General features: G+C 47.1%; 5 protein-coding genes across 13 annotated transcripts; 3 read left to right on the forward strand and 2 right to left on the reverse strand.

Annotated features, from left to right (window-relative positions):
- Positions 1-2,944: 2,944 nt before the first annotated feature.
- On the forward strand, positions 2,945-7,167 carry CALHM1 (calcium homeostasis modulator 1). The gene is made up of 2 exons (XM_055250251.2): positions 2,945-3,550; positions 6,009-7,167. Exons 1-2 carry the CDS (start codon positions 2,999-3,001, stop codon positions 6,492-6,494), a joined length of 1,038 nt encoding a protein of 345 aa, XP_055106226.1. The 5' UTR covers positions 2,945-2,998; the 3' UTR covers positions 6,495-7,167.
- Positions 7,168-9,161: 1,994 nt separating this feature from the next.
- On the forward strand, positions 9,162-15,820 carry CALHM2 (calcium homeostasis modulator family member 2). Of its 3 annotated transcripts, none has more exons than XM_063628210.1 (4): positions 9,162-9,965; positions 10,154-10,311; positions 12,542-13,254; positions 15,039-15,820. In XM_063628210.1, the coding sequence occupies exons 3-4, from the start codon at positions 12,700-12,702 to the stop codon at positions 15,453-15,455; spliced, it is 972 nt and encodes a 323-aa protein (XP_063484280.1). In that variant the 5' UTR covers positions 9,162-9,965; positions 10,154-10,311; positions 12,542-12,699; the 3' UTR covers positions 15,456-15,820. The 3 variants fall into 3 exon arrangements, with proteins under 3 accessions (XP_063484280.1, XP_055106235.2, XP_063484282.1); XM_063628212.1 differs by adding an exon at positions 11,388-11,590 and having other exon boundaries at positions 9,959-10,311; XM_055250260.2 differs by having other exon boundaries at positions 9,954-10,311.
- On the reverse strand, positions 14,541-68,448 carry PDCD11 (programmed cell death 11). Of its 5 annotated transcripts, none has more exons than XM_055250063.2 (36): positions 68,329-68,448; positions 66,540-66,652; positions 64,564-64,695; positions 61,811-61,978; positions 59,917-60,078; positions 57,250-57,373; positions 56,568-56,749; positions 53,561-53,668; positions 50,068-50,274; positions 49,300-49,424; positions 49,060-49,120; positions 48,239-48,385; positions 46,642-46,893; positions 45,439-45,579; positions 44,748-44,942; positions 43,678-43,848; positions 41,817-42,036; positions 40,586-40,735; positions 39,769-39,884; positions 37,891-38,432; positions 35,822-35,884; positions 31,024-31,129; positions 29,237-29,326; positions 28,924-29,026; positions 28,318-28,495; positions 24,549-24,605; positions 23,813-23,935; positions 22,754-22,876; positions 22,040-22,331; positions 21,771-21,887; positions 20,651-20,800; positions 20,166-20,413; positions 19,304-19,472; positions 18,567-18,720; positions 17,946-18,111; positions 14,541-17,225 (listed from the first exon to the last, which is right to left on the reverse strand). In XM_055250063.2, exons 2-36 carry the CDS (start codon positions 66,639-66,641, stop codon positions 17,054-17,056), a joined length of 5,616 nt encoding a protein of 1,871 aa, XP_055106038.2. In that variant the 5' UTR covers positions 66,642-66,652; positions 68,329-68,448; the 3' UTR covers positions 14,541-17,053. The 5 variants fall into 5 exon arrangements, with proteins under 5 accessions (XP_055106038.2, XP_055106031.2, XP_063483026.1 ...); XM_055250056.2 differs by having other exon boundaries at positions 20,166-20,416; XM_063626956.1 differs by having other exon boundaries at positions 20,166-20,416; positions 28,318-28,396; positions 68,329-68,433.
- A 17-nt stretch (positions 68,449-68,465) lies between these two features.
- On the forward strand, positions 68,466-76,375 carry ATP5MK (ATP synthase membrane subunit k). 2 transcript variants are annotated; one of them, XM_055250311.2, is made up of 4 exons: positions 68,466-68,650; positions 72,591-72,686; positions 72,774-72,866; positions 76,259-76,375. In XM_055250311.2, exons 2-3 carry the CDS (start codon positions 72,600-72,602, stop codon positions 72,861-72,863), a joined length of 177 nt encoding a protein of 58 aa, XP_055106286.1. In that variant the 5' UTR covers positions 68,466-68,650; positions 72,591-72,599; the 3' UTR covers positions 72,864-72,866; positions 76,259-76,375. The 2 variants fall into 2 exon arrangements, with proteins under 2 accessions (XP_055106286.1, XP_055106276.1); XM_055250301.2 differs by lacking the exon at positions 68,466-68,650 and adding an exon at positions 69,177-69,312.
- TAF5 (TATA-box binding protein associated factor 5) lies at positions 76,360-97,806 on the reverse strand. 2 transcript variants are annotated; one of them, XM_055250127.2, is made up of 11 exons: positions 97,196-97,806; positions 92,158-92,395; positions 87,175-87,490; positions 85,957-86,120; positions 85,715-85,850; positions 83,888-84,008; positions 82,379-82,508; positions 80,248-80,412; positions 78,078-78,255; positions 77,725-77,902; positions 76,360-77,416 (listed from the first exon to the last, which is right to left on the reverse strand). In XM_055250127.2, the coding sequence occupies exons 1-11, from the start codon at positions 97,746-97,748 to the stop codon at positions 77,199-77,201; spliced, it is 2,397 nt and encodes a 798-aa protein (XP_055106102.1). In that variant the 5' UTR covers positions 97,749-97,806; the 3' UTR covers positions 76,360-77,198. The 2 variants fall into 2 exon arrangements, with proteins under 2 accessions (XP_055106102.1, XP_055106112.1); XM_055250137.2 differs by lacking the exon at positions 80,248-80,412 and having other exon boundaries at positions 97,196-97,796.
- Positions 97,807-112,872: the final 15,066 nt, after the last annotated feature.

The raw sequence follows: 112,872 nt of genomic DNA on the forward strand, positions 1-112,872 counted from the left end.
TAGGCTGGAGTGCAATGGTGTGATCTCGGCTCACTGCAACCTCTGTCTCCTGGATTCAAGCGATTCTCCTGCCTCAGACTCCCGAGTAGCTAGGACTACAAGCGTGCGCTACCACGCCTGGCTAAGTTTTTGTATTTTTAGTAGAGACAGGGTTTCACCGTGTTAGCCAGGATGGTCTTGATCTCCTGACCTTGTGCTCTGCCCACCTCGGCCTCCCAAAGTGCTGGGATTATGGGTGTGAGCCACCACACCCACCCTCATGAAGGCTCTTTAATGATGATTTCTTCAAATGTTGGATAAACACCACCCACAAAAAAACTTACCCCAAGTAGGTGATAAATTTTTTTTGAGACCAGGAAAAAATACAAAAATTAGCCGGGCATGGTGATGCACACCTATAGTCCCAGCTTCTCAGGAGCCTGAAGTGGGAGGATGGCTTGAGTCTGGGAGGTAGAGGTTATAGTGAGCTGAGATCATGCCACTGCACAGCAGGTTGGGTGACAGAGTGAGACCTTGTCTCAAAAAAAAGAATTAACCCTCACTCTTCACTCTCAATGACAACTGTAACACATTTTTTTTTTGGGCATAGAGACTGGGTCTCTCTATGTCGCCCAGGCTGGTCTTAAACTCCTGGGCTCAAGCAATCCTCCCTCCTTGGCCTCCCAAAGTGGTGTTGGGATTACAGCCGTGAGCCACACTGCCCACCTGCAACCAAAATTCTTATGATAATGAGAATGATTGATTGAGAATCTAATCAAACTGTCTTATATTGAGTATTTTATTATTATTATTATTATTATTTAGAGACAGGATCTTGTTCTGTCATCCAGACTGGAATGCAGTGTTGTGATCATGGCTCACCACAGCCTCAAACTCCTGGGTTCAAGCGATCCTCCCACCTTGGCCTCCCAAAAGTGCTGGGATTACTGGTGTGAGCCACTGTGCCCAGCCTCAAGTATTTTAAAATAACACTGCACTTAGAATTTGCAGAATGTGTACATGTGGTTAGAGCAGGCTGTATGGGCACTACTAGAAAGGCACGTTATCTACAAACAGGGAGCTATGTGCAATATACAAGACAGAATTCCAGGTGGCCCCCTGAAACCACCCCTCCTGGTTTCCTAGACCACCCCAAGCCCACCCCAGCTCTGGCATCAGCTCACACCTGCTGTTGGCCATGCACGCAAACACTGCAGGAGATGAGCAGGGTAGGTCGCCTCCATCACTGGACCTCCCTCATCCTGCCATCCACCTATGGTGTTCCCTGGGGAGCCTCTGCAAGGGTCTTCCAGAGGCTACCAGCCTGGGGGCTCCAATTGCCCGAAGCCCAGCCTGACAGCGAGGGGAGCAACATCCTTCCCTACTGTATCCTACTGGTGACACTCCAGCATCTCCACGCAGACCAGCAGAACAGGAACCTGATTCGCCCAGAAGAGAAAGGCCAAAAAACATTTCCTGACCCCTCCTCCACCCCCCACTCCCACCCCCAAGAGAGGGCTAGCCTGGGTTCCAGTCCCACTCCTCCACCTACAAACTGGGTAACTCTCAGCTGATAACTTAACCTCTCCAAACCTCAGTCCCCATCTCTGTAAAATGAGGATGGTAGTACCTGTTCCACAGGATTGTACGAAGGTTACACAGGCAATGCATGTAAGTGCCTGCCATAGGGCTCCACCCAGGGCAAGCCTGGGTCAATGCTGGTTCTGGACAGTGATACAGAGACCCTCAGACACAAAGACCACTAACGTGGTCACACACACACAGATACACAGATGCAGAGGCCCAAAGGCACAGTGAGCTCACATGTGGGCACACACATGGGGAGGCACAGATCTGTGGGCCCCATGGAGATGTCCTGGCCAGGCTCTGTCTCAGCCCCAGACCCCACCCCTTTCCCCAGACAGGAGCCCCCCAGCTGGAGCTGGATCTGACCTGCCCTTGGGAGGTCAGGGAGAGCCCTGGGCGTCAGAGCGAGCATGCTCAGCTCCTCCTCTTTGATGTGTCTGTGGAGGGGGGCTGGCCAGGTTTCTGCAGGCACTCTGGAGGCCCAAACTCCAGGCATGAAACCCCATCACCCCACCCATTTAATTTTTTCACCCCCTTGCTGTCAGCGTGTAGACCCTTTTATTTTTTGATTGGGGAAGTAGAGGTCGGAGGTGGAGCCAGGAAAGGGTTTACCATCCACAGCCCACAAACACACAGGCACACCCACAGAGACACAGGCAGGCTGACACAAGGACCCCTGCAGCACACTCACAGGCCACAGCCCCTGCCCGGGCAACTCGTCAAATTCAAGTCCTCTGCCAGCAAATCCAGGATGTTTCATTCTACGCCATGTCCACATTAGCACCATCCCCCCCACCACCACTGCCATCCCCTCTGTGGCCAGTATCCCCACGACCACCAGCAGCACCCTCACTGCAGCCACCACCACCGCAGCACCACACTGTCATCAGGGAACTGATGGAGGAGCCCTCTGGGATTCTGATACAGCATGGAGGAGACCCCCAGTGGGAAGGCCAGAAGGAGGGCGATGAGCTTCCTAGGAGCCCAGAAGACAAGGTCCAGGAGCTCAGGCCCCTGCAGCAGCCCTGGACTCTCCAAACTCCAGCCCTGCTGGAGACAGTGTCTTCCCAGCCTGTGTCTGAGCCTTCTCTCCCTCCTCTCCCTGCCTCCCTCCCACACCCACAGAAAGCTGGTCTCTAGCAGGTGCTAGCGCCGGAGGTGGAGGCGGCTGCAGAGACAGAGAAGCCCAGGAGGGAGGGGCACAGCCCTGGCTGGACCCACAGGATTGGTCAATCTGCACCCTCTCAGCCAGCACCTGACTAAAGATTCCTCAAAGCGACAGTGACCTCAGCCTCTGCTCTGAGCTCTGCTGGTCCCAGCCAGGAGAGCCCGAGTCATGAGGTGGTCACCCAGTGGGCAGGGTGGGCAGCAGGGGCCCTCTTGGAGGCAGCAGTGAGTTGGGAAGAGGAGGCCAGGCCCCGCAGGGGGCACGATGGACAAGTTCCGGATGATCTTCCAGTTCCTGCAGTCCAACCAGGAGTCCTTCATGAACGGCATCTGTGGCATCATGGCCCTGGCCAGTGCCCAGATGTACTCGGCCTTCGACTTCAACTGCCCCTGCCTGCCGGGCTACAATGCGGCCTACAGTGCGGGCATCCTGCTGGCGCCACCCCTGGTGCTCTTCCTGCTTGGCCTGGTCATGAACAACAACGTGTCCATGCTGGCCGAAGAGTGGAAGCGGCCGCCGGGCCACCGGGCCAAGGACCCCGCTGTGTTGCGCTACATGTTCTGCTCCATGGCCCAGCGCGCCCTCATCGCGCCCGTCGTCTGGGTGGCCGTCACACTACTCGATGGCAAATGCTTCCTCTGTGCCTTCTGCACTGCTGTGCCCGTGACCACACTGGGCAACGGCAGCCTGGCACCCAGCCTACCTGCCCCTGAGCTCGCCCGCCTGCTGGCCCGGGTGCCCTGCCCTGAGATCTATGATGGCGACTGGCTGCTGGCCCGAGAGGTGGCCGTGCGCTACCTCCGCTGCATCTCCCAGGTGAGGCGGCCGCATGGCCTCACGCTGGGTCTCCCTGGCAGATCAAGGTCCCTCTGGGAGGGCCCTATCCCCCTACCTCTCCAAATGGGGCCTCTGCTCAGGTGGAGCTCCGAGGTGTTGGGGGGCATCTTCCCAACTGAGGCTGAAGGCAAAGCCACGCGTCTGCCCTCAGCCCAGGGCCATCCGGAGAACGTGCGTTGGCTCCCTCTATCCAGAGGCTTCTGGTGAGTGGGCCTGACCGCTGTCCTGAGGTCCCCAGAGTGGACCTGCATCCCCATCCTGATCTCTGAGCTTGGAAGCTGGAGGAATTTGCATGCTTTCCCTCTTCCGGGCCTTGGCAGTGGTGAGGCCAGTGGGTGGCTAGGCCATTTGGGTACATTTCCCTGGCAAATGCCCCCATCTGGTGCTTCCCTGCTGGGGAGTGGGGGCTGAGGACCAGGGTGTCCTGGAAGGGGGTGCATGGGTGAGAGAGAGGCCCTGTTGGGATGTGATGGAAAGGCAGTTTGGAGAGACCACTGACGGGTCAGCCAGAGTGAGGGTCCTCCCCAGCCCTACTCCCACATCCTCTGCCCCTCCATGCTCACCCATCCAAGCCTCTCAGGCCTTCTCCAACCCAGTCAGTGCCATGTGGGGAGGACCACCCAGGCAGCCTGCCCTCACAGCTGGCAGACCAGGTGCTGTCAGGGCAAGGGGCTGGGGCCAGCCTGCCCTGCAAGGGCTGGAGAAGCGTGCACGCTCTGCCCTGGCAAGTCCAGACACCCCTGGCTTCCCACCCTAGCAGGGGCCTCTCTCCTGGGAGGCATCTGTCACCACCCAGATGGCCCTGGTGAATGTCACGCTCTGAGCATCCCGACTGAACTCTACTTCCCTCTCCTCCCTAACCTGTGCCTCCTTTCCTGTGGGCACTCATCCCATCGTCCCCGGCCTCAGAGCCTTGGCAGCTGTCATTCCACCTGACCTTTAAGCCACCACATCATAAGCTGAGTGGGCCCCAGAGGCCACAGGCTGCCTGGCCTATGCACGTTTCATTTGGCCTTCAGAGACTGAATTCTAGATTCAACTTTAGAATTTGTTGGCATCTTCTAAAAACCAGAATGGGCCGGGTACGATGTGGCTCATGTCTGTAATCCCAGCACTTTGGGAGGCCAAGGCAAGAAGATTGCTAGAGCCCAGGAGTTCAAGATCAGCCTGGGGAATATAGTGAGACCCTGTCTCAAAAAAAAAGAAAAGAAAAGAAAAGAAAAAAATTAGCCAGGCTTGGTGGCACACGGCTATAGTCTTAGCTACTCAGGAAGCTGAAGTGGGAGGATTGCTTGAGCCTGGGAGGTCAAGGCTGCAGTGAACTGTAATTGTGCCACTGCACTCCGGCCTGGGTAACACAGCAAGACCTGTCTCAAAACACAAAAGTAAATAAAATTAAAATAAAAATCAGAATTTTTCACATAAAAATCAGATTTCCAAGTTGGAAATCCAGAAGATCCAGCCCCACCGGGCCCGCATGTACTCCTAGAACAGCCTGGGGCGCCCCCAGCCTGTGCACATGCTCAGTGTCTCCCCACCCTGTGTGCTCTGTCACGACCTGCCTGGCCCCATGATAGGCACCTGGGCTTGCCCTCAGCCCCAGTCCTGATCTGCCCAAATGCTTCTCTGTGCGGCTGGGGCATAACCCTGAAGCATGGGCCAGGGGAGCATCCTGCCCCGTGCCCTGCAGTGAGCTGACAGAGCAGAGCTGGAACCAAGCGCAGGGTGCCCTTCAGCGCAGAGTTTGAGTTCTTGCCTGATTCGCCTCCATGACCCCTGAAGGCCCAGCTCAGAACCGACACAGAGGAGGTGCTCACTTGGCACTGGTGACGATACCAGGAGCCAAAGGAGAGGTTCAGGACTCAGAGGAAAATGGGCCACTATGGCCTGGGGAGATCACGGAGGGCTTCCTGAAAGAAGAGGCACAGTAAGTAAGTGAGGGCCTATTGGCACAACAGTAATGGTTAATAGTCACTGAGCACTGGGTACCAGGCACTGCACTATGCTTATCACATTCAGTCCTCACAACAACACTCTGAGATAGGTGCTACCACCAGCTGCTTTATAGGTGTGGAAACTGAGGCACGGAGAAGTTGAGTGCTTTGCTCCTAGTCAACTAGTAAGTAGTGGAGACAGCATTCAAACCCAAGCAACCTAACTCCAGGGTCTGCCCACTTAACTCCTGGGCCCTGGGTGCCCCGCCAGCATGGTGGGTGCTTTACCCACGTGATCTTCTTTCCATGAGGTGCACCTATCTCCATTATTTCAATTTCTATGCCCATTTTACAGATGAGGAAACGGGGGCCAAGAGGCAAGCTCACTTGCCCAATTTGTGCTCTTTGCGCTAGAGGCACTGGCATAGAGAGTGCTTTGGGAGTCTGAACAGGCTCAGAGGCCCAAGGACAGTGCCCCGTGACTCTCTCTCGTCTCCCCACAGGCGTTGGGCTGGTCCTTCGTGCTGCTGACCACACTGCTGGCATTCGTGGTGCGCTCTGTGCGGCCCTGCTTCACGCAGGCCGCCTTCCTCAAGAGCAAGTACTGGTCCCACTATATCGACATCGAGCGCAAGCTCTTCGACGAGACGTGCACAGAGCACGCCAAGGCCTTTGCCAAGGTCTGCATCCAGCAGTTCTTCGAGGCCATGAACCATGACCTGGAGCTGGGTCACACCCATGGGACACTGGCCACGGCCCCTGCTTCCGCAGCTGCCCCCACGACCCCCGATGGTGCAGAGGAGGAAAGGGAGAAGCTGCGTGGCATCACGGATCAAGGCACCATGAACAAGCTGCTCACGAGCTGGCACAAATGCAAACCGCCTCTGCGGCTGGGCCAGGAGGAGCCACCGCTGATGGGCAACGGCTGGGCTGGGGGCAGGCCCCGGCCTCCGCGTAAGGAGGTGGCCACTTACTTCAGCAAAGTGTGAGGCGTGGCCAGCTGAAGAGGCAGGAACGGGGATCCGAGCCCACAGCCCCTCCAACTCCCAAACCAGGTGGAACAAGGAAGGGTTTCAGTGCTGGGCAGTACTCCTCTAGGCAGATCCACACTCCCTAGCACTCGCCTGCCCATTGGAGGCAGGAAATTTGGAGCTGGAAGGGGATCTGATGCCTTCAGGTGTGACACTGCCCTGGATGGCCCTAGGGCAGTGGGCCCATGAGCAGTATTAGTCTAAAGGGGTCGGAACTGTCATGGCAGGTACAGGGACTGATGGCTCCCCTCTGCCCAGCCCTTCCCAGGCTGATGTTCACTGTCTTCTCCCAGGTTCAACAGACATCCCTGCCCCAGGGTCCATTCTCATCTGTGACTTTTCAGTACCTCTCTTCCTTTATGCTCAGGGCTCGGGGAGTGGGAATCATCCAGGTGTCTCATGAAGTGGGAGCCCTCTGATTTGGGCAAGCGTGTCCTAGGTGAGACTGGGTGGGCTGGGGCAGGTCCATAAGGACATAACACACAGCCTACCTGGTGTGACACACCTGGGGTGACAGGCGATGAGACAAGATGTCAGAAGCTAGGTTCACATGGAAGAGGCCAGAGTGTGTGATCACCATGGGGGTCACGTGACAATTGTCCAGGTGGACTGCATGTTTATTTAGCACCAACCAAGCACAAAAGTCCTCCTGTAGAGGGGTCTTTGAAAACCACCTTAATACCCCCCTCACATCCAGGTCTCAGGGGGAAATCAGACCATCCCTAAGGCTTGAGAAGTTAGACACAAGCTGAAGTCTCTCCATTTTTCTCAAAGACCCCACCTCTTGGGGATGGAGTTCTAAGAGGCTAAGAGGAGCTCCGAGGCTCTAGCCCAGGTGGGATGAGGGTGGAAGAGAGCAGTGTAAAGGGAAAGCAGATCAGATTCCAGAGTGAGACAGAACTGTGTCAAATGGTGTCTCTACCACTCACAAACCCTGTCCCTGGACCAGCTGCATCACTGCCTGTGCCTTCGTTTCTTCGTCTATACAATGAGGATGAGGCACCCCCTGCCCGCCATCATGGGGTTGCTCTGTGTAAACGCACATGGCACATGGTAGGCACCCAGCACAGGGTGGCTAATGTATTTGTTGATTTCTGAACCTAAGGACTTCCTTCCTCCTCCCCTGGGCAGGGATGAGACAGCAACACAAACACTCGAGCTTCCATCTTGTTGAGGAGGAAACAGAGGTACAGATAGGTTTCTCAGCACCGCCCTCAGCTCTGAGACGTAAGTCCCAAGCATCTAAGAATTCATTTTGATCTTGGCATGATTCCATCCTTTTTTATCCATCCTTCCCTCTGTTCCCACTTCTGGGGTCCAGTTTCCCTCCTCTTAATTATTTGGGAGGAGTTGCTCAGATCTTTGTGGGCCAAGGTGGGCTGGGAGGGCTTTTCCAGGAAGTAGGAGTTGGTATGGGCTCTGAAGCTGGGGAGGATTAGAATGAGCAAAAAATAAGGTGTATGTTGGTGGGCAGCGGTGCTTCCAGTGGGAAGAGAAGGCCCAGAGGTATCAGGAGGTACAAATGTGAAGGAGAGCAAAGCTTTGGGTCAGGCACACCTGAATTCAAATACCAGCACTGCAGGACTTGTGGCAAGTCACCCAGCCACTCTAAGCCTCAGTGTGCCTGTCTATAAAGTGGATATTAGAAGACCTGCTTGGCCAGGCACAGTGGCTCATGCCTGTAATCCCAGCACTTGGGAGGCCAAGGAGGGAGGATCGCTTGAGCCTGGGAGTTGGAGACCAGCCTGGGCAACATAGCAAGACTCTGTCTCTATAAAGTAATAATAATAATAATAATAAGAAGAAGAAGAAGAAGAAGAAGAAGAAGAAGAAGAAGAAGAAGAAGAAGAAAAAGAAGATTTATAATTTTTTTTTTTTTTTTTTTTTTTTTGAGACGGAGTCTCGCCCTTTCACCCAGTCTGGAGTGCAGTGGCGCGATCTCCGCTCACTGCAAGCTCCGCCTCCTGGGTTCACGCCATTCTCCTGCCTCAGCCTCTCCGAGTAGCTGGGACTACAGGCGTCCGCCACCACGCCCGGCTAATTTTTTGTATTTTTAGTAGAGACGGGGTTTCACCTTGGTCTCGATCTCCTGACCTCGTGATCCACCCGCCTCGGCCTCCCAAAGTGCTGGGATTACAAGCGTGAGCCACCGCGCCCGGCCTATAATTTTTTTTAAATGAAAAAATTATTTTTTAAAAAAGACCTGATTTTCAGGATTGTGGTGAGGATAGAGGAAGATAACTTTTAGGGAAGGATCTGGGACTGTGTTTAGCACATGCTGGGATCTGAAACAAACAAATAAACAAACAAGCAAACCTTGGTACCTTTTCTTTCCTTCCTACATATGGTCAAGCCCAGCTTAGGGAGGCCAGCGGGTCACTCGGCAGCTCCACCATGGCGGAACCACGAGCACTGCAGAGCTGACAGGTGTCGGGGGTCCTCTCCCTTCACCAGCACTGCAGAGCTGACAGATGTCGGGGGTCCTCTCCCTCCATGCTAAGGGTCATCTAGCCTGTCCGTAGACTCTCCTCTGCAGCATTCCTGACCCGTGACGTTTCAGCCCGCATCTTGACCACTTTTATTTTTATTTATTTATTTTTTTTTTTTATTTTTTTTCTTGAGACGGAGTCTCGCTCTGTCGCCCAGGCTGGAGTGCAGTGGCGCGATCTCGGCTCACTGCAAGCTCCGCCTCCCGGGTTCACGCCATTCTCCTGCCTCAGCCTCTCCGAGTAGCTGGGACTACAGGCGCCCGTCACCACGCCCGGCTAATTTTTTGTATTTTTAGTAGAGACGGGGTTTCACCGTGGTCTCGATCTCCTGACCTCGTGATCCGCCCGCCTCGGCCTCCCAAAGTGCTGGGATTACAAGCGTGAGCCACCGCGCCCGGCCTCATCTTGACCACTTTTAGATACAGGCTGGGCAGCCCTGATTATTACACAGGGCTTCCTTCAGAAACCTGCCTCCTTGTAACTTTAACCCACCAGTTGGAGCTCTGCCTGCAGGCCCCGGAGAATGCCTAGGCTCCTGAATTCAATCCTCAGCCCTCCAGGGATCCGAAGCAGGTCCCAGGGAGTTAGCTGACTATGGGTCAAAGAGCCAGCATTGGGGATGGTTTGTCCAGTCAATGGACAACTCTGAGGGAGAAGGGTCAGAAGAGGGTGGGGCCCTGGCCCTGAGCATCCTGCAGGGCTCAGCGCGGGTCTGACGACACCCTCCCCTGACCCTCGCGGGGTCTCCTTCGGTAGCTTCTGCCCAGCGGGGGTCAAATACGTGGGGTGCTCTTGAAACTGTCATGGGGGGCAGGCCTAGGTCAGATCTCCCCAGTGCCTCCACACCCCCACGTGGCCCTCCCGACTGGTCCCATTGGTGTGGAGCACGGCCGGGGCCGGGTCGGGGCCGAGGGCGGAGGGCCAGCACGGCCCAGTGACGGTGAGCAGCGGGTCGGTGGGACGCGCAGCAGCTGCAGAACAGGCACCTCAACTTCCTCTCGGCTCCTCTCCTCTCGCGCCGCCCTCGGGGCCCGCCCTCCTCTGCCTGGTGGCGCCGGGAGGCTGTTTTTCCACTCACTGGCGCGCAGACTCCATCCCACTGTTTTCTTCTCTCTTTTCTGGAGTTAGATTAGTCTGAAGCCGCCACCAGCCCCAGGCCCCCGTGCAGAAGAAAAGAGGGAGGGAACGGCTGAGGCTGCCGCTGCCCTGCACCGCCCTCCTGGAGGCCACTTGGAGAGTCCTGCCCCGAGGAGGCCATGGCCACAAGTGCCCACAGCTGGCCCCAGGTAAGGAAGGCGCCCTCCCTGGGGTGTGCCAGGTGTCAGCGGAGCATGGTGGGGCCGGTCCCACGCTGCCCAGAGGGAGAGAGGCCCCTAGCTGAGGTTCCCCCAACTCGGTTGAGCAAGGAGCAGTCCTGCCCCTCCCCGAGCCGCCGGTCTCCTGTCGTCACTGATGTTGGAGGAGGTCCCACGGGGGGGTCTGGATGTGACCCATCCTTGGCCTGGGGACAGTGGTCTCAGAAGATGGCCTGGCCCATCCTCTGCTCACCACCCAACCTGTGCAGGTATCTTGTACCCCACTTCGAGCCAGTTTATGAACCCAGGGCCTCCACAGGGAGCTAATTAGGAGCCTAGAAGCCAAGAAGGGAAAAGGATGGGGCAGAGGGGGCCGACTTTAACCCATTCATCCCCAGCAGTGATGCAAACTGCCTTTCCCAGGAAGTTAGGCTGGAAGCTCCAGGCTGTGAAGTGGGGGAAGAATCAGCCTCCGACTCCTCCTCCTCCTCCCCCTCCTCCTCCTCCCCCTCCTCCTCCTCCTCCCCCTCCTCCTCCTCCCCCTCCTCCTCCTCCCCCTCCTCTTCCTCCTCCCCCTCCTCCTCCTCCCCCTCCTCCTCCTTCCCCTCCTCCTCCTCCCCCTCCTCCTCCCCCTCCCGTTCCTCCTCCCCCTCCTCCTCTTCCTCGCCCTCCTCCTCCTCCTCTTTCTCCTCTTCCTCCTCCTCCTCCTCTTTCTCCTGGTCCTCCTCCTCCAGCTTCTCCTTTTCTTGGAGTCCACATGGCCACATGGCTCTGCCTGAGCCCATCTGGCAGCCTTCCTTGGCGGGGACGGAAGGGGTGATCTAGAAGGGGTGATCCCTCCATGAAGCATGGAAGGGAACAGGGCCAGGTCCCTCTGTGTCTGGCGCTCACCCCATCCCTCCACTCCCTGGCTTCCTCTGGCCTGGGGACTTTTGTTTTTCGCCCTCCAGATGGGGAGGACATGGGGCCACACCCTGGCCTGTCTCTCAGGCTTGTGTGGGTGGAGGCTGGGAAGGGAGTTGGGCTAAACTTCGCTGTTGCCCGAGGCCACAGCCACTTCCCGGCAGGTTGCCAGTGTTGCTGCAGCCCAGACCAAGGCAGAATAATCTCCGGATGAGCTGGTGGCACCTCTGAGCCTTTGCTCTCACCAAGGCTTCCTGTTGCTGGCAGGCGGGGTGGAGCGGGGCTGCTGGGAGGCTGCTGGATAGGAGAGGGGTCACGGCTGTGGAAGAGGAGGTTCTTCGGGACACTCGTGGATGGACACGGCAAGGTCAGTAGGAGACAGAAAAAAAGAGGGTTCACTTAGTGCAGAATCACCCTTGTCCACTTCCCAAGTCTCCTTAGGTTGTGGTTAGAGGTCCTGCTGTGGCACCTCTGTATTTCTTTGGCCTCAGCAAGGCACTTGATCCTCTTCAGGTCTCAGTTCCCTGATCTTTGCAGGCAGGAGAATCGTCGCCACCCCAAAGACAAGACAGGGTGAGAGAGATGGAGAGTTTCACACAGAGCACAATCAGGCATCTTTTATTCTTTTCTTTCCCTCCAACATCCCTAGGAAAGAGCAAGGGTCAGGATGATTTATCCTCTTTTCACTGATGAGGAAACTGAGGCCCAGAGAACAGTCATGAAATGTGATCAGACCCTGAGGTCTCCAAAAAGATAAGGTCCTTGCGAACTCCAGGGATTCTGGCGTCTTGCTGTGCCCACCCCAGCCCACACGGCAGGATCCTATCCAAGTCCCTTATCCACCCGGACACTCACTCTAGCCTTTACACCCTCAAGGCTGAGGCCTTAAGGACACGCCCTGGATCCAGGGAGTCCTTGGCCCCTCTGCTAATGTGCACCACCTGGACTCCCAGAGGGAAAGCTGGTCAGCGCCCCACATGCACTAGCACCATGGGCCACCCCCAAGCCCTACCCCAGGAGAAGCTTGTGGTGGCAAAAAGAACCTAAGCATTTGAGGCAGGTCACCCAAGCTTGAATCCCACTCGTCCTCAGGAAGCCTTTGCTTTCCCTAGTGCACGGCGGGCACACAGCTCGACGTGGGACTGTGAGGATGGGAAATGAGGGGTGCCAGGCGCCCTGGAGGAACTCAGTGAACAGTGGCAACTGTCACTTCCCTGGGGCCCTGCAGTCCTTCCTTTCTCCCCAGCCTGTCCACACTAGCATCTTCCTCAACTCCTGGTTTTCAGAGGGAAACACTTATCGGTCATCTGCTCCACAGGAAACACCAGGCCAACCACAGCTGGGGATAAAATAGCACAACCACACCCTGCCGTCCAGCGTCTCCCAGCCTGTGCCCCTTCCTAGTACCACCAGCAACCATCAATCCCGTCTCCTCCTGCCTCCTCTCCTGCAATCCACCCCGCCACAACTGTCGCCATGGCAGCCCTGATCGCAGAGAACTTCCGCTTCCTGTCACTCTTCTTCAAGAGCAAGGATGTGATGATTTTCAACGGCCTGGTGGCACTGGGCACGGTGGGCAGCCAGGAGCTGTTCTCTGTGGTGGCCTTTCACTGCCCCTGCTCACCGGCCCGGAACTACCTGTACGGGCTGGCGGCCATCGGCGTGCCCGCCCTGGTGCTCTTCATCATTGGCATCATCCTCAACAACCACACCTGGAACCTCGTGGCCGAGTGCCAGCACCGGAGGACCAAGAACTGCTCCGCTGCCCCCACCTTCCTCCTTCTAAGCTCCATCCTGGGCCGTGCGGCTGTGGCCCCTGTCACCTGGTCTGTCATCTCCCTGCTGCGTGGTGAGGCTTATGTCTGTGCTCTCAGTGAGTTCGTGGACCCTTCCTCACTCACGGCCAGGGAAGAGCACTTCCCATCAGCCCACGCCACCGAAATCCTGGCCAGGTTTCCCTGCAAGGAGAACCCTGACAACCTGTCAGACTTCCGGGAGGAGGTCAGCCGCAGGCTCAGGTATGAGTCCCAGGTAAGGAGCTGTGCAAAGGGAAGCTCCTCTTCCCTAGTGGTGGCTGGTGGGAGGTCCGGGGATGGCCTAGTGCTAAAACTGGGGTTGGTCCTCAGGGGCTGAGGTCTGTGGGAAAGCACTAGTGTTAGGTATCAGGGCTGGTTAACTGGTGCATGGTGGGGCAAGGGCCAATTCCAGACATAAACAAGATAGAGTTTTATCAATTTTTTTTTTTTTTACTGTAAACCTCACTTGTATATGACCAAATTAGTTTTAAACATTAAAGGAACATTCTTCTGGCTCAGTCTGGGCAATTCCAATCACAGATAAGCCCCTTACCCCAGCCAGATTGAGCATGGGCCCTTGACAGTGGAGTGTGGCTGGCTCTGGGGATGAACACATTCCTATCCCAGGAAGGGCCCAGCTAAGCACTGAGTCAGCCTCAAGTGTTGCTGACCTAAGGGGAGTCCCTTGGGTCAGGATGGAGTGTTGAGTCTGGAAGATGCAGTTGGCGTCCTGAGCCTTAGCTGGGCTCTGAAGGAGAGGAGGTTGGTCAAGGGATAGAGGGCAAGGGAAGAGAACTGGGAAGTAGCAGAAAATCTCAGCTGCAAGTGTTAACTTGGAGAAGCAGGGGGTGAGGGAGAGATAGGAAGAACAGGTTTTCTTTTTTTTTTTTTTTGAGATGGAGTCTCACTCTTGTTGCCAGGCTGGAGTGCAGTGGCACGATCTTGGCTCACCGCAACCTCCGCCTCCTGGGTTCAAGCAATTCTCCTGCCTCAGCCTCCCGAGTAGCTGGGATTACAGGCATGCAGCCACCACACCCAGCTAATTTTTGTATTTTTAGTAGAGATGGGGTTTCGCCATGTTGGCCAGGCTGGTCTCAAACTCCTGACCTCAAGGGAGCACAGGTTTTCTAAAAGGTTTCTTCTCTGGGTAAATAAGAAATGTAAACAGAGGCTGGGCGCAGTGGCTCACACCTGTAATCTCAGCACTTTGTGAGGCCAAGGCGGGTGGATCACTGGAGGTCAGGAGTTGGAGACCAGCCTGGCCAATATGGTGAAACCCTTTCTCTACTAAAAATACAAAAATTAGCCAGGCGTGGTGGCGGGCACCTGTAATCTCAGCTACTTGGGAGGCTGAGGCAGAATTGCTTGAACCCGGAAGGTGGAGGTTGCAGTGAGCCAAGATCACGCCACTGTACTCCAGCCTGGGCGACAGAGCAAGACTCCATCTCAAAAAGAAAAAAAAAAAAAAGAAAAAGAAACGTAAATAGAGAAAAGGCTGGAGACAGCACCAGAGCTGGAAGATGGTAGACAAAGAAATATTTATTTGATGCTGATCAAATGCCCCCAGATCTCTGTACAGGAGCAAGTGGTGAAACAAGGATGACCTTGCCTGTCCTTACCCTCCAAGCATTTCAGACAAGCACGTGTGTCCTCCAAACAAGGCAGATGGTGATGAGAGGAACCAGGCCACGGGAGATTTAGGGAAGGCACAAGTGCTCCCAGAAGGGCCTTTGAAGGCTTCCCAGAGGTGGCATCTGAGCTGAGCCTGGCAGGTTGAGCTGGGTTTTGATGGCCTGAGATGATGGCAGGGGAAGGAGGTGTTCTTAAGGTTGCAGGGGTGGCAGCAAAAAACACAGGCAAGTAGAGTGTGAGTTAAAGGGGGTAAGGAAGCGATGGAATCACAGCCACAAGGGCCTGCTTCTCTTACACAAGTGGAACTTGCTCCTTTTCCATTCGCTCCGGTGGGTAGGGCTCAGGCAGTTCCTCGCCCCTCCTGAACTGTGCCCATTCTCTGGCCAGCTCTTTGGGTGGCTGCTCATCGGCGTGGTGGCCATCCTGGTGTTCCTGACCAAGTGCCTCAAGCATTACTGCTCGCCACTCAGCTACCGCCAGGAGGCCTACTGGGCGCAGTACCGTGCCAATGAGGACCAGCTGTTCCAGCGCACGGCCGAGGTGCACTCTCGGGTGCTCGCTGCCAACAATGTGCGCCGCTTCTTTGGCTTTGTGGCGCTCAACAAGGATGATGAGGAACTGGTTGCCAACTTCCCAGTGGAAGGCACGCAGCCACGGCCACAGTGGAATGCCATCACCGGTGTCTACTTGTACCGTGAGAATCAGGGCCTCCCACTCTACAGCCGCCTGCACAAGTGGGCCCAGGGTCTGGCAGGCAACGGTGCAGCCCCTGACAACGTGGAGATGGCCCTGCTCGCCTCCTAAGGAGCTGCTTCCCATGCTCTTTGTAAAGGGCACTACTTGGTCCCAAACTGAACCCCACTGCTTGCTCACATCCATATCAGAAGACGATTTTTTAAAAACTGCATCTTCTTGGCCAGGGGAAAGGACCACAAGGCAATCTGGGGTGTGGAGAGACCCAGTAGACAATGGAAGCCCCAGCCAGCAGGACCAGGTGACAGTGAAGCTCACCAGTGGGCTCCTTTATGGTACTCTATGCAGTTAACATGTGTCTAGCTGCATAGGGACACCCAGCGCAGCAGTGCACCACTGGGAAGCGGCCTCCAGGGCAGCCTCTGGCCTTATTTTATATATTTAAATTTTTGATAAAGTTTTTCTTACTAAAAGGACTAGCCTGGTGTCTGCGTGATTGAATGGGCATGCCACAGCAGGCTGGTGGTCATAGGGCCAGGCCCAAATCCTATGCCCTGTGTTAGGGAAGGGGACAGGACTAAAATGGCCCACAGGGGTGGCAGGGAGGGTACAGGGAGTGCCAGGGGTTCAACACAGGGGAAGGCTCTGGGGCTGATGATCTCTTTGCAGTTGGGTTCTATTATCTGATTTGGTGTGGGGAACAGATGAAGCCCGGCCTTTCTCAGAAGGAAACAGTCTGAAATTTCACGAGTCAGAAGATTCTGTGCTCAGTGGGCAGGCCAGAACTAGCTCTTGTAACCTAGTGCTCACGTCCAAGAAGCAGGCCAGCCCCAGCTTCTCCCTCCCATCCCTGCCCGCCACCCGCCCCACCTCTAGAACCTTTGGATGCCCTCCCTTGGCCCTGTCCGGCTTCCTGGCATATGACTCAGTCATTTCCCATGGAAAAGCTCTCAGGACACTTAAAGCTCTGCCAGAGAAAACTTTTAATTCCCTCATGACCAAGCCAAAAAAGAACTGGCTTCAACAACTAGCTGGGTCTGTGCTGGCCTCCAAGACCTTGAATAGCCCAGATATGGAGAGGTTAGGTAATGTGGCCATAGTGGGCGTGGGATGAGACATCATCAGTTCACGCCTACACCCGTGGCTTTCCTCAGCAGCCCAGGTTTCTCCATTTTCCCCTCTGGGCTCTGAATTTGTCCTCCTATCCCAGATTCATAGCCTCCCCTAAAGGCCAGAAGGTACCAGTGAGGCTGAGGCTGAAGGAACGCCCAGAGACTCCAAGATCAGAGGGGAGGGCCCACTCCCTGGAGCCTACTGACCCCCTCCGGCTGGACTGACAGCCTGCCAGGGACAAAGCAGGACCCTGACCACAAGACCCTTGGGAGTAGCCCCTACACTCTTGCTCCCCAGGGAACTCCCCTGGAAGAGGGACCCTCAGCATTTCTGGGAGTCCAGGGGCCTGCTGCCCACAATCCCCAAGTAGGGGAAAAAGATAACAAGTTGGTACTGAAAATAAAGCAAGCGAAGAGGAATTTAAAAAATCTCAAATTCCTTTTCATCCTGACAGGATTCCCCCATTCTCTATTTAAATGCAGAAAAAGCAGCAGTTAAATAGAGTCCTGAGGTAACAGTTTTCCAAGTGCCCAGGGCACTCGAGGTGGGGCCAGGCTGGCCCATTGTTGACAGTGTCCCACAGAGCCAGCCTGCCACTAGTCCTCTAGCACTGAGCTCTTGGCCTCCACATACTCCAGGGCCTTGGCCTTGACTGCCTGCACATCCTTCTCAGTGCCATGCTGCTTCTCGTAGTCCAGGTAGCGCTTGAAGAAGAACTTCATTCTCTTGGGGGCCAAGCTCAGATGAATGACCCGCTCAAAGATGTCCCTGTTGAGGAAAAGCAGAGTGGCGTTTGCCTCTCAGTCCCAGGCCACATGCTTCCTGCCTAGCACTCACCCTCTTGCTCTCAGCCCTGGAACCAGGACCCTCTCCCATCCAGGACTCCCACTTCTACCATTATCTTTATTAATCCATGACGAACTCACATGATGCCCTGGGAAGAGGCACTACCACCCTCATCTTCCAGATGAGCAGATGGACACCCAGAGATGGTAAGGGACTTCCCTGCCTAAAGCCACACAGTGATCAGGACAAAGCTACTGGGATGGGGGACACAACAGTGAGAAACATACATAGTGAGCTTTTCTATGAGAAAAGCTCAGCTCACTGAAGGGCTTGGGTGAAGCACCTGTTCTTTTTGGACCTCAGTCTACTCATCTGTAAACCCTCCCTGTCTTGTGGAGATGCTGGGGTCAAAAGCAAGAGAATGCCTGTGAAAGTGGTCTACAATGAGAGCCAGGAACAGTGTTAATTATGAGAGAAACTCGAGTCTCTTGACGAGGCTACCTCCTTTCAGACACAGACCAGATGCTGGCCTTTGAGGCAGAAAGAGAAGTTGAAGAAGTGAATGTCACTGGGCCTGGGGCCTCACCTCAAACTGGTTTTCTAGATCAAGTAAGAGGACTGGGATGCTGAAAGCTGCTGTGGGACCAGTGCTTACCACACCCTCCCCTGAGGAACTCGGCCTTGGCCAGCTGCCCCACTCACCGGACGTCCTTCTGGCTGCCGTGCTTGATGGTCATGTCGATATAGACCGACCAGACATCTGTGCGCTTTGGGTAGGTGCTCAGCGTGTTCTCAAAAATGGCTTTAGCCCGCTCTGCGTCCCCCAGCTGAAACTCAAGCTGGGCAAACTTGGCAATGACATCCACATCTGCAGGGAGAGGACGGCTCAGAGACCCAACAAGCAGACAGCCCCCTCACCACAACACAGTGTTCCGCAGGGTCGGCGTGCGCCTGACTCCCTGCTCTTGGGTCCCAAGACCCAGGTTGTGACAAGAGGGACAAAGACCCAAAAGGAAGGTAGGGTGGGTTTGGGGCCAAATACACAAATGGGCACTGCAGACACACCACTCACTGGGCACACAAGAGGTGGGGGATCCCAGGGGCAACAGAACTAGTGCTAACTGCGTTTTGCTCCTCCATCTTTTGGAGCCTGGCATTTGAAATGTAACATGCACTGTTACGCTCAGGGGCACAGAATCGACAGGCAGCAAGAGGAAAGCCCTCACAAGGCTCTCCTGACTTCGAAGAAGCAATGCCATGGCCATTCCCTACTCCCCGATTCTGGAGTGCTCGTGGGCTCAGGAGCTGGGAATGAGCACTCACGCTCCTTGCTAGGCAAGCACTCCAGGGCTCGCTGCAGCACGCGGTGACTGGCCCCAGCCTGGCTCCTCCGCAGAAGGAAGGCGCCGTATTTGATCCACACAGCTTTCTCCTGCCGGAAACGCTTCAGCATCCGGTTGTAGAGTTCACCAGCTTCCTGTGGGAAAAGACAAGGCGCGCTGAGGACAGTGTGATACTACAGAGGGCACAAGACAGACAAGCAGCAACACTCACAAGAAGCTAGACTTGGGGTCCCAGATGCCAAATCACTCTCAGGGCCTAATGCTAGAGACCTGAGAGGAGCGGGAGGGAGGCTCACAGAAGGGCACAGTGGACAGGCACAATACGATGGAGGGGATTCCTGCTGATCCGCACCCACAGGAGGGCAGTCCTAGCCTAGGAGAACATGAGAATGACAAGGGGGAGTAGGAGAGCCGCCAGAGCGGATACTGGGCCGAGACGTCCCCTTCTGTCTGTGATGCCCTGCCAGCAGCCCAAGGCAGACACACCAGTGGTCCACTGCCCCTTCACTTCCAAAGCCACTCCTTCCCTCACCTTGACCCCACAGGCCTGAAGAAGAGGTGAGGGAAATGACTTCTCTTACTTGGAATCTGGGGAAGTTGGGGCCCCGATGTTGGGTGGCAAGCTCACAGCAGGACTGGACCCAGAACCCCAGGGGCTCTTCCCTGAGACTGTGGCCCTGGGACTCCCAAGAGTTTGTCTGTGGCCCAACCTCCTACCTGGAATTTCTCTGACTTGGTGTAGATGTCAGCCAGGTGCAGAAAGACTTTGAGAGGCTCATTGTACTGCACGGCTCGCTCGAAGACCTTGGTCAGGGACTCCTGAGAGCCGTACATGTTCTCCAGGTTCAGCAGAGCCACCCACACATTCAGCTTCTCCTGCTCCTCTCTGGAGGGAGAGCAGTCAGCACATGAGCTCCACATGGGACCAGTGAGCCTCCCGCCCCATCCAGACAGACTCAGGAACCATCTCTCCCTCCCAGGCTCTATCTGTATCCTCAGATCCCACCCCAAATGCAGACCCTAAGAGACTGTGTCCTCACAGCTCCCACAGCATTAGGAACCCCTGCCCCAACCCCAATGGCTGGGTCTGAGGCTCTCCTGGATTCTGCCTCCATTCCTAGAAAGGATGCCCACCAGATCCCAAACGGGCCTGAGGTTTGGGCTGGACGCAGAGACCTGGGTCTGATTCTCTCTTCAAGCTAAGAGGATGAAGCAAAGGACTGCCTTCCCTCTTCATTAGGCCTCAAAAACTCTCTCTCTGTTTGGAAAACCACCACAGGGATTTCGCTCAGGTATGTAGTGAGTTCTTTTCTTACTCAAACTGGTTCCCTCGTATAAGTGTACACTCTTGTGAAGGTTACCCTTAGCAGTTTCAGGGAAGAGGACTATAAAATATAAATGAGTAGATCTATTTCACAGATGGCCACACCTATGGCAGAAAGCCTGGGGACCCATGGGCCCCTGGTGGCAGCCACCCAAAATGCTGCCGGCCTGCCTAGGAGGAGCTACCCCACAGGTTGAGAAACCTCCCAGCCCAGAACATGCGGAGACACAGTGCTCCCTGGGGCAAAGCTGAGACCTGAAGGAGATGGTCTTAAGGGCCCTCTCAGCCACGGCACGGGCCTTCTCGATCTCCGTGGCCTGCAGGTGGAAAGCCATGTACTGCAGCCACAGAATGGAGCTGTTGGGGGAACTCAGCACCAGTCGGTCAAAATCATCCGCGGACTCTGGCTGCCGCCCAGGATCCATCAGCGCCTCCTCAATGCGGGACAGTTCCTTCTCTGCCTTCTGCTTCTCCAATTCCCTTTCTTTCTTGCTTTTCTTTTTCTGCTATGGAAGGCAGAAACACAGTGAGTCATCTGCTCCTTAAGGCCTAGGGGAGGTCTGTGGTGGAAGCCATGAGTTGGCTGGGCAGCCCAGGGCTCTATATATACACCCTGGCCTGGGACTGGCCGCTGCCCCCTCCCCCACTCACCCAGGAAGACACCCAGTCCAGGAACAGAGCACAAGAGACTGACACCAAGGGGTCCCTGCAAAAAGGACATGCCCTGCAAAATACAGCACCGTGGCTTGGTGTGGCTTCTCATCCTCCTCGCTGTCTGAGCTCTCTGCTAGAGGTGGCAAGGCCGGGGTCAGAGAGTCTAGTCGCGCATTCCAAGCGAAGCCTGAAGATAGCTGTAGCCGGGGCGCTTCTGCTGGCTTGGTTTGCTTCTCCTGGAGGAACACAGAGGTGCTAAAGAAAGCACCTGGCTCAGGCTGCTCCCTGTTCCCCCGCCCCAGCCCACCTGGGGGAGCATGGACTCCTACCAGGCCCAGAGACCCCTCCTCTCCTCTCCTCCTAAGCCATGCCAGGCCCCAGCCCACTGAGGAAACTTTATAGCAGTGACATAAAAGTTTTCTTTGTAAATACATTTATTTAGGTAACAAAATTTTCACATACACACATGCATATGCATACCAGTATATAAAATAACCATAGAGGCCAGGCGTGGTGGCTCACGCCTGTAACCCCAACACTTTAAGAAGCTGAGGCAGGCCAATCATTTAAAGTCAGGAGTTTGAGACCAGCCCGGCCAACATGGCGAAACCCCCTCTCTACTAAAAATACAAAAATTAGCTAGGCATGGTGGTGCATACTTGCAGTCTCAGCTACTCGGGAGGCTGAGTCATGAGAATTGCTTGAACCCGGGAGGCACAGGTTGCAGTGAGCCAAGATCACGCCACTGCACTCTAGCCTGGGTGACAGAGCGAGACTCTGTCTCAAAATAATAAAAATAAAAATAACAGTAGAGCTGGGACAGAGATATGACAATAATTCTGAGGGTGGCAGGGAGGAACTGCCCGGACGGGTATAAGCCGTCCCATACCCAGTCCTCTCAGCCCAGGTATTACTATTCTCATCTTTTGGAGGATGCAGGCTCAGAACGGCTCAGCCTCTTTATCTGCCCAGCCTCCTAATTTAATTCAGTTCCACCCAATAAATATTCCTTAGAATTTATTTTATGTAGCCTGCTCTGGGTAAAAAGGGTCCCTTGTCCTCAAGAAGCTGATGGTCAATGGAGGCAACTGACAGCCCCTGCTTTCGTATTTTACAGGAAATGAAGTAAAAGAGGATGAGGCAGAGGATGGCCCAGCTCTTCCCTCGCCTGGAGCAGCCTTCCCCTCCCCGCGACGTCACCCTCACCTTGGGCAGCACATTCGTCTCTTCTGCCTCCTCTTTTCCCTCCCGATAGTACACGTTCACAAGGCTGTCATCCTCCTCTGATGAGCCGGCTTTCTTTGGCTTCTTGCTCACTCTTTCCTGAGAGGCCAGGTGGGAGAATGCCTAGGAGCATCCTCCTGCAGCCCCAGGCGACACCTTCCCTCGGCCCCACCGGGCGCCCTGTCCCCACGCCCTCGCGGCTGTCCCTCCAGGAGGAGGGTAGGCAGCTGCAGCCCTCCGCGGGACCTCACCTGCTCACTCCCAGACTCCCAGCGCTCCCGCCTGCCCCGCTTCTGCGCCTGTGGCTTCTGCGGCTGTTGCTTCTCCTTGCTGGGCAGCTCCACCTCCTCCTGCCCCTTCTGGTTCTTCTTCTCGTTCCTTTTCTGATTTTTCTTTTCCCCTTTTTGGTCTCTCTCCTCAGCCTCTGTTTTCCTCTCCTCTTGCTTTGGAAGTGGTCCTTCCAGGGAAGCAGAAAGCACGTCCAGCTTCCCAGTGTCTCCGGGGAGGAAAGACAGCTCTACCAGGTTCTTCTGGTGGTTAAGGCTATGACAGAGCAAGACAAGGGGAGGTGAAGACATCATAAAAAGCAGAGGGCACCGCAGGCAGCACAGGCCTTCTTCCTCCTGATCAGCCCACGATTCTGGGCCCTGCCCCATCTGCCTTGGGAATCCACTCAATATTCTCAAGAATGATTTGCACAATTTTTCATGCTTAGTAGAAAAATACAGGGGGTAGATGTGGTGCCCCCTCCACCATCCCCAACAACAGGGGCTATGCAGAGATGAGTTACCACCTGTTTTCACAGGCACTGGGGGAGAAGGTTCCAAACAAAGGCCTTTTATTCATCTGAACACCACTACGCAAGCCATTATGTTTACAGTTCACCCTGAAATCTCCTCCCAGGGCTCCTGGAGAAAGGGGTTTGGTTCACATCACAGAGAGAGAGAGAACGGGAAGGCACCTACCGTAGGACCCTGGCTGTGAGCAGCTTCCCTTCGGGGAGGTGTTTGTTATAAAGGGCTTTCTTGGACGGGCTGTGCTGGGAGACATGGGAGTACCGAGCCAAACCCACAACGGAGGGGCCAAGGCTGAAAGGAGAGAGGCAAGAGTCCTGTGGTCACAAATGCAACAACAGAATTCCAACCAGGCCTCGGGACTTCACTGTCACAGGGACTCAAGTTGTGACGAGGATTTGTGACAGACATAAGTTCCTGGCATTCAGCAGGATGAAGTGGGCTTTGTAAACTTGAAATCATCATCAAGCATAATGAAGATATGATTGAGGGTATTTTTTACTCCACATCATGGCATCGCAATATATAAATCACAAACCGCTAGGCGAAAGTGCAGAAACAGCATGGCAGGGAAGGCTGCAGTATCAGGTGCTTGTGAACATGAGGTGATTTCACAGAACGAACACTTACAAATCATGATCAAACACTAAAACAGAACGTCCACATTTATGTATTTTTTAATTTAAATTTAATTTTTTTAGACACAGGGTATCACTGCCTCCCAGGCTGGAGGGCAGTGGCACAATCATAGCTTACTGTAACCTTGAACTTCTGGGCTCAAGCAGTCCTCCCGCCTCAGCCTTCCAAGTAGCTGGGACTACAGGCTCATGCTACCACACCTGGTTAATTTTTAATTTTTTTTTTGGAGACATGGGGGTCTTGCTTTGTTGCCCAGGCTGGTCTTGAACTCCCGGCCTTCAAAGCAATTCTCTCATCTCAGCCTCTCAAAGCGCTAGGATTCCAGGCGTGAGCCACCACGCCCAGCCCCAGATTTATTTAGAACAGAAATTAGAAATGCCATATTCTTTGTCCAAAACACCAAATAACTAATAACTCAACACTTGTTTTAAAAGTATTAGAAAACTTGGAATTTTAAAAACGAGTGGGGACTCATAAACTCTCCTCCCTTCATATTCCCATCGAAGAAGTTGACCGAGGAACACAGCGGACCCCAGAGCAACAGGCTCAAGGAAGGCACTTGGGTCCGGGTGCAGAGCCCCACTCACTCACCGAAAGAACACACCATGTGGCTGGATGGACCCTACGTAGCCCCTCAGAAGCTGCCCTTCCTTAATGTCCTGGATGGAGTTAATCTCTGGATCTTCTACTTTGCTTTTCGTCTCCGGGTTTGTTCTAAAGGAATAAAAGGCTTACATGCACATCTTTAACCTCCACTGTCCATGCCACCCCCAATACACCTGCAACCATCATACTTAGTAAATAAGAATATGACTCTGGACCTGTCAGCAGGATATAACCTCTAGAGCCCAACTCTACTCTCTCCTAACATCTTGCCAGGCCAGAAGCAGGTGCCTGAGGCCCAGCTATGTAGAAATGGGGAGAGGCGGACCAAGCCAGAGAGGTCAAACCTAAAGCCTTGGTCTCATTAACATTGATGTCTAACCATTGAGCAAGCTGACCTCAAGCCAACTCCACACATGGCACGCTCACCCCTACAATGGAACCCTGGAGGCTAAAGCATCTCCCCTCACCAGGACTACCATCTGCAACTTTGGACACCCATATCTGGATATCTGACCCTTTCCCTGGAAAACAAGAGCCTGAGCAGACAGGATTCTTGCAGCAATCTGAACAGCCTCAGCTTTTCTGGGTAAAAGAGGTTCAGGATAAAAAGTGATGAGCAGAGAAGGTGGGAAGCCCAAAATTCTGTGTCAGATACACGTAGCCTCCCCTCGATCCTGAGTGAGTCTTCCTCCTTTCTTGTTCCAACAACACAGAAACCCACCTGGATGATCGCAGCGACAAAGTCAATACGTTGTCTGCAGTGGACAGGATGTAACACCTGAATGAAGGCAAAAGAGAAGGAAACGCTCAATTTTCAGCATCTGTGAACAGCAAAGGGTCTCAGCTTCCTCTCCTCCAGGCTGACCAATAAGCACAAGTGAGGAGACAGGAGACTCTGAGTCATGTTTCTTCATTCTGTTGAAAACCTGCTGAGGGACTCTGGACAAGTCACATCACCTCTGTGGGCTTCAGTTTACTAGTCTATTAAATAGAAATAACACTACTGGGCCGGGCGCGGCGGCTCACGCCTGTAATCCCAGCACTTTGGGAGACTGAGGTGGGCGGACCACGAGGTCAGGAAATTGGGACCATCCTGGCTAACACGGTGAAACCCCATCTCTACTAAAAATACAAAAAAAATAGCCGGGCGTGGTGGCGGGCACCTGTAGTCCCAGCTACTTGGGAGGCTGAGGCAGGAGAATGGCGTGAACCCAGGAGGTGGAGGTTGCAGTGAGCTGAGATCACACCACTGCACTCCAGCCTGGGTGACAGAGCAAGACTCCATCTCAAAAAAAAAAAAAAAGAAAGAAAAAAGAAATAACACTACCTACTCTTCTTACCTAACAAGAGTGTTGGGGCCAAGTATAGTGGCTCACATCTGTAATCTCAACACTTTGGGAGGCCAAGGCAGGAGAACTGCTTGAAGCCAGGTGCTCTGCTTGAAGCCAGGAGCTCAAGACCAGTCTGGGTAGCAACGCGAGACCCTGTCTCTACAAAAAAATTTTTTTAAAAAGCCAGGTGTGGTGGCACACACCTGTAGTCCAAGCTACTTGGGAGGCTGAGGACAGAGGATTGTTTGAGCACCAAGAATTTGAGATGGCAGTGAGCTGCGATCACACCACTGCCCTCCAGCCTGGGCAACTAAGTAAGACCCTGAGAAAGAAAGAAAGGGGAGGGAGGGAGGGAAGAAGAAAAGAAAGTCTCACAGAGGCATACGGTATGTCCTTAAAAGAAGAACCAGCTTTGTGTTAGATCCTGAGAACGTTTGATCTCAGCAGAGAGACACGCTAACCCCAGGAGATCATGCCCAAGGGATCAGCTAGGTACTACCGCAGACACACAAGAGCATTCGGAGGAGGCGGGTCAGCACTTCCAGGAGGACGGCAGGGTTGCATCTCTAAATATTTCATCTAAAATGGCAGTTAGTAGTCCAAAACCATAATATGCAGAATCTTAGAGGTAGAAAGGATCTCAGCAAAAATCCAGTCCAAAATTTTCCCACGACAGATGTCTGCCTTTGATAACGTGGCATCACAGCTGTCAGAGCTGGACAGAACCTCAAGGAACCGTCTACCTTTAGGCAAGTAATTTATCGTAGGTTTGGCCAAAATAAAACACATTTAAAACCACAACCTCATTATCTAAGCCTCAAGAGAAACCAGAGATGATCCTGGTTGTCTCTAGGACTCCTTCTTTGTCTTCTCCCAGACCCTGGGCATGTTTGTGCCATGCAGTGGTTGAGTGGTTGAGAATTTAGGCAGGTAGGTGCTGGTGGCTGGGACAGCTGAGACGGGAGAGGGCAGTTACCATTTTCTAGTCTCTGCCTCCAAGGGCATCTACTCTACTGTCAGCTGACTACTGGATGCAGCTGAAATCTGTCTCCTCAAGTTTAGTTTATTCAGGCTATTAAAACAGTCTTAAAACTCAAATTGGCTGGGTGCGGGAGCTCACTTTGAGAGGCCAAGGCAGGTGGATCACTTGAGCCCAGGAGCTTGAGACCAGCCTGGTCAACATGGTGAAACCCTGTCTCTACTAAAAACAGAAAAATTAACCAAGCATGGTGACACAACGCCTGTAATCCCAGGTACTTGGATGGCTGAGGCACGATAATCGCTTGAACCCAGGAGGCAGAGGTTGCAGTGAGCCAAGATTGTGCCACTGCACTCCAGCCTGGGCAACAGAGCAAGACTCTGTCTCAAAACAAAACAAAACAAAACAAAACAGAGCCAAGATTGTGCCACTGCACTCCAGCCTGGGCAACAGAGCAAGACTCTGTCTCAAAAAAAAAAAAAAAAAAAGTAAAGAAAAAAACAAGACACCAATTTTTGCTGAACCAATGGCTAAGATACAAATTTAAAATACCCAGTGCCAATAGTGGTGTGAGAAATGGACAGTCATATTTACTGTTAATGGGGACATAAATTAGCACAGTCATTGTGGAGGGTATGTAACCCATCAATTTCACTTCTAGGAATTTATTTACCAAACATACCTGTATTAGTATGCAAATATATGCGAAAGGGCCAGGCACCGTGGCTCACGCCTGTAATCCCACCACTTTGGGAGGCCGGGGTGGGCAGATCACCTGAGGTCAGGAGTTCGAGACCAACCTGACTGACATGGCGAAACCTAGTCCCTACTAAAAGTACAAAAATTAGCCAGGCGTCATGGCACACACCTATAATTCTAGCTACTCGGGAGGCTGAGGCAGGAGAATTGCTTGAGCTTGGGAGAAGGAGACTGCTGTGAGCTGAGATCGTGCCACTGCACTCCAGCCTGTGCACTGCACTCCAGCCAGACTCTGCCTCAGTTAAAAAAGGGCTGTGTCTCACGCCACTGCACTCCAGACTCTGTCTCACACCACTGCATTCCAGCGAGACTCTGTCTCAATTAAAAAAAAAAAAACCCCAAATATATGTACAAAGATACTTCAACATTATTGTCTATCAAAAAAAAAGTACTGTCTATCAACAGAGAATTGGTTACATAAATTTCAATTTAAAAAAACCCAGAATATGGCCGGGCGCGGTGGCTCACGCTTGTAATCCCAGCACTTTGGGAGGCCGAAGCGGGCGGATCACGAGGTCAGGGGATCGAGACCACGGTGAAACCCCGTCTCTACTAAAAATACAAAAAAATTAGCCGGGCGTGGTGGCGGGCGCCTGTAGTCCCAGCTACTCGGAGAGGCTGAGGCAGGAGAATGGCGTGAACCCGGGAGGCGGAGCTTGCAGTGAGCAGAGATTGCGCCACTGCACTCCAGCCTGGGCGACAGAGCGAGACTCCGTCTCAAAAAAAAAAAAAAAACCCAGAATACTAAACAAACGTTTTAAAATAAGGTAAAAGAGGCCAGGCTTGGTGACTCACGCCTGTAATCCCAGCACTTTGGGAGGCCGAGGCGGGAGGATCACGTGGTCAGGAGATCGAGACTATCCTGGCTAACACGGTGAAATCCCGTCTCTACTAAAAATACAAGAAATTAGCAGGGCATGGTGGCGGGTGCCTGTAGTCCCAGCTACTCGGGAGGCTGAAGCAGGAGAATGGCTTGAACCCGGGAGGCAGAGCTTGCAATGAGCCGAGATCGCGCCACTGCTCTCCAGCCAGGGTGACAGAGTGAGACTCCGTCTCAAAAAATAAAAAAATAAATAAATAAATAAATAAAATAAGGTAAAAGGACAAAATAGATTTTGATATATTAGCATGGAAAAGGAAAAAAATCCATGAGAAACTGCTATGAGAAAAAAACAGTGTATCAAATGATATTCTATTATTTATATAAAGAAAAACTATATATATGCATTAACATCTAGAAAGACAGACGTCAAAGTACATAATGGCAAAAAGTGGTAGAGAAACAGAGGGGTTACAGAAATTTTCATTTTCTATTTCATACACCTGTTTTTTTCTGATAAAAAGTCATGTATTACTACAACTTTTTTTTTAAATACACCAATTCCACAGACAGGTGAAAAGAGGAAGAACACTTCGCTTACCTGACAACCTTCTGGGGGACGAAGTCTTCCAGGGGAGTCTCAGAGTAGGAGTCACTCATGTGAAATATACTGGCTGTTCCTATCTTCCCAAAGGGGAAGGAGACGGTCAGCCCCTCATTGGGAGTCACCTTCACCACTCGGCCCATGGCCACTTCCCCTTCCTCAAGCTTATGAGGACCTGGTGGAAGAATCAACCTGATTCAGGGAAGAGGAAATGAGCTAAGGGAGGAGCGGGAATGCCAGCCACACACAGGCTGGGGAAGGTAGAGACTGCCCAGACTTGGGGTATCCGGGCTGAGTGATCCAGAACCATCTAGACTGAGATCACCCTGCAATGTAGCCAAGAACCCCAGGGCCAAGTGGTGGACAACTCTTTCCCAGGGACTCAAGAAAAACACCTGTGTAAGTAAAGGTAACTCAGAGAGTGGCAGAATAACTGGGCCAGAGCAAAGCCCAAGAGAAAAACTGTTCCAAGAAGGTCCCACACCAGGCTTTCTGAGGATTCCAATACTGAAGGGGTCCTCCAACTTGAGCAACAGCTGAAAACCCATGCCACCCCTTCCCGCCACTTCCCTTCCCCAACCAGGCACTGTTTCATTCTCACACCTATGAGGGACAGACATAAGAAGGCCTTGGAGGAATCTGGGCCAACAACAGTGGCCCTCAGGGCCTGGCCAACCCGGAACTTCTTATCTGGATGCTTCAGAACCTGGAAGGATAAGAAAACTCCTGTGATGCTTGAAGAAAGGCTGTCATTTATCCAAAACCATAGCATTTAAGTCTCCAAAGCAAGTATCTCCCAAACCAACCCTTAAATAAATAACAAGGTTCCTCAAATCCACTGTAAACCCACACACCAGACACTGAGCCAAGCTTAGGGAGCTTGGGTCCCCTCTCCAGAGATCTCAAGCACACTGACCTTGAAGCTCAGAGAAGTGAGCAATAAGGGAATTCTCCCCCGGATGTCTGGGGCAATCTCCACCTCAAGCCATTTCTTCACCACATTGTACTGAGGGAAGAAAAGGAACCAGAGTAGGGCAAATACAAGGTTTCCCGCCATTAAAACTTTCCTAAAACCACCAGGTGGAAAGGGCCCCAGTACACTTTTCCAAGAGACAGGAATCCACCCCTCCATCCCACTGCCCTTGCCCAACCTCCACTTCTCACCAGCTTCCCTCAGACTCCAGCTCAGAGCCTTTACCAGCCTAGCAGAATGTGCATCTTCCCAGGGTCTCAGCTGACCAGGAGGCAAAAGAGACTCCAGAGATGTCCTCAAACTGGAGAACCAATCCCACAGACCTCTGTAGCCTCCTCCAAGCTCAGCTGTGCCCAGTGATTGTTAACCATCTCCAGAGGCCAATTTTTGATTTCTAAACCAATTTGGATTTGGATCCTTCACTGTTTATGCAGTGTCTTGCCCTAAATACGCACTCCAATTTTCTCTTTTGAGACAGAGTCTCGCTCTGTCTCCTAGGCCGGAGTGTGTGGCGGCAATCTCGGCTCACTGCAATCTCCACCTCCCGGGTTCCAGTGATTCTCCTGCCTCAGCCTCCGGGGTAGCTGAGATTACAGGCGCGTGCCCCAGGCCCGGCTAATTTTTTGTATTTTTAGTAGAGATGGGGTTTCACCATATTGGCCAGGCTGGTCTCGAACTCCTGACCTGCAGGGATCCGCCCACCTCGGCCTCCCAAAGTGCTGGGATTACAGGTGTGAACCACCAAGCCTGGCCATAAATACGTACTCCAATTTTCAAGTCAACTTAACAAATCATTTATCAAGCAGCTACTATGCACATGGCATCATAATGATAAATAAAAGCCAGGGCCTGCCTTCAAGGAGATTACAGCCTACAAGCAGCAAGTCAAATCAGTGTGCAAATAACTACAACAGCAAGCAACATGTAGGAAGTACAACATGCTATAGGAACTAGTAACGAGGGAAGGTTATCTGTGCCGAACCTTGATGGGCAGTAGGCAACTGGAATAGAAGGTACTCCAGATGTAGAAACCGGCACGAATAAAGACAGGAAGGGAAAAAGACAGAGAAGCTTTTCAGAATGACTGCCACACAAGGTGCACGGAAGGTCAGATTATGAAGAGCCTTATCTGCCACGCTAAGGCATCTGGGGTGTATGAATGTCTATAGACAACAGGTAACTGAAGGGATCAAGCATCAGTGACGATCATGCTCAAAGATGCTCATCGAAGAGGAATCTGGCAACAATGGAGAGGTGTTATTCTTCAAGGTCAAACCCAATCCAGCTGCCTCTTCTATATGTTTCAACCAGTACAGGCTGCTTTCTTTCCTTTTTGAACTCCTGTTCCAGTTGGGGTTGGAACACATAATCTGGCACCCAATTTCACGTGTTTTACAGTGCACCTGAACTTCATGAAAAGCATGAATCTAAAATCCAAATTATATACATTTATATTCTAAATCTTGCCCTATATTTTACCTTTCATTTCTACAATTAACCTATCAACACTGAATTATGAGCTGCTTGCTAATTGTGTGTAAGCCATATTTTAGCTCCCTAATTAGACCAGAAGTTCTCTAGTGGCAGAGGCCATGTACTATCTCCCACAAACCCAGCATGGTAGCACAGACTCAAATGCCTTTCTCCGCTAATGGCTTTTCTCTCCAATGTCATGACCTTTTTTCTGAAAGAAGAATGACATCTCATTGCTGAGTGGCAAAACTACTTACCTTCTTTAAGAAGCAAGTAACAGTCTGGCCGGCCTGATACTGTTTAATCTTCTCCATGGGGCTAACAGAGTGAGTGTTAAGAGCAGTGTGGCCATCCTCCAGCTCACTGTTTGCAGAAAGGAAATGTAAACAGTAAACCCACCTCTGAATAAGACTTCGAGTTTGAAACCATCTCTCCCAAGTGGCCACGGATTGACTGTACGGGAATCCCCTACTCATACCCACCCTCCAAGGCCTTGTTTCTCTCCTCAAAGGGGAATGTCCACAATACTGGCCCGAGGCTAATCTTTTCCATTTCATTCATCTACTTATGAACAAGCTGCTTTTAAAGCAGGTAGCCCACATTAGCCTTTATAAACTCAGGAAACAAAATTGTTTTACTTCTTTCATAATACTTTGGCTGTTGCTTTAGTTTGCAAAACTGCATTCAAAAATTCTCTCTCACTGAATTTGACAACTGTGTGAGTTCAGCAGGGGAAATATTAAGCCCATTTTATGCTATTGAACCAGGAGTTAAAGTCGGGGCCTCTGACTCAAAACCCAGGGCTCTCTGCCCTATGCTACCCTTCCATTAGCATTTTCTTGATTTTTTTTTAATAAAATGAGCATTCATCTATTCAAGTAATTTTTTTTTTCTTTTTTTTTGAGATAGAGTCTTGCTTTGTCACCCAGGCTGGAGTGCAGTGGCACAATCTCGGGTCACTGCAACTTCCACCCCCCAGGTTCAAGTGATTCTCATGTCTCAGCCTCCCAAGTAACTGAGATTACAGGCACCCGCCACCACACCCAGAAAATTTCTTTGTATTTTTAGTAGAGACAAGGTTTCACCATGTTGGCCAGGCTGGTCTCGAACTCCTGACCTCAAGTGATCCACCGGCCTTGGCCTCCCAAAGTGCAGACTATGGATGTCAGCCATAGCATTCAGCCTTTGATTTTCTTTTTTCTTCTCAGAAAAGCCACAAAGGGATGTAGCCTGAAAGTTATCAGTCCACAATCACCTCAAAGGAATCACAGAACTGCCACCCCTACTTACCAATTCAAATAATTTACAAGCCCAAATGAACTAAACTGGTACAAGTAATGTTAGTAAATTTGTAAAATATAATAGCAAGTGCTCCCAAATGTAGAAAATGGGAACTTTCCTATCTAGTAAAGTAAGAATTGCCCCAGCACTTTGGGAGGCCAAGGCGGGTGGATCACCTAAGGTCAGGAGTTTGAGAACAGGCTGGCCAACATGATGAAACCCCGTCTCTACTAAAAATACAAAAAAATTAGCTGGGTGTGGTGGTGGGCGCCTGTAATCCCAGCTACTCGGGAGGCTGAGGTAGGAGAACCACTTGAACCCAGGAGGTAGAGATTGCAGTCAGCTGAGATTGTGCCATTGCACTCTAGCCTGGGCAATAAGAAAAACTCCATCTCAAAAAAAAAAAAAAAGAGAGAAAGGACTTGAATAGACATTTCTCCAAAGAAGATATACCAGTGGCCAAGAAGTAAATGAAAAGATGCTCAACATCACCAATTATCACAAAAAGCAAATTAAAGGGACAATGAGATATCACCTTACACCCGTTAGGATGGCCACTATTAAAAAAAAAAACAAAAAACAAAAAAACAAAACAGAAAATAACGAGTGTTGGCGAGGATGTAGAGAAACAGAAACCTTTGTGCACAGTTGATAAGAATGTAAAATGGTACAGCAATTATGGAAAACAATATGGCAAAATATTAAAAACAATTACCATACAATCCACTGATCCCACTTATAGGTATATACTCAAAAGAACTGAAATCAGGATCACAAAGAGGTATTTGCACACTCATGTTCAATGCAGCACTATTCACAATAGCCAAAAGGCACACGCAACCTAAATGTCCGTTGACCAATGAGTGGATAAACAAAATGTGGCATATACCTACAATGCAATATTATTCAGCCTTGAAAAGACTGGATATGCCAGACACAGTGGCTCATGCCTGTAATCCCAGCACTTTGGGAGGCCAAGGCAGGCAGATTGCCTGAGCTCAGAAGTTTGAGACCAGCCTGGGCAACAAGGCAAAACCCAGTCTTTACAAAAAAAAATACAAAAATTAGCTAGGCATGTTGGTGCATGCCTGTAGCCCTAGCTACTCAGGGGGCTGAGGGAGGGGGATCACTTGAGCCCAGAAGGTCAAGGCTGTAGTCAGCCATGATCACGCCACTGCACTTCAGCCTGGGTGACAGAGCAAGATCCTGTCTCAAAAAAGAAAAAAGAAAAGACAGGACATTCTGACACATGCTGCAAAATGGATAAACCTTGAAGACATTACACTAAGTGAAATAAGCCCATCACAAAAGGACGCATACTGTATGTGTTCCATTTATATGAGTGAGGTACCTAGAATAGTCAAATTCACTGAGACGGAAGGGGAAATGGTGGTTGCCAGGGGCGGAAGAGAGGGAGAAGCAGAGTTGCTGTTCAATAGGTATAGTTTCAGTCACGCAAGACGAAAAACTAGAGATTTGCTGTACAACATGCATTTAGTTAACAATGCATGTTGTTTCAGGTAATGTATACCTGAAAATTGTTGAGGGTAAATGTATGTGTTATAGTAATTTAAAAAATTACTGTAATTTTTTAAAATGAGAGATGAGGACAGATACATATAAAAGGAAGACCATGTGAAGACATGGGGAGAAGACGGCCATCTGTAAGCCAGGGAGAGAGGCCTTAGAAGAAACAAAACCTGTCAACACCTTGATCTCAGACTTCTAGCCTCCAAAATTGTGAGAAAAGAAATTTCTGTTATTTAAACCAAACCAAACCAAACCCACCATATATGCGGATATGCGTTATCCTTTGTTCTTTTCCCGAAGTGATTTGAAACTTCCTCTCCAAAAAGAGCAATCCCCCAAAAAAGAAGGGTTGTCAGTACTGAATGGGGACCTATGAGAAAACTCACTGGCTAACAGGAATGCCAGAGACACCTTTTAAGACACCTGAATGGCCTTTCCTCTTTCCTCTCAGCCCTCCAGAGGAGTAACCAGGTAAGATGAAGCTTAACCTTGAGTGCCCCTCAGACAGCATTCTCTTTGTGAACAAGATCCCCATATGAAATGAGGAATAAAAATACAGCTACAATTCCTCCGTTCAGTCAAAACTGTCAGTTAAATGTTTTTCATCCTGACTTCAAAATATTTATTTTAAAACATAAGCATGAGAAATATCACTGTTTCTCAAGAGCCTTGAGATCACAACAAGTCACAGTACAACAAAGGTCCATGGAGGAAGTGGAAGATGTCTGGCCATCTGTCTGGGAGTGTGTCTGGCCATCTGTCTATCTGTTATTATAACTCTACATCTCCCACCTCCTTAACAAATCCACTCAATTCCTGATGTGGCCCACTCTGCTACAGCCAAGTACCCCACTCTGGCTCATACCATAGTCTTCCAACACCAGCAGTGTTAATGAGGGGTTCCTCAGTACTCCTAGAATCAAAAACCATTTAGGATCTCAGTGTTCCCACAGAGTTCACTGACTCATCCCCTGTGTATCTGTTAAATTAAGATATCTACCCTTAGTTTGAATAAACTACTTAACTTCAACCCTAATTAAGGGTTTAATTAAAACAAGACATCACATGTCAGAGGTGAAGATACTGCAGGCTGAAACCATTAATATGAAGAGGTTTCTTCACTTTTCCAACAAAGACTGGAGGGTAAACACAATCAAAATCTATAAAACTAAGAAACCACAGAGTTAACAAATAGGAATGTAACTCATCCCCCAAATCTTATTATTCTGAAACTTTAGTTTACGGCTTACTTTGAAGTTCCAAAAGTGTTATTAGCATCTGAAACTCAATGTGCCAGGAATATTTCCTTTGTGGTTTTTTTTTTTTATTTTGAGACGGCTTTCGCTCTTGTTGCCCAGGCTGAAGCACAATGTCGAGATTTTGACTCACTCCAACCTCCGTCTCCCAAATTCAAGCGATTCTCCTGCCTCAGCCTTCCAAGTAGCTAAGATTACAGGCGTCCGCCACCACACCCGGCTAATTTTGTATTTTTAGCAAAGACGGGGTTTCACCATGTTGGTCAGGCTAGTCTGGAACTCCTGACCTCAAGTGATTCACCTGCCTCAGCCTCCAAAAGTGCTGGGATTACAGGCGTGAGCCACTGTGCCCAGCTCTGGAAGTTACTTCGGAGACCATTCTGTAAATCTCTAGGTGCATTAAGATTTACAACCTGGATGGATCCCAGGACTGAGCCACAGAGCCTTTCTTAATTAAGGTCATACGCATCTAGCTTCATTCACTAAGGGTCTATCAATCTGAGAGGCTGGGTTCTTTGAGAGACCTCCTCGTTCTCCTCCCCACAGAGGATCTCATGGAACACTCTTCTCTTCAGAATCTACCCCAGCATGACCCGAAATTCCAGCTCAGCCTCCAGCCCACCACCCAGTCGTCCAGGTTGAAATAACAAGTATCCTTGGATACATGTTGCTTATTTAGGGAATTACTGAGTTATAGAAAATTGGGTTGAGAGCAAAAATGTTTCTTTTTGTGACATGCTGACAAACAGAACTGAAACCAGGCTTTAAATTGATACTTAAAACCTGTACACAGCTTCTGCATTAATTTTCATATGATCCCTCTAGCCCTAGGAGAACCAAATATCCCCACTAGAGAAACAAGAAAACTTGGACAGAGAAAGGCAAAAATAAATCCTAACACTGGTAAAATCAAGATTTGAACTCGAGATTCCTAATTCCAAAGCCCAGTGCTCCTTCCATAAGACAGTGCTGCTAATGTCCCCCTCACCTTGGCCGAACACTCAGCTCCGGGATGGTTCGAACAAATCTGGGGTGACTTATTGGGAGATACCTGGAGAAACAAATAAGCTGAATCATTTCTCTTCATCTCTGTAACACAGTAATCTGTAGGTCAGGATTTCTCCCTACTCTCCACCAAACCAAGCTCACAAAAGCACCCTTTTCCACTGTCACACCACTACTGAAGGCAGATGTGTCAGGCTGAAGGTTTCCATTCCCAACCTTTGCAGTTAATAGTAAGGAGCAGGCTCATCTAATTTTTTTTTTTTTCTGGGACAAGGTCTCACTCTGTCACCCAAGCTGGAATGCAGTGGCGCAATCATGGCTCACTGTAGCCTCAATCTCCTGGGCTCAAGCAATCCTCCCAGCTCAGCCTGCCAAGTACACCTGGGACTACAGGTGTATGCCACCATGCCCAGCTAATTTTTATTTTTATTTTTATTTTTTGTAGAGATGGGGTCTTACCATGTTGCCCAGGCAGATCTTGAACTCCTGGGCTCAAGTTTTCCACCTCCCTCATCCTCCCAAAGTGCTGGGATTACAGGGTTCAGCTACTACTCCCAGCCTCATCTGATTTTTTTTTTTTTGAAATGGAGTCTCACTCTCTTGCCCAGGCTGGAGTGCAATGGCACGATCTCAGCTCACTGCAACCTCTGCCTCCTGAGTTCAAGTGATTCTCTTGCCTCAGCCTCCCGAGTAGCTGGGACTACAGGCACTGTGCCCGGCTAATTTTTGTTTTTTCTGTAGACGGGATTTCACCATATTGGCCAGGCTGGTCTTGAACTCCTGACCTCAGGTGATCCACCTGCCTCAGCCTCCCAAAGTGCTGGAATTACAGGAGTGAGCCACCGTGCCTGGCCTGATCTTTTAGGATTGTCATATCAGATCCTGAAAACAATTTTCCTTACAGTCTATATACTCCAATTCTTTTGTTCTAAAAATAAGGAAACTGAGGTCTTTATTTAGAGGATAAATGACTTACGGAAGACCCCACAGTTAGCTACTGAAATTAATATGCAAATTATCGGCCAGACTTTGAATTCTTTTTTTGCTGTTCTTGTTATAGCAAGAATTTCTGCTACACTAACATGTGGCACTAGCTTTAAAGTAAATGAGGATAATTAAAGTGGGCGGTGGAGAATGGATTATGACAACTGCAGACGTATACGGCGCAGTAACTGAGGTATACAGCGCAGTACCTGAGGCAGGCAACCCACTAGGCAAAGAACAGACTACACATTCTCTCTTTCAGTCTTCACCATGGCCCCACAAGGTAGTCGCTACCATGACTCTCACATTACAAATGAAGAAAATAAAATTTGGAGTTAAGTAGCTACTGCCACATGGTCACAGTTAATCTAGAATTCAAACCCAGGTCTGACTCCAAACCCATGTTCTTAACAACCACGCCATATATTCCATATTTTTAAAAAGAATCATGCACTGTAATCCCAGCACTTTGGGAGGTGGAGGTGGGCAAATCACAAGGTCAGGAGATCGAGACCATCCTGGCCAACAAGGTGAAACCCCGTCTCTACTAAAAATAAAAAAAAAATTGGCAGGGCATGGTGGCAGGCACCTGTAATCCCAGCTATTCGGGAGGCTGAGGCAGGAGAATCGCTTGAACCTGGGAGTGTTGGAGGTCGCAGCGAGCCAAGATCGCCACTGTACTCCAGTCTGGCCACAGAACGAGACCCTGTCTCAAAAAAAAAAAAGAAAAAAAAAAAACACAAAAAGTTAGCTGGGCGTGGTGGCAGGTGCCTGTAGTCCCAGCTACTTGGGAAGCTGAGGCAGGAGAATGGTGTGAACCCGGGAGGCGGAGCTTGCAGTGAGGCGAGATCACACCACTGCCCTTCAGCCTGGGCGACAGAGCGAGACTCCGTCTCAAAAAAAAAGAAAAAAAAGAATCATGCAAAATAATTCTTTGGTGAATGCCTTTTGTTAACTAAAAGAGAATCTGACTTACATGCAACTTTCTGGAGCCCACCTACTTTCCCAGTCCTCCCACAACAACAACAATCTCCCTCGAAGCCAGCCCACCCCCCAGAGCCTCCATACTTGAATGTCTTCATGTCTCGCCCACCAATCACTCGGGCAGTGACCGTCTTCCCAACCTTCAGCTTGGTAGTAGGAGAGGTGCCCTCTGGAACATCATCTAGAATGTGGGAGGCATGGATACAGCCAATGATGCCATCTTCCAGAGTCACAACCACATGGGTGGGCTTAATGGACTTGACAGTCCCTGTGACCATGTCCCCAATGGAGAGGGTGTGCTTCTTTATGGTCCCTACAGTCAGAGCTGGATCCACTTCTTCATCCTCATCAACTGTCTCAGAGTCCTTCCGGGTCGGCCTCATGGTCCTCTTGGCAGCCGGCCCCTCCACAGCCAAAAGAAGGCCAGTCACTCCTGGTTCTGTGGTCTTGAGGGTTAGGGAGACACCCTGTCCCACCTGCAATTTCTCTGAGTCAAAGCGGAAGGTGTCGTTGAGGTGAGAGGACAGTGAGAAAGCTGCCAGGTGGCCAGTCTCTACCAAGGAGGCAATGGCAAAGGACTTCTCCAAGTGCTGCACAATCGCCTGGTGTTCGCTGCCTTTCCTCAGCTAGAAGAGAGAAAAGCCACCATCCCTGTTTTCCTTACACAGCATGGTCACTCACTCATGGCACCACTAGGCAGGGTGTGGCTGAGGAAACCCTCTGGGGTTCCAAGGCTAGGGAACCCAAGGCTGGTCTGAGCTGGAACAGATTAGCCTTCACTCCCTGGACCTAGCTTTCCTCTCCTGTACACTAAACTCATGGGGCTGCCTCTGAATTACCTTGGCTTGGTTTTTTGTTTTGCTTTGAATTTAAATTGCAAGACCCTATCCTAGATCTAGTAAATCTGAATTTTACAAGTTATTGAGATAATTCTGATGTACAGCCTTGCAACCTCTAACAGCTCTCTCAGCTTAGAGACACTGTGGTTCCTGACTCTGTCCTGCAGCTCCCCCACCCCCAATTTAATCACTCTTCCACCCAAGCAATGAATAAGAGTCATTACTGAGAGCTTATTGTGTGCAAGGCACCTAGCCTCTCTTTCCTCAAAATCCAAATTGTGTTCATGCTCTTGTATGCCCGAGCTTCCCTTAGGTGATAAAATAGTACAGGGTCCTGCTAGAAAACTGAATGAGAAGTTAGTACTGCTTTCCATTCTCTCTCTGTCTGTCCTAAACTCTTAACATTGTAAGCAACTAGAAATTAAGGATTATATCTATACTGCACCATACTCTATGCAACTAGGTGCCTACTAAGTGCTTTAGACAATAACCAAATATATTCATCACCCAGAGAAAAATAATAATTTTTCCCTCAAACCCATTCTTATGTCACACAAAAGTGTCCAGAAGACAAGGCAGGCGAGGCTGTGGATGCACAGCCTGGAGGTCTGAACTGCCCACAGACATGCTGTTTGGCTCATGGGATGTTTTAAAAAAAAATAAGTTTCCAACATTTTCAGCTCTTATTTCAAATAAAAATCCAAATTCTGCCTTCTCTTAAAAATCAAACATTTAGCAGCAGTAGCCCCAGATTCCCATCCGGCAACAACTGGGCGGGACTGAACAGTCTCAGCCCCACGCGGGCTGGGCATGCACTCTCCAGCTCGTCAGAGTCCCAGGCCAGCCACTCCCTACCCACATAGCCAGCTCCACTCCTGCACACTATTTATCTGTCTGGCCCTAAAGACATGGGAGTGCCCATGTAACTTATCACCGGAACCAGAACAGAAGTCAGCACTATGAACCACACCAGGACAAGAGGTCTAAACTGGGGGTGTCCTGGATCCATCCACACATAGGGCTACCCTTGCTACAGGAATCTGAGTTGGAATCCCTGAACTGGAGTGGGGTTGAAGGGTGCATCATGTGAAACCATGGAAATGGAAGTCAGGAGCAAGCTTACCTTTTTAGCTTTTCTATTCACCAAGTCCTGGTGAAGGGAAACGTGCACTTCCAACTTCAAAAGATCAACATTTAAGATTACAACCTTCTTTTTCTGCCCAGATTCCACCTCCTGCCCTGCAGTGCAGAACCACAGTGTGATTATCCTTCTGGAACAGGGTGAAGGGAGAGCAGCACCTCTCACATGTAGTTGCTACCCTTTAGATCCAAAAAAGCAAAGAGGACACATGTCCTGGGTCCATACGGGTCATAATTAGGGAAATCAAAGGTCTATCTCCCATAGTTCAAGTTCAGGTAGGCCTTAATTTATGTAACCTAATATATAAAAATCTAGATTTACCCAATTGTAACAATTAAAGGATTCATACCTAAGCCTTTGCATTCACACAAGATAGGCACGCCAAAAATCTCTACCGAATCAACTCATCTACCCTAAGTATTTAGAAATTCTTTTTTTTTTTTTTTTTTTTTTTTTTTTTTTTTTTTCGAGACAGAGTCTCGCTCTGTCGCCCAGGCTGGAGTGCAGTGGCGCGATCTCGGCTCACTGCAAGCTCCGCCTCCTGGGTTCACGCCATTCTCCTGCCTCAGCCTCTCCGAGTAGCTGGGACTACAGGCGCCCGCCACCACGCCCGGCTAATTTTTTGTATTTTTAGTAGAGACGGGGTTTCACCATGGTCTCGATCTCCTGACCTCGTGATCCGCCCGCCTCGGCCTCCCAAAGTGCTGGGATTACAAGCGTGAGCCACTATATCCAGGAGAGGGAGCAATGGGCAAAGGGTCCTCCCACCAACCACAATGGGTAAGACAGAAGCACTCACCTGCGCGATGGTATCTGCTGGCTCTCAGGACCAGGTCAGGCACTGGACCCCCACTGAATACCACAGAGCCATCTTCCAACACCTCCTGCACCACTAGGTCAAGGAACATTCCTGGGGTCATCTCAGCCAGCGTCTGGATCAACACAGAGTCTGCCAGAGACCCAAGGGAAACACGGATTAGTACCATGAAACAACGCTCTCACTGTTCTTTTCCTCTGGCAGTGTGCTATCACAACGGAGGACAGTGAAGCACTGGAACCACTGACAAGGTAAAATCACTTTTTGCAAAAATGTTCAGTATCCATGAAAACTCTTGTCACAAGCAGACAGACCTAAGCCCCTTGCTAATAATCCTACCTGACCATAATTCATGGGAGTAGCCAACAAATACCAGGAAGACAGGCTTTCCTTTGGTTTCTGAATTTTCACTGTCCCCTCTCAAGCCTCCTGCTATGAAATTCCATTAAAGTTACAACAACCCCACACAATGGTTCAAAGTCTAAGAGGGTCAGAATAATAACCCCTCACAAAGCCTGGCAGGTCCCAGTTCCATTTCATCTGCTGAACAAAGGAATGAAAGGTGAAAAGGCAAGTGAATTCACAACAAATGCAAATATAAAGCCACAGAACTAAGGGAAATTTTGACTCTGGACTGGCAGTGGGGAGAAGGGGACATCTAGGATGCTCGCAATGACCTTTATCTTAAAGGGGTGTAATATAAACATTTATTGAGCTGCACACATAATAACTGTGCACTTTGGCCGGGCGCAGTGGCTCACACCTGTAATCCCAGCACTTTGGGAGGCCAGGGCGGGTGGATCACTTGATGTCAGCAGTTCGAGACCAGCCAGGCCAACATGGTGAAACCCTGTCTTCTCTAAAAATACAAAAATTAGCCAGGCATGGTGGCAGATGCCTGTAATCCCAGCTACTCCAGAGGCTGAGGAAGGAGAATCGCTTGAACCTGGGAGGTGGAAGTTGCAGTGAGCCAAGATCGCGCCACCGCACTCCAGCCCGGGTGACAGAGTGCAACTCGGTCTCAATAATAAATAATAATAATAATAATAAAATTGTGCACTTTATGCAGGTCATACTTCCATTAAAAAAAAAAGTTAACCAAATTTTTTTTTCTTATGTTCTGGGAAGCCCAACAACTCACCTAACAACAGGTGTAATTTACAACACATACTCCCACCCCTGGCCCGCCTCCCCTGCCCCACAGGTGCCCCACCTTGGTTGCTCATGAGGCTGCGCACGCCCTGCAGCTCCTCCAGGCACTGACTCAGGAGGAGGAGGCTGGTGGTGGCCAAGTCCCCCAGACCACAGTCCGACAGCCGCAGTGAAAGCAGCATCCGCTGCTTCTCCTCATCCACATTGGTCACCTTTGCCGCTACTGTCTGGCCCTCAACAAAGTGGTCACTTGTGGAGGTCACAAATTTGTCACTCATGATCTGAAGAGAAGAACAGGCAGCAGATGAGAAGAGGAAAGGTCTTCATTAAGACAACCCACTTGATGTCCCTGGAAAGGGGTATGTGAGTGGGGGGAAATGGGGCCCAGGAAGCTCCCCCAAGCCCTCTCTGAACACAGCTCCACTCCCCTTCCATAAAAACAGAGTCTCCGGATTGGCAGGGAGTGGTGGCTCACGCCTGTAATCCCAGCGCTTTGAGAGGCCGAGGGGGGCGGATCATGAGGTCAGGAGTTCCAGACCAGCCTGACCAACATGGTGAAACCCTGACTCTACTAAAAATACAAAAATTAGCCAGGAGTGATGGCATGCACCTGCAATTCCAGCTACTCGGAAGGCTGGGGCAGAAGAATCACTTGAATCTGGGAGGCAGAGGTTGCAGTGAGCCAAGACTGCACCACTGTACTCCAGCCTGGGCGACAGAGTGAGACTCCATCTCAAAAAAAAAAACAAAAACAAAAACAAACAAACAAAAAAAAACAGAGCCTCCAGGAGAGGGCACCCAGTCAAGAAGGCACATTCACAGCAAGCCAGGCAGACACCAGGGCTGTCCTCACCCCTAACAACCCACGGGAACCCTCTGCCCCTCACTGGGCTTGTTTCTGGGGCCCTCCCCTCTGCTCCCATTTTTAAAATGTTTCTGGCGGGGGATGCAAATGAGATTTTCCCAGGCAAAACACCAGGGAGACAGGGCTACAGAGGGGAAGAAATACTGATGAATGATCTGCAGCAGCAATCAGCTGCACGCCATTTGCTCGGCTGTCTTCATTGACTTTGGTGAGTCCCATCCCCCTTCTAGGCCTCGGCTGACATGCCAGGCACACCAGGAGGCTCTGCTAGGGGACTGCTGGGATTGTTCCCATCTGAAAGTGCAGGACTCAATGACATGGGGATGGGGGGGTTAATAATTTCCAGGACATTCTGGTCCCTTAACACCTTAAAAACCTCAGAAGTCTGCAAAACCTGTACTCAGTAGCTCAGGATGATCAATTTCCCTGTCTAAATGTGCTGAGAGCATAAAAACAAGTGCAGTCATCTTCACACTGGAGACCAAGGCCTTCAATGTGTAGTGTGGAGTGGGAAAGGTGTCCCTTCCTCCAGATGGTCACACAGCTGGGCAAGAGGAACATGGGCCAAAAGCTCAGCTGCACTCACCCCTCCCAGGTGCCTCTATGTCACACACACCTTAAGAGGTACCCGTGAAAATCTTTCAAAAGAGTAAAGTATCCTTGGCCAGGTGCGGTGGCTCACACCTGTAATCACAGCACTTTGGGAGGCTGAGGCAGGTGGATCACTTAAGGTCAGGAGTTCAAGACCAGCCTGGCCAACATGGTAAAACTCTGTCTCTACTATTCAAAAAAAAAAAAAAAAAAAAAAGCCGGGCATGTTGGTGGGCACCTGTAATCCCAGCTACTTGGAAGGCAGAAGCAGGAAAATCGCTTGAACCCAGGAGGCGGAGGTTACAGTGAGCAGAGATCACACCACTGCAATCCAGCCTGGGCGACAGAATGAGACTGTCTCAAAAAATAAATAAATAAATAAAGTATCCTACTCCTCCCCACCCGCCCTCAGGTTCTGTGACCTTGTATCTCTCCTCAAAGCCCTTGCACATGGAGTTGAACTTACAGCTTTTGGGGCCAGTCCGCTAAGACCTGAGGGGAACTGGATGAACACGCCATAGTCCTTGATGCTCTTCACAAAACCAATGAGCAGCATTCCAGGATGGATTTCTGAGAAGTTCTTGGGATCCTGGCCACCTTCTACTGTGGAGACCAAGGCTGGCTTCCTGCAAAGAAGCTAGTGGTACTTCATCAAGGAATGTTCCAGAAAGGGCAGATGAAATGTCCATCTCTCCCATCTCCTTTCTCCACAGAGAAAGACAGAACTGCAGGCTGATCTCTGCTCCTACAGCGATTCTCTAAGTGTGCAGACCAGCAGCATCAACATCGCCTGAAACTTAGGAGAAATGCAAGTTCTCAAGCACCACCTAGACCTACTGAATTAGAAACTTTGGTGTGGCCCAGCCATCTGCATGGCCCAACTGCACACTACAGCTGAGAATCACAGTTTTATTCCATTCCCGATTCACTAATCTGCAGATTACTAGAGGAGACCAAAAAGGGATGGCTCATCCCCCTGGTCTGGCAGCTGGATCAGCCATCACACAATCCTCCACTACTCCGTCTTCACACTGATGAACTTATTTTCCCTCCTCTGCCCATTTTTACTCCAAGGAGAATGAACTTTACATTCTGTGAGAAGCTCCTTCAAAGCACCCATGCAAAGACCAACGGGAATATTCCTGAGCCTATAGCCCCAGGGGAGAAGGCATGGGGGGAAAAAAAGAGGAAAGGGGGACAGAAGCCACCTTATTAATTGTTCTAACCCAAGGGGCAAGCACTGAAAGCCCCAAGAAAACTAGATGTGCTCCTGAGCACCCCACTGGGCCTCCTTCTCCAGCCCCCGAGAGTCCCCCTCTCTGCAACCTTTCAGGCTACTCCGCCCTGACCACTGGCATCTGCTAGCAGCGCTTACTCAGGCCTGCTCTTACTTTCCATAGCACAGGCTTCGTCACTGGTTTGGTTTTGTGGAGGTATTTCTGAGGTCAAATAGCTGTCTAATTTCCCCAGAATTTCCCATCCAAGCACCCATGGCCCCCCACCTTCCTCTGCTCCACAGATACCAGTCAAGGATACAACATGCCCCTCGCTCTGGCTCAGACACAGGACTCTGTGAAGGATGTCACCTGCCTGGAGCCAATGATGTAACAATGGGCCGTTGGCAACGTGGTCCGACAGATGAGACGTGGGGAGAAAAGCACGGATGTTGTGGGGCAGGACAGCCACCTCCAGCCCATCTTTGGTCTTCTCTAAAACCTTCACATCTACCAGCTAGAAAGACAAAAATAGCACTTGTCATGAACAGAGAACAACCTGATCTGGATCAGGTAGGGCTTGGAGGCATCAAACTCCGGCACCAAGGATCTCTAAGCGGCAGCTTTCTTCCAAACCCCACCCACCACCCCAACCACCCAGCATGCATGCACATGCACATGCACCAGGACTCATGTGTGGACCCATCGCACTCCTCTCTCAAGTCCCTCCATGGAGCCCCAGGAAAGCCAGAACTGCAGGCTGGCCCTAGGGACCCGAGAGGAAAGAGGTCAGGAGCCCACTGCTGAAAAGCCTCACTGTAACAGGACTTTCATGGACAGCTTCCATTTGTTCTGACACACAGGAAGGAATGCGTGTGAACCCCTCTAGCCCCAAAATCTTATCTAGCTACCTCTAACTTTCCGATTCATGGGTTCCAATACGCCACGTGTTAGTGGTGCCCTGCTCTCTGCCACTGTAACATAAAATAGCTTGTCCAGAGAAGTCCACGTACCTGCCCAATGTTAATGGCTTTTCCTTTCTTCTGACTGTGTCCTGCAGGCTCTTTCTTTGGCTCTGGATCACTCGACAGCTTGAAGGATAAGAGCATCCTCTCTTTGGATGGCTCACAGTTCAACACGGCAACCTTCACCACCTGGCAAGAAACCACACAGGCTTGGCCAACTCCTCCCAGCAAGCCTTGCAGGCCCTGCAGCGTGCCCTCCACTACTGCTGCAGAGGTGCTGAGAGATCTACCGAGCCTTTGGATCAGATCAGGAGGCAGTGAAAAGAAGAAATACACTGAGAGCTACACAATCCCCCAGGGTAGCCTTTGGGATAAAGGGAAGACATAAGTAACTTTTTTTGTACAATCCAAGTCTTAAAAATTATTTTTCTCTTTGAGGTGATGGAGATGCTAATTACCCTGGTTTGATCATTACACATTGTAAGCATGTACTGAAATATCACATGGTGGCCAGGCTTAGTGGCTCAGGCCTGTAATTCCAGCACTTTCAAAGGCCAAGGTGGGCTGATCACTTGAAGCCAGGAGTTCGAGACCAGCCTGGCCAACATGGTGAAATCCCATCTCTACTAAAAATACAGAAATTAGCCAGGCATGCCGGCACATGCCTGTAGTCCCAGCTACTTGGGAGGCTGAAGCATGAGAATCACTTGAGCCTGGGAGGTGGAAGTTGCAGTGAGCTGAGATCATGCCATTGCACTCCAGCCCGGGTGACAGAGGGAAACTCTGTCTCAAAAAAAAAAAAAAAAAAAAAAGAAAAGAAAAGAAAAAAGAAATATCACATTGTACCCCATAAATATGTACAATTATTATCTATCTGTTTAAAGTCATTTAAAAGAATAAAAAAGTGTTTTTCCTAGTGATACCAAGACTCACTAGTTTTACAGCACTGCCCCCATGTGGTGACAGTGACCTCAAAACAATTTCTGATATGAGAGGCACAGGTTTATTACAGGTAAAGACTGACCTCTTCCATGTGTGCCTGAGATCCATCAGCTTGCCAGCTTCTGTTGAACCCTGCCAGGCTTCCTCTCTGTTCTGTTCCCCATCTCCTCCATTTAGCCGGCTCACACCCACTGCCCCATGTGCTCTCTTCCTCAGCCTCTTAAAGGCAGCCCCACTACTTACGCTCCTTCGTATTTGTGTTTATGGGGTCACCAAGGGTAAAGGGGACCTGTCTAGGGGAAGGGTTACCTGGCCAGTGTAAAAAACTCTCTCCGGGTCAGGGATATACTCGGTACTGAGCTCATGCTTGGGCACCAGTCCCTGCACATTGTTGTAGAACTTAACAATGCAGCCATAGTCCTTGACCCTGATGATGAAGCCATGTGTCTGCAGACCAGGCTTGGCATCGGCATAGCAGGTAATGACAGGTAGTTTGGACTCAATCAGAGTTTTTTTCAGGGTCATCATCAGCTTCTTGGCTTCAGGGTCACAAAGCAAAACCTAGGGGCGGAACATAGGCTGTCATCAAGTTATCTGTTATCATGAGAGCCACTGAGCTGGTCTCTGCAACCTCTTAAACCCAGAAGCCACGGGGCCATTCCCCAAGAACCTGCTATAGCTTTTCCTCTAATCATCTCAGTGGCAGATTCTTCCTGCTTCCTGCTGTATGACAATCTGGAGCATACAAATCACTATTTCAAATGTAATTCCTCCCATAAATTGCTGCAAACTACCCTCTCCTGACCATGAAGCAACATTAATTATCTTACAGCACCTCTATGGAATCTTGGTTACAATAACTTCTACACCATCTTGGCTCCTTCCTAGTGGGCTTTGCATCTAGTCTAACAGAACCAATGATGAACCAATTTACCACCTTAGTACTGCTGTTTATTAGCTATGAAATAAGATGGAGATGCAACTGTCTTCACCCCCTCAGAAGGTCACCTCCTTAAAGACAGAAAAACTATTTTTAACCCTCGATCCCACTACTGTAAAATTTTGCACCAATGGGCAATCATTACCTCTGCTGAGTCAATAATGATGAGATAAGATGAATACAGGAAAATGTAACATGCTGAGTGCCTGACCATGGAGCACTCTTGTGTGCATCATCATGTTGAATCTTCACAACCCTATGAAGCTTTCCTTGGGATTCGAGCCTTTGTCATAAATCATCCATGTTTTGGCAGCTTTGCCAGGGCTATTTCTGTGCCTGGAACACACCCTTTGCTCTCCCCAACCTTCCAAATCCTGCCTATCCTTTTTAGTTCAAGTTCCACCTCTGCCAGAAATCTAGAAAACATTATTGTCATACAGAGCTGAATTCGAAAACTGGTTCTGCCATGTATTAGCTGTGTGACTCTGGGCAAGACAGTTGGCTTTCCTAAGCTTTAATTTCCCCACCCGCAAAATGAAGCTAATAGTACTTAATTGTTAGGGTTGTTTCAAGGATTAAATGAAATAATGCCTGTCACAAGCCTAGCATAGAAACTGGCACAGAATACCTGTTAGTGGCAGTCGCTATTGATAACGTCAACAATTCTGGCTGCTCCAGCCCACCCTCACCTCCCCTTTCTCAGCTGTGACCACAGCACACAACCTGCACCAAGCCACATGGCAAAAGATCACAGGCTGGCTTGCTCTCTCTTCACATATGAATATTTTAACTCCCAATTATACTACACAAAACGGGGACTTACTTTTCTCTTCCCAATGCCAGGTACAGCACAAGACACACTACAGACATTACACACTCACTTTGTGGAAAAAGGCAGAAACTTCAGTTGAGAACTGCTCTCTTCCCACCCAGCCAAAACCCCAAGAGACCCTTCAGGAGGCTTACCCGGCACTTGACCTCGTCCCCGATGTGGTACTTCTTCTCCGGATTCTTCATCAGGATGTCAGCCAGGTGCATGGGAGGTACCAGGCCCCTCATCTGCTCGCCCACCTTCACCAGCATCCCATATGACTTTATGGTTAGCACTGTGCCCTAGAGAATCCAAAGATAAGCTGCCGCAATGTCTCAAGAATGGCCTTTCCCCCACCTCTTACAACAAGGCATGTCACACCTCCCCTTCACAACCACCTTCCTGGGCTAACTGTGCCTGTTATTCCAGATGGCACATGGGTGAAGCACACACCCCACACTGAGCTGGATTATTCTGTCGGCTTTATTTATGGGAGCCTTCACATCTTTCTGTGTGAGCATGTGCTTTCTGTGTGCCTTAAAATACATTCCCCAAAGGAAGGGACTATGTCAAGGTCTCCTAAGGAATAAACTCTACATACAAAGGGGGCTGCTCGATTAGAGCCAAATGGTTGGAGAGGACAGGTATCTGGAACTGGCTTCTCATTAATATCCCAGGTAGATCAATGATCACAGGACTAACTTTTGATCTGGTCTACTAACCACCATCAAATCCCAAATCTCAGGATTTATGATCTACTGCCTTTGTGTAGCTGGGTGGTGCTAGTAAGATCTTACCTTGCAATTAATTATGAGTTACCCAAAGAAAGAGAAAGAAATTCTAGTCAGCAGGCAGAGGCAAGTAACATGACATTCAATGTGTTAACATGAGGACTAACAGGCTGACAGTCACCTGTGTGTGAACTAAAGAACGCCTGATGGTGAGGGACTACCTAGTTATATGCTTGAGGTCTTACCTTTACCACTGCCCCAGGCTGGATGTCATGATATCTAAGGTACTGAGCTTCAATAATAGACCTAGGACAAGGAGAAAACACAGAATTAAATAAACTAGGGCAGAGGTTGCCTAAAATTCAGGGCTACCACAGTCATGCTGGCAAGAAAGAAAACCCTCCCCAAGCACAGCCAGGAGAAACGGAATATGAACATGTACAGGTGCACATCTCTACACCCCTACCTGTTAATGACAGACTTACGTTCGTAGAGAGAGCAAGGCCAGTTCATCCATTTGGCTGTAGTCAATAATTCTACACTTGTGAGTATTCCCTGGCTTGAAGGCCTCAGGATTGAAGACGTTCTTAGAATCAGAGAGATGGCTGAGCTGCAAAGTACCAAGTGATTGAGGACAAGCCAGGGACAACAGGTCTGAGCCGATGAGACCTTACAGCCCATAGAGAGGACTCAACACTTATCATGTACCATAAAAACAGTACTTTGATTGCCTGGTTAAGTAATTCTTTACACTAAAAAACTGCTCTTTATCATCACAGAATTTCAGTAAGGTCAGGGAAAGTCCAGAACATAGGTCAGTCAACTGTGCCTAGTGCCTGTTTTTGTAAATAGAAGTTGTACTGGAATACAGCCATCCGTTCATTTACGTACTGCCTATGGCTGCTTTCATGCCATAACAGTAGCGTTGAACAATTAGGACAGAGACCACAGGAACCACAGCCTAAAGTATTTATGACCCAGCCCTTTAAGAAAAACTCTGCTGGGCCCTGGTCTGGATCCTAACTCATCCTTATACTTAACCATTAACCAAGTATCAGATATGGCAAGCTGGTTCTAAGGCATCCTAATACAGTCAATAGACATTGTTCTAATCACTATGAACAGGAATTAGAACTGCAATATCCAAAAATTTTAAACTAGCATCAAGGGATGAAAGAAGCAGAAATGGCCCCCTGTGCTCCAAAAGTCCTCCCAGTGATAAGATCCCTGACCAAATAAAGAGGCCTCCTTACCCGGGCATAGGCCAGAACCCCATCCTTCAGCCTAAACGTGGCCCCAGCCTTTTTGAAAAAACCCTGGACAGGAACATCATCCAGCACTGCTCCAAAGTTCTGGCAAGAGAGTCGGGTGAGTGGGCGTCCAGGTTGTAGGAAGATGGGGCGCAGGCTCAGGCGCACAACTCTGGTTCGAGGATGGATGCAGAGGATGCAGGCCCTCACCTAGACAAAAGGAAGGGCAGGGTGAGCACGAGGAGGCACACAGGAGCACCCTAGAGCAGACCTTCCAGGCATCAAGCCTCTCCACATGCTAACCAGGTATGTGAGTACTCACATCCTTAGTATGTAAGTACTCAAACTGGCTTCCATACTCAAGCAGCATGCAGAAAAGTCAAAATGTCCCATGGGGACTATGTATGACTAAATCAAAGCTTACTCAAGCCAGGTATGGGTGGCTCACACTGGTAATCCCAGCACTTTGGGACACCAAGGCAGGTGGATCACTTGAGCTCAGGAGTTAGAGACCAGTCTGCGCACATAGTGAAACCCCGTCTCAACAAAAATACAAAAATAGGCTGGGGATCATGGCTCATGCCTGTAATCCCAGCACTTTGGGAGTCTGAGGTGGGCAGATCACTTGAGATCAGGAGTCTGAGACAGCCCAGCCAACATGGCGAAACCTCATCTCTAGTTTAAAAAAAAAAAAGTTAGGGTGGAAGCGGTGGCTGATGCCTGTAATCCCAGCTCTTTGGGAGGCCGAGGCAGGCAGCAGGCAGATCACGAGGTCAGGAGATCAAGGCCATCCTGGCTAACACAGTGAAACCCCATCTCTATTAAAAATACAAAAAATTAGCTGAGTGTGGTGGCACACACCTGTAATCCCAGCTACTCAGGAGGCTGAAGCAGGAGAATCGCTTGAACCCAGGAGGTGGAGACTGCAGTGAGCCGAGATCGCGCCACTGCACTCCAGCCTGGGCGACAGAGCAAGACTCCGTTTCAAAAAAAAATTAGCCGGGCATGGTGGTACGTACCTGTAATTCCAGCTACTCAGGAGGCTGAGGCACAAGAATCACTTAAAATGGGGAGGCAGAGGTTGCAGTGAGCCAACACTGTGCCACTGCACTCCAGCCTGGGTGACAAAGTAAGACTCAGTCTCAAAAAAAAAACAAAAAAAAAAAAGTTAGCCAAGCATGGTGGCGTGCACCACTTTGGAAGGCTGAGACAGGAGAATCACCTGAGTGAGCCCAGGAGGTCAAGGCTGCAGTGAGTGATGATCGTGCCACTGCACTCCAGTCTGGGTGACAGAGTGAGATCCTGTCTCAAAAAATAATAATAAAATAAATAAATAAAAATTAGCCAGAAAGTTTACTCAAGGCCAGAAAACTATATACCAGGTGTCCCCTCAACACCAAGGAGCTGATGTATCTGTAATACAACAGAAACCATGTACTGGTGTCACTACACCCAAGGCCCCTCTGAAACTAACAGAAAAAGCCTGCTCTCATCACAACATTAAAAGATGTAAACTCCATACACAAATGGTTACAGGGTGAAAAAAATTACTAAAAAGAGGTTTAGGAAAATATTAACAGTATTATCACAAGGTAGTAGAAAATCCTAGTTTCACTTAAAAAAAAAATAAATTCTCAGCTAGTGGTAGTGGCTGAAGCCTATAATCCCAGCACTTCAGGAGGCCTAGGCAGGAGGATCATTTGAGCCTAGGTGTTTAAGACCAGCCTGAGCAACACAGCGAGACCCCATCTCTACAAAACATAGCAAAAATGAGCTGGGCGTGGTGGCATGCATCCACAGTTCCAGCTACTCAGGAGGCTGAGGTGGGAGGATTGCCTGAACCCAGGAGGTTGAGGTTGCAATTAACCGTGATTGTGCCATTGTACTCCACTCTGGGCAATAGTGTGTGACCTTGTCTCAAAAAATAAATAAATAAATAAATTATCTATAGCACACATTACTATTTAAAAAAAGAAATCATTTTAGAATTCTAAAAAATTCTGAATAACATATATTAAGATTTTCTTCCCAAATATCCATGTTCATTGTAGGAAATTTGAATATTTAAATACGAGCGGAGCCAGGGTTGTGGCTCATACCTGTAATCCCAGCACTTTGGGAGGCCAAGGTGGGGGGACTCCTTGAGCCCCGGAGTGCAAAACCAGTCTGGGCAACATGGCGAGACCTTGCCTGTAAAATTTTTTTTTTTTTTTTTAAAGACAGAGTCTCACTCTGTCGCTCAGGCTGGAGTGCAGTGGCACAATCTCGGCTCACTGCAACCTCTGCCTCCTGGGTTCAAGTGATTCTCCTGCCTCAGTTTCCCGAGTAGCTGGGACTACAGGCACGCGCCACCAGGTCTGGCTAATTTTTTTTATTTTTATTTTTAGTAGAGATGGGGTTTCACCATGCTGGCCAGGTTTGTTTTGAACTCCTGACCTTGTGATCCTCCCGCCTCGGCCTACCAAAGTGCTGGGATTACAGGCGTGAGCCACTACACCTGGCCTAAAAAAATTTTTTTTTAATTAGCCAGGCATCGTGGCATGCATCTGTGGTCCCAGCTACTCTGAGCACTAAGGTGGGAGGATCAATTGAGTCCAGGACATTGAAGCTGCAGTAAGCCGTGTTTGCACCACTGCACTCCAGCCTGGGTGACAGAGTAACACCCTGTCTTAAAAAAAAAAGAAAAAAGAAAAGAAAAGAACAGAAAAATCACCCAGAATTCATCACTATTAACACCTGATTGCATAATATTCCAGTATTTTAACCAGAGGTACTTTTTAAAATTTTTTTCAAAATTGGATCTATACTACTCATACAACTTTTAAAATCACCTTTTGCTGTTTAAACATATCTTATTCTCCTATGTTAAGTATTCTTCTAAACTAGTTTAAATTATAAAAACAAAAAAACTAATACTACCAAAGGAAAAAAAATCAAACTATATGGAAGACTATGAAGTAAAAACTAAAAGTTGCCTTCTTCTCCACCTGCTCCTTCTCTAATTTCAGTTCAGCCACTGAGAGTTTCTTACTTTAACTTTACTTCCTTAACACTTTTTTTTTTTTTTTGAGATGGAGTCTCGCTCTGTTGCCTAGGCTGGAGTGCAGTGGCACAATCTCAGCTCACTGCAACCTCAGCCTCCCGGGTTCAAGTGATTCTCCTGCCTCACCTTCCTGAGCAGCTGGGACTACAGGCAAGTGCCACCACGTCTGGCTAATTTTTGTATTTTTAGTAGAGACGGGGTTTCACCATGTTGGCCAGGCTGGTCTTGAACTCCTGACCTTAAGTGATCCGTCCACCTTGCCTCCTAAAGTGTTGGGATTACAAGCGTAAGCCACCGCGCCTGGCCTCCATAACACTTTTCATTATTCCTCTCATCTCCTCTCTGCATACCTGTATGCATGCAGTCCTAGGACCTCCCTGTAGCTACCTGTGATACTGGACAGCAAATGGACCACAATTGGAATCAAGAAAATATAGGCTCAACATTTCTTACTGCCTGATTTGAGAAATAGGTTCCAGCTTTCTTGGGATCCAGGTGCATAAAGTCAACCACGCCTGTGAAGAATGTGAGGAAGTTTAGCGTAAGGCCAAATGGAGTCACCTAGAAATAAACAGAACAAGTTATAAAAAGAAGTTATTTGAAAGAACCAGGAATGTGAGACACTGCTCACAGTAAACACTCAATGCCATATTATCCCTAACTGTGTATCTCTCCTCTCCCAGCTAACTCTTATCAATCTTTTCTTCCTATAAAAATAACTGGCAGAACAATTCCTGCACTGGCTGTTTCCTTCCTTAGTAGGCTCACCTCCCTTCCAGCTAAGAGAGGACATCAGTCCTCCCACTCTCTGGGAGTCCTCCATGGGATGGAAGGAGCTTTGTACATGTATCCTTGGGGAACTGCCAGCCTGACAACTGGAATAGATTGTTACTAACTTAGATATTTGCCCAGTATAGGAAGGTAAAACTCAAATGCTTGCAAAAGGGAGATACTGACCATAAGCAAGCCAAGTCACCCTTATAGAGTCACCAAAAAGTGAAAAGTGACAATCTCCTCAAAAGATAGTGGTGAGGGAGATGAATGAAATCAGAGAACTAAGTCCTCTCTCTTACCTCCCCGGAAAATACGAAACCTATTATCTGGGAAAACTTTTACCAGAATCAAAAAACAGGAAAAGTGCAAATTCTGAAAATGTCAATTAAATTCTAAATATCATGTAAATATTCTCATGTCAATTAAATTCTAAATATCATGTAAATATCCAGCCCCTTTCTCGTACTCATTCTGGGGCAGCCAGACTTAGACCCTCGTGGGCGGAGACTGCCAGATCCTTTCTAGAGAAATCTAACACGCCAGAGAAGACCTATAACAATCACATTAGGAGGCTGCCCAAATTAAATCAGCTAGTCCTGTTCCTGACAGGAAAGTTAAACAGTCAACAAGAAGGCGGGCACAGTGGCTCATGCCTATAATCCTAGCACTCTGGGAGGCTGAGGCAGGTGGACCAGCTGAGCTCAGGAGTTTGAGACCAGCCTGGCCAACACAGTGAAACCGTGTCTCTACAAAAATACAAAAATTAGCCAGGTGTGGTGGTGGGTGCCTGTAGTCCCAGCTACTCGGGAGGCTAACGCAGGAGAACCACTTGAACCTGGATGGCGGAGGTTGCAATGAGCCGAGATCATGCCACTGCACTCCAGCCTGGGTGACAGAGCAAGACTCTGTCTCAAAAATAAATAAATAATTATAAAAATTATAAAAATTAAAAAAACAGTCAACAATCCCACACAGGCACATAGACTTGCTCACAGTTTTTTAGTACCTCACTCATAATATGGCAATCTAAACAAAAACTTCCTAGAGAATTGGAAGTTAAAGTTGAAAGGCTCTCCCAGGATGCTTCTGGATAATGTGCCACAGTAAAACAAGGGAGTAAACCCAAAAAGAAGAATACATGGGACCAAAGAAGGCTCCAATACAGACAGAGGAGACAGCAAAAGGGAAGTCCTAGGATACCGGCTATGCAGGAGCCCTACAGAGCAACTAGTCCATCCTAGAGCACGAGGACATTAAAAAGGGTTCTAGGTGGGAGGAAAAAGAAACTAGTAGTTTACTTAAAGGGTTTGAAAGCATGCAGAACTGTAGTGAGTGGAAAATAAGTTGAAGGTATAGGAAAAAATACTGATAGGAAGAGAATTTCGTAAATGACAAAAACAAAGCTGACTGCTTTCCAAGGGAAAAAAGCTGTTCAAGGTCATAGTAGGCCAGGTGTGGTGGCTCACACTTGTAATCACAGCATTTTGGGAGGCCCAGGCAGGCAGATCACTTAAGGTCAGGAGTTTGACACAAGCCTGGCCAACATGGTGAAACCCTGTCTCTACTAAAAATACAAAAACCAGCTGGGTGTGGTGGTGCATGCCTGTAGTCCCAGCTACTTGGGAGGTTGAGGCAGTGGGATCACTTGAATCCGGGAGGCAGAGGTTGTAGTGATCCGAGATCGTGCCACCGCATGCTAGCCTGGGCAACAGGGCGAGCCTCCATCTCAAAAAAAAAAAGAAAGTCATGCTAGTATGCTGGGCAAGGTCACTCATGCCTGTAACCCCAGCACGTTGGGACGCCAGGGTGGGAGGATCACTGGAGCTCAGGAGTTCAACACCAGCCTGGGCAACATAGTAAGACTTCATCTCTATAAAATATATATATACATATTTTTGTTTGTTTGTTTGAGACGGAGTCTCGCACAGTCACCCAGGCTGGAGTGCAGTGGCACAATCTCGGCTCACTGCAAGCTCCACCTCCTGGGTTCATGCCATTCTCCTGCTCAGCCTCCCAAGTAGCTGGGACTACAGGCACCTACCACCACGCCCAGCTAATTTTTTGTATTTTTAGAGAGATGGGGTTTCACTGTGTTAGCCAAGATGGTCTTGATCTACTGACCTCGTGATCAGCCCGCCTCAGCCTCCAAAGTGCTGGGAAAATATATATATATATTTTTTAATTAAAAAAAGAGAGACCAAAATCCTTTCTACCTTGATAAAAAGTTAAAACTCAATGCCCTAAGATTGAAAAATCAAGAGATACCAGCAGAAGCTTATTACTCAAAAATATGCAGAGAAATTTCAAAAGATAAGCTAAAAGAGTTAAAGATGGAGGTTATGATGGATAAGTTCTTCATTATAAACCTTTTAATTCCATTTGACCTTTTAGATCAGCACTGTCCAACAGAAATACAATGCCAGTCACACATGTAATTTTAAGTTTTCTAGCAGTCACATTTTAGAAACTACAAAGAAACAAAAGACTTTTTAGTATAGTTTTTTAACCTAATATATCCAAAATATTATCATTTCAACAAGTGACACTGGCCACATGTGAAGTGCTCAACGGGCATAAGTGACTAGTGACCACCCTTATCAGACAGTAGTTTTAGACTTTATGCATTTAGTATTTTGAAAAGAATTATTTTTATTTTAAAAAGCAGTAGTAGCAATGAACAGCTTACCTTCTGTACCTGAGCTTTGACCACCAGTCCTGGTAGCAAGTTATTAAGGTTCCAGCTCTGCTCTTCAGTAGCAATGGCAGTAGAAACCTCTGAGTGACCAGTAGACAGACTAACAACTCCTCCGTTGCCTTTCACCTTTTCAACGATGCAGTTCAGGTACTGACCCACCTTTAGTTTAGCACCTGTAAGCCCAGACCCAGACCCCAAAAGGAAAAATGTCTCTATGAGAAGGACTTTTAACGTGGGCCCAAGTAATACTTGAAAAGACCCATGGCCTACCTGCCCAGTTAGCATCAATTACTCCCCACATTCCCAATCTCTAAGGGGCCAACTACAAGAAGGAAACAAAGTTATCCTAATTGATCTAGAATTCAATTACCACACAAAAATACACAAGCCAGGAGACTGCTGGTTCAGAAGCCATGGGGGCCCAAATTGCAGTGGAATCTTCCAGGTTAGAAAAACTGACACTGTTCCATCAGATCTTAGTGAGACCCTGCCACTCGCTGGCCCTTCACACATCTTTCCTTTCCTATTAACTAGGATTAAGTGCTGGTTTTACCAAAGCCACAGCACCTTCAGGGTCACCATTCTGTCATGTTTCTCATCAAAATGGCACTTAAATATAATCCCCACATGTACCACCTCACCACCATGTACTGGCCCCTTTTCTTGCCCTCACCTTTGTTCTTCTGTCTGATGTACTCCTGGGCTTTCAGCAGTGGCAGAAAAGCTCTGGTCCCATCAACACCAATGTCCACTAGGTAGCCATGGTCTTCCAGGCTGGATACGGTACCTGTAAGTAGCTGGGGAAGAGAAAGTAGTCCCAAAAGTTCCAATTCAAAGGTAATGGGACACACACAAAACATCCAAACTTGAAAGTTCCTGCCACTAAGCTCACACTCTGCCACTATCCCACCCCCACATTAAACTTTAAGCCACAATCCCACTAGACGGCAGACATCAAATTCAATACTTCCAAGCTTGAAGGAGCTGAGGGTTGCCAGGCAATGACGAATGTTTAACACAGCTGAATGATGGAACGATATAGAAGAGCCTCTTGCCTCGAGTGGTTTCAAAAGATAGCAGACTTTCGGCCAGGCACGGTGGCTCACGCCTGTAATCCCAGCATTTTGGAAGGCCGAGGCAGGCAGATCACTTAAGGTCAGGAGTTTGAGACCAGCCTGGCCAACATGGTGAAATCCCGTCTCTATTAAAAATACAAAAATTAGCCAGGCATGGCACCTGTAATCCCTGCCTCAGGAGGTTGAGGCAGAAGAATTGCTTAAACTCAGGAGGCAGAGGTTGCAGTGAGAAGAGATCATGCCACTGCACTCCAGCCTGGGCAACAGAGTAAGGCTGTCTTTAAAAAAAAAAGATGGCAGATTTTTACATTATGCAAACAGAAATGAACTGCTAGACCCTGCAAGGGCACTCCCAGAGCCAGGACTACGGACAGAATCCAGTACTACCCTTCTAACTGTCATAGTATGTCTTTCCTGAGCACCTCCAAGACATTAAAAAAATACTGCTAGCAGGGCATGGTGGCTCATGCCTGTAATCCCAGCACTTTGGGAGGCCAAGGCAGGTGGATCACCTGAGGTCAGGAGTTCGAAACCAGTCTGGACATGGTGAAACCCCCGTCTCTCCTAAAAATAAAAAAATTAGCCGGGCATGGTGGTATGCACCTGTAATCCCAGCTACTGGAGAGGCTGAGGCAGAAGAACTGCTTGCACCCAGGAGGTGGAGGTTGCAGTGAGCCAGGATCACTGCACTCCAGCCTGGGCAACAAAGCAAGACTCCATCTCAAAAACAAAAATACTGCCAATCTCCTTCATGTTACATGGGAAGCAGTGTGGCTCTGAAACTTACTAGCTATCTGGTCTTTGGTAAGTCACTTAAACCTTTCTGAGTCCATTTTTTCAAATGTATAAGGAATAATATCAATCTGCCTCACAGGGTTGCTGTGAGAATTTCATCAAAGTGCCCAAAACGTCACCTGTCATATAGTAGGCTCTTGACATTTTTCAATTTCCTGCAATTTAACTTACTTTTATTCCTTTTTTTTTTTTTTTTTTTTGAGATGGAGTCTCGCTCTGTTACCCAGGCTAGAGTGCAATGGCACAATCTTGGCTCACTGCAACCTCCGCCTCCTGGGTTCAAGTGATTCTCCTGCCTCAACCTCCTGAGTAGCTGGGATTACAGGCGCCCGCCACAATGCCCAGCTAATTTTTATATTTCTAGTACAGACAGGGTTTCACCATGTTGGTCAGGCTGGTGTCAAACTCCTGACCTTGTGATCTGCCTGCCTTGGCCTCGCAAAGTGCTGGGATTACAGGCGTGAGCCACCACACCCGGCCGCTTTTTATTCCCTTTTTATCCAACTAAATCCTACCAAACTTTCTAGGCCTTTCCTAAACCCTACTGCTTCTAACCAACATTGCAAAGATCATATTGATCTCCATCCTCTTAATTACAAGAGCACTTATATTATCTACATGAGTGTAAATTTACTCTTTTGTACCTACTAGACTTGCAGGCTCTGAGCCAGGACTAACATCTCCTGAATCTCCACAGGACTGAACACAAAGTAGTGAGATATCCAATACAGCTGATAGACTAACTTAGCTGACTACCCCGTCACCTGCTTTCAGAGAGCAGCTTTCAAGCATTCTACACAAATGCCAGAAGCCTTTGTAAAAGACCGAATCTGTGAGGAAATTTCAGTAAGTAAGGCACTATGAGGAACTCCTTCTCACCATCACCAAGTCTCCTGCTAAGGCTTCCCGGAGGCATTTTTCTTTGCCACCAGTGAAATTTGGACTTGCTTAGCAGGGCACGGTGGCTCACGCCTGTAATTCCAGCACTTTGGGAGGCCAAGGCAGGCAGATCACCTGACGTCAGGAGTTCGAGACCAGCCTGACCAACATGGAGAAACCCAGTCTCTACTAAAAATATACAATTGCCTGGGCTTGGTGATGCATGCCTGTAACCCCAGCTACTCAGGAGACTGAGGCAGGAGAATTGCTTGAACCCAGGAGGTGGAGGCTGTGCTGAGCCGAGATCACACCATTGCTCTCTAGCCTGGGCAACAACAGCAAAACTCCGACTCAAAAAAAAAAAGAAATTTGGACTTGCTTTCTCTTTTCTCTTCTCCAATGTAATGATTAGGTTCAAGTCTTCAATGTCCATTAAGTACCCAAAGAACCCAAGAGACCTTCCTTCTAGAAAAAGAACCACTCCTATGTGTAACAGTTGAGCTGAAAGTAAAAGGTTGCCTAGACCACGCTCCCTCGGAGGCAGGGAGAAGGCACATTGCCACTCTTCCTCCCCGACCCTAGATACCTACCATGCCAGGCTTCAGGGCCTCAGCACTCAGCACTCTGTTGACATTTTTGGGGTTCAGAGACAGCTTGACACTCTTCTTGCCCCTGTCTGTGATGCCTAGACTGCTCACCACACATCTTACCAGCATTCCAGGTGAGAAAAGTTCAGGCAAGTGAAGTAGGTCCTGCATAACACAAATGAGAAAGACCTGATACACACCCTTCTCCTGAACCAAAAATCCATTACCCAGCTTTGGCTCAGTGACTTCTCATCCTCAGACCCCAAAGAACCCAAAAGGTGAGTGAGGAATAACCCCCCATCCACAAAGGAAGTTGGGTCTGTGGCCTAGCCAGTCTTGAATTTCGGCATAAGGCCTTCAAATATTTCCACGTAACTGGCATGTAAAATGACTTGTCAAAAGAGTTGTCTACACTTTCTGCCTCTACTTCATCTCTTACTCACTCTTTGGCTCACTGCAATCTGCTTTCCACCCCTCTCACTCCACCACTTTATCTCCCCACAGAATCACCAATGAGTTCCATATTGTTAAATCCAGTGGTCAGTTTTGCAGTCTCTTACATGACCATTAAAAAGCACTTGAGGGTTGGGTGTCGTGGCTCATGCCTGTAATCCCAGCACTTTGGGAAGCTGAGGCAGGCAGATCACCTGAGGTCAGGAGTTTGAGACCAGCCTGGCCAACATGGTAAAACCCTGTCTCTACTAAAAATACAAAAATTAGCTGGGTGTGGTGACATTTGCCTGTAGTCCCAGCTACTCAGGAGGCTGAGCCAGGAGAATTGCTTGAACCTGGGAGCTGGAGGTTGCAGTGAGCTGAGATCATGCCACTGCACTCCAGCCTGGGCGAAAGAATGAGACTCCATCTCAAAAACAAACAAACAAACAAAAAAAAAAATCATAGGTCAGGATGATGGCTCACACCTATAATCCCAACACTCTGGAAGGCTGAGGCGGGTGGATCATCTGAGGTAAGGAGACGAGCCTGGCCAACATGGTGAAACCCTGTCTCTACTGAAAATATAAAAATTAGCTGGGTGTGGTGGCGGGCACCTATAATCCCAGCTACTGGGGAGGCTGAGGCAGGAGAATCGCTTGAACCCAGGAGATGGAGGTTTCAGTGAGCTGAGATCACGCCACTGTACTCCAACCTGGGCAACAGAGTGAGACTCTGTCTCAAAAACTGAAAAATCATGATCATCTCTCCTAATCCAGGTCCCCTTCAGGGTTTCCTATCTCAGGATGTCATGAGCAAGCATCAACTCATGCACAACAGAAACCTAGAACTCAGCCCTGACACCTCTATCTGCCCCACCACCCATATTGAATTTATCACCAAGCAATGACTTTGCCTCCTCAGTCCTCAGGAAATCCTGAACCCAGGTCACCATCAATCTCAGGACGTGAACCACTACAAGAGCCTCCTAACTTGTCTCTAAGCAACTTCTCATGCCTCTTCAATCTACATGCTATGCTGTTCCCCAATGAGAACATTTCAAGGACTTCCCATTGATTCTAGAATTTAAAAACAATTCTTAAAATGGTCTACAAGGCTGCATATGCCCTGGCCCCCATTCAGGCTCTCCTGCCCATCTCACATCACACTCTCTCTTGCTCTCCTTACCTAGCCATACTAGCCTTCTCTCTGTTATATATCACATTGCTTCTGCCTGAACGCCTTTCCTTCTTTATCTAGGGAACCCTAATTCTTTAGATCTCAGCTTAAGCATCCCTTCCCCAACAAAGTTTTCCAGGCTCCCAGACTTAGTCAAAAATTCCTTTATGATAAACTCTCATGGGACCTTGCACCTTCCCTTCTTAGCACCTGGCAAAGTTGTAATTTTAAATCTATTTGTGTTCCACTTATTTTCAATAACAGGCTTCATTTGGATTTCCCTTACCTTCAGAGGTTGTTCTTGTGTCACCTGTTCGTTCAGCTTTTTGGTATAGGCATCACAGATTTCAGTGACTTGCACAAACCCCTTGAGGCCATTGGGGAGACTAATCACCAGTTCCAGTTCATTCACCTCTTTCACGCAACCCAAAATCCGCATTCCCTCACACAGGGACTAGAAGAGAAAAAGTGAAATGTGTACAATAAGGACAGGAACAACAATAGGGAAGGTTGGAAGGTCTGGCTTCTAGTCTCAATTTAAAAGCTATAAGGCCGAGCACAGTGGCTTACGCCTATAATTCCAATACCAGGAGGACTGCCTGAGCTCAGGAGTTCGAGACCAGCCTCGGCAACATAGTTTCTACAAAAAAAAAAGATTAGCCAGGCATAGTGGTACATGCCTGTAGTCGCAGGTACTCTGAGGTGAGTGGATCGCTTGAGCTAGGAGGTTGAGTCTGCAGTGAGCCGTGATCACACTGCTGTACTCCAGCCGTGGCAACAAAGTGACACCCTATCTCAAAAAATAAAGATAAAAAATAGGCCGGGTACAGTGGCTCACGCCTGTAATCCCAGCACTTTGGGAGGCCAAGGCGGGTGGATCACCTGAGGTCAGGAGTTCGAGAGCAGCCTGGCCAACATGGCAAAACCCCGTCTCTACTAAAAATACAAAAATTAGCCGGGCATGGTAGCAGGTGCCTGTAATTCCAGCTACTCGGGAGGCTGAGGCAAGAGAATCACTTGAACCTGGGAGGTGGAGGTTGCAATGAACTGAGATCATGCCACTGCACTCCAGCCTGTGCAACAAGAGTGAAACTCTGTCTCGAAAATAAAAAAACAAAAATAAATAAAAAATAAAAATCTACAGGAATTTTATAAATGAAAAGAAATACACATGTGTACATACCAGTGAACTTCTCAAATATCTGACCGAGCACTGTAAAAGGCGTAGATTATACAACAGTGTTAACAGCACTGGGATACCGGAGGACACCTTTGCCTTTTACATTATTCTGAGCAACCCAAACTCAAATGCCTGGCAGACAACACAATGAAGGAAGCCAGCTAGAGGAGACAATGGCAGTCTGGAGTGACCATGCCAGGTCTAAAGGGCACAACCACTACTCAGCTCCTTGTCATTACAAACATGAGGGAATACGGGCCTTGTGCTGTCAGTACTTTCAAATTTTTACAAGAAGCCAGAAATCCCATTTTCATGTAAAAACAATTTTTAGTTTTCGGCCAGGTGCCGCGGCTCACGCCTGTAAGCCCAGAATCCCAGCACTTTGGGAGGCGGAGGTGGGCGGATTACGAGGTCAGGAGATTGAGACCATCCTGGCTAACATGGTGAAGCCCCATCTCTACCAAAAATACAAAAACTCAGCCAGGCGTGGTGGCGGGCACCTGTAGTCCCAGCTACTCGGGAGGCTGAGGCAGGAGAATGACGAGAACCCGGGAGGCGGAGCTTGCAGTAAGCAGAGCAGAGATGGCGCCACTGCACTCCAGCCTGGGCAATTGTGCGAGACTCTGTCTCAAAAAAAAAAAAAAATTTTAGTTTTCTAATGTTGGCACCAAGTCTAACAATTTTTTTTATCATATAGAACAAAATATTGACTTTGAATCTAGCCAAATCTGAATGTTCCCCTTCAAAGTTATTTAACTTTTCTTTTTTTACAACTAACATATATTGGTGTTATCATCTAAAAATGTAAGGAAGTCTGGCTGCGGTGGCTCACGCCTGTAATTCCAGCACTTTGGGAGGCCGAGGCGGGCAGATCACGAGGTCAGGAGTTCCAGGCCAGCCTGATCAACATGGTGAAACCCGTCTCTATTAAAAATACAAAAATTAGCTAGGCGTGGTGGAACACCTATAATCCCAGCTACTCAGGAGGCTGAGGCAGGAGAATCACTTGAACCCAGGAGGCAGAGGTTGCAGTGAGCCGAGATCACACCACTGCACTCCAGCCTGGGCAACAGAGTGAGATTCCGTCTCAAAATAAATAAATAAATAAATAAAATAAAATAATTTAAAAATAAAAAAATAAAAAATAAAAATGTAAGGAACACAGTCAGACCACTTCAATTCTTGGAAACGGGTTTCACATCTATGAAATGAATGGGTAAGATTAGAATGACCGCTAAAGCTACTGTCCGTTCTAACCTCTGAATACATCAGAACTCAAGTCCTGTGAGGACACAAACAAGCCCGCGGCAGCTTTAAACAAAAAAAAAGGGGGCAGGCACGGTGGGTAGCTCACGTCTATAATCCCAACACTTTGGGAGGCTGAGGCAGGAAGATTGCTTGAGCACAGGAGTTCGAGACCAACCTGGGCAAAAGAGCAAGATCCAAGCCCTACAAAAGATTTAAAAATTAGCTGGGCATGGTGACACACACCTTCAGTAGTCCCAGTTGCTCAGGAGAAGCTGAGGCAGGAAGATTGCTTGAGCCCAGGAGTTCAAGGCTAAAGTGAGCTATGATCATGCCACTGCATTCCAGCCCGAGCAACAGAGTCAGGCCTGTCTCTGGAAAATAATAAATAAATACAAAGAAAAAAAGATTCCTGGCATCGGTTAGCAACAGAAGGAAATCATCCTCACTCCTTAGCATATATTGCAAGAATCTCTATACACACACGCATGAAATATAATATATTAAGGGGAAAATGGAATTAAGGGAAACAAGAAGGAAAGAAGAAAGAAAGAACACACACAAACTTAAGCAACCAAGGTCAATTGTTTAAATGAAAACCAACTTTAACAAACCTCAACACTAAGGATTTCAAACTTCTCTCTTGCGGACTTGATGCTTTCTCTCTTTTCGATTTTCAACTTTTTTGTTTTTGCTGGCCCCTTCTGGCTCTTTTTTCTTTTGGTGGATCCCTCTTCAGTAGAAATCTAGAAGCAGGTAGGGGGAACCCACAAAGACTCAAAAGAATAAGAAGCAATCTGACTTTTCTCTTCTATTTCAGGTCATCACTCACCTTGCTTTGTTACTCCTTCACTCCACCCTACCCCATCCCACTCCCAGTTGTTCCTTTAATTCTTGCTTAAAAAAAAAGGGGTGGGGGGGGCCACCAATGCTCCCTCTGCCCAAGGTCTGAGAAGCCTCCTTCATGTTCCCAAAGTCTCTTCTCTCTTGCGTTCTTCCTCTTAACTGGGATGAACACTGGGGTTCCCCAGTTTGAGAAGCAATGTAGAATAGTGCATGAAAATGGACACCGGAGTTACACAGACCCAAGTTAAATTCTCATCTTTTCCACCATAACAAGCTATGTGGTTTCAGCTAAATTATATAAAGTCTAGGCACAGTGGCTCATGCCTGCAATCCCAGCAGTTTGGGAGGCCAAGGCGGGCAGATCACTTGAGATTAGGAGTTCAAGACCAGCCTGGCCAACAGGCTGTATTTTTTTTCCACTAAAAATACAAAAAAATTTAGCCAAGCATGGCAGCACACACCTATAGTCCCAGGTACTCGGGAGGCTGATACAGGAGAATCGCTTGAACCAGGAAGTGGAGGTTGCAGTGAGCTGAGATCACAACACCACACTCCAGCCTGGGCGACAGAACAAGACACTGTTCCTCATCATGGAATTGCAATCACTGCTTCATAGTACAGTTGAAAAGATTACATAATATAGACCTAAAGCCACACACTCAAATGTTAGTTCCCTTTCCCCAAGCATTTGGAGCACAGCCTAGTCTAGGTGAAACTGTGAAGTCTAATGCAAATTCTGACCATTACATACGGCAAGGAATCCCTGTAAAAATGCAATGATCGGTCAGGCACAGTGGAACATGCCTGTTGTTCCAGCTACTCAGCAGGCTAAGGAGGGAGGATCGACTGAGCCCAGGAGTTTAAGTCCAGCCTGGGTAACAGAGTGAAACATCATCTCTCCCCATCTCTTGAAAAAACAACAACAAAAACATCAGCTGGGTGCAGTGGCTCACACCTGTCATCCCAGCACTTTGGGAAGTCAAGGTGGGCAGATCATCTGAGGTCAGGAGTCTCAGACCAGCCTGGCCAACATGGTGAAACCCCATCTCTAACAAAAATACAAAAATTAGTCAGGTATGGTAGCAGGCACCTGTAATCCCAGCTACCCATGTCACTGCACTTCAGCATGGGCAACAGAGTAAGACTCCGTCTCAAAAAAAAAAAAAAAAAAACTGCTTCCTCTCCATCCTTAATCAACATGGCAAAGAGTGTCTAAGAACAAGGAACAGCACTTTATTTATTTTGTTTGTGTGTTTTTTGAGACAGAGTCTCACTCTGTCGCCCAGGCAGGAGAGCAGTGGCACAATATTGGGTCACTGCAACCTCTGCCTTCTTGGTTCAGGCAATTCTCATGCCTCAGCCTCCCAAGTAGCTAGGACTACAGGTGTACCACCATGTCCAGCTAGTTTTGGTATTAGTATAGACAGGGTTTCACCATGTTGGCCAGGCTGGTCTTGAATTCCTAGCCTCAAGTGATCCGCCTGCCTCGGCTTTCCAAACTGCTGGGATTACAGGCATAAGCCACTATGCCCAGCTAACAACAATACTTTAATACTAAATGCCAAGCTTCAAAAGATCCAGCCTTGTGGTGGTATGGCCTCTCTAAATGAGTTAAATTTATAGAAGTAGACTTCAACGCAAAAAAAAATCTGGAAAAATAACACATTCTCAAATAAGGCTCATTTTTCACAAGACACTAGGGTAAAGTTTCCAGTGAGTGTCACCAAACAAACATACTACTTACATCAAATAAGTTGTCTTGTTCAACTGACTGCTGGAAAGCTTTCTCTGGTTTGTGGATCTTTCTTGTACCTCCTCGGGGGAAGCTTTCTTCCAGGTTTGCCATGTTTGGATCTCCTAAAAACAATGCAAAGGATAATGGTGACATGTTGCCTTGGTAGCAGATTTCAGAAAGATGTGATCAACGGGCAAGAGACAGAACGTTCCAGCAATATGCTAGACAACATTCAGGACTACAACATAGATGGTTTAGATGTCAGGCCTGGAATAATCCATACTTCATCTTTCCAAAGGTCTCTGCTTCAAAATCACAAGTCCACCCATCTTCTTCCAGAAAAAGAAGTTATAGATTCAATGTAGTAAATACTCACTAAGCAGCTACAGTTAAGTCAGAGATACACTGTAGCTCTATAGATGCATATATAATCCTCTGCCTTCAAAGAATATGCACACTTTTTGGAAGATAAACAATTATGCAAGTAACTTAAAATGCAAATCAGATTATAAATGATCACAAAGATGTAGGAAGGGATAAGGCAATGTAGGAAGGGATAAGCAAAGGAGGCAAGCTTCATAAAGAAGATCTTTTTTAGCTGAAGGGTAAAAGATGAACAGAAGCTTGACAGGTAGAAAGGGAATGTGAGAAAAGACATGGATGGGAAAAGCCTATTACTTCAATAAACACCAGCAATTTGCCTATCAAACAACTGCTCAAAGGCTTGCTGTTGTCTCTGAAATATTCAACTAGACCACTGGGAGATTAAAGGATAAAAATTGAAGTTAAATTTTAAAGGAGGCCGGGCACCATGGCTCACACCTGTAATGCCAGCACTTCGGGAGCCCGAGGCGGGCGGATCATCTGAGGTCAGGAGTTCGAGACCAGCATAGTCAACATGGCGAAACCCTGTCTCTACCAAAAATGCAAAAATTAGCTGGGCGTGGTGGCATGCGCCTAGTCCCAGCTACTCGGGAGGCTGAAGCAGGAGAATTGCTTGAGACCGGGAGGCGGAGGTTGCAGTGAGCTGAGATCATGCTACTGCACTCCAACCTGGGGGACAAAGTGAGACTCTGTCTCAAAAAAGTAAAGGAGAAGTTGGGCTTTTTTGTGCAAGACCTTGAATTAGATATGGGTAGTTTGCTTTGGCAAGTCAGAGACTTAAGCAGGGAAAGCAAGAGAACAGTAAGCAAGAAAAATATACTGCAGGCTATAGATTGGACATGAAGAGAGACAGTACTGAAGGCAAGTAAATTCGGTAGAAGGATTCAAATGCACTGTTTCCTGTTATCTCAGTGATAGAAAAAAAAAAAAAAAGGATTCAAATGCAGTACAGCAGAGAAACCATGAGAACCAGAACTGGGTATAAGTGAAAACAGAAGACAGGAGAAGTTAGTTCTGACAGACACTTGGCAATAAGACTCTAGAAGGGCTTTAGACTAGAGAAGTGATGACAGGGTGGGGCCAAGGATATGGAATCAGAGATGGGTATATGATTCAAAGAAACAGGAAAGTTCGGGGGGTCTAGTTTGCTGATAATTTCACCCTTAATTTCCTTTCAAACAAGGGGAAACTGAGGCTCCGAAAAGTAAGGCGATCCAGGGGCACAGAAGATACTTAGGCTACTTTCCGAACACAAAGCCTGGGGTTACAGGGGCTGCTAGAAGAGAGCCGGCTTCGAAGCGGGGCTAAGGTGGCCGAACCACACTCATCTAGCGTGTGCCTGGCAGGGAACCAGGCCTGGGACAGACCTGACAGCCATGAGGTTTCCTCCTTTTTCGCCTCTGCCTTTACTCACCAGCGCCGCGGCGTCAGCACCCAGGTTCCACTGAGCTCGCGCCGCTGTACTCACACACGCGGAGACTAGGATACCCACAGTCCAGTGCAATTCTTCCGGAAGTGTAGGCGGGCTCAACACCCTACTTCCGTTGCTGTGTTGCGGAGGTGACCTAGAGACAGGAATCGGAAGGGCGGGACTTGGAGCCATAGCCAATCGTCTCATTAGGCCGAATCGCGGGGGCCGGCTAAACGCGTGCGGGGGAGGTGGTTTTTTCCGGCCGAGCAGAGAGGTGGTTACGTTTGTTGAAGGACACCAGCTGCGGAATTTGCGGCTTTGGCAGGTGGGTGAAGAGGGGAGGCCGGGCTTGGACCTCGCGCCTGCACGTTGCGGGACCGCCCGCCGTTTCTGGCCGAGGAACAACTCGAGGTCTCAGCTTTGGAAGAGAGAAACGGTGGGGCATGGGAAAGGAGCTAGAAAAAACGAGGGGCGCAAGGGGGCGGCCAGCGGGTGAGAAGCCTCGAGGTGAGGCGGATAGGTGCGTCGAAGGGCTCCTACAGTTTCCGAAGACCCTTAGATTGCATTCGCCAGTGGAGAAAAATGAGGCCCTCCGCGAAGCGTCCCCCGAGGTCACCCAGTGACGTAATATTGGACGAGGACTAGGGCTTCTGATCCCCATCACCGGCCGAATTAACCTCTTTTCTTCTGTATGTCCATAGCTGTTTGTTCCCACCGAGCTGTGCTTAGGAAGCTGGCCAGCCGGGCCTCCTTTAGGTGCACTGCAGCCTTTTTCAAAGCGAGTGAATGTGGCCCGGCCCCTACAGTTCGCCAGGCCCGCTGTAAAAGGATTAGATTTCAGTCTGTAGACGATCAGCGGGAAGGCCTTTCCTAGGAGGTAGCCAGAACAGAGAGCTGTAAACTCCTTGAGTGCAAGAGGGTGCTTCTGTTACCTGAGTGGTTCTCACTCATCTTTGCCTTCCTTACCTCGTGATCTCACCATTCCAGGTAGGTGTTAGGTTAGAAAGGAAAATAGCAATATCGAGGAACAGAGAAAGTAACAAGAGCTACTGGTCACTTTGGACCTTTAATAAAGTGACCATCTCACAGGTGGAGAGAGGCACGGAAGGATTAGTTACATTTAAGAGCAGTTAGTGGCCGGGCGCGGTGGCTCACGCCTGTAATCCCAGCACTTTGGGAGGCCGAGGCGGGCCGATCACCTGAGGTCCAGAGTTCGAGACTAGCCTGAGTAATATGGTGAAACCCCGTCCCTACCAACAATACAAAAATTAGCCGGGCGTGGTGGCACTCGCCTGTAGTTCCAGCTACTCGGGAGGCTGAGGCAGGAGAATCGCTTGACCCCGGGAAGCGGAGATTGCAGTGAGCCGAGATTGCGCCACTGCACTCCAGCCTGGACGACTGAGCGAGACCTTGTCTCAAGAAGGGCAGTTAGCAGCTTAATTAAAACATACCACCATTTAACAACATTAAATCACAACTAGGAGTCTTACAAAGGGCACTGTAAGCACTGTTCCTTTATCTTTGCCCTAAAGTAACCTGCAGCGTGCTGAAGAGTGCAGAACCAAATTTTTCGACCTTACTCCATTATCTCACCAGCAACAATCCCGTTCCCCATTTGGCCCTCCATTTGAGCCTCTCAAGAGTCCTCCTCCTTTAAGACCCAGACTAACTTGATTGATTTCAGTTCTTGAACCATGCACTTCCCTGCAGTCAGAATTAGTCTTCTGTGGGATATCACAAAACATCAGCCTTCCTCCCATATTGTGTGTAAATTAAAGGGAAATTTAAAGCGCAGTAGTATTGTTGGGCATATCCTCCTAAAAAGTTTAGTTAGATGTAATGTAGTGGAGGTTTTCAGTTAATGGTCAAAGTTAATCCCTTATTTTCCGTAGCGTTTCTCCTAAAAACCTACTTCACATCCTAAGAAGTGAATCCAAAAATGTATCATGAAATGAATGGAGCGGGAGAGTGGCGGGGGTGGGGACGGGGGGAAGTATGTCTTTAGTAAGTTTAGTAAGGTGGAACAGTTGATAGCTACATTATAAAGTTGCTTTTATCGCTTCTGTTGGCTAAGATCAAGTGTATAAAGTTACTTTTAATGGAGATTTTCCTACTTGGGCTAGACTGGCCAAGGTCTCTGAAGAGGCCTAAGGAAGTTTGGATTTCCTTCATTGCTCCAAGAACCTTCTTGAAACTTGAAAATTAAGGTCATTTTTCTCAAATTTTCACTGCCAATTCTTTACACAAGAATGCCTCTGAAAGCCTTTGAATGGGGGAGTTCCAGTTTCCATAGCAATGACTCCCTGACAGATATCTCCCTCTTCTATTTCATCAAGACCCAGCTGATTCACTGTCACTGCCTACCAATCTCGACCGGACCTCGACCGGCTCGTCTGTGTTGCCAATCGACTCGGCGTGGCGTCGGTCGTGGTAGATAGGCGGTCATGCATACGAATTTTCAGCTCTTGTTCTGGTGACCTTTTGAATATGTCTTGTCTATAAAAGAAATTCATGCCTTTGTAAAATACACAGGGACTATAGATTAAGCCGCCGTTGCTATATATTCTTCCAGAGTTTTTTCTAATACACTTACTATTTTTCTATTTCATTTGCTGCAGTATTTTTCAAACTTTAGCATGCTTTAGAATTATCTAGAAGCCTTATTAAAATAGATTCCTGGACCCAGAGTTTCTGATTCAATAGGTAGGGCCTAAATTTGCACTAACAAGTTTCCAGTGATGCTGATGCTGCTGGTCTAGGGACAAGACTCAGAGAACCATTGATGTGCTTTATAAAATCCAGAAATAAGATTTTTTCTTACAAAATTTAACGTTACTTGGGACATCTTCCCATGTCAGTACACAAAGATCTGTGCATATTGTGTGTCGTTTAATGGAAACCATCATTTTTTAATCAGTCTTCTATAGATGGACTTTTAAGATTTTCATAAACGGTATTTCATTGACCATCTTTGAACCACACAATGTGTTTCCACTTTGTAATATTTCAATAAGGGTAAATTCCTGGAGAAAAAAACCAGCTAGATGAAAGGGTATACTCATTTTATAATTTGATAGATACTGCCAAATTGCACTTTCTGAAGGTTGTACCACTTTATTTTTTATTTTTTATTTTTTTTTGAGACGGCGTCTGGCTCTATCACCCAGGCTGGAGTGCAGTGGCGCGATTTAGGCTCACTGCAAGCTCCGCCTCCCGGGTTCATGCCATTCTCCTGCCTCAGCCTCCCGAGTAGCTGGGACTACAGGCGCCCACCACCATGCCCGGCTAATTTTTTGTATTTTTAGTAGAGATGGGGTTTCACCGTGTTAGCCAGGATGGTCTCAATCTCCTGACCTCGTATCCACCCACCTTGGCCTCCCAAAGTGCTGGGATTACAGGCGTGAGCCACCGTGCCAGGCTGTTTTTACCAGTTTATACTCCAAGCAACAGAGAGAGAATTCTTGTTTTCTCACATACTTATTACTACTAATTACCATAATTTTATTTTTGCTTGTTTGATGATTAAATATTGATCTGATTTTACATTTCTTTGACTAATAGGTTGGTTATCCTTTTATGTTTTGTCTTTTTGTTTTTGGCTTTTTTTCTTATATTTTCCCTTCCCTGAGATGACTTAAATATTTCCCAATGTTTTCTTCCAGGACTTTTTGGTTTCACTATTTACATTTAAATCTTTTATCTATTTTGGTGGTGGTGCAAGGATTCCAGCTTCCTTACTACCACCAGTAGCTATTATTAACTCCATTTAGTAAATTATCCCTTCTCTCTTCTCCCATGGAGGTCCTAAATTACTTATAACAAGAAAAATTGTAGAAGTAGGGATTGTAATTGAGCTGTTCAGTTGATGGTCACCCGTTGAGAATGTTTGAAAAATACCAGCTCCAATTTTCGAGTAGCCTTAAAATGGATTAATTCAATGGACCATGGTGTGATGGAGCCAGGAATGAAAATATTAAGCTGTATTGGGTCAGAGAATGAACTTAGCAGGGGCTATTGTGTGATTTGATGTATTCTGAGGTGTTCATGAAATAGCAATCAAGGTAAAATCCTACTTCCAAAAGTTTTTCTTAACCAGGAAGGCTTTTTCCACCATCTTTGCTACTGCTGTGTTGGGTGAGATATAGATAAAAATTTACAGTATTTATATGCAGTGACCTCGAGTTTTTAGACTAAAACAAGACGAAATTTATTTACTTTTAAATTACATCCAAACCAATTTATTGTTGCTTTCTTTCTTTTAAAAGATTGAAATCATGGCAGGTCCAGAAAGTGATGCACAATACCAGTTCACTGGTATTAAAAAATATTTCAACTCTTATACTCTCACAGGTAGAATGAACGTAAGTATTGATAACTTTAAGCAGTTATATTTTAAAATAATATAGATGGAACAAGAAGTCTTGTTTACTTTTTTCTTTCTTTCTCAGTGTGTACTGGCCACATATGGAAGCATTGCTTTGATTGTCTTATATTTCAAGTTAAGGTCCAAAAAAACTCCAGCTGTGAAAGCAACATAAATGGTAAGTTGACATTTAAACCTTTATAACTTAGCCATTTTGATGTTAGGATTTTTCCCTAACATTTACTATAAAAATAAACCACTGTCATTTTGCAAAATTTATAGCATACAAGAAAAAAAATAGAGGCCTAGTATAGTGGCTCATACCTGTAATCCCAGCACTTTGGCAGGCCAAGGCAGGCAGATGACTTGAGCCCAGGAGTTCAAGACCAGCCTGGGCAACATGATGAAACCCCATCTCTACCAAAAAACAAAAATTAGCCAGGGTGGGAGAACTGCTTAAGTCCAGGAGGCAAAGGTTGCAATGAGCCGAGATCATGCCACTGCATTCCAGCTTGGGCAAAAGAGCAAAACCCTGTCTCAAAAAAAAGAAAAAGAGGCTGGGTGCAGAGGCTTGTGCCTGTAATCCCAGCATAATGGGAGGCCGAGGCGGGCGGATCACCTGAGGTCAGGAGTTTGAGACCAGCCTGGCCAACATGGTGAAACCCCACCTCTACTAAAAATAAAAAAATTAGCCGGGTGTGGTGGCAGGCGCCTATAATCCCAGCTACTCGGGAGACTGAGGCAGGAGAATAGCTTGAGGCCAAGAGGCAGAAGTTGCAGTGAACTGAGATCACGCCATTGCACTCCAGCCTGGGGGACAAGAGCGAGACTTCGTCTCAAAAAAAAAAAAAAAAAAAAAAGAAAAATATTGCCCATGTCCCAAGACCCTAACAATTTTTGTTCCATGTATTTTGTTTGGTTTCCAGTGACTATGATCATGTCTGTAATTTCGTCTTATACCAAATACATCTTTAATTTGAATGCATGTCTGTTTATAAATATATGAACTATTTCAGAGAGGAACTCTTGGCTTCCATTAGAATTAGTAATACTACAATGAGCCGGGCGTGGTGGCTCACGCCTGTAATCCCAGCACTTTGGGAGGCTGAGGCGGGTGGATCACGAGGTCAGGAGATCGAGACCACGGTGAAACCCCGTCTCTACTAAAAATACAAAAAAAAAATTAGCCGGGCGTGGTGGCGGGCGCCTGTAGTCCCAGCTACTCCGAGAGGCTGAGGCAGGAGAATGGCGTGAACCCGGGAGGCGGAGCTTGCAGTGAGCCGAGATTGCGCCACTGCACTCCAGCCTGGGTGACAGAGCAAGACTCCGTCTCAAAAAAAAAAAAAAAAAAAAAAAAAAAAAGAATTAGTAATACTACAATGAATGCTTTTGAGCATGAAGCCTTGTCTGTATCTAGGATTGTAGTCTTAGGCAAAAGTGCTTTCCCAATTATGGGGTACCCAGCTTTGTAAATGGGTGTGTCTTTTGCCCAGCCAATGTGAAAGGTAAGTTTCTGGTTTTTGCTAATTTGATGAGTAAAGAAAATTGTGTCTCTTGCTTTTTGAAGGACATGTTTTTCTGTGTGTTTACTATTTGTATTTTTCTTGAAAATACAATTCATCCTATACATGTTTTTATTTATCAGTTGGGTGACTTGGAATCTCTTTATGTAATCATTAACCAACCTTTTATATCAGTTGCAAATACTTCTTTTTCTAGTTTCCAATTTTTATGTAATTCTATCTTTTCCTTAAATCCCCATAGGTTTTATTTTCTTCTTCTAATCCTCCAACCCCCATTTGCCCATCCTTTAAATGAGTAAATATCTGTTGTGTTGGCAATGGGTGATATGTGGAAAGCCCAAATGCCAGATCTTCATCTGCTGTAGCTCTCATTCACAGATTTTTTTTTCTTTTCTTTTCTTTTTTTTTTTTTTTTGAGATGGAGTTTCACTCTTGTTGCCCAGGCTGAAGTGCAATGGCATCATCTTGGCTCACTGCAACCTCTGCCTCCCGGTTCAAACGATTCTCCTGCCTCAGGCTCCCAAGTAGCTGGGATTATAGACGCACACCACCACACATGGCTAATTTTTTGTATTTTTAGTAGAGACGGGGTTTCATCATGTTGGTCAGGCTGGTCTCAAACTCCTGACCTCAGGTGATATGCCCGCCTTGGCTTCCCAAAGTGTTGGGATTACAGGCGTGAGCCACCACGCCCAGCCCGGATATTTTTCTTTTTGAGACTCTAGCTCTGTTGCCCAGGCTGGAGTGAAGTGGTGCCATCTCAGATCACTGCAACCTCTGCTTCCCAGGCTCAAGTGACCCTCCCACCTCAGCCTCCTGAGTAGCTGGGATTTCAGGTGCATGCCACCACACCCAGCTAATTTTTGTATTTTCTTTTGGTAGACAGGGTTTTGTGATGTTGCCCAGGCTGCTGTCAAACTCCTGGGCTCAAGTGATCCACCTGCCTCAGTCTCCCAAAGTGCTGGGATTACAGGCATGAGCCACTGTGCCTGGCCTCTTCTATGCTTAAGAGCTTTTCCAATCTCAAAACAGTTGACCTTAGGGACTGCATATCCCAGAATGCAGTGATCACTGGCTTATTCCTGACAAACAGGTAGTATTTTGCCCAATTTTTTATATTAATTACCTCCTAACTTCAGGAGGGTGGTAGTATCCCCATTACAAAAATGGAGAGGCCAGGCGCAGTGGCTCACACCTGTAATCCCAGCACTTTGGGAGGCTGAGGCGGGTGGACCACCTGAGATCAGGAGTTCGAGACCAGCCTGGCCAACATGGTGAAACCCCATCTCTACTAAAAATATAAAAATTAGCCAGGCGTGGTGGCAGGCACCTGTAATCCCAGCTACTTGAGAGGCTGAGGCATGAGAATCGCTTGAACCCGGGAGGCAGAGGTTGCAGTGAGCCAAGATTGTGCTGCTACACTCCATCCTGGGGGATAGAGTGAGACTGTGTCTCCAAACAACCAAAAAAAAAAAAGATGTTACTTTATATGCTAGACTTTTCCAATAGTATACCTTTAGGATCATACTAAATTGTTGGTAGCTTATTTGTTAAAGGTGGAATGTTAGGTTAAAATGTATTAATCTGAGGCCAGGCACAGTGGCTTACACCTGTAAGCCCAGCACTTTGGGAGGCTGAGGTGGGTGGATCACTTGAGGTCAGCAGTTTGAGACCAGCCTGACCAACATGGTGAAACCCTGTCTCTACTAAAAAATACAAAATTAGCCGGGTGTGGTGGCACATGCCTGTAATCCCAGCTACTTGGGAGGCTGAGGCAGGAGAATCACTTGAACCCGGGAGGCGGAGGTTGCAGTGAGCCGAGATCGTGCCATTGCACTCCAGCCTGGGCAACAAGAGCGAACTCTGTCTCAAAAAAAAAAAAAAAGTATTAATCTGAGATACACTTTAATTTTTTTGGTGTTATGTCTTTGACAGTCTAATACGCATTCAGTTTCAGTGGGTTCGTGTTATCTTAGTAATTCTTGAATGTCTTAAAAGTAAAGCTGACCACATTTGTATCTAAACTGTTTGTTTGCTTTGTTTATAGGATTTTAAACTGTCTACAGTTCTTAACCTCATCTGTTAAGTTCCCATGCCTGGAGAAGCTAATGCCAACTCATCATGTGATAATTCAATTTGTACAATAAATTATGAACCTGGAAAAGCTGGTTGTCTTTATTTACAAGATATCAAAAATATAAAAACTGTACAAAATGCAACAAAGGCAAAAACTGGCAGTGACTTGGTCTAAATCTTTTAGTTTCCCAAAGCAAGGCTCAGTACTGGAGGTAAGCAACTGAAATGTCTGTCTGACTTCAAGTGTACTAGGTTGTATGTAGCTGTTTTAGCTGAAGTAGAACATGGAAGCTAAATTTCTTCACCTGGTTTATCGAGTGTTTGGGTGCACTCAAAACTCAACAGGTATATAAATTCAGATGTCAGTAGGTGGCTGTACTTCATCTAGATCTAAGAAAGGAACCCTACCTAGTTACATACATTCCACTAATCATGGGCCAAGAAAAAAAAAGTTAGTGGATCATTTAACATAGTTTTTGAGTGCCATACAGTAACTGTTTTTACAGCAGAAACATACATGCTCATAGAATTCTTCAGCTAAAATTCAAGATGATAGTATATTTCTGAGTTTGAATCTTGAAGCAGGATGAATTATTGAAATCAACTTTTTTTCTAAACGTAATAAATTAAAATAGCATTTGAACAGAAAATGCATAGTTTCCACACAATCCAAAGCACCATAAATGTCCCCTCCATGATCATAATACCTCTTATTCAACTAACGGAAATCAGTCAAATGTGGTTGCTATAGAAACGTGGAACTGTCCTGTTCACATTTTCCAAGCAGCATACTTCCAGATCCATATAGACAAAAACATTCTTTGTAGCTTAAATATTAATCACTGAGGTATTTGCTTTTAGTCTCCCTTTTTAAAAACAGTAGCTTCCAAAAGGTCTTTAATACCGATGGTTTATTGTGGACTATAAGCTCCTGCAGCTAGAACCAGGTTTCTTCGAGTAAAATGAAGGTGTACAACTGGTGTTGATTTGGTCATATACGTTCCCAACAATAACTCCTGTGAATTCTCAGGTAAATTTATATGCCCAGTGGCTGTAGTAAAGTCATCGGTCTCTAAATCTTCAAAGGCTTTGATAGCATCCCATAATCGAACTGTATTATCCATTGAACCTAAAGGGAAGTCAAAGGAAACCATTAGTTGCATCCATCATATTTACATTGGGACATTTTGTCCAGTATACTTTATGTATTTACTGTACATTTTGGGTGAAAAATCTAAACTTGACCAACAACTCTATTCCTTTCTAAGGAGCATTTCAAGCGGTACTTTAACCTGAGAAGTGACTGATGTAGGGTGACACTCTGGATTCAGAGCTAAAGGGAAGCAAAACCTAAAACATAAGGACTTAGTTTTGCAATCGTCAACACTGTTTCCTCTTAACATAGCATTTACCATAAAGCCATTAATAGTCATTTACCTGATGCCAAAATTTCACCATCTCTACTAAACCTAAGTGAACAGACTGTATCAGTGTGGCCTTTTAATTCTCCAACCATCAAACCATGTCCAATATCCCAAAGAAGCACTCTGCCATCTGTTGCTCCTGTAGCCAGGAATCTCCCATTGGGAGAAAATGTCAAGGAATGAATTGGTCCCTAGAAAAGAAGTTCATAGAAAGGATCAAAGTAAAGTATGTCTAGGAAAATAAGACAAAATTTTAAAGTTTTGTAGTAAGAATGGTATCTTTAAAATTTATGTGTCACTTGTTTAAAAAAATATTTTTATCTTGAAAGCAACCTTGGATGCTGGAATAGTAAGAATGTAAAATACCTTGTGTCCAGTGAAGATCCTTACACAGTTACCATTCAGGACGTCCCAGAGCCGCACAGTTCTGTCTGCAGAGCCCGTAGCAACATAATTAGAATTTGGATGGAATCTGGTACAATTCACATCAGCAAGATGGCCGGCAAATATTCTTAAAGGCTGATAGTGGTCTGTAGCCCAGAGCCTTTTATAAAGTTATTGAAAGCAAAAGATGACAATTAGTAGATAACTGTGAAATGCCAAAAATCTATACAAAATAAATACAGAAACATCCATATGAAAAGTTAGTTCCGAGTGGGCCCCCCACTTACTAGTTAACTGAGGGGAAGAAGAATGAGACTCACAGTTCTGAGAGTTCATCTGGTACAATTTTTTTTTCTTAAGCTGAGGTCTTGGCTGGGCATGGTGGCTCACGCTTGTAATCCTAGCACTTTGGGAGGCCAAGGCAGGTGGATCACAAGGTCAGGAGTTCGAGACTAGCCTGACCAACATGGTGAAACCCCGTCTTTACTAAAAATACAAAAAATTAGCCGGGCGTGGTGGCACACGCCTGTAATCCCAGCTACTCAGGAGGCTGAGGCAGGAGAACTGCTTGAACCCAGGAGGTAGAGGTTGCAGTGAGCCAAGATGGCGACACTGCACTCCAGCCTGGGCAACCGGGCAAGACTCTATCAAAAAAAAAAAAAAAAAAGCTGAGGTCTTTGAGGTCTTCCTCTGTTGCCCAAGCTGGATTCAAACTCTGGGTTCCAGCAATCCACCCACCTCAGCCTCCCCAGTAGCTGGGACTATAGGCATGTACCACTGTAGCCAGCCAAAACTTAAGTTCTAGAACTCCAATTCTCTGTATATTATTCTTCCTCCCCTATTCTAGTCTAAACCACAGAAAAGTATTTTCCCCTAGTTCTGGCCACCAAATAGTTGTTTTGAGACAGTCTCACTCTGCTATCCAGGCTGGAATGCAGTGGTGCAATCTCAGCCCACTGCAACCTCTGCCTCCTGGGTTCAAGCAATTCTGCCTCAGCCTCCTGAGTAGCTGGGACTACAGGCACGTGCCACCGCACCTGACTAATTTTTGTACTTTTTTTTTTCTTCAGTAGAGACGAGGTTTCGTCGTGTTGGCCAGGCTAGTCTGGAACTTCTGGCCTCAAGTTATCTGCCCTCCTCGGCCTCCCAAAGTGCTAGGATTACAGGTGTGAGCCACTGCACCTGGCCAAATAGTTTCTAACCTGAACTACCTTATCCTCAACTTCTAAGCAGATGACAGAGAATCATAAAGGTGCTCACAGTGGTATGGAAGACAAGGTTAAGCATCTGATGGGGGTGGGAGGGAGGATTGTTTTTTTTTTTTTTTTTTTTTTTTTTTGAGATGGAGTCTCGCTCTGTCGCCCAGGCTGGAGTGCAGTGGCGCAATCTCGGCTCACTCCAAGCTCCGCCTCCCGGGTTCACGCCATTCTCCTGCCTCAGCCTCTCCGAGTAGCTGGGACTACAGGCGCCCGCCACCACGCCCGGCTAATTTTTTTTTTGTATTTTTAGTAAAGACGGGGTTTCACCGTGGTCTCGATCTCCTGACCTCGTGATCCGCCCGCCTCGGCCTCCCAAAGTGCTGGGATTACAAGCGTGAGCCACCGCGCCCGGCCGGAGGATTGTTAATTAACTATTTTTTAAAAGCCAGGAATCATATAGATGTAATTGCAGATATAATAATACTCCTGCCCCAATTTCTTTTTTTTTTTTTTTTTTTGAGATGAAGTCTCACTCTTGTCTCCCAGGCTGGAGTGCAATGGCGTGATCTCGGCTCACTGCAACCTCCGCCTCTCGGGTTCAAACGATTCTCCTGCCTCAGCCTCCTGAATAGCTGGGATTACAGGTGCCTACCACCACGCCAGGCTAATTTTTGTATTTTTAGTAGAGACAGGGTTTCACCATGTTGGCCAGGCTGGTCTCAAACTCTTGACTTCAGGTGATCCATCCACCTTGGCCTCCCAAAGTGCTGGGATTACAGGCGTGAGCCACTGCACCCGGCCCCAATTTCAAATAAGTTATAAATGCAAAAGCTTCTCAGAAAGTTGATCCTCAATAATGGAAGTGTAAATGAATTTGGCTGGCTGTGTAATTCCCAACAAGAAACCATTCTGTTCATTGAATAGACCCAGTCATAAGATCACAGTGTTCTTACCGAGCTACTCGGTCATGGCCCCCTGACACAAAATAATATCCATATGGAGAAAATTGTGTGTCCCACACTGGATAGTTGTGTCCTTTATATCCCACCAAACAAGTAAATGTTTGAAGGCTCCACAATCTAACAGTTCCGTCCTCTGAAGACGAAAGCAGATAGTTCCTGAGAGAAGAGAAGGTGATATATTTGACTCCCAGAGTAACCTTTGGTCAACCGCCCAGTTTTATATACATTTGAATACATTAAATATTTTATATACATTTGAATATTTTATATACATTTGAATATATTAAATATAGCTAACATGCTACATACATCTCACTTTTAATTCGTACACGCAATTCACAGTAGATATCAATTCAAAGAACTAACCAAACTAATGTTAACCCTGACACTCTACATATACCAAGCACCTACTGAATGAGGTAATATGATACAAAAACTAGGGAAAATCACAGTTCTTTACAAGAAAAAAAATACCAGGGGTAATTAACCAAGTATAGTCAAATAAGGTCAATTGAGAAAGTTTAAGAAATGTGATATGTCACTTAAAACTCAACAATTTTTGACCCTAAAATAAAGATGCTATTTTCCTATGCTGTGTAAGCTATGTTAAGAATTAAAAAGGAAATGTCGTTTGAAGAAAAAAAAAACACTACAGACAATGCTAATAATTATCTACCTTTTTCAAGGATAAACACAAAAGACTGGTAGTCAGAAGGTATTACAATTTTCACTGAAATCAGACGTTTCCCTCAAGTAAAAATGTATCATCTGGCAAAACCTTATCAAACAACAAAAAACCTAATTCTCAAAGTTTCATAATGACGAAACCTTGATGGATGGAAAGCTATTATCTTTTTTTCTTTTCTTCTTTTTTTGATATGGAGTTTTGCTCTTATCACCCAGGCTGGAGTGCAGTGGTGCAATCTTGGCTCATTGCAACCTCTGCCTCCCAGGTTCAAGTGACCGTCCTGCCTCGGCCTCCCAAGTAGCTAGGATTACAGGTGGGCGCCACCACACCCTGCTAATTTTTGTACTTTTAGTGGAGACGGGATTTCCCATGTTGGCCAGGCTGGTCTCAAACTCCTGATCTCAGGTGATGCGCCTGTCTTGGCCTCCCAAAGTGCTGGGATGACAGGCGTGAGCCACCGTGTCCGGCCTGAAAACTATTATCTATCCAAGTAATATACTGACAGTATTATGAATACAAAACACCCTCCCCCCATTTTTACAGTGTTAGAGATCATGAAAAATAGGCAAATACTTATACACATAGGATGACATTGTAATCATACACCTAAAGGGAAGCAAAACCAATTTCGAATTTCCTTTTTCATTTACTCTTAGTACTTTTGATTACAGAAAGATAAATCCTCAATTACTAGCTAATATGCCATTAATGTCAGGAATTTGTCTTAAATTTGATGAAGCAGCCAGAAGACACAATGCAGGGACCCAATGAAGCAATTCAACCCCTAATGGAGTTCTATAAAACTAAAGCTTTGGTTGGTTATTTACCATTGGGTAACAAATAAAAATAATTAAAAAAAAAAAAAAAGAAAATACTATAGCTAATTTTTAAAACCAGTAAGCCCTGAAACTGTGCATTTTGATTCTATAAATTTGAGTATACAAGCCGGGCGCAGTGGCTCACGCCTATAATCCCAGCACTTTGGGAGGCTGAGGTGGGCAGATCACCTGAGGTTGAGAGTTCAAGACCAGCCTGACCAACATGGAGAAACCCCATCTCTAATAAAAAAATAAAATTAGCCAGGTGTGGTGGCGCATGCCTGTAATCCCAGCTACTCAGGAGGCTGAGCCAGGAGAATCTCTTGAACCCAGGAGGAGGAGGTTGCGGTGAGCTGAGCACTCCAACCTGGGCAACAAGAGTGAAACTCTGTCTCAAAAAAAAAAAGTGAGTATACATTAAATTGCTACCGTATACAAACACCAGGATTCAAAGATGAATTAGCAAATGGCAAGATTCTAAAAGAAAACGAACATCAGACAACCATGAGATTTTTATCATAATTTTCCCAGCATTTGCATAATGTTTCCAGTAGTTAACTTTTATATAATTTCAATATAACATAGCAGTATTTAATTTTTACTGTTTGTATTTTACCTATCCGGACTGAAGCTGGCTCCATAGACAGGCCCACTGTGACCATACAAAATCTTCAACTCACTTGCTGTTTTCTCATCCATGATTCTTTCTAAGACATCATCTGATTCTTTGTCTATGAGACTAAGATCTAAAATGGTCCAGAAATATTGACGTTTTAAAAGTACATTCATCAAAACTTTTAAAGTAATCACATCACAGTTCAGGAGAGGAATTAACATTTGAAAATTTCCTCCTATATACCAATCACACTGTGCTAATCCCTCTCAATTAGGCAGTATCACCTCAGCATGTAAGAGAAGAAACTGACGTTCAGAACAGATAATTTGCTAGAGTGCACACAGCTACTCAGTGTGGGAACCAGGACTGAAACTCAGTTTTGCCCACTATGCCACAGTGTTTCACAAAAATGAAAACTATGGGCCAGGCATGGTGGCTCACACCTGTAGTCTCAGAACTTTGGGAGGCCGAGGCGGGCAGATTGCTTGAGCCCAGGAGTTCGAGACCAGCCTGGACAACATGGAGAAACCCTGTCTCTACAAAAAATAAAAAATTAGCCAGTGTGGTTGCACACACCTGTAGTCCCAGCTACTCAGGAGGCTAAAGTGGGAGGATCACTTCAGCCCAGGGATTGGAGGCTGCAGTGAGCCGTGATCACACCACTGCATTCTAGCCTGGGCAACAGAGTGAGACCCTATCTAAAAAAAATTTAAAAATTAAAATTAAAAAAAAAAACCTATGGAAATATTAAAATAATTTAAAATATATTGTTTTATTTAAATAATATAGTTAGTAAAAAACTTTATTTCAGGCCGGGGTGGAGGCAGGAAAATCGCTTGAACCCGGGAGGCAGAGGTTGCAGTGAGCCACCTATAATTCCAGCACTTTGGGAGGCCAGACAGGTGGATCACCTGAGGTCAGGAGTTCGAGACTAGCCTGGCCAACATGGTGAAACCCTATCTCTACTAAAAATACAAAAATTACCTGGGCATGGTGGTGGGCACCTGTAATCCCAGCTACTGGGTAGCTGGGGAGGCTGAGGCAGGAAAACCCCTTGAACCTGGGAGGTAGAGGCTGTAGTGAGCCGAGACTGCACCACTGCACTCTAGCCTGGGTGACAGGGCGAGACTCTGTCTCAAAAAAAAAAACAAAAAATAAAAAACTTTCAAATAAAATCCTGACCTTATTTGTTCTTTTTTAGCCATTTGTATGGCTAAAACAGGAAGTACCATCCCTTATTTAAAGGTTTTTTGAGATTTACAAGCAATCATAAAATGTTAGATTTTTAACTTTAAGTTTTTTAGCCTAATACTCACTCATTCTACAGATGAGAAAACTGAGGCCTAAAGAAATTAAACCAGTCTAGCACCCCAGTCACTCCAAAGCTTTTTTCACTGTTGGGAATGTTAGAATCTTGAGTTAAAGTAAAATCAAGTGAATTTCTGTAAAGAACACAATCTTCGTATAGACTAATGGCAAGTTCACATTCCAAAAGGTCATCTCAGTTACCTGATGCTTGTTTGACACTACGAAGCTTTTTGGGTGTTACAGACCACACTCTGACAGTTGAATCTGCAAAACCTCCAGCAATCAGACTAGAATCATCAGTGACATCCACTGCAGTAAGACCCTGCCAATAAAAGGGTTAGACTAAACAACACTATTTTAGGGTATTTAGAGTTAGGAAGCAAATGTTAATCATTTTCACACTATACTAAATATATCCTCAACCCTCTATTTTAAGGAATACATAAAGACTTTTAAAATTCTTGATTTAAAATATTGGCCACGCCTGTAATCCCAACAATTTGGGATGTTGAGGCAGGTGGATCACCTGAGGTTAGGAGTTCGAGACCAGCCTGGCCAACATGGTGAAACCCCATCTCTACTAAAAATACCAAAATTAGCCGAGCAGGGTGGTGGGCACCTGTAATCCCATCTACTTGTGAGGCTGACGCAAGAGAATCACTTGAACCCAGGAGGCAGAGGTTGCAGTGAGCTGAAATCGTACCACTGCACTCCAGCCTGGGCGACAGAGTGAGACTCCATCTCAAAAAAAGTAAATAAATAAAATAAAATATAAAATATTAAGTTTGGCCAGGCGTGGTGCCTCATGCCTGTAATCACAGCACTTTAGGAGGCTGAGGCGGGTAGATTGCCTGAGCTCAGGAATTCAAGGCCAGCCTGGCCAACCTGGTGAAATCCTGTCTCTACTGAAAAAACAAAAATTAGCTGGGCGTGGTGGCTCATGCCTGTAATCCCAGCTACTGGGGAGGCTGAGACAAGAGAATCACTTGAACTGGGAGGCGGAGGTTGCAGTGAGCCGAGATCGCACCACCGCACTCCAGCCTGGGTGTCAGAGCAAGACTCCATCTCAAAAAAATAAAATTAAATTAAAATAGTAAAATAAAATAAAGTTTATATGGCTGGGCACGGTGGCTCATGCCTGTAATCCCAGCACTTTGGGAGGCCAAGGCGGCCAGATCACTTGAGGTCAGGAGTTCAAGACCAGCCTGGGCAACATGGCAAAATCCTGTCGTACTAAAAATACAAAAATTAGCTGGGCATGGTGGCTGGTGCCTGTAATCCCAGCTATTCAGGAGGCTGAGGCTGAGGCACAAGAATCGTTTGAACCCGGGAGGCAGAAGTTGCAGTAAGCCAAAATCTCACCTCTGCACTCCACCCTAGGTGATAGCACAAGACTCTGTCTCAAAAAAAAAAAAAAAAAAATTGATAAGTAAGTTTACATAAGTACTTAAACCAAGTTCAACAGAGATGAACCACAATTTGCTCCTCCTCAAAGGCTAGCAGAATTCTGATTAGTGAAACAAATGCCATTAAACATCGCCTTCTATCTATTCTGTGCAGTATCCAATTCTCTTTTCCTGAATGCTGTCTTTAAATTGTATTAAGAGTTTAAGGGTGCGGTGGCTCATGCCTGTAATCCCAGCACTTTGGGAGGCCGAGGCAGGCGGATCACAAGGTCAGGAGATCAAGACCATCCTGGCTAACACGGTGAAACCCTGTCTCTACTAAAAAATACAAAAAATTAGCTGGGAGTGGCAGCGTGCGCCTGTAGTCCCAGCTGCTGGGGAGGCTGAGGCAGAAGAATGGCGTGAACCTGGGAGGTGGAGCTTGCAGTGAGCCGAGATCACACCACCCCACTCCAGCCTGGGTGACAGGGCGAGACTGTCTCAAAAAAAAAAAAAAAAAAAAAAAAAGAGTTTAAATAATGAACGAAACTCCATTTTAGCTAAGACATTTGTTTCTCTCTTAATGTTAAATCATCATTCTACATGACTCCCCAGGCAGAAATCGCCCAATTTTTTTACCAACCTGGTAAGCATTAAGAAATGTATAGAAACAAATGGAGGGTAAGCAGTCTGGCCCAAGGCGTACTCGTTTGGTGGTTTCTTTCATATTCATTATCTTATCCAATTTATCTGAATCTTTCAACTCAGGAAGAGGGATTCTGTGAAAGAGAGTCAAAATTACCTTTTGACTATTAACAAACTTGAACTCTCTATAACATATTGTCTCATACCTCCACATACAAGTTCCTGAAGTTTTTTCCTCACCTATTCTGAGGTGGAGCATTGGGATCTTGTTTTTTGCTTTTGGATCCAATACTATCTTTTTTAGGCTTCTTCTTTTTAGGTTTTCCTTCTTCATTTTCTCCCTCTTCATCCTCATCATCCAAAGGTACCTCAATTTCTGGTTCTTTTAATAAACCAAAAAATACCTACAAGTCAAAAGAGCCAACATTTTTTAAATTATTTATTCATTAATACATCCAGTTTACATCTTGATAGGATAAATCACAATTACAAAATAGTAATTTATACTCTGAAGCAGGGTTCTGTACTTGTCTACCCAATAGCCATTCTCCCCTTTTTCCTTACTAACAGAACCCTCATTTTATTGGAGTAGCAATGTGCTCAGTTAAATCATTTCTGTTCCCAGGCTCCCTTTCAGCTAGGAATGTCCATATAAGTATATTGGGTACGGTTGTATCAAAAAAAAATTGTTTTCCTGATTAAAAAGGGAAAGCTTCAGCAGAGCTATGCCTTTTGTCCTCCCCCTTCTTCCTTCTTGGAACGGAGCTGCAATGCTGAAACTGCAACAGCCATTTGTGAGCACAAAGAAGAAAGCCACATTCTAAAGATGGTGGACCAGAAACCAGAAGGAGCCAGGGACCTTGATGGCATTGTGGAGCCTTCATGCCAGCCCTGGAAGGCCTTCCTCTGAAATTCATTTTATGGGAGAAAAATTCTTTGTTTCAGCCACTGCATTCAGGGTTCTATAAAATGCAACCATACCCAAATTGTCACATATAAACATCACCCTTAGAACACAAAATTTTATATACAGTATAAAATTGTTTCCAAGCGGCCAGGCACAGTAGCTCACGCCCATTATCCCAGAACTTTGGGAGGTAGAGGCGGGTGGATCATCTGAGGCCAGGAGTTCAAGACCAGCCTGGCCAACACGGTGAAACCCTGTCTCTACTAAAGTAAATACAAAAATTAGCCGGGTGTGGTGGCGTGTGCCTCTAATCCCAGCTACTTGGGAAGCTGAGGCAGGAGAATCACTTGAACCTGGGAGGTGGAGGTTGCAGTGAACTGAGATCACGCCACTACACTCCAGCCTGGGTGACAAGAGCAAAACTCCGTCTCAAAACAAACAAAAAAAATTGTTCCCAAGCTAGCTATAAGAAAAATGTGTAACTTATGTAGATGGAAATGCTACAATTTTTCATAATCTGCATTATAGAGTTCTTAGGTTCATTCCCATACCTTTGATTTGTTTGCCTCTCGTTTAGCCTCTCCTGCCAAACTTCCCACCATCGCATCTATCTGTTGCTTACTACGCGGCATCCCATCAAAGATGTCAATGTAGAGGTGCTCCTGAACTATGTTCCATATCTGATTGTTCTGTTTCTCCTGAAGATGCCTCTTCAAGAGTTGGTACGAGTCACGGGAAATACGCAGAACAAATTTACTTGTTCGAAAATCCAACATGGTCTCATTCCCTTTCATGTGTTCCTTTTTGGTAAGACTAGATAATACTCGTAGGTCATCCTGGTAATAACATTCCTGATCTCCATGGAACCTGTTTCAGTGATTTTAAAAAGTCATTTTTCAATGTAATCATTAAGGGATCTGCCTTTCCCCCATATACTTATAAACCATCCCAGAATATTTTCAATGTAGTAGTCTAAATAATCTGAACTAAGCTGTAGGATAAGAAGTAACTCATTTCAAAATGACCATAATTCAGTTTCTGAATTTATTCTAAAAATGAACAAATGTAATTCTCTAATGAAATGTATCACAAACATTTTAAGAAAAGAACTTAAATATCCTAAGTGAAAAATAATATACCCACCATTGGTAGACAGTTTCTTTAGAACAGAGACATTTAAAAGAAACTGGTAGACATTTGAAAATATAAGAACCCTTGCTTTACTAAATGTTATGGTTTCTCAAAACCCACTTTTAAAACTTCTATTATGAAAATTTCAAAGGTATACAAAAGAGTATAATGAACTCAATGTACACATTACTCAGCATCTCAACATACATAACATTCTCATAAAACCCATCATTTTTAATGATTTCCTATATTCATTGGAAACATGTACCAGACATTTTTAAAATATCAATACTTTAATATGATCACTAAACAACAAAGTGGAAGTACTCATTGTTGATACCAAACAATGAGTACTTCCACTTACTCACTATTACCAAAGACAATAAAATAAAGCCTTTAGCCTTGATAACAACTAGTAAATTTAAATGTACTTTTGTTTTTACAGCTCTTAATTTTCCTAAGAAAGTAAAATTAAAGACAATATATTTGGCATTCACTAAAAAGAGCAATCAATGCAAGAACATTTTTAAAACAATGACTAAACATATTAGGGCTCCGGCTCTGATAAACACATAGCCAACAGATTTCTAAACTGTTAAGTATGTTACCCCATTACAACTCATCAATATATGATCTAAGATTTGAATAAAATTAGAAATCTCAGCTCTTATGTCAGTAACTGCCCATTATCCTCCTGTAGTGATGGGGTCCTGGCAAGGGGTGAGACTGTCCATAATGGGAAGACAGAGAATCCCCTATGATATTCCAGCTTCCTATGTGGGGAGAGAGCTACACCATGAGACTGGAAGAGCAAAAAGGTTTTTCCTTCTCTTTTAGAGACAAGTTCTTGCTCTGAAGCCCAAGCTGGAGTGCAGTGGTTCAATGCAGCCTCAAACTCCTGGGCTCAGGGATTCCTCCTGCCTCAGTATCCCGAGTAGCTAGGACTGCTGTGCCACCATACTCGGCTAATTTTTGTTTACGCAATCTCAGCTCACTGCAACCTCCACCTCCAGGGCTCAAGCAATTCTCATGCTTCAGCCTCCTGAGCAGCTGGGACTACAGGCGCGCGCCACGACGGCCGGCTAATCTTTTGTATTTGAGTAGAGATGGGGTTTCACCATGTTGGCCAGGATGGTCTCAAACTCCTGAGCTCAGGCAATCTGCTCGCCTTGGCTTCCCAAAGTGTGGGATTACAGGCATGAGCCACTGTGCCTGGCTCAATTTTTGTTTACTTTTTGTAGAAGCAGGATCTCGCTCTTTTGCCCAGGCTATGTTTTTGTTTTTTTAAGTGACAGCGTCTATGTTGCCAAGGATGGAGTGTTTAGATGACAGTACTTTAAAGAGAAATTAGCTTCTAGAGTAGAAGTTCTGTCATCAGCCTTTCTTATTTTTTTTTTTAAAAGCACTTGGCTACAGAACATTTTGCTTTATATACTTCCTATTAGGCATCCTAGTATAATGAATTTACTATAATGGCATAGAAGCCAGGGGTGCTAAGTTCTACTGTTCCTCTATTACTATTACCTTGTGTTAAATGATAAATCTTGACTTCAGGCTCTATTGCTTGTATTAAACATTTCTCATTCAGGCCAGGCCCGGTGGCTCACACCTGTAATCCCAGCACTTTGGAAGGCCAAGGTGGGCAGATCACCTGAGGTCCAGAGTTCAAGACCAGCCTGACCAACATGAAGAAACCCCGTCTCTACTAAAAATACAAAATTAGCCAGGCATGGTGATGCATGCCTGTAATCCCAGCTACTTGGGAGGCTGAGGCAGGAGAATGGCTTGAACCTGGGAGGCGGAGGTTGCGGTGAGCCGAGATGGCGCCATTGCATGCCAGCCTGGGCGACAAGAGCAAAACTCCATCTCAAAAAAAAAAAAAAAGAAAAGAAAAAAAAAGAAAAATTATTATTCACACCGCTAAGCACGGCCTCCTTTTTTTTTTTTTTTTTTTGAGATGGACTTTCACTCATTGCCAAGGCTGGAGTTTATAATGGCGCAATCTCAGCTCACTGCAACCTCCGCCTCCGGGGTTCAAGTGATTCTGCTGCCTCGGCCTCCTGAGCAGCTGGGATTACAAGTGTCCGCCACCACGCCTGGCTAATTTTTGTATTTTTAGTAGAGACACGGTTTTGTTATGTTGGCCAGGCTGGTCTCGAACCCCTGACCTCAGGTGATCTGCCCACCTCAGCCTCCCAAAGTGCTGGGATTACAGGCATGAGCCACTACACCCAGCCTGCCTCCTTCTTAAATACTCCTTTCCCTTGGCTTCTATAACTCAACTCTCCCCTGGTTTTCTTCCTGTATATCTCTTCTACTTGGCCACTAAATTTGGAGCTCCTTGGGCCTAGCCCACTGACTGACTTATTTCATACTCTCCCCTAGTCAACCTCATCCATATCCATCAATATTGCACACAACTCCAATTAATAGTTATAGTCCCTACCTCTCTTCTGAGCTCTCATATCATCTACCTATCAACTTGACATTTCTTAAATGAGTCAAAGGCATATTCAAATCAGAACTCAAAATTATTCCAAGGCCTGACAAATCAAGTCCTCCTCTAGGGTTTTCTGTATCAGGAATTGGCTCCCCTATCCAGCTGGAGAGGCCAGAAAACTGGAGATTTCAATGATATCTCCATCTCCCTCACCTCCCTAGCCAATCTATCAAGTGTCTCATGACTCTGTCTACTTCTCTTCACCTCCACCACAACCTAGTCCAGTGCTTCTCAACAAGGGTGCTACTAGCATTTTGGGCAGGGTAATTCTTTGTAAAATGGGACTACCTAGGTGCACATATTAGAACATTTAGTATTCCTGCTTTTCCGCCAAGTCATTATGACAACCAAAAATGCCTCCACACATTTTCTCTTTTTTTTTTTTTTTTTTTTTTGAGACAGGGTCTCACTCTTGTCATCTAGGCCGCAATCTCAGCTCATTGCAACCTCCATCTCCCAGGTTCAAGCGATTCTCCAGCCTCAGCCTCCCAAATAGCTGGGATTACAGGAGTGAGCTACCACACCTGGCTAATTTTTGCATTTTTTTGAAGAGACTGACTCTCACCAGGCTGGTCTCAAACTCCTGAGGCCAAAGTGATCCACCCGCCTCAGCCTCCCAAAGTGCTGGGATTAAAGGCGTGAGCCGCAGCGCCGGGCCACCTCTACACATTTTCAAATGGTCTAGCGGAAGGAGCAATTCCACCCCCAGTTGAGAACCACTGCAATAACTTCCAAAACTTGTCCCTATAGTCATTCTATCCCCCATTTGTTTTCCCCACTGCATATAGGTCCTTTCAAAGTATATATCTAATAATGACATGGTCCTTTAATGACTCTGTAGCAGAAATGACTCTGTAGCAAAAAGGCTTCACTCTCCCCAAATACCCATTTTTCCTGTCTTCCTCCATAAAAGAAAACCTGAATAGCAGCTGGGCACACAGACACTTAGGTAAAGACCACATTTCTTATTTCCCTTGTAGCTAGGTGTGGCCACTGACTGTTAAGATATAAAAGGAAGAAGTGTGTGCAGTTTCCGTGTGCCCTACCCGCTGAATGGCACACTGATGTGACTGCTTAGAGCAGGAAAACCATCTTATGCCACAAGATGGAAATTGCATGAAAAGCATGGGAGAGCAACAAGACCGAGGGAGCTTGGAGCCCTGGTAATGAAGAACCCACCACACCAATCCCGAATGTCCCACCTTCATGAGAAAAATAAATAAACTTTTATTGTATTTAAACCTCTGTTGTTTGGGTTCTCAGTTATTCTTATTCTAATCTAATCCTAACACTGCTTCCTAGTTTTCTTAAGATAAAGGCAAAAATAAACTTTTATTTATGCCATTGTTGATGAGTTTTCAGTGACTCTCAACGAAATCTAATCCTACCCAACACAACTCCCTACTGCTCTTAGGATAAACAAAGACCCTCAACATGGCCCAAAAACCTGCCTATTCTTTTTTTAAATGCCTTCACTTTAACAATAGAACCTGCCTACTGTTCCAGTCCCTAACCAATTCCCAGCTTCATGGTATACCACACCCCCATCCCATTCTCTGCTCCAGCTAGCCTGGCCATCTTTCAGCCTCTGTACCTACCAGGATCCTTCCCACCAGAGAGCTTTTACACATGCTTTTCCCTCTTCTCTTTGTCTGGTTAACTCCTACCTAATCTTCAGATCTCAGATCTCACTTCAAGTATCATTTCCTCTGGAAGCCTTCTCTGACTTCTCTAACTAGATTAAACCCCACATTTTAAGTTCTCATAGCCTCAGGTACCTCTCCTTCACAACGTACTTTTTAAGTTGCAGTCTTACATTTTAGTGGTTACAGAAGTGAACATATATGCACGCACACACACACTACATATGTGTGTGTGTATATATATGTAAAAATTTACATACTTCTCAAAGAATGACTTTGCTTCATTCTCATGTTGATTGTAGACTAGCTCCAAGTACATGTGCACAAACAGAGGATAAAAGAGTTGGGATAATTCTGCCCGATGGCAGTCCAGGGAACATTCAATGAAGTGTTTCAGTCCACTATAGTATTCTTCATACATTGTGGGATCTCCTTGTTGGTTGTAGGCCGACAACACGGCACTGACATCTGGCTGGTCTTCCACAGCAACACTTCCAACTATTTAAAAAACAAAAAACTTTTAAGAAAATGACCTATTATGACCATGTGACTACGGCTGTATTGTTAAGGCCCAGAGGTGAGTTGTTTCTCAGATTGTTGTCTCTTTTCTTCCCACTGTCTCTTCCTCAACACAGTCACATAATCTTTTTTTTTTTTTTTTTTGACAGGGAGTCTCACTCTGTCGCCAGGCTGGAGTGCAGTGGGGAGATCTCGGCTCACTGCAACCTCCGCCTCGCAGGCGAGTCTCTTGCCTCAGCCTCCCAAGTAGCTGGGACTACAAGCGTGCGCCACCATGCCCAGCTAATTTTCGTATTTTCAGTAGAGACAGGGTTTCAACATGTTGACCAGGATGGTCTCAATCTCTTGACCTTGTGATCCTCCCGCCTCGGCCTCCCAAAGTGTTGGAATTACAGGCATGAGGCACTGCACCTGGCCCACGTAGTCTTTTTTTTTTTTCTTTTTCTTTTGAGATGGAGTTTCACTCTTGTCGCCTAGGCTGTAGTGCAATGGCACAATCTCGGCTCACTGCAACCTCCCCATCTCGGGTTCAAGCAGTTCTCCTGCCTCGGCCTCCTGAGTAGCTGGGATTACAGGCATGCACCACTATGCCCAGCTAATTTTTGTATTTTTAGTAGAGACGGGGTTTCACTATGTTGGCCAGGCTAGTCTCAAACTCCTGACCACAGGTGATCCACCTGCCTCCCAAAGTGCTGGGATTACAAGTATGAGCCGCTGGGTGCAGTGGCTCATACCTATAATCCCAGCACTTTGGGAGGCCGAGACAGGTGGATCACGAGGTCAGGAGATCGAGGCCATCCTGGCTAACATGGTGAAACCCCGTCTCTACTAAAAACACAAAAAATTAGCCAGGTGTGGTAGTGGGCGCCTGTAGTCCCAGCTACTCGGGAGGCTGAGGCAGGAGAATGGCATGAACCCAGGAGGCGGAGGATGCAGTGAGCCGAGATCGTGCCACTGCACTCCAGCCTGGGCGACAGAGCGAGACTCCCTCTCAAAAAAAAAAGTACGAGCCACTGCACCCAGCCATAATCTTTTAATGGAATTTTTTTCACTTGTTTCAGTCACCCAAACCGAAACCTGTCAGCATATCTATATCTTAAGATAACAATAACAGGCCAACACGGTGGCTCACACCTGTAATCCCAGCACTTTGGGAGGCTGAGGCGGGCACATCACAAGGTCAGAAGTTCGAGACCACCCTGGCCAACATGGTGAAACCCCGTCTCTACTAAAAATACAAAAATTAGCTGGGTGTGATGGCACGTGCCTGTAATCCCAGCTACTTGGGAGGCTAAGGCACAAGAATCACTTGAACCCAGGAGGCAGAGGTTGCAGTGAGCCAAGATCGCACCACTGCACTCCAGCCTGGTGACAGAGCAAGACTCCCTCTCAAAAAAATAAAATAAAAAAAATAACAAGAAGAGTCAGTATTTCTCCTGGAACTACCTTATGTTAAAGACAAATTGTATAAAAGATGATATGTGCAATTCAAACAACTACATTAACTTTCTCTCAATGCTCTGTGCAAATGGCACCCACTACAACCAAGCCATGCACTGCAGTAACATTCCCAGCTCTCTGTGCCACCCAAGCACTGTGTAACATTCTTGTAACATATCCTATCCTGTGTTCCCTTCACATTATATACATCTCTTACCCCTTATAAAATATAAGCACTTAAGGGTGGGAAGGACCATGCCTTATTTATATCTTCAAAAGATACTTATATGCTTAAGACAATTTCCATAACCACCATTTCAAAACAGAAAACGTAAGTATTTATTTGTAATACAGCACCACCTAACAATACATCTGTCAATTAAATCGGAATTTGGTTGCTGGAAATTTTTGTAAGTTGCCATTATAGTACACTTTGCTCTTTACTGCACAAATGTGGTAATTTCTTTGGTTACTCTGATGGCCTCTTTTACTGCTTACTGATTTCTTAATTATGATCTATAATTAGGTCAAGTTTCTGAAGAGATCTGAGATTACAGCAAAATAACCAACAATATAATTCATCTTATAGTTCATTCACAAAATTCAACATTCAAGAAAGATTCCTCATTTTTTTTTTTGTAAAGACGGAGTTTTGCTCTGTCGCCCATGCCGGAGTGCAATGGCTTGATCTCAGCTCACTGCAACTTCTGCCTCCTGGGTTAAAGTGGTTCACCTGCCTCAGCCTCCTGAGTAGCTGGGACAACAGGCACATGCCACCACGCCCAGCTAATTTTTTTGTATTTTTAGTAGAGATGGGGTTTCACCATGTTGGCCAAGCTGGTCTTGATCTCCTGACCTCAAGTGATCCACCCCCCTCGGCCTCCCAAAGTGCTGGGACTACAGGCGTGAGCCACTGCGCCCGGCCTTCAATCACATCTGCACACATTTCTATTTATGGATTACAATGAGGTATGAATACAATGCTATGTATGAATACTTCACTTCTTGCAATGCTGCAAAAATTAGGCCTCATACAGACTAATTTGGCTAAAAGCTCTGCATTGGGTAATTCAATAAACATTTGTTGTTAGCTCAGGATCACCTTTGAGACCTTATATTGTATATGAGTTTTACTGCATGGATTTGTGACAACAGTTGCTGGGAGAAAGGAGGGGCTCAGGTTTCAGGGACATACACAGAGGCATAAACTTATCCATACCAAACATTTTACATATATATAAGTGCCTCAAGTGGCCGGGCACGGTAGCTCACGCCTGTAATCCCGGCACTTTGGAAGGCCAAGGCGGGTGGATCACGAGGTCAGGAGATCAAGACCATCCTGGCTAACATGGTGAAACCCCGTCTCTAATAAAAATACAAAAAAAAATTAGCCAGGCGTGGTGGCACGCGCCTGTGGTCCCAGCTACTCAGGAGGCTGAGGTAGGAGAATCACTTGAACCTGGGAGGCGGATGTTGCAGTGAGCCAAGATCACACCACTGCACTCCAGCCTGGATGACAGTGAGACTCCATCAAAAAAAAAAAAAAAAAAGCCTCATAACCACTCATTTAATAGAGAGAGAAAATTCAACATGAGAATGACTTGCCTCCTGACAATATTAATGTAAAAAAAAATTTTTTTTTTGAGACAGAGTCTCGTTCTATCACCCAGGTTGGAGGGCAGTGGCGCAATCTTGGCTCACTGCAACCTCAGCCTCCCGGGCTCAAGTGATTCTCCTGCCTCAGCCCCCCAGGTAGCTGGGATTACAGGCATGCACCACCATGCCTGGCTAATTTTTGTATTTTTAGAAGAAAGGGGGTTTCGCCATGTTGGCCAGGCTGGTCTCAAACTCCTGACCTCAGGTGATCCACCTGCCTCAGCCTCCCAAAGTGCTGAGATTACAGGCATGAGCCACCACGCCTGGCCAATATGAAGGTAAAAAAAATTAAAAAGTAAAAAAATAATGACAATCAGCATCACACAAGTAAATGCAGCAAAGACAAAAAGGTCTATCCAATGCCCATGCCTAAACACAGGGCTCTCAAGCTGCCATATGTCAATACTCCTTAGAAGCACTTATCCAAAAGTGAACATTCCCAGATTCCACCTCTAGAGGACCTGATTCACTAAGTCTGAAGTGATTGATGCCCAGGAACCTGCATCCTCCAAAGACTTAACACTGGTGGTACTCAGCCCGTATATATTTTTAAAATTTCAGCCGGGTGCGGTGGCTCATGCCTGTAATCCCAGCACTTTGGGACGCCGCGGTGGGTGGATCACGAGGTCAGGAATTCAAGACCAGCCTGACCAATATGGCGAAACCCCGTCTCTACTAAAAACATTTTTTTAAAAATTAGCCGGCCGTGGTGGACCGTGCCAGTAGTCCCAGCTACTCGGGAGGCTGAGGCAGGAGAATCGCTTAAATCCGGGAGGCAGAGGTTGCAGTGAGCCAAGATCACGCCACTGTACTCCAGCCTGGGCGACAGCAAGACTCCGTCTCAAAAAAAAAAAAAAAAAAAGAAAAAAAAATTTCAACTTTTAGCTGCGATTCAGGGGGTACATGATGTGCAGGATTGTTACAAGGGTATATTGTATGGCGGCCGGGCGCGGTGGCTCACGCCTGTAATCCCAGCACTTTGGGAGGCCGGGGCGGGTGGATCATCTGAGGTCAGGATTTCGAGACCAGCCTGACCAACATGGTGAAAGCCCGCCTCTACTAAAAATACAAAAATTAACCGGCCGTGGTAGTAGGAGCCTGTAGTCCCACCTACTCGGGAGGCTGAGGCAGGAGAATCGCTTGAAACCGGGAGGCGGAGGTTGCAGTGAGCCGAGGTCGCACCACTGCACTCCAGCCTGGGCAACAGAGCAAGGCTCCGTCTCAAAAAAAAAAAAAAAAAAAAATCTATAAAGTATTTACTAACACATCTTTTAAGATGAACTAAAGAAATAAAGAGAAAATAAAGTACTTAAAGTACTTAAAGTACGCTAGTACGAAACTGTACAAGCACTGTTAGTGTCTGTCATGCGAACCTGCCCAAGGCTCAAAAGCCCAAATGAGAGGAAAGGGACCAAAAGCGTGAAGGTCCCCGCCTCTCCGCGCTCACCTTCCCCATACATCCCTCTGCTCAACAGCTCTCCTCAGCCTCCCGCTAGAACTGACAGCTCGGAAGGGGGTTTGACTGCGCAGCCGGCGCGCTAGAGAAAGGGGCGGGCATGTGGCCCTAGAGGCGGGCCCAGGAAATTCAAAACAAGCCCGCAGAGGTGCAGGCCTGCCAGCCCCTGCCTTACCGGCTTGCTCCCCTTCGCGGCGGCCGTGCCTCCCCGGGACACCACGGCTCACCTTTACCCGGAGCCGCAGGACCTGAGGCTGAACCTGAGACGACCGTGGCCCCCGAAGCGCCAGTGCCCGGAGGGTCGGGGGCCGCAGGGGCTGAGGCGGTCACCCGGCTGAGAAGCGCGCTGGCCACCTCAGCGCCGGCGCTGTCCACCTCTCCCGGGGCTCCGGAGCCCGCCACTGCCTCCTCCAGCAGCCGGGCCTCACGGCGCAGCGCCTCTTCGGCCTCGCGGAGGTTGCTCTGCCGTAGGAACTGCAGCACGGCCAGTAGAGTCTGTCGGTCGTGCGGAGCGCTGGCGTCCGGAGCAGCTGCAGGCACCGCGGCCGCCCCCGCCGGGGCAGCGGCGGAGACAGCCACCGTGGGCTTGGGGGTCCCGCCATCCCCGCCAGTGGACGACGACGCCGCAACGTTCCCGCCGCCGCCGTTGGGGCCGTTGTTGGTAGTGCCGCCGCTACCCTCGCCTGCGCCGTCCCCCGCCTGCGGAGGTAGCAGCGTTGGCGGTCCCTCAGGCTCTAGCTTGACCGCCACCTCCGTCTGCTCCTCCGCCAGCGCCGCCATCTTGCGGCTGAGCCACCTCGCGCCGTCAAGCGTGATTGCATTTTCGCCACATGGAGGGCGGGGAGGAGCATTTCACGACAAATCTAGCAAGCCATTTACGGCAGTAGGAGGAGCGAAAAGGAAGGAGAAACGGAATAGGAAAGAGAGCAACTTTCAAAAACGAGCGAAAGAGAGGCAGGAAGTGGGCATTGGTGACCACCTATTTACATTTGCCTGATAATAATTGCCATTTATTGCAGGCCAGCTATATTTAGGCATTATGATAGATGTTTTACATTATGTGATCTCTTTCAATTCAATAATCTTTTTCTTTTTTTTTTTTTGAGACGGAGTTTCGCTCTTGTCGCCCAGGCTGTTGAAGCGATTCTCCTGCCTCAGCCTCCCCAGTAGCTAGGATTACAGGCATGAGCCACCACGCCCTGCTACAATTAAATAATCTTATGAGGTAATATTATCCCCACCCCACAGATGGCTCAGTTGAAACCAAGAGAGGTTAAATAACTTATCAGAGGCAAGAAGAAAGTCCAAATGTCAACATTCGAATCCATGTATTTAACTCAAAAACATACCATTTGCCAGAGGGAGGCTTCCGAGATACTGGTAATGTTTTACATTGTGACCTGAATAGTGCTTACTTTTTTTTTTTTTTGCAATTTTTACTTTTGTAAAAGTTAATCGAGCAGCATGCTTAATGAACTTTACACCATATACGTTACATTACATTACATTACATTTATTTATTTATTTATTTATCTTTTGAGACAGAGTCTCGCTGTCGCCCAGGCTAGAGTGCAGTGGCCCGATCTCAGCTCACTGCAACCTCCGCCTCCCGGGTTCAAGCGATTCTCCTGCCTCAGCCTCCCGAGTAGCTGGGATTACAGGCATGTGCCACCACACCGGGCTAATTTTTGTATTTTCAGTAGAGACTGGGTTTCGCCGTGTTGGCCAGGCTGGTCTCAAACTCCTGACCTCAGGTGATCCACCGGCCTCGGCCTCCCAAAGTGTTGGGATTACAGGAGTGAGCCACCGCGCATGGCCCATATACATTACATTTCAATAAAAAGTTTTTAACGCCAGACACGGTGGCTCACGCCTGTAACCCCAGCACTTTGAGAGGCCGAGGCGGGCGGATCACGAGATCAGGAATTAGAGACCAGCCTGCCCAACATGGCGAAACCCCGCCTCTACTGAAAATACAAAAAATTAGCTGGGCATGGTGGTGCGCCCCTATAATCCCAGCTACTCGGGAGGCTGAGACAGAAGAATCACTTGAACCCGGGAGGTGGAGGTTGCAGTGAGCCGAGATCCCGCCACTGCACTCCAGCCTGTGCGGCAGAACGAGACTCCATCTCAAAAAAAAAAAGTTTTTAAATACCAGAATTTTGTGGTTGTGAAATATGTACGTTATGTATTCATGCTATTATCCATTATTACAAATAAACCATTTTAATTGTATATTTGAAAATCATGACCAGACACAGTGGCACAAACCTGTAGTCCCAGCACTTTGGGAGGCCGAGGCAGGTGGATCACCCGAGGTCAGGAGTTCAAGACCAGCCTAGCTAACATGATGAAATGCCGTCTCTACTAAAAATATAAAAATTTAGCCAGGTGTGGTGGCGGGCACCTGTAATCCCAGCTACTTGGGAGGCTGAAACAGAGGAATCACCTGAACCCAGGAGGCGAGGGTTGCAGTGAGCCGAGATCGCACCATTGCACTTCAGCCTGGGCAACAAGAACAAAACTCCGTCTCAGGAAAAAAAAAAAAAAAAAAAAAAATCATATATGCCATTTTGCAATGTGCTTCATAGGTTATAAAACTCTCCTGCATATTTTATCTCATTGGAACCTTGTAACTCTGTGGAATAGGTACAGATGTGAAAAGTGAGCCTGAGACATTGGGAAAATCTAGCACAGCCGTTCAAGTTATTGGTTTTGAGATCTCTTACCAGCGTCCTTTGACCCTGCTTACTTTTAAAAAATATTTTATTTTATTTATTAGAGATCTGAAGCCTTACTATATTGCCTAGGCTGGCCTTGAACTTCTGGGCTCAAGCAGTCTCCCACCTCAGCCTCCCAAGTAGCTGAGACTACAGGCACAGACCACCTGGCTTGACCTTGCTTACTGGCTGAATAACCTGGAGCAAGTTACTTAATTTACTATGCCCCAGTTGTCTAATTTTTTTTTTTTTTTTGAAATGGAGTTTCACTCTTGTTGCCCTGGCTAGAGTGCAATGGCGCAATCTTAGCTCACTGCAACCTCCACCTCTCAGGTTAAAGCAATTCTCCTGCCTCAGCCTCGCAAGTAGCTGGGATTACAGGCATGTGCCACATCAGGCCCAGCTAATTTTGTATTTTTAGTAGAGACAGGGTTTCTCCATGTTGGTCAGGCTGATCTCGAACTCCCGACCTCAGGTGATCCGTCTGCCTCGGCCTCCGACAGTGCTGGGATTACAGGTGTGAGCCACCACGCCCGGCCCCAGATGCCCAATTTCTAACAAAAAAATAATAGTACATACGTCATAGTGTTTTGAGAATTAAATGAGATAATGCATATGCAATACCTAGTACGTAATAAATAGCCATTGGTTATTTCTACTTCACTTTAAAAGGTGTTCTGTAAATGTTCGATTAAGAAAGTGCAAGCATAATGTTCAAAAGTGATCTCAAGACTGAAATGCAAAGCTAATCTAGGGATAGAGGTGGCAGCTCATTCCTGTAATCCCAGCACTTTAGGAGCTGAGATGAAGGTTGCAGTGAGCCGAGATTGTGCCACTGCACTCCAGCCTGGGCCACGGAGCAAGACTCCAGCTCAAAAAAATAAAAAATAAATAAATAAAATAAAATACTGATTTTGACCCATTAAATTGATCTTAATTGAATTAATTTTTTTTCAATCTCAGTTCACTGCAAATTCCACCTCCTGGGTTCAAGTGATTCTCTTTTTTTTTTTTTTTTTTTTGAGACAGAATCTTGCTTTTGCCCAGGCTGGAGTGCAGTGGCGTGATCTCCGCTCACTGCAAGCTCCACCTCCCGGGCTCACGCCATTCTCCTGCCTCAGCCTCCTGTGTAGCTGGGACTACAGGCGCCCGCCACTACGCCTGGCTAATTTTTTTTGTATTTTTAGTAGAGACAGGGTTTCACTGTGTTAGCCAGGATGGTCTCGATCTCCTGACCTTGTAATCCGCCCACCTCAGCCTCCCAAAGTGCTGGGATTACAGGCGTGAGCCACCGCGCCCAGCCGGGTTCAAGTGATTGTCATGCCTTAGCCTCCCGAGTAGCTGGGATTACAGGTGTGCACTACCATGCCCAACTAATTTTTATATTTTTAGTAGAGATGGGGTTTTGCCATGTTGGCCAGGCTGATCTCAACCTCCTGACCTTAAGTGATCTTCCCGCCTCAGCCTCCCAAACTGCTGGGATTACAGGAATGAGCCACCGCACCTGGCCAACCCTGTGTTTAAAAAATAATAATAGTAATAATTCTATAACCCGTCACACTTTCTTTCTTTTTTTTTTTTTTGAGGCGGAGTCTTGCTCTGTCACCCAGGCTGGAGTGCAGTGGTGCAATCTCAGCTCACTGCAACCTCCACCTCCCAGGTTCAAGCAATTCTCCTGCCTCAGCTTCCCAAGTAGCTGGGACTACAGTCGTACACCACTATGCCTAGCTAATGTTTGTATTTTTAGTAGAGATGGGGTTTCACCATGCTAGCCAGGCTGGTTTCAGACTTGTGACCTTGTGATCCACCCGCCTCGGCCTTCAGAATTGCTGGGATTACAGACGTGAGCCACTGCGCCCGGCATAACCCCTCACACTTTCACATACTAGTTTTAGCATCCATTGCTGATTTTTTTCTGTGTCAGTTATTAATACCATGGTTACCAATTGGTGATTTTCTAATTTCATCATTTCTCCTACACTTATTAGTTGGTTTTCTAATGGAAGGAAGAAATTTTCCATCTCTTGGCTAGGCACAGTGGCTCACGCCTATAATCCCTGTACTTTGGGAGGCTGAGGCCGGGGTGGGGGTCACTTGATGTCAGGAGTTTGAGAACAGCCTGGCTAACATGGTGAAACCCATCGCTACTAAAAAAAAAAAAAAAAGAAAAAAAAGCCTGGCATAGTGGCTCACGCCAGTAATCCCAGCTACTTGGGAGGCTGAGAGGAGAATCATTTGAACCCAAGAGGCGAGGTTGCAGTGAGCCGCCATCATGCCACTGTACTCCAGCCTGGGTGACAGAGGAGACTCCGTTTCAAAAAAAAAAAATTTTTTTTCTGTCTCCCTATTTATTTATTCATGCAGTTACTATCATCATTTTTATTTTGATATCGTTTGTCACAAATTTGATCATTAGGATCTCCTTCAAACTGGCTCCTGTATTTCTTTGACATGGCCACATAATTGTTTGAGCACTTCCTTCTTAATTTCTGGCACAATGAGACATTCTACACTCCCTTTATATTGTCCCAGGCTAGAGTATAGTGGCACGTTCATGGCTCACTGCAGCCTCGACCTCCCTGGGCTCAGGTGATCCTCCCACTTCAGCCTCCCAAGTAGCTGAGACCACAGGCATGTGCCACCATGCCTGGCTAACTTTTGTGTTTTTTGTAGAGACGGGGTTTTGACACGTTGCCCAGGCTGGTCTCAATCTCCTGGGGCTCAAGTGATCCACCTACCTCAGCCTCCCAAAGTGCTGGGAATACAGGCATGAGCCACCGTGCCTGGCCAGTTCTTTTTATTGGTATTAGAAACCAAGACCAGAGTGTGAGGTATGTAATTGCTTCTAGGCCCTCTCAGCAGATAGTGCTGAGAAATGTACATACATCTACATGTACACATATCTATCTATATCCATTTATCTTTATCCTTAAGTTCACCTTAAATGTCTCCAATTCTAATCTAGTAAAGCAGAATTTATTCTATCCATTCCCTTTTCTGTATTTTTAACACCCTTTTCCAATAGTGAGAATTCTGTCATTGTTCACAACATATTTACTTACTTGCTCAATCCTAGGATGTACAGAAAGTGGCTTCAGAATTGCTAACCTATGTCTCTTTTAAAAAAGAAGTGTACTAATTAGATTCAATAATTTTTAGAATGCTGGCAGTTCTAGCTTTGCACAATAGTCTGGGGCCATAAAAAATAAGTTTGCTGGCCGAGTGCAGTGGCTCACGCCTGTAATCCCAGCACTTTAGGAAGCTGAGGCAGGCCGGGCGCGGTGGCTCAAGCCTGTAATCCCAGCACTTTGGGAGGCCAAGGCGGGCGGATCACGAGGTCAGGAGATCGAGACCATCCTGGCTAACACAGTGAAACCCCATCTCTACTAAAAATACAAAAAATTAGCCAGACGTGTTGGCAGGCGCCTGTAGTCCCAGCTACTCGGGAGGCTGAGGCAGGAGAATGGCATGAACCCGGGAGGCGGAGCTTGCAGTGAGCCGAGATCGCGCCATTGCACTCCCGCCTGGGAGACAGAGCAAGACTCCGTCTCAAAAAAAAAAAAAAAAAAAAAAAAAAAAAGGAAGCTGAGGCAGGCAGATCACCTGAGTACAGGAATTCGAGACCAGCTGGCTAACATGGTGAAAACCCATCTCCACTAAAAATACAAAAAATTGCCAGGCATAGTGGCGGGCACCTGTAATCCCAGCTACTTGGGAAACTGAGGCAAGAGAATCACTTGAACCTGGGAGGCAGAGGCTGCAGTGAGACAAGATCGCTCCACTGCACTCCAGCCTGGGTGACAGAGCAAGACTCCATCTCAAAAAAAAAAGTTTGCAAGTGGAAACCATGCAAAGTGATATTAATAATCAATGTTTTTTTTTTTGTTTTTTTTTTGTTTTTTGTTTTTTGTTTTTTGTTTTTTTTGAGACGGAGCCTCGCTCTGTCGCCCAGGCTGGAGTGCAGTGGCGCAATCTCAGCTCACTGCAAGCTCCGCCTCCCGGGTTCATGCCATTCTCCTGCCTCAGCCTCTCCGAGTAGCTGGGACTACAGGCGCCCGCCACCACGCCCGGCTAATTTTTTTTGTATTTTTAGTAGAGACGGGGTTTCACCGTGGTCTCGATCTCCTGACCTCATGATCCGCCCGCCTCAGCCTCCCAAAGTGCTGGGATTACAAGCGTGAGCCACCGCGCCCGGCCAATAATCAATGTTAATGTTAACGTTGCTCTGTGACCTTCAAAAAATGTGAAAATATTCAACAGTCTCTTACTTTTGGTTGTAAATGTATAGAAAAATGAAAAACAGGCCAGGCGTGGTGGCTCACGCCTGTAATCCCAGCACTTTGAGAGGCAGAGGTGGGCGGATCAGGAGGTCAGGAGATCAAGACCATCCCGGACAACATGGTGAAACCCTGTCTCTACTAAAATACAAAAAATTAGCTGAGCATGGTGGCGTGCACCTGTAGTTCCAGCTACTGCAGAGGCTGAGGCAGGGGAATTGCTTGAACCCAGGAAGTGGAGGTTACAGTGAGCTGAGATCGCGCCACTGCCCTCTAGTCTGATGACAGGGCAAGACTCCGTCTCAAAAAAAACAAAAATGAAAAACATAGTAAAACTAATATTTATTTGGTACACTGTAATTTAAAATATTAGAAACATTGAGTATTGGCTGGGTGCTGTGGCTCACGCCTGTAATCCCAGCACTTTGGGAGGCCAAGGCGGGTGGATCACGAGGTCAGGAGATCGAGACCATCCTGGCTAACACAGTGAAACCCCATCTCTACTAAAAATACAAAAAATTAGCCGGACGTGTTGGCAGGCGCCTGTAATCCCAGCTACTTGGGAGGCTGAGGCAGGAGAATCGGTTGAACCTGGGCGGCAGAGGTTGCAGTGAGGCAATATTGCACCACTGCACCCCAGCCTGGGTGATAGAGTGAGACTCTGTCTCAAAAAAAAAAAAAAAAAAAAAAATTGAGGATTAAAGTGCTTCATTTCTTTGTTAAAAACTCATCAAGAATAATAGGAGTCCAAAAGGCTTATTGGAAAAAAACCTCATCACGAATAGCTTGAATAGTGCTTGTCTTCTTCTCTTATAATATACAGTATAGTGATAGCGTGTTTTTCGTTCCTTAGCAAATTGTTTTACTCCTTTCTAAGTTTGCGTTTTTGTTCTTTTGTGCTTTCAATGTTGTGAAATGTCTCTGAGAGCTCCTATTTAATGCAAAGGTTTTTTTGCTGGCAACACTTCCTCTGGGATATCTTCATCCTTTTAATAACAAATTTCATCATTTATGTCAATAAATTTGCCATTTATGGGTGATTGAAATTTGACTTCCAAGACTTTTCCTTTCGTTACTACACTTTCATGTTTGTTCATTAATTCTTCTGATTATTTATTTATTTGTTTGTTTGTTTTGAGACAGGGTCTCACTCTGTTGTCCGGGCTTGAGTGCAATGGTGTGATTGTGTCTCACTACAGGCTCGACCTCCAAGGCTCAAGGGATCCTCCTACCTCAGCCTCCCAAGTAGCTGGGACTACAGGCTCGAGCCACCACACCTGGCTAATTTTTGTATTTTTTATAGAGACAGGGTTTCACTATGTTGCCCAGGCTGGTCTCGAACTCCTGGGCTCAAATGATCCACCCACCCGCCTCAGCCTCCCACGGTGCTGGGATTACAGGCATGAGCCATTGTGCCAGCCTGATTATCCATTTTTATAAAATGTTATGTGAGTCACTGGCAGACAAGGAAACAAGACAACTACAACTGAATAAGGTAAGTACAATGACCAATCACCAGCTGACTTTGAAAGAAGTGAGATGCCCGGTGCAGTGGCTCATGCCTGTAATCGCAGCACTTTGGGAGGCCGAGGCGCAGGGATCACCTGAGGTCAGCAGTTCGAGACCAGCATGACCAACATGGAGAAACCCCGTCTCTACTGAAAATACAAAATTAGCCGGGCGTGGTGGCACATGCCTGTAATCCCGGCTACTCAGGAGGCTGAGGCAAGAGAATTGCTTGAACCCGGGAGGCGCAGGTTATGGTGAGCTGAGATCGTGCCATTGCACTCCAGCCTAGACAACAAGAGCAAAACTCCATCTCAAAAAAAAAAAAAAAAAGAAAGAAAGAAAAGAAAGAACTGAGATGATGGTTACCAATCACCAGGTGTCTCTTGTTTACTTAGAGATTTGTGGACTGAAGAGCTAGTAGCAAAGTTTATGCAATTACAGTTAATATACTATGGTAACTACCTTTGAACCATGTTATTGTTGGATTGATGTTATTTAATTAAACTGTGGTAATTGAAATTCATGCATGTCCGAACTGAACAAAGCAAGAACCTTCCGTATTTTTTGTGTTTAGCCTGTGGATATATAGTCCAAATCCTATGCTGAAAAGTAATTTGGGTTAGTTCTTCCCCATCCCATCCTTCACAGTGGTTATCTTAATCATTTGAAACATGGTTTGATTAATTTATTTCTCTTTGTATTCAATTTTTTTTTTTTTTTTTTTTTTTTTTTTTGAGACAGAGTCTTACTGTCGCCCAGGCTGGAGTGCAGTGGCGTGATCTCGGCTCACTGCAGGCTCCGCCCCCTGGGGGGTTCACGCCATTCTCCTGCCTCAGCCTCCGGAGTAGCTGGGACTACAGGTGCCCGCCACCTCACCCAGCTAATTTTTTGTATTTTTAGTAGAGACTGGGTTTCACTGTGTTAGCCAGGATGGTCTTGATCTCCCGACCTCGTGATCCGCCCGCCTCAGCCTCCCAAAGTGCTGGGATTACAGACGTGAGCCACCGCACCCGGCTGTATTCAATTTTAGGTTTCACATCTTTTTTTTAAATGTAAAATTCAGAACTATGCAAAAAAGTATATTCAGGAAAGTGTCATATCCATTCCTTCTATCCTTTGTTCCACCCCATTCTAACCACACGCTTTTTTCCTTTCTGTTTCTTTTTCAAATGTGCAGATAAAGTACAGTATATTTTCTTCTTTCTCTTTCTTTCTTTTCTTTTTATTTATTTATTTATTTTTTTGTGACAGAGTCTCACCTCTGTCGCCCAGGCTGGAGTGCGATGGCATTATCTTGGCTCACTGCAACCTCCGCCTCCCGGGTTCATGCAATTGTCCTGCCTCAGCCTCCTGAGTAGCTGGGATTACAGGTGCCCACCACCACGTCCGGCTAATTTTTGCATTTCTAGTAGAGAGAGGGTTTCACCATGTTGGCCAGGCTGGTCTCGAATTCCTGACCTCAAATGATCCACCCGCCTTGGCCTCCCAAAGTGCTGGGATTACAGGCATGAGCCACCACGCCTGGCCTCTCTCTCTCTCTTTTTTTTTTTTTTTTTTTTTTTGAGACAGAGTTTCGCTCTTATTGCCCAGGCTGGAGTGCAATGGCACGATCTCAGCTCACCACAACCTCCGCCTCCCGGGTTCAAGCAATGCTCCCACCTCAGCCTCCCAAGTAGCTGAGATTACAGGCACACACCACCACGCCCGGCTAATTTTTGTATTTTTAGTAGAGACGGGGTTTCACCATGTTGGTCAGGCTGGTCTCGAACTCCTGACCTCGTGATCCGCCCACCTCGGCCTCCCAAAGTGCTGGGATTACAGGCATGAGCCACCATGCCCGGCCGGCCTCTGTTTCTTAAACAAAAGGTGGCAAACTATAGATCCTCTTTTTTTTTTTTTTTTTTTTTTTTTTCTGAGATGGGGTCTCGCTCTCACTCTGTCGCCCAGGCTGGAGTGCAATGGCGTGATCTCAGCTCACTGCAACCTCCATCTCCCGGCTCCAAGCAATTCTTCTGCCTCAGCCTCCTGAGTAGCTGGGATTACAGGCACGCACCACCACACCCAGCTAATTTTTGTATTTTTAGTAGAGACAGGGTTTCATCATATTGGTCAGGCTGGTCTCAAACTCTCGACCTCATGATTTACCCGCCTTGGCCTCCCAAAGTGCTCGGATTACAGGCGTGAGCCACTGTGCCCGACAGATCCTCTTTTTTAAGTTGCTCTTTTTCACTTAACAATGTATCCTGGAAATTGGCCAGGCGAGGTGGCTCACGCCTGTAATCCCAGCACTTTGGGAGGCTGAGGCGGGTGTATCACCTGAGGTCAGGAGTTTGAGACCAGCCTGACCAACATGGTGAAACCCTGTCTTTATTAAATACAAAAAACTAGCTGGGTGTGGTGACACGTGCCTGTAATCCCAACTACTTGGGAGGCTGAGGCAGGAGAATTGCTTGAACCCAAGGAGACAGAGGTTGCAGTGAGCCGAGATTATGCCGTTCCACTCCAGACTGGGCAACAGGAGCGAAACTCCGTCTCAAAAAAAAAAAAAAAAAAAAATGTATCCTGGAAATCGTAACTGTCTTTAGAGAAATTCCTCATTCTTTTCTTTTTTTAGCATTGCACAGTACTCTATCTTGTGGATGTTCAATTGTTTATTCAACTACTCTTCTATGTATGGCCATTTAGTTTCCAGAATTGTGTAATTACCAACAGTGCTGCATTAAATAACCTTTTGTGTATGTATTTTTATATTGTTGGATTGTATCTTCAGAATAAATTCCCAGAAGGGTGATCACTAGGTGAAAAGATAAGTGGACATTTTGTTTTCCCAGGTGTTGCAGAATTCCCCTCCGTAAAGTTTGTATCAATTTGCTTTTGGTTTTTTTTTGTTTTGTTTTGTTTTGTTTTGTTTTGTTTTGAGACGGAGTCTCGCTCTGTCGCCCAGGCTGGAGTGCGGTGGCGCAATCTCCGCTCACTGCAAGCTCCGCCTCCCGGGTTCACGCCATTCTCCTGCCTCAGCCTCTCCGAGTAGCTGGGACCACAGGCGCCCGCCACCACGCCCGGCTAATTTTTTTTTGTATTTTTTAGTAGAGACGGGGTTTCACCGTGGTCTCAATCTCCTGACCTCGTGATCCGCCCGCCTCGGCCTCCCAAAGTGCTGGGATTACAAGCGTGAGCCACCGCGCCCGGCCAAGTTTGTATCAATTTGCAATCTTGTCAGCAATGTGTGAGAGTGACTATTTCCTCACAGCCTCATCAGCAGAGTGAATTGTTACTTCCTAAATTTTTGCCATTCTGATAGGTGAGAAATGGTATCTCAGTATGGTTTATTATTATTTTCATTATCATCATTTAATTTACATGCAATAAAGTTGAACTTTTTTTTTTTTTTTTTTTTTTTTTGAGACGGAGTCTCGCTCTGTCACCCAGGCTGGAGTGCAGTGGCGCGATCTCGGCTCACTGCAACCTCCGCCTCCCAGGTTCACGCCATTCTCCTGCCTCAGCCTCTCCGAGTAGCTGGGACTACAGGCGCCCGCCACCACGCCCGGCTAATTTTTTGTATTTTTAGTAGAGACGGGGTTTCACCGTGGTCTCGATCTCCTGACCTCGTGATCCGCCCGCCTTGGCCTCCCAAAGTGCTGGGATTACAAGCGTGAGCCACCGCGCCCGGCCAAGTTGAACTTTTTTGATGTACTTTTATGAGTTTTAATACATCTTATAGATTTTTATTTTATTTTTGAGACGGGGCCTGGCTCTGTCACCTAGGCTGGGGTGCAGTGGCACAATTATGGCTCACTGCAGACTCCACCTCGTGGGCTTAAGCAAACCTCCCACCTCAGCCTACCCTCCCATTATCCCTCCCCCAGTAGTTGAGTCTACAGGCGAGTGCTACCACGCCCAGTTAATCTTTTATTTTTTGTATTCTTTTTAGAGACAGGGTTTTGCCATGTTACCCAGCCTGGTCTTGAATTCCAGAGCCCAAGTGAGCCACCCACCTCAGCCTAACAAAGTTATTTATTTATTTTAGAGACAGACTCTAACTCTGTTGCCCAGTCTAGAGTGCAGTGGCAGGATCTTGGCTTACTGCAGCCCCAACCTCTCTGGCTCAAGCAGTCCTCCCACCTCAGCCTCCCAAGTAGCTGGGACTACAGGCGCAGGCCATAACACCTGGCTAATTTTTATATTTTTTATACAGATGTGGTTTTACCATGTTGTCCAAGCTGGGGCTTTGTCTTTGTAGTGTTTTCCTGGCTATTGTTGCATATTTTTTTTCTATCACATATCATAGATGTACTGAAGTTTAAAATCAACATGCCTGTTTCCATGAAAAAGCTTGTATCTATTTGGCATTATTTCTTTTCTTTTTTCTTTTTTTTTTTTTGAGATGGAATCTTGCTCTGTTGCCCAGGCTGGAGTGCAGTGGCATGATCTTGGCTCACTGCAACCTCCGCCTCCCAGGTTCAAGCAGTTCTCCTGCCTCAGCCTCCCAAGTAGCTGGGGCTACAGGCGCATGCCATCATGCTCAGCTAATTTTTTGTATTTTAGTAGAGACAGGGTTTCACCGGGTTGCCCAGGCTGGTCTCGAACTCCTGAGCTCAGGCAATCCGCCTGCCTTGGCCAACCAAAGTGCTAGGATTACAGGTGTGAGGACCACACCTAGCTATTTGGCTTTATTTCTTTTAATAATTTTCATTTATTTTCCAATTTTTAAACGTGTGTGTGTGTGTGTGTGTGTGTGATCATGGTTTCTCTCTGTCACCCAGGCTGGAGTGCTGGAGTGCTAGGTGCAGTGATGCAGTCATAGCTCATTGCAGCCTGGAACACCTGGGCTTAAGCAATCCTACTGCCTCAGCCTCCTGAGTCACTGGGATCACAGGTGTGAGACATCACGCCTGTCAAAAGTTGTACATATTTTTAAGTTTCTTGTTATATGTTAACTAATTTCTTTCTTTTCATTTTTATTTTTAATTTTTTTTGAGACAGGATCTCACTTTGTTGCCCAGGCTGGAGTACAGTGGTGTGATCACGGTTCACTGCAGCCTTGATCTCCTGGGCTCAGTGATCCTCCCACCTCAGCCTCCCAGGTAGCTGGGACTACATGCATGTGCCACTACTGTGGGCAATTTTAAATTTTTTTTATTTTTGTGGAGACAAGATCTCACTATGTTGCCAGGGTAGTCTGGAACTCCTGGGCTCAAGCAATCCTGCTGCCTTGGCCTTTCAAAGTTCTGGGATTACAGGCATGAACCAACACACCAGCCTAATTGCTTCCTTTAAGGTTGTACAGAATATACTGTCAACGGCAATAAAAAAAAGGCCTATTTTCACTAAAATAATAACTTGCCAATTTCAACATGTGGCCAAAATACAAATGTTTCTACCTTGTGACCCACCAATTCCACTGCTAGAAGTATGGAAGTAATTATCAGGTATGCGCTGGCTTTCATAGGGTTGTCCTCCGAAGAATATGATGGTGTGATACCAGGTATTTTAGAAAGCGTGTGTTCAAGTCCATGAACAGGGATTATGGGAAAGGACTTCAATATTTTATTTTATGTACTTTCTTGTGTTGTTTTAATTTGTTGTTGTTGTTTTTCTGATGGAGTTTCTCTCTTGTTGCCCAGGCTGGAATGCAATGGCACGATCTCAGCTCACTGCAACCTCTGCCTCCCGGGTTCAAGCGATTCCCGTGCCTTGGCCTCCTGAGTAGCTGGGATTACAGGCATGCGCCACCACGCCTGGCTAATTTTTTGTATTTTTAGTAGAGACAGTGTTTCACCACGTTGGCCAGGCTGATCCTAAACTCTTGACCTAAGGTGATCCACCTGCCTCAGCCACCCAAAGTGCTAGGATTACAGGCGTGAGCCACTGCGCCCAGCCTTAATTCTTTATCCTATGTATTACTTTGTATTGTGGTACAGTATATCTAAAACATAGAATTTACCACTTTAGCCATATTTAATGTACAGTTCAGTGTCATTAAGTACATTCACATTGTTGCACAGCCATCACCACCCTCCATCTCCAGATCCTTTTCATCTTCCCAAACTGAAACTCCAAACCCGTAAAACAGAAACTCCATTCCTCCTCTGCCCAGCTCCTGGTAACCAGGATTTTACTTTCTGTTTCTATGATCTTAACCACCCTAACTATCACATGTAAGTGGAATTATATAGTATTTGTCTGTTTTTCTTTTTTTTGAGGTGGAGTCTCACTCTGTTGCCCAGGCTAAAGTGTAGTGGTGCAATCTTGGCTGGGATTACAGGCTCATGCCAACATGCCTGGCTAATTTATATATATATAATTATTTTATTTTATTTTATTTTGAGATGGAGTTTCACTCTTGTTGCCCAGGCTGGAGTACAATGGCGCGATCTCGGCTCACTGCTACCTCCTCCTCCCGAGTTCAAGCGATTCTCCTGTCTCAGCCTCCCAAGTAGCTGGGATTAGAGGCTTGTACCACCATGCCTGGCTAATTTTGTATTTTTAGTAGAGACGGTTTCATCATATTGGTCAGACTGGTCTCGAACTCCTGACGTCAGGTGATCCGCCTGCCTTGGCCTCCCAAAGTGCTGGGATTACAGGCGTAAGCCATCTCCTCCGGCCTATTTTTTATATTTTTGCTAGAGACAGGATTTCACCATGTTGGCCAGGCTGGTCTCAAACTCCTGACCTCAAGTGATCCGCCAGCCCACCTCAGCCTCCCAAAGTGCTGGGATTATAGACGTGAGCCACTGTGCCTGGCCCATTGCTTCATTTTTTTTTTTTTTTTTTTTTTTTTTTTTTTTTTTTTTTGAGACAGCGTCTTGCTCTGTCACCCAGGCTGGAGTGCAGTGGCGCGATTTCGGCTCACTGCAAGCTCCGCCTCCCAGGTTCATACCATTCTCCTGCCTCAGCCTCCCAAGTAGCTGGGACTGCAGGCGCCCGCCACCACGCCCGGCTAATTTTTGTATTTTTAGTAGAGACGGGGTTTCACTGTGTTAGCCAGGATGGTCTCGATCTCTTGACCTCGTGATCCGCCCGCCTGGGCCTCCCAAAGTGCTGGGATTACAGGTGTGAGCCACCGCGCCCAGCAATTGCTTCATTTTTTATGAAATAATAAAATGTGGCTCAATAATATTCCACTGAGTGGATCAATGACATTTTATTTACCCATTATCAGTTGATGGATATTGGAGTTTATTCTAATTATTTGTTACTATGAATAATGTTGGTATGAGCATTCATGTAAGAAGAGTTCTTGTGTGAACATATGTTTTAATTTTTCTTTATATACCGAGGAGTGGAATTGCTGGCTCACATGGTAACTTTATGTTCAACCTTTTGAAAACTTCCAGAATGTTTCTCAAAGTTGCTGTACCATTTGACATTCTCACCAGCTATGTGTGAGGGTTCCCA

This window comes from Symphalangus syndactylus, chromosome 2 (genome assembly GCF_028878055.3).
Source record: "Symphalangus syndactylus isolate Jambi chromosome 2, NHGRI_mSymSyn1-v2.1_pri, whole genome shotgun sequence".
Classification (NCBI taxonomy): Eukaryota; Metazoa; Chordata; class Mammalia; order Primates; family Hylobatidae; genus Symphalangus; species Symphalangus syndactylus.

Coding starts and splice junctions, on each gene's coding strand:
- CALHM1 (XM_055250251.2), top strand. CDS start 2,999: ATGGACAAGTTCCGGATGATCTTCCAGTTCCTGCAGTCCAACCAGGAG. Junction 3,551..6,008: donor ACCTCCGCTGCATCTCCCAG/GTGAGGCGGCCG, acceptor GTCTCCCCACAG/GCGTTGGGCTGGTCCTTCGT.
- CALHM2 (XM_063628210.1), top strand. CDS start 12,700: ATGGCAGCCCTGATCGCAGAGAACTTCCGCTTCCTGTCACTCTTCTTC. Junction 13,255..15,038: donor GGCTCAGGTATGAGTCCCAG/GTAAGGAGCTGT, acceptor TTCTCTGGCCAG/CTCTTTGGGTGGCTGCTCAT.
- PDCD11 (XM_055250056.2), bottom strand. CDS start 66,641: ATGGCAAACCTGGAAGAAAGCTTCCCCCGAGGAGGTACAAGAAAGATC. Junction 49,121..49,299: donor GCCTTGCTCTCTCTACGAAC/GTAAGTCTGTCA, acceptor TCCTTGTCCTAG/GTCTATTATTGAAGCTCAGT. Junction 40,736..41,816: donor CAGCCTCATGAGCAACCAAG/GTGGGGCACCTG, acceptor GGTCTCTGGCAG/ACTCTGTGTTGATCCAGACG.
- ATP5MK (XM_055250311.2), top strand. CDS start 72,600: ATGGCAGGTCCAGAAAGTGATGCACAATACCAGTTCACTGGTATTAAA. Junction 72,687..72,773: donor CTCTCACAGGTAGAATGAAC/GTAAGTATTGAT, acceptor TTTCTTTCTCAG/TGTGTACTGGCCACATATGG.
- TAF5 (XM_055250127.2), bottom strand. CDS start 97,748: ATGGCGGCGCTGGCGGAGGAGCAGACGGAGGTGGCGGTCAAGCTAGAG. Junction 84,009..85,714: donor CATTTCTTAATGCTTACCAG/GTTGGTAAAAAA, acceptor TTTTATTGGCAG/GGTCTTACTGCAGTGGATGT. Junction 77,417..77,724: donor TGGTGAAATTTTGGCATCAG/GTAAATGACTAT, acceptor ACTTCCCTTTAG/GTTCAATGGATAATACAGTT.